This window comes from Lissotriton vulgaris, chromosome 8 (assembly GCF_964263255.1).
Source record: "Lissotriton vulgaris chromosome 8, aLisVul1.2, whole genome shotgun sequence".
Taxonomy (NCBI): domain Eukaryota; kingdom Metazoa; phylum Chordata; class Amphibia; order Caudata; family Salamandridae; genus Lissotriton; species Lissotriton vulgaris.
This window is the reverse complement of record NC_141696.1, coordinates 1,317,153,644-1,317,297,822: the sequence shown is the minus strand read 5'-3', so window position 1 is coordinate 1,317,297,822 and position 144,179 is coordinate 1,317,153,644.

Genomic DNA, 144,179 nt, shown 5'->3' with positions numbered 1-144,179 from the left:
TCCGATTTTTGTGTTCAAGGAATGGGGCATGTGCAAGTTGGAAACATTGTCTGCAATTATACTTATAGAATGAAAATATTCAGTAGCCCTCCATTATTGACACCACCCAATGTGTATTTTGTCTGTGGGGAAAATGCTTACACTTGGTTACCTCGAGGTTGGGCAGGGCAGTGCTATTTGTCCTTATTGTACCCCCCTGTCTACATAGCACCATCCGACTATTATAGAACACATCAACTCCATCACACCAAAGTAGTCTCAAATAGACAGCGAAGACAGCTTGAAATGACGGAAGTTGATCAGACTGATACCTCCTTGCAACAGTTTACAGATTTTAGTAAAGGGTTGGGGGCCAATATTCAATAGTCGGGAAATAAGACGGTTGTCTAGAATAGTAGAGAATGTCATCAATATCACCACTGATATTATGACCAATATTACTGTAGAGCTTCAGGCCACGAGACTCGTTTTGCTCCAGAACCGGATGGTTCTAGACGTCATTCTGGCTGATCGAGGAGGAGCATGCCGAGTGATCGTCAGCTCCTGCTGAGTGTATATTCCAGACTCCTTTCCCACAGTTTATTTAGCTATCCAAAAGTTGCATCGCATCACGGCTGAAATGCACACTGAAAATGGGTCCTGGTCACTTTCTAGCTGGTTCTGGGGGTTTCTGTCGACCTGGGGTTAGAAATTATTGATGATAGTAGCTGGAGCAGTCGGTGTCATCTTCACCTGTTGCCTCTGTATGCAATGTGGTCCGGTTTGTTGCTCTTATTGTGCCACCAGGGTGACAGCCATGTTTGTCCCTTCCCTTGTCCCTTCCAAGATTCAGATGCTCCAGCAGGAGATTCGTGAGTTAATGGCCATTGATGAGGAAGTTTTCCAGGATTAGTACTTCCTTTAGTTAGCTACATCACGCTAAAAGGAGGGTTTGAGGAACCAGAACCAGAAACAAGAATTAGATCTGGGCCTATTAAAACATGTAGTTACTTTTAGTAATTAGCGTGATGTACCTACTAGACTAATGGAAGGACGCAAACACTAATACGCACACAATATGTAATAACTTAGGGATTAGTATACACTATATTACACCTTTTTGCACCTAATCATAGGCAGTACCGCTTGACTCGACCGGCACCATTTTGTGGCCTAGTCCACTCACCGCATTAGTAAAAACCTGCCATTACATTTAGATCAAGCCGTTCTCCTGAGAAATAGTACAACTGTAGCAAACTGCTGCTTCTGCACGTCAGTCCTGTCAATGTTGTAGGTGGGGGTAGGCTGGATAAGCACATTCCAGGAGGTGCTGTGCGGACTCTTGGAGCTAACAGAAGGGAGTTACCCTCTCGACCTTGCTATAACGAGCTGGGCTAAAAGGAGGCTTTGTCTCCCATATATGGTCTTTCCCCTGCACCAACCGTACCATCTTGTATTTTTCCTTCTTAGGTAACGGTTTCGAAATGTAACAGTATATATGTGATGTGTTGATAATGTGCCAGCAGTCTTCTTGGCGGACCTCGTGGGGTTAGGTCGCAAGGAGCTCCTCTGGCAGCGTTTGTTTGTTATAATAAATGATTGGACCTTCTACACTGCCAACTGAGTATTATTATTGGTAATTGGTATTGGGGCTATTTGTAAGTATGGCTCTATTTGGGTTGTAATATATTTTTTTGGTACTTCAGTTGGCACCTGGCAATACAACGTGGGGAACATTGTAAGAACCGATAAGGGACACAATAACAGAAAAATTGGGGAACTGAAGAGAGCTTAACACATCTTTAAGCATCCACATTCTAGCTCAACAGCACATTGTCACACCCATGAGCGGACTCCGAAAAAACAAACAAAACAAACATGGATGCATTGTCTCCAAAGTTATGCCCCACCCTCATGTAGCCCTGCATTATTTCATACTTGCACTCCTTCAGTTATATGAGGCAGAGGCAAAAGCGCATCCATATCCAAAAGTCCATGCGGGCTGTGATATATATATATATTACCTACTGGCGGTCGCCAGTAGGTATATATAGTTAGGACCTAGTTACCATAGGAAATCCGCAACATTCTATTGGGAATAACTTTGGCGTCGATTGAGGAAATGGCGTGCAATTTTCCAAAATTTTGGCCAGCTCAGATCTGCTCCTTTCCTGAAAGTTTTGGGGGGATTCGTCAAGCGGGGCCGAGAAAAAAGGGGTTCCCAAAACGTGTTTTCCCCATGTTAATTTCCATAGGACGAGGAGGAGCTTTGCGCGCATCCGAGATGGCCGCGTGAGCACAGGGCTCCCGAGACCCTCGCCGCCTTCCGCATATATCCTGAACAATATCCTGATTACGAAACGGGTTATTGGAGATGAAACTCAGCTGATAGACTAGCTGCTTTCAATTCTTGATTCGGACTTCGGGAACCGCTACTACGACAACCTGAACTTTTGAGGCCCACCCCATGGCGACGCTTGGGGCTCGAGTCGTTGAGACGCCCAGGCAGTACTTGAACAACAACGGCCCCACGAGCTCTGCTCATTGCCTTGGAGTTAACTTTCGGTTTCGCTTTCGGGTCTTTGGTCTTATCCTATTCCAAGATTGACCTGGTTGCTCGAGGTCTAGCCGAACTCTGTGACTCCACCGTGTGCCAGCGGTCGCGAGCGTCTGTGTGCTGAGCTGCAGCTTTCGTAGACTCCGGTGGGTTGACCGCGAAGGGCCATTTTCACCAGGTCTCACAGGCCCCTCGGGGGCACATTGCCCAACAAGGCGGGCAGGCCCGACCACGAGAAGCGGAAAACCAAGACGCCTCACCGGGGTGGTACTATTCAAACAAATGTCATGGATCGATATACCCAGCCCAAGGGGTCCCCCGGTGGTACGAATAAGACTCTGGAGGAAGCAAGGGAGGACCCGGCTGCGTCGATCGAGTTGACTCTACAGTATGTCATGGGCGCCATTGCTGGTATTAAGTCTTCCATTGGCCAGCAATATGAGGCTCTCGCCCTTAAGCTTGACACTGTGGCCATTGACGTCAATCTGATCAGAGCGGACTTATCGAAGACTAATGAAAAGGTCAAATCCTTAGATCTAAAGACCTCCAGCCTTACGACCGATGTGTCCGACTTACAGACGGAGGTCGGCAATTTGCGATCCTCCAATGATCTCATGGCTCGTCGACTTGAGGATTTTGAAAATAGGGCCAGACGCAATAATGTACGTATTATTGGGGTCCCTGAAAAAATCGGAAAATCCTGCTGCAGATCTCCTTGTGGAGGACCTTATCCTAAATCACCTCGCCCCCAGAGGCCTAAGTAAATTCTTTGCCGTGGAGCGTGCGCACCGAGTACCGGGTGGGAAGCCGAAGCCGGGTGCCCCTCCGAGGCCGATTATCGCCAGAATTTTCAACTTCAGAGACAGAGACGCTATCCTGCAGGCATCGCGGATGGGAGGCCCCGTGAAGTTTGAAAACACAACGGTTAGCTTCTACCCGGACTTTACTCAGTTCGTTCAGAGACAGAGGATGGGGTTTCAGGGGGTGAAACGACGGCTGAGAGACATGGACTTGAAATACGCCTTGCTATTTCCAACCAGGCTCCGTGTCGAATATGAGGACCGGACATTTTTCTTTGAACGTCCCGAGAGCATGAGTGACTGGCTGGATACATTACCAAAGCGGAGCGATCGAACAGAGCATTCGGGTGGAGCAGAGGGTGGCGTGCTGGAGCAAGAATGACAATGTGGTTCCTAATTTCCGAACAATTAACATATCATACAGCTCGGTTTGATGTCTTTCATATTTATGTGATCTACGGTGGCATACCCGAGGGTGGCGGAGGGAGTGGGACTCTTTCCTCCTCTGGGTTTCTTTTTGTAGACTAGTTTAATGTTAGGGCGACAGGCACACTGCAAGTTGGGGATGTTCTTGAGTCTAACGCAGGGGTGCAGGGTGAGGGGTATTGTAACGGGATCATGTGGGGGGTAAAAGGGGGAGTTTGGGCATGTTTCACTTTTTCTCAAGGCAACGTATTGTTTTCTTCTTATATCTGGGTACTGTGTTCGCTATGGGTGGATTCTGCATTCATTTCCGAGATGGGGGGTAGTGGGTTGAAAATACTGTGTTGGAATGTCAATGGGTTGGGGGATAGGATAAAGCGGGGAGTAGTGTTGCAATTGTTGAGACGCCTCTCCCCTGATGTTGTGTTGTTGCAGGAGACGCACTTGATTGGAAACACTTGTCACGCCATGAATAGTCGGGGATATCGTCTTGCTGTACACTCTGGGTTCACTACTGGTTCTAGGGGCGTGGGCATCCTAGTCAAAACTCTCTCCCTTTGGAAATAGACAACATGATTCTTGATGACAGGGGGCGCTACGCTGCTCTCACAGGGAGGTTAGAGGGGAGGACTGTCTCAGTGGTTTCGGTATATGTCCTGCCTGGTCTACAGACCTCGACTTTTGCTGACCTTGGGCGTGTGGTACTGGGGCTCCCAGATGGTATCCTGGTAATGGGCGGAGATTTCAATTCAGTTGTCTCCGGTAGTGTAGATCGCTACCCCCCCCAGAGACCTCACCAGGTCACAGTCTTGGTTAAGTGGGTTCTTTGAGACATTGGGTTTGATAGACTGTTGGAGGTTGATGTATCCGGGACAGGTACAATACACCTTCCACTCTGGGGCCCACGGCAGTCTCTCCAGACTTGACTATGTTTTGATGCCGGCGGTGCAGGCCTCCTCTGTCAGGGAGATTAGACATCTGGCCTGGGGTATATCAGATCACTCCCCACTGTGGCTCCAGATTGGCACTGGTATGAGTCTCGAGGGACGGGTTGCCCCGATCAATCCCTGGTATCTTCGCAACCCTAAAACTCGTGCCGAGTTGATTAAGTCCCTGGATCAGTACTTTGCCGAGAACGAGGGGTCTGTGTCCTCCTCTGTGTCGCTGTGGGAGGCATTTAAGATGGTCATCCGAGGACAGGCATTACTGTTAATCGCTGGTGCCAAGAAAAGTAAGAATGAGGAGGTGGTCCGTTTAGAGACTGAAATAACTGAGCTAGAAAGGGATTTGGAACTGGGTGTGACTCGTAACAAGCTTCATGCTCTCAGCCTCAAACAACTGGATTATAGGGCCCTGGTGACGGATGCCGCTAAAGCCATGAGTAGAGAGCAGCAGGGCAGACTGTATGATGTGGGTAATAAGGCTGGGAAACTCATTGCTTGGCTGGATAAAAAGGAGAGGGCGAGTTGTGTGGTTCCTGTGATTGAGAAACTTGATGGAGTGCGTTTGACTGATCCGACTGAGATTGTCGAGTGTTTCGCGGAACATTTCCGAAATGTGTATTCTCCAGTCTCCGATAGACCGGAGGAAGACTCCCACCTGTTGCTACGCGATATTGCATTGCCTCGCCTGTCGGATTCGGATAGGGTCTTAATGGACGCTGTATTTTCAGCTGACGAGTTGGCCCTCGCTATTCGCTCTGTGCGCTCGGGCAAAGCTATGGGCCCTAATGGTTTGCCCATTGAACTCTACAAGTTGCGTCCTGACAAAATGGCGCCGTATCTCCGTGATATGTTTTTAGGGTCGCGAGACATCGGCTCCCTTCCTCTTAATCAGCGTCTCGCTACCATTGTGGTGATTCATAAGGAGGGGAAACCGTGAGACCGCTGTGCGTCTTACAGGCCCATTTCGCTCTTAAACGCCAAACCAAAGATTGTCGCTAAGTTGCTGGCAAACCGCTTGATAAAAGTAATTAGTGACTTGGTTCATCCGGATCAGTCCGGTTTCATCCCACACCGCAATACAGCACTCAATCTGAAGTGCTTGCACGGTGTTCTCGCGAGGGCGTCGTCGCTTCGTGAGCCTGCCATTTTGGTTTCCTTGGACGCTACGATGGCTTTTGACACAGTGGAGTGGCCGTACCTCTGGGCCGCTCTTGCGAAATTTGGTTTTGATCCTGGTTTCATTGGCTGGGTGAAACTTTTGTATGAGGAGCCATTGGCACAGGTGGTAGTGAATGGTCGAGTATCTAGCCCTTTGTTCTTGGAAGGGGTACGCGACAGGGCTGTCCGTTGTCCCCGCTTCTTTTCGCCCTTGCCTTGGAGCCCCTGGCTGCCTGGCTGCGATGGGAGCCTTCGATGAAGGGTATTCAGTGGACCCCGGAATTCGAGGATCGCTCTATGCTGACGACATTTTGTTGTACCTCACAACTCAGGCCTTGTGATCAATTGGACTAAGTCCTGTGTGTATGTGCTTTTGGGTGGTGCCCCCCCCCCTTTACCGCGCCGTTGTCCCATCCAGGTGTCGCAATCAGGATTTAAGTACTTGGGGATTTTTATAACTTTAGATCCCGTGGCTCGGTATGATCGTAATCTGCTCCCTCCTCTTCAGAGGTTACAATCTGACGTTGTGGGCTGGCTCAGGCTACCACTTTCACCACTTGGGCGTGCAGCTCTTTTTAAAATGATGTCCTTACCGTGATTTCTATATGCGCTCCAGAATACGTTTGATGTTATTCCGGCGAGTTATTTTCGGGAGGTGGAGAGTTTGCAGAGACGATTGATCTGGTATGGACGCTCGTGTATTGCCCTCGCCAAGCTCACGCTTTCTTGGTACGACGGGGGTATAGCACTCCCGGATATCGGGCGATATTATTGGGCCTTTCAGTTGGGAGCGATTAATCATGGAATGTATGGACCAGCCTCTAACCCGGCATTCGAGATGGATAAGTACTTGTTACCGGGTGGAGACTATAAAAAAAAGCCCTTTATTCCAAAGCAGTGGGAAGGGAACTATCGGGACCTACTAAGATAGCGGTACGGGTGTGGCATGATGCAAATGCGGCAACAGGATGGAAGGATCGACTGACCTGTGCGACTCCACTTTATGCGTCTGAAAGACTGGGTTGCCTGTGGAAAACAAAAGGATTTGAAAAGCGGGATATGATTGGTATTAGTAGGGAGAGTGATCTATGGGTCAAGGGTAAAATCAAAACCTTCGAGGCACTGAAGGTAGAGTATGAGCTGAGTGATAGAGAATGTTTCCGTTATGCACAGATTACCCACGCGTTGAGTTCGGTTTTTCCTAAGGGTACTGACATCCCCGAATCCTCCCCACTAGAAGATAGGGTGCTTGACGGCCACGTGCCTGACATCACTATTTCTTTGATATATAAGAAATTGATTAATAATGGAACGGATCTGTTGGTGCGGCTCAGGGAGGTTTGAACCAGCGACGGTTTGGAGTTGGATGACGAGGACTGGCAGTCGGCGCTATCCTCGCCGAAGGAGGTCGCGATTCCGGCCCGCCTCCGACTCGTTCAACTTAAAATCCTACATCGGATATATGTCACTGGCCCGCGCTTGATTCATATGGGTTATTCAGTGGATGGGTTATGTAAAGCGTGGTTGTGGACTGGTTGGAACCTTCCTCCATATAATTTGGGAGTGCCCGGGGGTGGTGGCGTTCTGGAATCGTGTACATGCTGTGATGGAAAGAATCACGGGGGTGGCATTATTACCCAAAGCGAGGCGTTGCCTGTTGAATGTCTGGGAACCGAATGACTATGATGTGGCACAGATGCAGTGGGCGACCCTTGGTAATATGATTGCTAAGAGAGACATCGTGCAGTTGTGGGGTTCCCAGCGGCCGCCCACGGTTTTGGCATGGAAGGAGAACATGGACTGTGGTATGTTCAGGGAGAAAACGGTGTATGTGGCACGGGGTAGACCCAGGAAATGGAATAAAATTTGGAGCCAATGGAACTCCTACCGTGGAAATATATGCACGCCTCCATTCGTGGAGACCCCCGAGGTTCCCCTTTCCCCCTGACCCGGCATTCCAAGTCTTGTGTAGCTTTTAGTAACACTGATCTTGTTTCCCCACGGGCCCTCCTTGAACACATGTCCGACTGTATTATCTTATCGCTTTGTGTATAAGTTCTTTTTCTTTAATAAAATAAAAATTATACCAACATTTTTTTTTCCATAGGACGTTCAGACACGGCTACAGCCCGAACCGCTGAATGGAATTACACCAAACTTTGCAAAATTGTAGGGACTGGTACGCAGAAGTGCCTTTTCTATATTTGGTGAAAATTGCTCCAGTGGTTTTTATGAAACGTAACGTCAAAAACACATATATATCTATATGCGCGCTTCGAGCGCTTACCTGTACGCGTACCGGGGAGCGCACCCGGCGTGCCACGGAAGTGCGCGAGCGGAAAGCTGATTGGCTCTCGGGTGTCTGTCAACATTCCAAACAGTCCGGAGAGTCCGCCATCTTGTGTCTCGGTAGAATCGAAACACAAGAGGTGAAAAAAAAGGGGTAAATGATTAAAAGGGGGCAGGGTAGACACCCCCTGACCCCCTAGGTTTTCTGAGGGGGGCCTAGAAGGACCACGAAGGGCAGAAAAACTATTTTTTTTGTTGAAATTTTCACAGAGTGTGCTCCGGGTACGCGTACCATGGGGAAAAACAGAATTTTTTTTAGTTTAAATAATGAATTTAGAGTGCTTAGAGGTAGGGTAGCTCTGAAAAGAGCTGTTGTGTTATCTGGGTGAATTAAGTACCTACAAGTAGTATTTTTTACAGTGCCCGTACCCCGCGATTTAAAAAAAAAAACATTTGGGGCCTGGGATGTCCTTGTGGGACCCCCTGAGCAGGCCTAGGGAGTCAGGGTGCTTTCCTTTGCATGGTTTGCACCTTTTGAGAGCAAAAAGAGTGGGGAAAGGGGTTTTAAGCACAATTGCACCTATCCTGAGTGCTGCCTTATTCTTTCTTTTTTTGTGGTGCCGCGGATCGGAGATTCTATTCCCCTAAATCTCCAAGAACAATAGGTTGTTCCAACATACAATTTTTGACAATACTGATCCAACACACAAAGCTCTTTTTTGTAAATATATGCAGTGATAATCAGAGTTCATAAATCACAATAGAAAAACATTCAGTAACAGAATCAGGGATGTTTTTTAGAAGTTCAATCTTTATTTTGTTCTTCACAACGCACTGTAGCCAACGCGTTTCGTCCTCCACGGACTTCTTCAGGGCTACAAATAATACATATATATACACACAATTATTATATATACAATATATACACTATTATACAATTTAAGAACACATTTTATTACATTTCAACATATTAAAAGAAAAAGTCCAGATGTTGGGCTTTAAACTCTTACACATTTCTTGCAAACCATTTCTAAAATTATAATACACTTGTCTTGAAATTTCCATATTCAAAGAGCACCTTTGTCAGAAAAAAATCCTTTGATATTTTATTCTACTGAATTCTGCTACTTTCTTGTCTTGCAAGACAATTTCAAATAGAGGAGTGGTGATTTAGCTATGGCAGGTAGCCAGTTATGGGCCTATAAAACTGAATATCTAAACCGTTTTTTGGTGGGTTTTATTATAACGATATTAACAGATCAATTGTGGGCCTATATAATTCAAATCCAAGATTATTAAATGAAGCCGAGAAGTTGGCTTACCAAATAAAGTGAACTCTTCTTAAGAATAAGTATAGATAAGTATTCTTCTGTCCATTCAAATAAGTACTGGGTATCTAGTAGAGGAAAAATATCCTTAATGTCAAGTTTTTACAACATATTATCAAAGACAGTTACATTATAACAGTAACATTTGAGCTAATAGCATACCTTCTCTTTTTTAATGAAAGACACTGCGGTTTCGTAATCAGGATCACTCGGGTCAGATAGCCCAGTGTGGTTGAGAGTCTGAGTGGAAATAGAAGAATGACGCAAAAAAATATACTATCACTATAGGCGAATCAATCATTGTTGTATACCACAGAGATTAGATGTGAAATCTAATTAAAACTAGAATTGCATGTTCCAAATTTTATATTTAGATCACTGTCCTCAGGCTTTTTAATTTAGATCTTATTCATAAAGAGATGCCTTTTATTATATTGTGAACTATTCAGAACTGATTAGTATCCTCGATGTTTCTCTCATATCCCTCCCCATTATATTTTCTTTGGCTGTTTCTGCCATATTGGATAAAAAACGTTTGTTTTCACTTATTTTTTCTCACATGTTCCTCCCCAATAACCTCTCTTACTAGGTCTGCCACATTACGGTAGTATTATTTGTCAGTTTTGGCCGCCATATTTGGAGGTCACAAACCCCTTGAATGTATGAGCAACAGGCGCGAACGCCTTCTCCTTTTTTACAACTAGCAAGTGCTTACGGATTCAAGGTGCCCATATTGTATCAAATAAAATCAAATTGGGAAGGCAAAGAGGTGTTCTGACCAGGGAAAGGCATCTATCTCATCTAGTTCGCAAAATTAATCTAGCGGCATATTACTTACTTGGAAAATGGTTTAAGCTGGCTCCATCGCGTGGCATCTTCCGTTGTAGCGTGAATCAACGGAAAACCGGGCCGCCTTTTATATAATAGTTAATTATATAATTGCATTCACCTGTGGGTAATTGGGTGTATCTTAGCATCTTAACTGGACTATACCTGCGTTCTACCTGCGCCATCTTGGCCGTCCTCGGTTTACTTTCTACGTTACTGTATTACGATTAGAAATTTGTTTCCATGTAATTCAAATTTAATTGAGCGTGCTCGACCACTCTAACATGGCGCCGATATTTAAATTCAGTCACACAATGTAAGATCAATCCAAAACGATTTTCCAAGTAAGTAATATGCCGCTAGATTAATTTTGCGAACTAGATGAGATAGATGCCTTTCCCTGGTCAGAACACCTCTTTGCCTTCCCAATCTACAGGTAAGTGATTAGATGTGTGTATACCTCTAGGAATCAATGAGTGAGTTTTTAGATACTTGTATTGCTGTGTCAGTGGATTCAAATATGATACTCTGTATTTTACAAAGAGTGATGAAAGATTTTACTAGTGTATGAAAAGGTGTATGTGATTGTCACGTGGATGATGTCATCAGTGATGTCATCATTGATGTCATTTGAGATGTCATCAGTGATGTCACTGACCATGTCATGAATGATGTAATATGTGACATCATCAGTAGTGGATTGCGGGTGCGCGAAATATAGTTAGTTCAACTAATTATATGGGAGCAATTTCAATGGTTTTGTATGAGTGAAATGTCACCCCTAAAACCTATAGTTTTTTGAGTGAATTTCAAAGGTTTTTTAAAAGCTAATTCCTAACTATATAAGGCCTGAAAACTATGTTTTTTTCAGTGAATATATATATATATATATATATATATATATATATATATATATATATATATATATATATATGTGCGCAAACTCCCAAGAACGCCACTTCTGATCCTAGCACGACCCAGGACCCACGAGGCAAGCAGGAGATGGACCACAATCAGGAGTCACAGGTCTTTATTGCAAGAAGGTTGGAAAGTAGAGGGCAAGACGCGTTTCGGGCTTACAAAGCCCTTGTTCACATGCATATATATATCCCCTGGAAACTCGAACCACTTCCTGATTTCCGCCACAGCAGACAGGCGAGGAAAGAGACACAGACCTCCGAGGTTTTCAAGTGGGCAAAGATGTTTATTTTACAAGTGACCCAAACACAACGCGTTTCAAGCCCGTAAGCCCTTGTTCACGTGTGTATATATCCAACAAACAGTTTCCTGCAATGAGGAGCCCACACAGGTAGATTAGAATTCGCCAACTGATTTAATGGAGAAATGGCCTCACAAACAGCAGAAGAGCCTCGCTAATTCAATGTCCTGCCCGACGCGTTTCGTGCGTTAGCACTTCCTCATGGGCTATGGCCTCTCCTTCCAGTGCCAGTCACAGCAGTTTTCACAGCCTTCTTTTGAACACAGTCACACCGCCCATTTGGGCGTGGCCGTACCTGTGGCCTGATGGTAGTTGAAGTTCTGTAGTTTTACCCAAGTGAGTCGCTGTGCTTGGACTGGTCCCGCAGTGAAAATAATACCTAGTGGGTTGCGTTGGTTCACTTCTCCTTGCTTGTGGCACACAGTAGCGAGGCTCTTCTGCTGTTTGTGAAGCCATTTCTCCATTAAATCAGTTAATATATATATATTCACTGAAAAAAACATAGGTTTCAGACATGTTATAGTTAAGAATTGACATTTAAAAAACCTTAGAAATTCACTGAAAGAACCATAGCTGGACATTTCACTTGTACAAAACCATTGAAATTCCTCTGTTATAGTTAGTTGTACTAACTATAACTGGTGCCCCCGCAATCCACTGCTGATGATGTCACATATTACATTATTCATGACATGGTCAGTGACATCACTGATGACATCTCAAATGACATCACTCCTCAGGCCACTTCTGGCCCCGGGGACCCCATCCTCCTGGACCTGGCCTCTCCTTGGGGACCATGGGGGGGTCCCCAATCGCCCCCATGGGGTCCCCATGCGGAAAAGCAATCTGCTTCGCTTCATTGAAGCGAGTGCAGATTTCCTTGCTCTCGCTTCAATGAAGCAAAGCAGTTTGCAATGGCAGGGTGGGAGCCGCGAGGCTCCCGCCCTGTCATTGCAAAAAGCAGTGTCTAGGGCGTGGGCACCCCGGGACACTGCAGGAGCCGGCCGTAGGCGGTGGCGGTCCCCAGAGCAATCAATGGCTCCATGAAGGGGGCAGAGCGGCCCACATCCCCCAACTTACAAAGCCCCGGGGGTGGTGGTCCCTGGGCCTGGAAGGTCCATTACAGACCCCCCATTTTCAATCTTTAGTGCACTGGGGAGGTGGCGGTCCCCAGGGCGCGTGGGGGGCTTTGGCTCCCCACACAGGGTATATATTTTAAAAAAGCCTCAGGGTGGCGGTCCCTAGGGCTGTGGGGGGCTGTGTGCCCCCCGCAATGTCAATCAAGTTGAGCCCCGGGGGTGGCGGTTACCGAGGCTCGTGGGGGCCTTAGAGGCCCCATCATTAAACTTTTAAGCCCCGGGGGTGGCAGTACACGGGCTGCGGGGGCTGTGTGCCCCCCACAATTATTCATACTTTGCCCAGGGGGGTGGCGGCACCCAGGGCAGTGTGGGGGGAATTGGGCTCCCCCCGGGACTTGGCCCCCCGGGGGCTAATTAGCATTGAAGCGCGGGAGACCTCACTTCGTTTATTATCGGCAGGATCCGCACACCCTGCATGGATTTTGCCAATTCAAAAAATAAAATAAAATTAGGAGGGGGGCCTTGAGGGTCCTTGTGGGACCCCTGAGCAGGCCTAGGGGGTCAGGGTGTTTCTACCCTGCCTCCTTTTCGGGTTTTTCTAATTTTTATCACTGCTCTCTTGTGCCTTGGTTCTACCGAGGCACAAGATAGCTGCCAACACTTCCTGATTTGGAGTGTTGACAGCCAATTAGTATACAGCTCAAGCTCGGCAGGGTGTGCGGATCCTGTGCGGCCATAGATATATCTATGATTTTACGTTTAATTTTCTCAGGAACTACTGAACAGATTTACACCATTTAACCAAAAGGCACGAGGGTGAACCAAGGGCTACATCTTTGCCAAATTTGGTGTAATTACGTTCAGCTGTTCGGGCTGTAGCTGTGATTAATGGTTCCTATGGAAAATTACATGGGGAAAACACGTTTTGGGACCCTCCTTTCTTTCGGCCCCCGCTTATTGAATCACAGTGAAATTTTCAAGATAGGAGCGGGCCACGAGTTTTGAAAATTTTGCGAAGATTCGCCAACCTGCACCAAAGTTATTCCAAATAGAATGTTGTGGATTTCCTATGGATAATAGGTCTTAACTAGAACTACAAACTGGCGACCGCCAGTAGGTAATATATATATATATATACTTGGTTAACAGCTCCAGGATTCTGGAAGTGCTTCAAGTGCAAGGCCTGTGATCATGGCGTAAATATCAAGGAATACAAACTTCAAAACGGCAAAATAGAAAAAATAAAGGATCACATCACGTGTGAATCAAAATGTGTGGTTTATAGACTACAATGCCCCTGTGGTAAATCATATATCGGGAACACGATTAATAAATTGAAATTAAGAATATTACAACATCTAAGGGCGATTAAGAACAAAGACCCTAGCTACCCGATGGCCACACATTTTGCCAAGTACCACCAGAGTAACCCAGAGTTACTGAAATATTCAGGGATCAAATTAAGTAAAGTCTCAGAAAGGGGTGGAGATCGAACACTACAACTTCGAAAACTTGAATCCAGAATGATACTGGGAATGGGAACGGAGGTCCCATATGGACATAACTTAGATGCCGAACTGTTTGTACACCTGTAAATAAAAGAGGAGGCAATGGTAGAGAAAACGAGAGACTTGTTCCACAAATCAGAGAAGTGTAAAAAATATGTAAATAATATGTAAAAAATATGTAAATAGATGTGATGAGATTATGAACTGGACAATAAGATACAATATACCAGCCAGACTTCAAAGCAAAAGTATTGTAGCGTCCCAGGTCTATGATAAGTTTAATCATGAATCGTTGTCAGAGTGAACTCGATATAATAATGAAACGGAATAAGATGGAATGAAGGGGTTATAAGGATATGAATTTAGTGAATGTAACAACTTGTACTTTACAGAAATCTCAAGAGTTTATTCCTTCTATCCAACTAATCCAGCTTTAAAAATCCGGTACCAATGTATATGTACAGAATTATGGAACACTAAATAGACTATGTGCAGAAATTACTATAATTGTAAATAGTGTACATATATACCAGCGTAGAAAATAATTTTGCTAAAAAACTATTTTTGCTTAATTTGCTGAATTAGCACATGGACATATCCTTTGATTATCCAAGAGTACTTTACCGAATATAATTGAGAATCACAAGATTCATGATTGGTTAGAAAATCGAAAATGCAAAAATAGAACGGGATGCATAAAATTGTATATTGTGAATAATGTATATACTATAATTTGGCTTTGAATTGTTTTGAACAAGTTTAGTACTTTACTGAAATGTTTAAATGTAAAATGGCTGCCTTGGTGAGCCAGTAAAAACTGTGCAGGGTTGATGGTCTAGATGACCATGGAAAGGGAAGAGAGTACTTACACTGAGCACTTTAAAAATGAGGTCTAGACCCAAGGACTCTATGGTCCAGTGGAAGGCTAGGAGTAGCCGAAACGCGTAGGCCGTCCGTTATTTGATGCATGTTATTTTGCACATGGTGTGTAAATAAAAATATTTGTGAACTGACCTGTTGCTGTGCCGTGACTTCAGCAGTGATAACTGTGGTGAGAAGAGACAAGGCAATATATATATATATATATATATATATATATATATATATATATATATATATATAGCGCTGAAAATAAACTGAAGCTGAGAAACAATCCCGCAAGTGCTGCTATCTTTTCTTCCCAGCTGGGAAAAAATACTTTTGAGCGCTATATATATATATATATATATATATATATATATATATATATATATATATATATATATATATATGTATATATATATATATATATATATATATATATATATATATATATTCACGCTCCACTCACACCTGCCTGTAGAAAAGGGTAAATTCACAGTTTTTTTATTTCTCAAAGAACGCGCTTTCGGCACTCGGCCTTCTTCAGTAATGAAACGAAAATCGCGGCAAACAATCCATTTAAAAACCATCACGTGTCAAATCAACATAGAGGAAGGACTCGATGACGAAATAATCGTCGCCATCTTAGAGTGGGTCCGTACCTATGTTACAATATTGTACATTTAATGAAAGCAACACGATGCAAATCGCCTAAGATAATTCATAAATATCTCACATTATAGCTCAGTAAAGCGGACCATGAATATAACGCCCTGAATGGGCATATCTTGATGTAAACGTGTCCATATAATGTATATACTACTGCAATCAGACCCGCACCAACGGTGCTATTATCTTGCCCTGAATGGGCAATAGTCCTCTCAATTTAATTAACGTGATTAGTGCAGTATATCAACCAACAAGATATATCACATATCTCAAATTATGTGTAACATTCAACAATTCATCATGGAAGATAAAAAAGGCAAAGTTTATGGTTAAACATCCTCAATCATATATTCCATTCCAGTCATATTAAATGAACAGCCAAGTCCTCATGCATGTTAAGTCCCATAGGCATTTTGCTTTGCAGATCGATTATATATTGCGACTCAAGTCGCCTGAGTTTTTGTAATCTGTCACCCCCTCTCACACTAAAGGGGACAGAATCTAGACAGAAGTATGATAACAGATCCCTGTTATGTGCATGCTCTTTATCAAAATGTCTAGCCACAGGATAACTCACATCCGCATTCTGGATCGCTCTTTGGTGCTCTAAAATTCTCAATTTCACTGGATTCGTTGTGCTGCCAAAATACCTTCTGCCACAAGGACATGTCAGGCAATACACAACGTATGGCGGTGTACAGGTGAGAAATTTTTGTATTTTTCTAGGTTGCTTCACCCCTGGCACATTATATTGTACAGTGCGTTTACTCACTTTACACGCCTTACAGCGACCACAAGGAAAAAAGCCTTTCATGGGTTCTGACTTGGGTTTGGGTTTGAACTCTTCATGGTGACTATGAACTAGGTAGTCTTTATATGCTCTTGCTTTCCTAAAAGTAACCAAAGGATAAGAGGGTAAGTCTTTCTTTATGACGTTATCTGTCATCAGGATATTCCAATGCTTGCGCATGCTGCGTTTAAGATCTGCAGCGTTGCTGGAGTAGGTCGTTATAAGTCTGAACGCCCCCCCATCAGTTTTTGCTTTTTTGTTTTCTAGCAGCACTTTCCTTTCTAGATTATACACCTTGCTCAAAGCCTGCCTGAGTACCCCATCTTTGTACCCTCTTGCTTTGAACCTTTGTATGCTGCTATTTGCCGCTTTGCGGAATTCCTGTTCATTGGTGTTATTCCTCTTAATCCGGAGCAATTCTCCATAAGGTATACTATTCACTAAACTCTTCAGGTGACTGCTGGTCGCAAATAGAGTAGAATTCCCAGCAGTCGCCTTACGAAAGAGTTTAGTTTGCAAACTGCCATTCTCAACAAACACTGTCAAGTCAAGGTAATTGACTTCAGTTTGACTTACTTCTCCTGAGAACTTCAGATTATTGTGATTAGTGTTTAGTACCTCCATATATTCTCTGGCCAATTAGACTGATCCCTCCATGATTATAAAAAGGTCGTCGATATGCCGGTACCAACACTTCACAAGATCATTCCATTTCTTGTTAGCGGGTGACCAGGCTACCCGCTCCTCCCACCACCCCACGAAAAGATTCGCGAAGCTGGGGGCGGAGCAGGTACCCATCGCCACACCCGTAAGCTGTTTAAACAAGTCCTTGCCAAAGAGAAAGATGTTATTGTTTAGGCAGAATCGCAGAAATTCGAGCAGCATCTTATTATGCTCGAAATATTTCACTGGTCTACTCTCTAGAAACCAGGAAATGGCTGACAGCCCTTCTTCGTGTGCAATACACGTGTACAGGCTGGTAATATCAATAACCAACATAGTATACACATCACACCACTTGATACTTTCAATACAGTTCAAAAATTTTTTCGTATCCTTCAAATATGATTTCAGATTTACCACATGTGGAGAAAGAAAAAAGTCTATATATGTAGACAAATGTTCTGTGAGGCTGCCTTGCGAGGCTACGATAGGCCTACCAGGGGGATTCAATAGGTCCTTATGTACCTTAGGTAGGTAGTAGAAAGTAGGAGTTACTGGATTCAGGCATCTTAAAAATAAATGTTCATCACAATTCAGCATATCTCTATTGTACCACTTAAGGATCATATCATGGTATTCCTTAATACTGGTGTTGTATACAGATTCTGTGACTTTTATATATGTGGTGGAGTCGTTAAGCTGACGTATCGCTTCTTTTTCATACTGTAACTTTGTGAGCAAAACAATATTCCCTCCCTTATCCGAGAGTTTGCACACCAAAGACGAGTCCTCACATAACTTTTTAAGTGCCAGATGCTGTTTATTAGTGAAGTGCTGATTCTCACGTTTGAATTTCATAGTGCTCCTTAAATTGCGCAAGTCTTGGATCACAGCCTCTGAGAAGGTGTCTATAGCGTCTACCCCCATCACCGGCATGAAAGTAGAAGTTGGTTTGAAAGTAGTAGCACCTCCTTTTTGCTGCACTTCCATATCCATAACCAGCTGTGTATTCCTCAGATTAGAAACTTCATTCTCATCGACCTCCATCCTAAGTTCTTCTAGAGATCTCATGCCAGCCAGATCTCTACAGGTCAATATGTCATCCCCTGCGCTCCCAACAGCCGTTGGTTTCACCGGTGGAGGTTTCAATTTAAAGTATTTATACAGTTTCAGTTTACGGGTAAACTTAAAGAGGTCAATCCGTGTCTGAGTGAACTCTAAGTTTTTCTGTGGGCAAAACGTGAGTCCAAGTTTGAGGATGCTTTGCTCTTCATCAGTCAAAATCTTGGGTGTCAAATTGACTATGGTTAGATTATCTGTGGCTTCTACATCTTCTTCTTGTAGAAGTTCTTCCTGCTCCTGGTTAAGGGTGGCGAGCCTACGATGTTGCCGGCTCCAGCCCCCCCTCCTCGTCTTCCTCTTGCTCCTCTTTTTTCTGGGGGTTTGCCCCTTCCCCCCTGGAGTTGTTGTTTCCGCATAACCTGGTATTCCTCGTGAAAAGCCGACGACTCAGGTGGACCATCTTGGCCGTCTTAATAATAGCACCATTGGTGCGGGTCTGATTGCAGTAGTATATACATTATATGGACACGTTTACATCAAGATATGCCCATTCAGGGCGTTATATTCATGGTCCTCTTTACTGAGCTATAATGTGAGATATTTATGAATTATCTTAGGCGATTTGCATCGTGTTGCTTTCATTAAATGTACAATATTGTAACATAGGTACGGACCCACTCTAAGATGGCGGAGATTATTTCGTCATCGAGTCCTACCTCTATGTTGATTTGACACGTGATGGTTTTTAAATGGATTGTTTGCCGCGATTTTCGTTTCATTACTGAAGAAGGCCGAGTGCCAAAAGCGCGTTCTTTGAGAAATAAAAAAACTGAATTTACCCTGCGAGTGCTGCTACCTGATTTCCGCATGATTGCGGTGAGGGATCTTTGGAGCTGATATATATATATATATATATATATATATATATATATATATATATATATATATATATATATATATATATATATATATATATTCACTGAAAAAACCATAGGTTTGACACCAGTTATAGTTAGCTGGAAATTTTACTGACATAAAACCAATGAAATTCCACGTTATAGTTAGTTGGACTCACTACAACTTGCGCGTGTAATGCACTGCTGATGACATTACATATTACATCACTCATGACATGGTCAGTGACATCACTTATGACATCACTGATGACAGACCTCCTTTAAGTGTAATGTAACCCTTAAAACACATATTGGAAAATAGAAATTAACATTTTCAAAAAAATGGACATACCCATACCAGTTACAACAACCAATTCAGTAATTCCACCATCTATATACACATTCTCTCATTCACCAACAGTTCTATATAGTCACTCATACATATACTCACTCATCATATGTAGTGATACACCTATACATCCTGTTACACACCGACAATCATCCAAAAGTTACTCACACACATACTCACACATGCAAATAAACTATTGAACATCCATTTATTTGCATATAAAACTATACACACTCAACCACCCATACAGTCCTGCACATATGGTGTCTTCTAAACACATACAAAGAGAGAGTTAGTCATTCATGCATCTATGTGATTAGTAATACCCCCATGAAACCATAGAAACACTCATACTGATACTAAAAAAACATCTAAGAACCCAAATACCTACACATGTAGGTACTCATCAACCCATGCAGCCAGTTATTCATAAAGTGAAACACTGATACATATATTTAAATATTTAAACATTACTCGCTAATATATTTATTCACTAAGGTACACTTAATAAGCCAGTTATCCAATCATTTCTTTTTGAAAAAAACATTCATTAAGACAATAATTTAAACATTTATTCTTTCCTCGACCTTTACATATACATATATAAAACATATTTATTTTTTAGAAAGACACACATTCACTGGATGGTGTCATAAGTGATGTCACTGACCATGTCATGAGTGATGTAATATGTAATGTCATCAGCAGTGCATTACACGCGCAAGTTATAGTGAGTCCAACTAACTATAACGTGGAATTTCATTGGTTTTATGTCAGTAAAATTTCCAGCTAACTATAACTGGTGTCAAACCTATGGTTTTTTCAGTGAATTTCATAGGTTTTTCAAATGCTACATCCTAACTATAACGTGTGTAAAACCTATGGTTTTTTCAGTGAATTTCATAGTTTTTTTGAATGCTAGTTCCTAAGTATGTAATCACGTTCGTAACTACATAGTGTCACCGCCTACACGTCCTGAGAAGCGCATGTAAAGTCACGTGACTTGAAAACAAAACTTCCAATTGGTTATTAGTAGTTTCTGTTCTGGAATATACACGAAGCACTCCACCCACTTTCCTCACAATCTTTTCTACTCTCAAGAGACAACAACGTCGAGCATCTTTCGGAAGTCTTTGCTGAAATGGCTTCCCTACCAGATTCATCTTCCGAATCTGAAGGAAATGAGCGACCACCGTTAAGAAGAAAAAAGGAATCTTTCATTTGGCAATTTTTCACTTATCCTGAAGATCAAAAGAAAGTGAATGCGCCAAAAGTAACCTGCACGATATGCAATTCGGAGCTCTCAGGGGGAAATCCAAATAAAAAATATTCCTTTTCTGCACACACCATGCAGCGGCATGTTAAACAAAGGCATCCTGAGCATTATGCAAAAGCATCGACAAGAGCCCTGGCCATGCTATTACCATCAGAGGTGGCCAGCACATCTTCTGGTGTACGACCTGTATCTCCATCGAGTGCTGAAATGGACTTGAGACCATATCTTGCGAAGGTGCATATGAAATGCAACAAGTGTGGAGAAATTCTTTTATATGGAGAGCAGAGCCTCGTTCTTATTAAACTCAAAATTGACAGTCACAAATGCCCCAAGAAAAGATAAATTTCTTCACTTCATTTTCAAACTATTACATACTGAAAAATGTAGTAGCAACTTTAAGAAATCGAAAGCATTATAACACTTCTTTCCCCCCCAAAAAAAAAAAGTTTTTTTCAGAACTAACTCTTTCTACCAAAACGTGCTCCAAGAGCATATTATGAGATATTTTTTCGCCGCTTTATTTTAGTGCGAGACCGGGTGCGCGCACCCTCCTATCGCGTACAGGACCTGACACTTGCATATGAAGTCATGTGACTTCTAAACAACACTTCTAATTGGTTCTTGGTAGTTTCTATTCTGGAATTTACACGCAGCACTCCACCCACTTCCATCACTTTCTTTTCTACTCTCAAGAGACAACAACGTCGAACATCTTCCCGAAGACTTCGGTACAATGACTACCGTTCCGCATTCATCTTCCGAATCTGATGAAAATGAGCGACCACCTTTGACAAGAAAAACGGAGGCCACGCTATTACCATCAGAAGTAATCAGCACATCTTCCGGTGGACGACCTGTATCTCCATCGAGTGCTAAAATGGACTTGAAACCATGTCTGGCGAAGGTGCACATAAAATGCAACAACCGTGGAGAACTTCTTGTATACGGAGAGCAAAGCTTTACTCTAATTAAACACAAAATTGAGAGTCATAAATGCTGCAAGAAAAGTTAAATTTCTTCACTTTATTTGGATAGTATGACATACTGAAAAATATCATAGCAACTTTAAGAAATCAAATGCATCAAAACACTTGTTTCCAAAAAAAAAAAAAAAAAAGTTCTTTTCAGAACTAACTCTTTCCACCAAAACATGCTCGAAGAGCATATTATAAGATGTTTTTTCGCCGCTTTATTTTAGTGCGAGACCGAGTGCGCGCACCCTTCTATCGCGTACAGGACCTGACACTCCCATGTGAAGTCATGTGACTTCTAAACAACACTTCTAATTGGTTCTTGGTAGTTTCTATTCTGCAATTTACACGCAGCACTCCACCCACTACCATCACTTTCTTTTCTACTCCCAAGAGACAACAACGTCGAACATCTTCCCGAAGACTTCGATACAATGGCTACCGTTCCGCATTCATCTTCCGAATCTGATGAAAATGAGCGACCACCTTTCACAAGAAAAACGGAGGCCACGCTATTACCATCAGAAGTAATCAACACATCTTCCGGTGGACGACCTGTATCTCCATCGAGTGCTGAGATGGACTTGAGACCATATCTGGCGAACGTGCACATGAAATGCACGAACTGTGGAGAACTTCTTGTATACGGAGAGCAAAGCTTTACTCTAATTAAACAAATAATTGAGAGTCATAAATGCTCCAAGAAAAGTTAAATTTCTTCACTTTATTTGGATAGTATGACATACTGAAAAATGTCGTCGCAACTTTAAGAAATAAAAAGCATCATAACACTTGTTTCCAAAAAAAAAAAAAAAAAAAAAAAGTTATTTTCAGAACTAACTCTTTGTACCAAAACAAGCTTGAAGAGCATATTAGCTGATATTTTCTCGCCGCTTTCTTATAGTGCGCGACCGGGTGCGCGCACCCACCTATCGCGTACAGGCGTCGAGACACGCATCTGCAGTCATGTGACTTTAAAACAACACTTCCAATTGGTTCTTACTAGTTTCTATTCTGCAATTTACACGGAACACTCCACCCACTTCCCTAGAAAACCAGTTTATCGTAAATCTTTTAAAGCCTCCTCTTATGAAATATTCGACATCAATCACATAGCAGAGTACTAAATAGCACTATATACACTCCGTCCCTTAATTATAAGAGACTTATTGCTATGTAAAATCAACTTTTGCTCTCCAAGATAATGTAAAATGCTGAGCCTATTACATAATTTTATTACACATATATGTTACTAGTCTCCTTCGAGTACTAACACTGTAGAAAATACCACCAATAGCGGTGATATTTTTTACACCGAGAACGGGCGATTTCTATCGCTTACAGCCCTTACAATTATATAGTTTTATTTCCTAAGTCTCTGATCGCCAACTGTGCAACGTAAATCCCCTGTGTGTCACAATAAGGTCCATAAACAAAAACTACAGAGCCAGCATTATAAACATACACAAAACAACAAAACGACAAGAGCCACCATGCTAATATATATCCTTAATATAATAAACCTCTGAGAATAAATACATATTTCCGTGGCAGCCCATAACACAAATGTGGCGTCCTCTGACTCTGCTCCATTACCAAACACCGTAACTCCCCGCCCCCCTCACTTTTCACTAAACTCCGCACTCCACCCCAGCCAAACCCCCTATTACAAACCCCCAACCTACCCTCCCTGCCCAAACCCACCATGAACCTCAAACCGCCCCTAGAAAACTTATAAGACACAGGATTACTAAAACTCAAAGAATACGCAACAGGCACATAATGTAAATAGTACATAAAGACACATATTTTTTCCAAAATACTATTTAAAAACATGTTCTATTTTTAATAAATCTATCATGCATCTGACCCTCTAGAACTGCTTTCAAAACGTGAACTATAAACCTCTACTTTTCATTTTCAAACCATACACTTTCTTCTGACCCTCTAGAACTGCTTTCAAAACATGAACTATAAACCTCTACTTTTCATTTTCAAACCATACACTTTCAATTACATTATTTTTTTTCCACAATTCATGTAATGTTACAAACCTTTTCTAAAATACACCAGTCCGTATCATTTATAAGGATTTATTTTCAGTCTTCATCAGTGACACTTTCTTCACATACAATAGAAATCACTATAACCTTTTAAACGACAATGCTAACGCGGTAAAAATAACCCTTCATTTACTTTCCTTTAAGAATGCACACTATGTACCCCACGCATGCGTTTCTTAATCTTTGTATTTGGCAGCGAATACCGACCTTGAATCGGAAGACATGAACAAGAGCGCCATTGTCACATTTAAAACTGAACGTTGCATCTGCTCACACACATATCTTTCACTAAGCTAACATTCACAGAAAACAGCATTGATGTAAAAAAAAATTGACCTTGCTTTACAACTCCCTCAAATCACTCCCTTATTTTTTAACGCATCCTCCAGTTCAAAAAAAGCTACTTTTTTAATAACCACTAAGCAATATATAAGTGACTAGACTCCTAGAAAATGTATCAAGTCATTCTGCTCCTCTCCACTGCATAGCCGGCGACCTAATTCTGTGGAGTTGCTATACAACCAGCGGTGCTGCGCCGTTTCCTGTACCATCTTGGGAAATTCAAAATGGATGTCCCTCCGGCCTTCGCAAACGAGCCGGGCCACTTAGAACTATTTTGCCAGAGGATGCTTGACTACTACGGCATCTTAGCACTCTCGACTTTGAATACTTCATATCGATTATCATTTCGATATTCGCATTTCACCTGTGTGCAGCCTGTATTTCATTGCCTGAGCTGTGATTTCACGTGGGCCCTGGATTTATGTCTCTGCAATTTGGTACCTCCTGAACCGAATTACAATCACCTCATGAATCCGTTACTTGATCATGAACAGCTTTGTTACAACGGAGGGTTTATGGCCTTTGCAGCGATACAAGGAGTTCTGGGTCATTGGAATATATTCGCAGCGGCGCAAGATTTCCTAACAGAGAGCTACATCGAAAACCCACCGAGCTGCCCAATGATGGTAAAAGACACTCCAATAATGACAGATCATGAATGCTCCTTTCATCTTCTCAATTGGATGGCTGACATGTTTTCAGATGATAACAATGATTTCATGTTAGAGGCACTTGCTGCATACTTTGCCTACACAATGGACACTTAACTCTTTCCTAACAGCGAGCTACATCGAAAACCCACCGAGCTCCCTCTGATGGTAAAAGACGCTCCGATTATAACAGATCATCAGTACTGCTTTACTCTTTTCCATTGGATAGCTGACATACTTTCCGGAGGGTTTATGGCCTTTGCAGCGATACAAGGAGTTCTGGGTCATTGGAATATATTCGCAGCGGCGCAAGATTTCCTAACAGAGAGCTACATCGAAAACCCACTGAGCTGCCCTATGATGGTAAAAGACGCTCCAATAATGACAGATCATGAATGCTCCTTTCATCTTCTCAATTGGATGGCTGACATGTTTTCAAATAATAAAACTGATTTCCTGTTACAAGCAGAAGCTACCTATTTTCCCTAAACAATGCTTCAATAACTCTCAAACAAGCCATTGACGTCCTCATTTCCTTTTGGTTTTCTATATTCTTCACGTTCTTTTCCATATTTTCTTTTGAAGAACAGACCTATTTGCTTTACTAACAGTGGACATTATAATTTAGTGTTGTTTGACAGCTGATTCATAAAGTAATGATGTATAACCACTTGCATTTTCATATATCGTTCCCAAACTGAAAGGCCAGAGACCTTCTTCCATTTATTAAAATATAATATACTTCCTTATAAGAGTGTACAATGTTTTTTTCCAACTATATTCATTTTTCTTCAACTATAGCGTTTGTATTCCATGTACTACTGACAATACCAATTACTGTGTTTTTTGCAATTTCTGTACTCATATTACATAATGATTTGCCTTTAAAACAGTACATTTCTAAATAAACATTTCAAATATTCACGGTTTCTCTTTTAATCCATAATCTCAACTGAAATGATTTCATATTGAAAAACTATTCATGGGTTCCACATAACCTTAACTGTAGTCACTGAGGACCTTATTTATGAAGACCTTCCGCCGCCAGTGCCTCATTTTTTAAAATGGGAAAAAGTAACGCACCGGTGGCGCAAGGCCTTCATAAATAAAGTCCTGAATGTTTTCTTTTCTCGACCTCACTTACTGATACTAGAACCTGCAAACCAATTACGGCCCGTGAACTCTTTCTTAGTAGGTCGCGCACCGTAAAGACAGTTATACCACTGTTAACATTTTTTTTTTACTGTTACTAAGCACCGACACAGTTCCGCTTCACTCAGAGTTAATCACTGCTCCCACGCTTCTACAGGCCAGACGCTATGTCGTATTTCTCTCCTTATCACCCTTTCATCTCCACAATAACAAACAGTTGTCCGCCAGCCACCAGAGAACAGACTCAGATGCAGAGGCACCAAAGAGTGAACCCATCACCAACTGCCATCTCCGGCTGTTTCCATGGTTACACCTCATTCTGCACCTTGCTGAAGGCACAGGTCAAAAGTTCATGTCTCAACGTTCTACAGCTAACTAAGAAGACTATTTTCCCTCCAGAAACACCTGCCAATCCACAACTCTGTTACATGTCTTGTTTTTTCACACCCAATAGTACTTTTCGTTTAACATAAACATTGACCTGTTCACTCTCCACTTGTTACAATCAACCAATCATTTTTATTTTTTTAACCACACCCAGCCTCTTCCTTTTTCTTTATTTAAAATTTCAACTTCTAACTACCATTCCACTTCCAGAACCGATCGGAGGACGACTACAAAGCCCTTGAAAATGAAGGTCTGGCTAATAGGACACAGTTATATTCACTGGAGTGAAAAATATGCAGTAAGCAGACGAATTTGCAACCTCAGCTTACCAAATGTACACATAACATGGATTTCCAAAAGAGGATTGAAATGTCACCAATTGATTCCATTGGTGAAAACTTTTATGCATCTCCCAGAACCAGACCTTATAATTGTGCACTGTGGTGGGAACAATCTAGGCACAATCACTGGGGTAGGTCTGGAAATGCTTCTAAAAGACACCTTTCGACAATTGATGACACTTTTTCCTCGATCTGCCTTGGTATATTCCAATATATGCCAAAGACAGAAATGGAATTGGTCCAATCACCATTGTGCACAATTTGAGAAAGCAAGGAGACATATAAATAAATCTGTTTCTGCGTTCCTCAGAGATTATAGCATGGGTTCTATTTACCACAACAACTTGCGCTACCACATGCAAGACGTCTATAGGAGAGACGGTGTTCATTTCACGAATGAGGGAAACAGAATCTTCCTCTGCAGCATCAGGCTCTGCATCGGTACTTACTTATAAATGCAGAAAACACTCAATTAACACAAGGGCTCTTTTCAGAGCCACCTTATATCTAAGCACTCAAACTTCTGATTTACCTCCTTTTCCACACTCTTGTAAATAGGTGTGCGCGACCGGGTGCGCGCACCCCGTATTTTTTTTTCGGGGAAAAATTATATCTTTTTGCGTTTAAGGGCCTTACTGCACACCCCGAGAAAACCTACGCAGGAAGACAATCTCTACCTTCTCCCCTTTCCATGTTTCAACGCTTTGAAATGAACAATATATTTACTCGCAGTGACAAAATGGCGGACAAAACTTCCTGATTTCCTTCGAATCGAACGTTAACAGACGTCACACAGCAAAATTCCGCTCGCGCGCGCAGCCGCTTGGGTGCGCGCACGTGTGCGCGCCTATAGATATATAATTGACTTTAACTTTAATTTTCTCAACAACTACTGAACGGATTTACACCATTCCAAAAAAAGCGTAATCTGCGAACAAGACTCTACAGTTTTGGCAAATTTCTTATAAATTCATTCACCCGTTCGAACTGTAGCCGAGTCTAAAGGTCCTATGGAAAATAACATTGAGAAAACACGTTTTGGGACCCCCCTTATATCTCAGCCCCCACTTGACCAATCCCCCCCAAACTTTCAGGGAAGGAGTGCAGCGAACCTAGCCATCTTCTTTGAGAAATTCGCAAAGACTCATCCACCAGGGCCAAAGTTATTCCAAATAGAATGTTGAGGATTTCCTATGGAAAACAATCCTAACTATAACTACCTACTGGCGACCGCCAGTAGGTAATATATATATATATATATATATATATATGCACCACAAATGCCGTACTGGGCGCCCTCACAAGGAATGCCCCCGGCTGTGCAACGTCATTATACTTCAAAAAACAATCCTTGCTATTGTTCGCATTGAAACCACCTGGAATAGACAGCCAGCATGAAAAGTAACGTACAGGGGAAACCAGAGTATGGCAAAGTGGCGCCCTTCTGACACTGTTATCCAACACCCTGATAGTGTGTAACAGGCGATTAAACTCCATAATACATTCCTAAATACATAAAGAGGTGTTAAATCAGGGGCCAATATGTTTGAGTCACAATTTTGAGAGCACAAGAATACCTCATATACATACTTTAATAGGCACCGATAGCTGCATGACTGACTTCCCTCACATTACGTAAAGTGCAGTGAAGAAAAAAATAACCCCTAGTTCACGTATCCATTTAAAGGAGCCTCAATCATCAAAATGAATCACACCAGTCCTCAAAAAGTTATGAGCAATTGGCCAGTACACCCGCAACAGAGTCAGCGATGACTTGATGAAGTAGAGTGCCCCGTGCAGATAGAGACAACAGTCTAAAGTCCCATGGACCGGCAACGTGCCATATTCCAATAAAACCATTGCATGTAGCACCATGTTTCGAAATGTGAGATCAAGCGGGAATTTATTTTTTATTTACAAATGATATATCCGAAAAATCCAAAAGTAAATATATATTGTTACAGCTGCACTGCCTCCCAAAATCATAAACATATTCCCTGGGAGACCCAAGTTAAAGGATTATCAGCCTGATTCATCATGCTGTATTGCGCTCGCAAAGGGCCAGAATCTGAGAATCTGGCCCTTTGCGAGTGCGATTTTTGCATTTGGGATTCATCATCCCAAATGCAAAAATCGGTAATAGAGATTTCGCTAATTTGCGAGGAATTACATTTAAGGAATCTCTATTTGAGATTCCTTAAATGCAATTCATCATCCACTTTAATCTTGCGAATTCGCAATTTCGGCCCGCTATTTACCGCAAGGTCAAACCTCGTGGTAAATAGCGAAAACTTAGAAAAATGCTTTTAAAAGTATTTTTCTAAGTTGCATGTTGCACACACACATGTCCTTTGGACATGTGTGTGCGCAACACCTGTTTAAATTTGCATTTAAGGGGTGCTACAGGGTGTCCTTTGGACACCCCTGGCACCCTTTAAATCGCTATCTTATTTGCGATTGGCTAATTGCTAATCGCAAATAAGGAATACTCCCCATTCATTCCTATGGGCCTTTTGGCCCATAGGAATGAATGGGGAGTTATTCCTTATTTGCGATTAGCAATTTGCTTAATCGCAAATAAGGAATATGTAGGAATCGCATTTTTTTTTGCGATTCCTACATGAATCCCGTTTTGCGAGCCTGTAATAGCGATTCCTTATGAATCGCTATTAAAGACTCCCAAAACGGGTCTTTCATGAATCAGGCTGATAAGTCACACACCGAGATCAGCATTCTCAGAGGGATGTCCTGCCAGATACATGGCGGGTCAGAGTCATGTGTACAGACCAAGCTGATTCAAATGGGATACCTTCCCCCACATGCATCAAGCATTTTTGAAGTCGCAAACGGTGCGATTCCTTAAAATCGTCCGTTTGCGATTCCAAAAATGCTTTTTCAGATGCATCATTTTTTTGTGATGAAAATCGCTAATTTTGCGACTTTCCAGAATGCGATTGCATTTAAGGAATCGCAAATTTGCGATTCCTTAAATGCAATGCATCATTCTGAAATCAAATTGCGAATACAAAGTTTGGAAGTGCAAATTACCACGAGGTTGAACCTCGTGGTAAATTGCGAAAAATGTTTAAAATGTTCAAATTTACATTTTAAACAATGTCATGTTACAGACACACATACCCTTAGGACATGTGTGTGTGAAACATCCATTTAAAAATACATTTCAGGGGTGCAGAGGGGGGTCCTTTGGACCCCCCCCCTGCACCCACGGAATGCATCAACATTTGCGAATTCAAAATTGCGAATTCGCAATTTCCATTGATTCCTATGGGCCTTTTGGCCCATAGGAATCAATTGGAATAGCGAATTCGCAATTTTGAATTCGCATAATATTTGCGATTCGGTAAAAATTGCGATTTTTACCGAATCGGAAATATTTAGCACTTTCTATGATGCATCCCGTTTTGCGAATCCATATTTGCGATTCGGTAAAAATCGCAAATTTGGAAACGCAAAACGGGAGTTTGATGCATGTGGGGGCAAGTCTTGTGACAGTGAGACTGATGGAGCGAGGTGGAAAAACAAAATGTTGTTATGGTTCAGGTTATGTTGGGTATTAGCCCACCTTACATGTTACTTGCCTTCTGCTTAGTGATCATCCGGCATGTCACTTGATTTAAATTACGATTGGTCACATATTGACTACAGTAACCACAATGCCGCTGGCAACTTCCCTTCCCATGTGTTACGTCGTTATTAAAAACTCTGTTTAGTCCCAACATGTGTTTTGGTCATGTTCAGGTTATGATTTTTTTGGCTTATGCTTTTAATAGGAGAAGATGGTATTGAATGACTGAATGCGCCATATGAGGACCATTCATGGTTTACTGGTGGGCTTCGATCACTGCAGGATTCTTTTCTGAAGTGTAGTGACATGGCGTTGTTGGTGGCATTCCTTGCAATAGCGCCCAGTAGGGCATTTGTAGTGCATATATATATTGCAGCCTGCGTGGACTTGAACTTTTGGAAATATATTCACTTTTGCTTTTACCTCGAAAACTTGATAAGTGCAAGTGTGGGATAACTTCAGGGCAGGGCACGATTTAACAGAGGTAATGCATTTGTGTTTGTTTTGTATGTTATCTGATACTCTGCTAATGAATGTGACAATGTGCCACGGCCACAAACCATGGATGCTTATACAATGTTCTCTTCTTTTATGTTTCTGTTGTGGTGTTCCTTATCAGTTCTTACAATGTTCCCCACAGTGTGCCAACTATGTGGTGCTGATTGGCCTGAACTATATGTGATCTTTGGTTTGCAACTGGATACAATTCTTACCCACTCATGTACGGAAGTTCATAGGGTGGAGTGTGAATCCTGAACAGCCTATTGGCTTTGAATCATTAGACAAAACAAATGAATTCTCTATGTAAACCTCACCCGTTGATAATGTGTAGGGGGTGTTCTCCTAAGTAATAAAGATCTCTCCAACTCTTCATCTTGTTGGTTCTTGATGGAGACACTCTATGATGTGAACATATAGGAATACATTTTATTAGGCTTGGGCAGAGCTCGCAGAGTTCCACTCTGCGGAATTCCCCGGTGCTACCGAAAAACTTTGACAAATTCCGTGGAATTCCGCAAGCAGGCAAAGTAGGAGTGGGACAGTCACCATACACTTCAGTCAAGGACTGTGCACTTCACCACTCAACTGCATAGTTCACCCAATGACTCTATGCTGCACGATTGCTCCCTTCAGGCAACGCCTGTCTACTTCACCTCACTTCGGCACCAGAATTATTCTAATCTCCACCCAGGACCTTAAGCAAGGACTGTGAACTTCATCTCATAGATTCACACTACACCATCTCAGCTGCGCACTTCTTCAGCCCGTGGCTTGTGCCCAATCGCGCTTTGGCCGAGGACTGATCACTGACCACCACCCTTCTGGAACATGTTTGTGTTTTAAGTTATTTTTGTTCTTTGAGCTTGTGTGTTGTTTTTTCCCTTTCTTCCTTTTTAGGTCTCGTGACCTATCAATGCGCATGCGCATTGATAGAGAAGCGAGACTATAGGGCTTTAAACAAACTTTAACTAACTGGCGATTTGGTGCTGTGCCCGTGGCTTTTAGGTCAATGCGCAAGCGCATTGACCTAAAATGCGCGTGCACATCACCAAATCGCCGTCTGTTCCCTCAGCCGCACTCCTCCCACACCTTTGAAGTGTAGCTTAGCTTCACTTCAAAGGCCCCTGCTGCTTTCACACCCTCTCCGCGCTCCGCCCCCTCCCCTGCCCGCCGTGTCGCATTTCTCCTCCCCCCTCCCCACAGCAATGCCCTCAAGTGTCCGGGAGCCCCGCGTCTGTATTATATCTAACTCTATTTTCCCAAAATACACCCGTGGAATGCAAATGAGAGAACCGTGGAACACATAATTTTAAGCTTGACACGTCTGTCTCATACAAATTTCCTTTTGTGCAACAGTCTGCAATAACTCTACAGTTAAGTACAAGCATTGATTAATTAATCACTCACACACATCACGTTTTACTCCTTTGCTAGTGTTCTCGTTGTTTACATCTGAAAGAAACAGACCTTAAAACGATTGAATAATTGACAGAATCCTCAAATATTGTTAATTCCATTGAAGTCTAGTGAAAACGCTGCTCGAAGAGGAGATATGTTGCTAAAATTACCGTAACAAAATCCATCCACTCACTGTAATATTCTTAATGTAATTGTATGTGCTAGCACCAGAAGGTATGGAGTGAAATTACTTAACTTGTGAGTAAACATATTTAAGTATTGGATTTCCTTACCAGAGTTCAAGTTAGGAAGTTACAGGGCTTGATTACAAATATTGTGGGCTCCACTAATAGCAGCAGATACTAAGGGATTCCCTGAACCTGTTCCAAATGCACGGGAAAACGGACAGACACGCACCAGGACACACCACACAGACGCAGTACAAGCATTGATTAATTAATCACTCGCACACATCATGTTTTACTCCTTTGCTAGTGTTCTCGTTGTTTACATCTGAAAGAAACAGACCTTAAAACGATTGAATAATTGACAGAATCCTCAAATATTGTTAATTCCATTGAAGTCTAGTGAAAACGCTGCTCGAAGATGAGATATGTTGCTAAAATGCACGGGAAAACGGACAGACACGCACCAGGACACACCACACAGACGCACACTGTAGGGGTGTAACAATGTCCTACCACTCACGCCTCCAGGGTCACCAGGTCACGTGCATGTTACCCACCTGTGTGCCACTGCTGTCATGTCAATAATGCCCAGCTCTGCTGATACAAGGCTTCTAGACAATATACACAACCACCCCATCCACCACCGCATCCACCATCACCACATCCATCACCACATCCACCACCACCACCACCACATCCACCATCACCACCACATCCACCACCACCACATCCACCATCACCTCCACATCCACCATGACATCCACCACCACCACATCCACCACCGCATCCACCACCACCACCACCACCACCACCACACCCACCACCACCACACCCACCACCACTACATCCACCACCACATCCACTACCACCACCACCCCATCCACCACTACCACCACCCCATCCACCACTACCACCACCACCACATCCACCACATCCACCGCATTCACCACCACATCCACCGCATACACCACCACATCCACCATCACCACCACATCCACCATCACATCCACCACCACCACCACATCGACCACCACATCCACCATCACCTCCACATCCACCATGACATCCACCAATATCACATCCACCACCATCACAATCACCACCGCCACTTCCACCACCACATCCACCACCACTTCCAACACCACCGCATCCACCATCACCACTTCCACCACCACCGCATCCACCACCACCGCATCTACCACCACCACATCCACTACATCCACCACATCCACCACCACATCCACCACAACCACCACCCCATCCACCACCACCACCCCCACCGCATCCACCACCACCACCGCATCCACCATCACCACATCCACCGCATCCACCACCACCGCATCCACCACCACATCCACCATCACCACCACCACCACACCCACCACCACTACATCCACCACCACATCCACCACAACCACCACCCCATTCACCACCGCATCCACCACCACTACCGCATCCACCATCACCACATCCACCGCATCCACCACCACCGCATCTACCACCACATCCACCATCACCACCACATCCACCACCACCACATCCACCATCACATCCACCATCACCTCCACATCCACCATGACATCCACCACATCCACCACCACCGCATCCACCACCACCACCACACCCACCACCACTACATCCACCACCACATCCACTACAACCACCACCCCATCCACCACTACCACCACCCCCGCATCCATCACCACCACTGCATCCATCACCACCACCGCATCCACCACCACCACCACTCCCACCACCACAACATCCACCACCACATCCACCACAACCACCACCCCATCCACCACCACCACCACATCCACCACCACATCCACCATCACCTCCACATCCACCATGACATCCACCGCCACATCCACCACCACATTCACCACATCCACCACCATCACATCCACCACCGTCACATCCACCACCACCACATCCACCACCACTTCCACCACCACCGCATCCACCACCACATCCACCACCACCACTACATCCACCACCACAACCACCACCCCATCCACCACCACTACCGCATCCACCACCACCACTGCATCCACCACCACATCCACCGCATCCACTACCACCGCATCCACCACCACATCCACCATCACCACCACATCCACCATCACATCCACCACCACCACCACCACATTCACCATCACCTCCACCACCACCACCACATCCACCATGACATCCACCACCACCACATCCACCACCACCGCATCCACCACCACAGCATCCACCACCACCACCACTACATCCACCACCACATCCAATACAACCACCACCCCATCCACCACTACCACCACCACCGCATCCACCACCACCTCCATATCCACCGCATCCACCACCACATCCACCACCACCACATCCACCATCACCTCCACATCCACCATGACATCCACCAGCACCAAATCCACCACCACCACCACACCCACCACCACTACATCCACCACCACATCCACTACCACCACCACCCCATCCACCACTACCACCACCACCGCAATCACCACATCCACCGCATCCACCACCACATCCACCGCATACACCACCACATCCACCATCACCACCACATCCACCATCACCACCACATCCACCATCACATCCACCATCACATCCACATCCACCACCACATCCACCACCACGTCCACCATCACCTCCACATCCACCATGACATCCACCGCCACATCCACCACCACATCCACCACCATCACATCCACCACCGCCACCACCACATCCACCACCACTTCCACCACCACCGCATCCACCACCACCACTTCCACCACCACCGCATCCACCACCACCACATCCACCACCACCACCACTACATCCACCACAACCACCACCCCATCCACCGCCACCGCCACCGCATCCACCATCACCACATCCACCGCATCCACCACCACCGCATCCACCACCACATCCACCATCACCACCACATCCATCACCACCACCACCACACCCACCACCACTACATCCACCACCACATCCACCACAACCACCACCACCCCATCCACCTCCACCCCTGCATCCACCATCACCACATCCATCACATCCACCACCACCTCCACATCCACCATGATATCCACCACATCCACCACCACCACCACATCCACCACCACCACCACACCCACCACCACTACATCCACCATCACATCCACTACAACCACCACCCCATCCACCACTACCACCACCACCGCATCCACCTCCACCGCATCCATCACCACCACCGCATCCACCACCACCACTCCCACCACCACTACATCCACCACCACTACATCCACCACCACATCCACCACAACCACAACCCCATCCACCACCACCACCACATCCACCACCACATCCACCATCACCTCCACATCCACCATGACATCCACCGCCACATCCACCACCACATTCACCACATCCACCACCATCACATCCACCACCACCACATCCACCACCGCCACCACATCCACCACCACTTTCACCCCCACCGCATCCACCACCACCGCATCCACCACCACCAAAGCATCCACCACCACCACCACCACCACATCCACCGCATCCACCACCACCGCATCCACCACCACATCCACCATCACCACCACATCCACCATCACATCCACCACCACCACCACCACCACATCCACCATCACCTCCACATCCACCATGACATCCACCACCACCACATCCACCACCACCGCATCCACCACCACCGCATCCACCACCACCACCACTACATCCACCATCACATCCAATACAACCACCACCCCATCCACCACTACCGCATCCACCACCACCTCCGCATCCACCACATCCACCGCATCCACCACATCCACCGCATCCACCACCACATCCACCACCACATCCACCATCACCACCACGTCCACCATCACATCCACCACCACCACCACATCCACCATCACCTCCACATCCACCATGACATCCACCACCACATCCACCACCACCACATCCACCACCACCACATCCACCACCGCCACATCCACCACCACCACCACATCCACCACCACCACCACCACATCCACCACCACATCCACCACCGCATCCACATCCACCACTTCCACCGCATCCACCACTTCCACCGCATCCACCACCACCACTTCCACCACTTCCACCACTTCCACCACCTCATCCACCACCGCATCCACCACCACCACATCCACCATACCCACCACCATCACTTCCACCACCACATCCACCACCACTTTCACCACATCCACCACCACTTTCACCACATTCACAACCACCACCACCGCATCCACCACCACCACATCCACTACATCCACCACATCCACCACCACATCCACCACAACCACCACCCCATCCACCAACACCACCCCCACCGCATCCACCACCACCACCGCATCCACCATCACCACATCCACCGCATCCACCACCACCGCATCCACCACCACATCCACCAATATCACATCCACCACTATCACAATCACCACCGCCACTTCCACCACCACATCCACCACCACTTCCAACACCACCGCATCCACCATCACCACTTCCACCACCACCGCATCCACCACCACCGCATCCACCACCACCACATCCACTACATCCACCACATCCACCACCACATCCACCACAACCACCACCCCATCCACCACCACTACCCCCACCGCATCCACCACCACCACCGCATCCACCATCACCACATCCACCGCATCCACCACCACCGCATCCACCACCACATCCACCATCACCACCACCACCACACCCACCACCACTACATCCACCACCACATCCACCACAACCACCACCCCATCCACCACCACTACCGCATCCACCATCACCACATCCACCGCATCCACCACCACCGCATCTACCACCACATCCACCATCACCACCACATCCACCACCACCACATCCACCATCACATCCACCATCACCTCCACATCCACCATGACATCCACCACATCCACCACCACCGCATCCACCACCACCACCACACCCACCACCACTACATCCACCACCACATCCACTACAACCACCACCCCATCCACCACTACCACCACCCCCGCATCCATCACCACCACCGCATCCATCACCACCACCGCATCCACCACCACCACCACTCCCACCACCACTACATCCACCACCACATCCACCACAACCACCACCCCATCCACCACCACCACCACATCCACCACCACATCCACCATCACCTCCACATCCACCATGACATCCACCGCCACATCCACCACCACATTCACCACATCCACCACCATCACATCCACCACCGTCACATCCACCACCACCACATCCACCACCACTTCCACCACCACCGCATCCACCACCACACCCACCACCACCACTACATCCACCACCACAACCACCACCCCATCCACCACCACTACCGCATCCACCACCACCACCGCATCCACCACCACATCCACCGCATCCACCACCACCGCATCCACCACCACATCCACCATCACCACCACATCCACCATCACATCCACCACCACCACCACCACATTCACCATCACCTCCACCACCACCACCACATCCACCATGACATCCACCACCACCACATCCACCACATCCACCACCACCGCATCCACCACCACCGCATCCACCACCACCACCACTACATCCACCACCACATCCAATACAACCACCACCCCATCCACCACTACCACCACCACCGCATCCACCACCACCTCCATATCCACCGCATCCACCACCACATCCACCACCACCACATCCACCATCACCTCCACATCCACCATGACATCCACCAGCACCAAATCCACCACCACCACCACACCCACCACCACTACATCCACCACCACCACCACATCCACTACCACCACCACCCCATCCACCACTACCACCACCACCGCAATCACCACATCCACCGCATCCACCACCACATCCACCGCATACACCACCACATCCACCATCACCACCACATCCACCATCACCACCACATCCACCATCACATCCACCATCACATCCACATCCACCACCACATCCACCACCACGTCCACCATCACCTCCACATCCACCATGACATCCACAGCCACATCCACAGCCACATCCACCACCATCACATCCACCACCGCCACCACCACATCCACCACCACTTCCACCACCACCGCATCCACCACCACCACTTCCACCACCACCGCATCCACCACCACCACATCCACCACCACCACCACTAGATCCACCACAACCACCACCCCATCCACCACCACCGCATCCACCATCACCACATCCACCGCATCCACCACCACCGCATCCACCACCACATCCACCATCACCACCACCACCACATCCACCACCACCACCACCACACCCACCACCACTACATCCACCACCACATCCACCACAACCACCACCACCCCATCCACCTCCACCCCTGCATCCACCATCACCACATCCACCGCATCCACCACCACCGCATCTACCATCACCACCACATCCACCATCACATCCACCACCACCTCCACATCCACCATGATATCCACCACATCCACCACCACCACCGCATCCACCACCACCACCACACCCACCACCACTACATCCACCACCACATCCACTACAACCACCACCCCATCCACCACTACCACCACCACCGCATCCACCTCCACCGCATCCATCACCACCACCGCATCCACCACCACCACTCCCACCACCACTACATCCACCACCACATCCACCACAACCACAACCCCATCCACCACCACCACCACATCCACCATCACCTCCACATCCACCATGACATCCACCGCCACATCCACCACCACATTCACCACATCCACCACCATCACATCCACCACCACCACATCCACCACCGCCACCACATCCACCACCACTTTCACCCCCACCGCATCCACCACCACCGCATCCACCACCACCACCGCATCCACCACCACCGCATCCACCACCACATCCACCATCACCACCACATCCACCATCACATCCACCACCACCACCACCACCACATCCACCATCACCTCCACATCCACCATGACATCCACCACCACCACATCCACCACCACCGCATCCACCACCACCACCACTACATCCACCACCACATCCAATACAACCACCACCCCATCCACCACTACCACCACTACCGCATCCACCACCACCTCCGCATCCACCACATCCACCGCATCCACCACCACATCCACCACCACATCCACCATCACCACCACGTCCACCATCACATCCACCACCACCACCACATCCACCATCACCTCCACATCCACCATGACATCCACCACCACATCCACCACCACCACATCCACCACCACCACATCCACCACCGCCACATCCACCACCACCACCACATCCACCACCACCACCACCACATCCACCACCACCACCACCACATCCACCACCACTTCCACCACCACCGCATCCACCACCACCACATCCACCACCATCGCATCCACCACCACCACATCCACCGCATCCACCACCACATCCACCACCGCATCCACATCCACCACTTCCACCGCATCCACCACTTCCACCGCATCCACCACCACCACTTCCACCACTTCCACCACTTCCACCACCTCATCCACCACCGCATCCACCACCACCACATCCACCATACCCACCACCATCACTTCCACCACCACATCCACCACCACTTTCACCACATCCACCACCACTTTCACCACATCCACAACCACCACCACATCACCACATCCACCACATCCACCACCACATCCACCCCCACATCCACCACCACCACATCCACCACCACATCCACCACCACCATATCCCCCAGATCCACCACCACCACATCTATATGTGTGTGGCTCTGTGTGTGTTTAGGTGCAAATGCAATGTTCTTGGATTTTCGTCACAATAAAATACACTGAACATAATCTTCACAAAAGTTATTTACAAACGTTTAAGCTATTGCCATTATAAATTACAATAACTTTTATTTAAGTATTCATTATTTACAAAATTAAAAGCCATTGTTATTTGTAATATCAATACATCTAAATCACGTAAATACAACACACATTGCATTACAAATGCTATAGGTGTCACATTTGCGAAAGTTAAAACTATTGACATTGTAACTGACAAAGCTATTAATTTTGCTACATTCAAAACCAACACATAAATAAAAAAAGTGTAATTTACAATACCAATAGCTCAAACTTTCCTAATGCGAGACCTATTGCATTTCCAATGCTTGTTTTACTTATGTTTTTCTGTTTTTGTTTGGTGGAAAGGGGGAAGATGTATTATACTTATTAGGAATTCCAGTGTTTTGGATCATTGGTATTGGTGTGTTCTATCTGATGTTTTAAAGTGGAACCTTCTTTAGCTTGTCAGTTGTTTCCTGACCAGCTGGGAGGTGTCTGCTCCTATTAACTCTCCGACTGAAATAAACCCTTATTTCATACCTTCATAATCCTGGTGTCCAGGATTGTTTACTACACAATGCCATCTGTAGTGTCCTGCTGCACACATTCGAGTGTTCCAGAAATGTGCTGTACATACAGCCTACACCCACCCATCATGGGCATCATCGGTCAGGTGACTCTGCTAATAAAGGTGGCCTGGTGCATGTGCCTTGGGCCATTTACCAGTAGCCATACCGCCGTGTCTGTGTCCATTATTTCCAGTTATGTGGGCCTAGAGCTCACTACCTTAAAATGGCGACGAGCAAGTCAGACCCGCGTGTTGGCGTGCAGCAGGTTTGAAGTTTGGCGAGGGGGAAGTGTAACCTGTGTCGAAGGCACCCCTGCCAACACGCTGCACCAGGTTGGCGAGGAAGGTGATGCCTGCAAATGCATGACTCTGCAGCAGCTGCCGGCCTTGAGCCAACATACTGAGTAGTGGTGTCTCTGAAGAAAGGAAGAAAAGCTGGCTGAATGTCCTGCCTGAAGCGACTTGAGAGAGGCAGGGTTAGACCAGGAGAAGTGCCAGTGCACCACCCGGGCATGATGTGAGCCTGTAGGTTGAAAGGAGTGAAACCGGGCCTAAGGTTGATCGTTGAGGGTGGAGTGGAGTGTTGAGGCTGACATATGGTGCCCGCAATGCATCAGGCATACCGCACATGCACGCTGAAGGAGACCCAGCCCCTACTCCTGAAGTACCCCCTCTACCTGCTGTAATGCCCACAAGCTGCCCTGCTGCAGTGTGTCCCGGTAAGGCGGGGAGAGGAGCACCTGTTCCAGTGAATCGCAACAAGACTGAGCCCGCACCAGTGCTGATTACCTGGCATAGCATGGGGTAGGCAGAGGCGACCACCTGCAAGTGAATGCTGTTGCCTGCCCCTGCAGTGCTGCATGGTCTATGACGTTGCACCAACTGGGAAGTGGACGAAGTCCCTGCAAGAGTGGCTCTGACAAGCCTAAGCATCGCTGAGACAGGAGCGGTGCAGCTCGGCCCATGTGTAAATGGGAAGTCATGGCTTGCAGAACTAAAAGAGTTGTTGTGGCCTAAGTGGCGCGGCACCTGAAGCATCACCCAGTGGTCGTCCGTTTGCATCACACCGCGATAGTGACGCGGCCCGACCAGCCACACTTATGGCGGCTAAAAGCGGTACAAAAGGGGGTGGTGATGGACAGGGTATGCTCAGACGTGAGTCCCTTGCTCACTTTGCCACTGGATTCAAGCAAGCCGGGCTGAAGACGGCTGGAATGCCAGAAACCGGTCCTCGGTAGCTTGTTTCCGGTCCAGGGAAGACATGGCTTGGCAGTTCGGGGTGGACTGTTCCCATGAGGCACAGGGTCAGACTGATTTGCATATAGCCATGTCTGAACTGGGGTGGCAGAGTGGGCTAAAGAACGGTGATGGATTAAACCCAGATCTTTTGACTGGGTGTGAGTGTTTGATTGATTCGGATGCTCCGTCCATCACCACCCCCTTTTGTACCGCTTTTGGCCGCCATAAGTGTGGCAGGGTATGCTCAGACATGAGTCCCTTGCTCACTTTGCCACTGGATTCAAGCAAGCCGGGCTGAACAAGGCTGGAATGCCAGAAACTGGTCCTCGGAAGCTTGTTTCCAGTCCAGGGAAGACATGGCTTGGCAGTTCGGGCTGGACTGTTCCCATGAGGCACAGGGTCAGACTGATTTGCATATAGCCATGTCTGAACTGGGGTGGCAGAGTGGGCTAAAGAACGGTGATAGATTAAACCCAGATCTTTTGACTGGGTGTGAGTGTTTGATTTATTTATTTTATTTATGAAGCTTGTAAAGCGCACGGCTACCCCCAAAGGGGGTGTCCCGGCGTTATAGACTGTAGACTTGGAAAGAGAAGCAATTTTAAGAGATGGAGAACAACCAAGTTTTCAATTTGCTACGAAAGAGAGATTCAGAGGGAATAAACGTAAGATCTAGTGGGAGGCTGTTCCAGAGTTTAGCAGTCATTACAGTGAATGCTCTACCGCCCATTCTGGAGCGGCGGAAACGAGGAACAGTAAGGAGACGTAGGTTGTTCGACCGCAAGGATATGACCGATTGGGATAGCACAAGTCTCTTTCTCAAGTAACCCGGGCCAGACCCATTAAGGGCCCGAAAAGCAAGAGTCAGCATCTTGAACTGAATGCGACGGGAGATGGGAAGCCAGTGTAACTTCTTACGGTAGGATGCAACCGACTGACGGTAGGGGATATTGCCTATCAGTCTCGCTGCCGCATTCTGAACGATCTGTAGACGTTCAATTTGGTACAAGGGGGCACCGGCATAGAGACTGTTGGCATAATCCAGATGTGACGTGATCAGGGGCGTGGATGACAGTTCTACGGGCATCCAAAGGAAGGTACGGAAAGATCTTTCTAATCATATGCAGTTTCCCGAAGCAAGCTGCCGTAACTTTATTAATTTGAGCTTTACAGGAAAGAGCGTTGTCGAATTGAAAGCCCAGATTACGAGCTGTTTGGACAGGAGTGGGAGGAGGGTTGAGCACAGTCGGCCACCACAGAATAGCAGGTAGAGTAGTTTTCTGATTGAAAAATAAGACCTCCGTCTTATCAGTGTTGAGCCTGAGATGATTAGAGGTCATCCAGGAGCATATGTTGCCAAGACAATGGCGAAAACTGGCGAAGCTGGAGTCAGAGTGATCTCTAAAGGAAAACACAAGCTGAGTATCATCAGCATAAGAGATCACTCTGACCCCCCAGGACTCCACCACCTTAGCCAATGGAGCAAGATACACGTTAAAAAACAGGGGGCTCAACGCAGAGCCCTGAGGCATGCCACAAAGGAGGGTTTTACCCTCTGATTCGAAAGGTTTGAGAAGACCTTCTGAGTTCGTCCTTTGAGAAAGGAGCCAATCCAAGACAGACCGGAGCCACCCAATCCAATCTGCCTCAGACGATCCAATAGTATCTCGTGGGACACCGTATCAAAAGCGGCGGATAGGTCGAGGAGGACCAGCATGGCCTCCTCGCCCCTATCCACACACTTCCGGATCGTCTCAGAGACCTCTAAAAGAGCAGTCTCAGTACTAAAACCAGTTCTGAATCCCGACTGTGAATCATGTAGCAGTGAATTGGTTTCTAAATAATTCGCCAGTTGTAACTGCACAGCCTTTTCCAGGATTTTCGCCGGTTTAGGGAGAAGGGAGATGGGGCGATAATTACAAAATTGCGCCGGGTCCGCATCCACTTTCTTCAGAATGGGGACTAACATGGCCTCCTTCCAAACAGTCGGAAATTGGCCCGTGCGCAACGATGAGTTCCAAATTGAAAGAAATGGTCTGACCAAAAGGGGAGCCAGGTTACCCATGACCTTAGCAGGGACCGGGTCTAAAGGGGAGCCAGACTTGCACTGGGTAAACAGATTAAGTGCAGACTCAGTAGTAAGCTCTTTAAAGGCCACCAATGACGATCTCACAGAGTCCGTGGCACAGGAGATAGGGGGGGTCAGAACAGCAGAAAAAGAAGACGTAATGTTGTCAATTTTGTCTTGAAAGTACACCGACAAACCATTACATAAGGCCTGGCTAGAGGAATTCTGAGGCACCATAGCGGGAGGCTTAACAAAGTCCTTTACAATATTGAAAAGAGTTTTTGAGGAGTTATCTGCATTCTTGATTTGTAAGGCAAAGAAGTCTCTCATCATGGACCTTTTTAATTTTAGAAAGTTTTTTAAAGCAGACTTGTAAATAATTTTAGCCTCTGAATCATAAGTTTGCCGCCATTTGCGTTCTAATTTTTTGCAGCGGCTCTTTTCCTCACGCAGGGCAGGGGAGAACCAAGGGGCAGAAGGTCGGGATCTTGCAGAGGTGACAGGTTGTAGTGGTTCGATGGCATCAATGGCAAGCAACAGAGCAGAATTGAGCTGAGCCACGCTTGCGTCAATATCATTAGACAGTGGGTCTGGTTGATAAGAGAAAAAGGCATCTAAGGCCGTACAGGTAACGTTATGCCATTTTTTCCCGTACTCCCTACCAAGCGCCACCGGACTAGGTACCGAGGGAAGCATGAGGTCAAAAGGGAGAAGGTAATGGTCTGACCAGGTGAGGGGAAGGGAGGGGTGTACTGTGATACCGGGATGATTTGAAAATATTAGATCGAGAGTATGGCCCGCTACATGAGTCGGGCCCTGAACTAATTGGATCAGGTTCAGGCCCTGCAAAGTGTCTAATAGTTGAGTAGCCTGAGAGCAAGAAGAGTTTTCAGCATGTAGATTGAAATCACCAAGCACTATAAAGTGCGGATGTTAAAGGGAAAGATCCGCTATCAGGTGTACTAGTAGCATTAAGGAGGGGGCTGAAGCGTTGGGGGGGTTATACACTAAAATACCAGCCAGAATAACAGCAGCCGAGTCTGAAATGGTGAATTACATGGCTTCAATCAGCCCTATATTCGTAAGTTTCCTGATAGTCAAACGAAGATGAGATTTCAATATAATAACAAGACCACCCCCAGTTTTACCACCCTCTCGATTAATACCCATCAAGAGATAGCCAGGGGGAGTAGCTAGATGGATATCAGGTTTGGAAGTGTCTTTTATCCAGGACTCAGTGAGAAACAGGATATCCCAAGCATGAGAGACAAGTGATGTCCAAATCTCGCTAGCATGGCAAGGGAGAGAGCGGCAGTTAACCAAGCCAGGCCTCAGCGTCAGAGGGTGAATAGAATGCTTGGCCAAGTTGGAAAGTAGAGGGGCACGTTTTCCCAACGGCGGAAGTACCAGATCACAGTGTGGGCATTTAAAAGGGCGACCCTCCAGATTGCACGGAGAACAGCGGGAGGTCGGCATACACGTACCTGATCTCAACTGAAGGAGCTGCTCTCTAGACCAGCAAATAGGACTGACCTCAGAGCGACAGACAGGGGGACTGGCCCTGGGCACGGGCCTGGCGCGGACGGGCGCAGACGGGCTTGCCTTGGGCGCGCCATTGGCGCGCCCGCTGCGCCGATTCAGATGCTCCGTCCATCACCACCCCCTTTTGTACCGCTTTTGGCTGCCATAAGTGTGGCAGGGTATGCTCAGACGTGAGTCCCTTGCTCACTTTGCCACTGGATTCAAGCAAGCCGGGCTGAAGACGCCTGAAATGCCAGAAACCGGTCCTCGGTAGCTTGTTTCCGGTCCAGGGAAGACATGGCTTGGCAGTTTGGGGTGGACTGTTCCCATGAGGCACAGGGTCAGACTGATTTGCATATAGCCATGTCTGAACTGGGGTGGCAGAGTGGGCTAAAGAACGGTGATGGATTAAACCCAGATCTTTTGACTGGGTGTGAGTGTTTGATTGATACGGATGCTCCGTCCATCACCACCCCCTTTTGTACCGCTTTTGGCCGCCATAAGTGTGGCAGGGTATGCTCAGACATGAGTCCCTTGCTCACTTTGCCACTGGATTCAAGCAAGCCGGGCTGAACAAGGCTGGAATGCCAGAAACCGGTCCTCGGAAGCTTGTTTCCAGTCCAGGGAAGACATGGCTTGGCAGTTCGGGCTGGACTGTTCCCATGAGGCACAGGGTCAGACTGATTTGCATATAGCCATGTCTGAACTGGGGTGGCAGAGTGGGCTAAAGAACGGTGATGGATTAAACCCAGATCTTTTGACTGGGTGTGAGTGTTTGATTTATTTATTTTATTTATGAAGCTTGTAAAGCGCACGGCTACCCCCAAAGGGGGTGTCCCGGCGTTATAGACTGTAGACTTGGAAAGAGAAGCAATTTTAAGAGATGGAGAACAACCAAGTTTTCAATTTGCTACGAAAGAGAGATTCAGAGGGAATAAACGTAAGATCTAGTGGGAGGCTGTTCCAGAGTTTAGCAGTCATTACAGTGAATGCTCTACCGCCCATTCTGGAGCGGCGGAAACGAGGAACAGTAAGGAGACGTAGGTTGTTCGACCGCAAGGATCTGACCGATTGGGATAGCACAAGTCTCTTTCTCAAGTAACCCGGGCCAGACCCATTAAGGGCCCGAAAAGCAAGAGTCAGCATCTTGAACTGAATGCGACGGGAGATGGGAAGCCAGTGTAACTTCTTACGGTAGGATGCAACCGACTGACGGTAGGGGATATTGCCTATCAGTCTCGCTGCCGCATTCTGAACGATCTGTAGACGTTCAATTTGGTACAAGGGGGCACCGGCATAGAGACTGTTGGCATAATCCAGATGTGACGTGATCAGGGGCGTGGATGACAGTTCTACGGGCATCCAAAGGAAGGTACGGAAAGATCTTTCTAATCATATGCAGTTTCCCGAAGCAAGCTGCCGTAACTTTATTAATTTGAGCTTTACAGGAAAGAGCGTTGTCGAATTGAAAGCCCAGATTACGAGCTGTTTGGACAGGAGTGGGAGGAGGGTTGAGCACAGTCGGCCACCACAGAATAGCAGGTAGAGTAGTTTTCTGATTGAAAAATAAGACCTCCGTCTTATCAGTGTTGAGCCTGAGATGATTAGAGGTCATCCAGGAGCATATGTTGCCAAGACAATGGCGAAAACTGGCGAAGCTGGAGTCAGAGTGATCTCTAAAGGAAAACACAAGCTGAGTATCATCAGCATAAGAGATCACTCTGACCCCCCAGGACTCCACCACCTTAGCCAATGGAGCAAGATACACGTTAAAAAACAGGGGGCTCAACGCAGAGCCCTGAGGCATGCCACAAAGGAGGGTTTTACCCTCTGATTCGAAAGGTTTGAGAAGACCTTCTGAGTTCGTCCTTTGAGAAAGGAGCCAATCCAAGACAGACCGGAGCCACCCAATCCAATCTGCCTCAGACGATCCAATAGTATCTCGTGGGACACCGTATCAAAAGCGGCGGATAGGTCGAGGAGGACCAGCATGGCCTCCTCGCCCCTATCCACACACTCCCGGATCGTCTCAGAGACCTCTAAAAGAGCAGTCTCAGTACTAAAACCAGTTCTGAATCCCGACTGTGAATCATGTAGCAGTGAATTGGTTTCTAAATAATTCGCCAGTTGTAACTGCACAGCCTTTTCCAGGATTTTCGCCGGTTTAGGGAGAAGGGAGATGGGGCGATAATTACAAAATTGCACCGGGTCCGCATCCACTTTCTTCAGAATGGGGACTAACATGGCCTCCTTCCAAACAGTCGGAAATTGGCCCGTGCGCAACGATGAGTTCCAAATTGAAAGAAATGGTCTGACCAAAAGGGGAGCCAGGTTACCCATGACCTTAGCAGGGACCGGGTCTAAAGGGGAGCCAGACTTGCACTGGGTAAACAGATTAAGTGCAGACTCAGTAGTAAGCTCTTTAAAGGCCACCAATGACGATCTCACAGAGTCCGTGGCACAGGATATAGGGGGGGTCAGAACAGCAGAAAAAGAAGACTTAATGTTGTCAATTTTGTCTTGAAAGTACACCGACAAACCATTACATAAGGCCTGGCTAGAGGAATTCTGAGGCACCATAGCGGGAGGCTTAACAAAGTCCTTTACAATATTGAAAAGAGTTTTTGAGGAGTTATCTGCATTCTTGATTTGTAAGGCAAAGAAGTCTCTCATCATGGACCTTTTTAATTTTAGAAAGTTTTTTAAAGCAGACTTGTAAATAATTTTAGCCTCTGAATCATAAGTTTGCCGCCATTTGCGTTCTAATTTTTTGCAGCGGCTCTTTTCCTCACTCAGGGCAGGGGAGAACCAAGGGGCAGAAGGTCGGGATCTTGCGGAGGTGACAGGTTGTAGTGGTTCGATGGCATCAATGGCAAGCAACAGAGCAGAATTGAGCTGAGCCACGCTTGCGTCAATATCATTAGACAGTGGGTCTGGTTGATAAGAGAAAAAGGGATCTAAGGCCGTACAGGTAACTTTATGCCATTTTTTCCCGTACTCCCTACCAAGCGCCACCGGACTAGGTACCGAGGGAAGCATGAGGTCAAAAGGGAGAAGGTAATGGTCAGACCAGGTGAGGGGAAGGGAGGGGTGTACTGTGATACCGGGATGATTTGAAAATATTAGATCGAGAGTATGGCCCGCTACATGAGTCGGGCCCTGAACTAATTGGATCAGGTTCAGGCCCTGCAAAGTGTCTAATAGTTGAGTAGCCTGAGAGCAAGAAGAGTTTTCAGCATGTAGATTGAAATCACCAAGCACTATAAAGTGCGGATGTTAAAGGGAAAGATCCGCTATCAGGTGTACTAGTAGCATTAAGGAGGGGGCTGAAGCGTTGGGGGGGTTATACACTAAAATACCAGCCAGAATAACAGCAGCCGAGTCTGAAATGGTGAAGTACATGGCTTCAATCAGCCCTATATTCGTAAGTTTCCTGATAGTCAAACGAAGATGAGATTTCAATATAATAACAAGACCACCCCCAGTTTTACCACCCTCTCGATTAATACCCATCAAGAGATAGCCAGGGGGAGTAGCTAGATGGATATCAGGTTTGGAAGTGTCTTTTATCCAGGACTCAGTGAGAAACAGGATATCCCAAGCATGAGAGACAAGTGATGTCCAAATCTCGCTAGCATGGCAAGGGAGAGAGCGGCAGTTAACCAAGCCAGGCCTCAGCGTCAGAGGGTGAATAGAACGCTTGGCCAAGTTGGAAAGTAGAGGGGCACGTTTTCCCAACGGCGGAAGTACCAGATCACAGTGTGGGCATTTAAAAGGGCGACCCTCCAGATTGCAAGGAGAACAGCGGGAGGTCGGCATACACGTACCTGATCTCAACTGAAGAAGCTGCTCTCTAGACCAGCAAATAGGACTGACCTCAGACCGACAGACAGGGGGACTGGCCCTGGGCAAGGGCCAGGCGCGGACGGGCGCAGACGGGCTTGCCTTGGGCGCGCCATCGGCGCGCCCGCTGCGCCGATTCAGATGCTCCGTCCATCACCACCCCCTTTTGTACCGCTTTTGGCTGCCATAAGTGTGGCAGGGTATGCTCAGACGTGAGTCCCTTGCTCACTTTGCCACTGGATTCAAGCAAGCCGGGCTGAAGACGCCTGAAATGCCAGAAACCGGTCCTCAGAAGCTTGTTTCCGGTCCAGGGAAGACATGGCTTGGCAGTTCGGGCTGGACTGTTCCCATGAGGCACAGGGTCAGACTGATTTGCATATAGCCATGTCTGAACTGGGGTGGCAGAGTGGGCTGAGGAACGGTGATGGATTAAACCCAGATCTTTTGGCTGGGTGTGAGTGTTTGATTGATTCAGATGCTCCATCCATCACCACCCCCTTTTGTACCGCTTTTGGCCGCCATAAGTGTGGCAGGGTATGCTCAGACGTGAGTCCATTGCTCACTTTGCCACTGGATTCAAGCAAGCCAGACTGAAGATGGCTGGAATGCCAGAAACCGGTCCTCGGAAGCTTCTTTCCGGTCCAGGGAAGACATGGCTTGGCAGTTCGGGCTGGACTGTTCCCATGAGGCACAGGGTCAGACTGATTTGCATATAGCCATGTCTGAACTGGGGTGGCAGAGTGGGCTAAAGAACGGTGATGGATTAAACCCAGATCTTTTGACTGGGTGTGAGTGTTTGATTGATTCAGATGCTCCGTCCATCACCACCCCCTTTTGTACCGCTAACTTGTGGCAGCCCCTTTGAACTGCACCAAAACGAACAAACAAGGGATTCGTATGCTTCCCGACATGTGCAGGTCACCAGTGAGCCTGCAGTACCCTTCACTCTCAGCAGCTACAGCAAAGGACTGTCCAGAAAGAGCGCAACGTGCCTCCGGTGGGCTGCCAAGTGTTTTGAAGGGGAGAGACTGTGAATCCCTGTAGAGACACAACCACAAGTAGCCCAGTGATGCTAAGAGCAGCCAAGCAGTAAAGCCTAAGAAGGTAGCAGAGTGCGCAATCCCCAGTGGCTGTCTGACATTACAAGTGAAGGCATAGCACCACATGCCCCCAGCGGTGAATGCCCACTACCACAGCCAGGAGAACAGGCACATAAAGCCCCAGCAGAGGGCACCCATGAATAGGAACCGAGAGTGCGAAGTCAGAGGTGTACAGAGGCCCACACCCAGAAACCTGACAGCACGGGCAGGAGACCGGGAGAGAGATCTCTCTGAAAGGAAGAAGCAATGCTGAATGAAAAAGGCCGCACCAGCCACCTGCCCCGGCACCGAATGGCAACCATTGGTCCAGAATTGAGCATTGCCACATGGAGTGACAGACCCTGCCAAGCATGCCTGAATGGAGGCAGGAGCAAGTGCCAGTTCAGCAGAATCATGAGGAACAAGCACAACACCCTTGAGCGAGGAAGAGGAGCAGAAAGAAGGTGACCCTCTATCCATGGGGTGGAGCACCAAGAAGATCCCTGAGAAAGGGATCAGACCTGTGAGAGGTCCACGAAAAGAGGAGAATCAAGTCTTACCAACAGTACAGAATTGTGACATCTGCGCGGCAAAGAAAATATACAGTCTTAAGAACCAGACACGATCAACGAGATCTCCATGTGAAGTCAACATGCGATACTTGGCATGAGACCACATTACTATGGGGAACCTGATCAGTTGTAGAGAAGAACGTGGCATGACACCACATCGCAAAGGAGTTGAAGAGGAGAAGAGAGTGGCACAATGCCACAGTGTGAACAACAACCACCACAGGTGTGCAAGAGAAAAGTGAGAAGCGCTATCAGACTGAAGCCTCATGCCAATACCAGAGAGGGCATCCATCAACAAAAGCCAGCCACCGGGGTGCAGAGATGTCACTGGAGACAGCTCTGTGGGAGGACCAACTGTAAGTCCCCATCAAGCGTGAACCGTGTCCAGGGACCACAATTCACAGTGCGACTGTCCAGCCACCTGTCACTGGCTGCTTGACTTAGATGGAATCCCTGCTAGTAGCTGCACATGCCGAAGAAGAACTGCAAGTGGCTATGAAGTCCCTCTAGTCATCCTTATTCCAAACAAGAAATCGCCACCTGTCGCACAAGTTGTTCGATGGTAAAATCGTCATCATTATCAGATGCATCACCAGCACCACCTAAGGAGGATCTCACCACCAGAGTGCCAAATAAGCAGAGATTAACAAGGCATCACTGGCACCATGGGAGGCTGACTACCCAGAAATCTTCTGTGAGGTCCTATGAAACTGAGAGCTGCTGAAGTGAGCATACTCGACCATTGGACCATCCACCCTTGGGGTTGCACAAGCCTTGGACGTGGCCCTGTTGCAAGTTCTTCAGTGACCCCTTTGTGCGGCCTAAGAGAGGCCCCGCACAGCCCGTGCCATCCTGTGGCAATCCAGGGGCATGGGCCTCGAGGAAATTCCTGTGTGAGAGGATATCACAGCAAGAGGAATGTGTATGCAGCATCTCCTCAACAGGCACCAGGAAGCACTGAGGTTGCAGATAGATAGTGGTCACCCAAACACTATCTGATGAAGGCCCGTGCACCTGACAGCCAGAGCACACAGTCCCTAAGACGAGCACCCTTTGTGGCTGAAAGTGCGACTTTGATTTGGTCCTGTTGGCAGTTCCCCAGCAATGCCGTTGCGCGTCCCACGAGAGGCCCGCACAGTCCATATGGTCCTGTTGTAGCATGCTAGAAAGAGCCTGAAGGAGATTTGTGTGAGAGAGAGAGGGAAGTCTGAGGCCGCTTCACCAGTGAGCCCTGAGAAAAGCACTTAGGCCTTCAAGAAAGACTCCAATTCATCCCTGTCTTCCTCAGTCTTTGCAAGTTTGCCCATCCATGGAGTCTTGGTGCCTTCAAAGAGATCCCCGCAGTGGACTCCACCAGCGCTCCGGATGCACCCACAATGAACTATGTAAATAATCTCCTTCTCCGAGAGACCAGGCTTGTCCAAAATGCATCACCGAGGTGTACTAAAACCTTATGGACATGTGGTCAAGAGATTCAGCACTGCCCGGTGGATGGCCTGAAGAGACTCAGTGGTACTGTGTTTTGCTTGTTTGTTCTTTCCCACAGATTGGACTTGTTCATCTTTTTCAATAAAGTTTTGGAGGGATGTAGTGTTCTGTTGCACACGTTCTTGTGTTTCAGAAATGTGCTCTACACCCAACCATCACAGGCATCACCAGTCAGGTGACCCTTCTAATAAAAGGGGCTCGTGCCCTGGGCCAGTTACCATACTATTGTGTCTGAATCCATTATTTCCAAGTATGTGGGCCTGCAGTCCACTAGTTTACACGATCCCCGTTACCAGGAAAAGTATTGTAATAACGACATAACACTTGTGTAGCTTCTTCCAGTTTATTGGCAGGAGAATAGACTGTGCCTGAAACACCAGACACTATTACCAATCTCTCTCCCAACCGCCACAGAACTCCATGGCAACACCTGCCCAGAATACCTGCACATCACCCATTACGTACATATTATTCCAACAGGACCTCACACACCTTGATGGATACATGACAGATGAAAACCCTCAGTTATCTAAGAACTTTCTAAGGGGGCAGTTTATAATTTGCTGATTTAGTCTGTAGAGGCACAAAGTTTTCTTGTAAGGTGTCAATAGCCCTTTGTTGTAAATTAGCATCCAGGCAGACAAAGGTTCGGACAGGTTTTTTTCCAATTGTTTAAGAGCTTATGGTGAATATTTTCACAATGTTGAGGGTCGATGATTTATTCAACTGGTCCCAAAAAGATAGTTTTCCCGCCACCATACTTAAAGTTTGCATGGCAGACACTTTTACCATCATATAGGAGATGTGAACCTATTTGTTTCAGAAATGAGAACGTGAAAATCTTGTTGTATGTTAATAGGGTTATAAGTTATTTTGGGGTGTAGAGATTTTATCAGTGATATCCCTTAGACTCCACTCAATGAAGCCTGGAAGGTTACCATGGAGTCCATGTGGTGCAATGACTGATTTCCTGATTAGGTGGATGATTTGTATACAATCAGCTGTAGCAGATGCTCTGGTGCAAGAGATGGTACATGTCCTATATGAGATACAAAACCTTTCCACAATAGTTTCCGAAATGTTTAAGGATTCCACGATGGCATTAGCCTGGCAGAACTAGCTAAAGCCCAAACTCAAGCATCAAATGGTCCCTCCTTAGAGGTATTTGATAGCAGTCGTGACTTAAGTGACCCATCGTAAAATAGGATATCAGTACTATCCTGCATAATGACAAGCCCTCACTCTCAGCCCAAGCTGGCCCAAAAAGTTGGATGTTCTTTTTGTACACAATATAGAGGCATGTATAAAGGGTATTCCTCAATGTGTCTTCTGCGCCAAAAGCTACACAATTTAGCCTTCTCTTTCCTCAAATGGTGGATTCATCTCTAGAACCTTAAATATCAAAGCCTCTAGATATTACCCAGTGTGCTTTAGTTAATGAACGTTCACTGCCCAAACACAGACTAGAGATCGCCGAGCTGATTGAAGCAAAACAGCTTGATGTACTTTTTATCACTTAAACCAGGGGTGACAAAACGACAGGCCCTGACTTCTATCATGCTGTCCCTCAGGGTTTCAAGGTATTTAGGTTTGATAGAACAGAAAATAAAAAAGGGGAAGGAATTGGAATGATTTATCGTGACAATTTAAAAGCCTGCTGCGAGCCCATACCTAACATTGACTGTGAAGCTTTCTCATTAAATATAAAAATTGACAATAAATCCACTTTTAAAGGGATATTACTGTATCGACCTCCAGGTAGCAAAGCAAGCTTTCTAAATACAGTTAAATCACTCCTTGAAGTATGTGCGACTGAGAAATCAACACATATTCTAGGTGATTTTAATTTTCATCTGGAAGAAAGCTCTGACACCAACAAGGATACCTTAAATGAACTCATGGCAATGACAGGTCTTAGACAAATTGTCACAGGCCCCACTCATCAGGCAAGGCATACCCTTGATGGTATTATTACTAATAATGACTCTACTTCATTCAAAGAAATCCTACCTCTGACCTGGACAGACCACTCAGATATCATCTTTGAGCTATATAACTCTTCCACTTTGCTAGGGAATAGTTCTAAACATTTATCTTCAACCTACCGTAGCTGGAAATTAATTGTTAGCAAAAGGCTGAATTTTCAATTACTGGAAAACCAATTTGAGCCCCTAAAAGACGCAGAAACTGCCTCTTTGCAATCTAACAATTGGCTTGCACAAGTAGCCGACAAATTAGCCCCCTGAAAGAAGCAACAAACAAAAGAAAATCACCTACCTCTTCATGGTTCTCATAGACTCTCGGAGCAAAAAAACAAGAATGTTGGAGACAGGAAAGGCATTGGAGACATGACTATAATGCTCAGGACCTTGCCATTTATAAAACTCTTTTAACTGAATATAAAAACCTAATCTAATCAACCCAGAAAAATGCATATATTTTACTAAACAAATTATTCAGGCAAAGAATTCCAGTAGAGAACTCTTTTAAGTGGTCTCAAAACTATCAGGTCCCCCAGAAACAAATTTTATTGAACCATCACAAACATTCTGTGACTCTCTAGCACAATACTTCCTAAAGAAAGTGAATCAAATCTATGACATCTTTGGCACTAATAGTAGCATAGACAATGATTCGAATTTATTACTAATGATAAGGTTACCACTCTTATCCAACAGACTAAATCAGGCTCCCCCATGACTCACTTCCCCCTGGTATCTTTAAGTAAGCCTCCGACATGCTAGCTCCTGGTCTTGCTGATATTTTTAACACTATTTTCTTGCATGGTGTTTTCCCTACCATATGGAAAACGGCCTCTATAGTACCTTTATTGAAGAAACCTAATCTCGATCCCACACAACCTAATAATTATAGACCAATCTCTCGTCTACCTTTTCCCGCTAAATTAGTGGAGAGAATCATGAATGAACAGCTGACTGATTATTTACAAAAACATAATTATCTTGATGAGACACAGTTTGGTTTCGGAACAGAACATAGCACTGAAGCAGCTTTAATTAAAGCTACAGATGAAATTAGAGTGACTTTAGACTCAGGGGGAGCAGCTGCCTTGATTTTACTTGATCTGTCTGTGGCGTTTGACACCGTCGACCATGATCTTTTGTTAAATCGTCTAATGTCTATTGGCATTTCAGATAAAACACTCACACTACTCTCATCCTTTCTGTCTGACAGAACACAATCAGTTACCTTGGGAAGCTATGAATCTCTGTCTTTCGTCCTCCCCTGCGGAGTCCCTCAGAGATCATCCTTAAGCCCCACGTTATTCAACATTTATGGATCAGAACTGCCTAAACTCATAAGAACCTTCGCCCTTGCAGTGACATTTAATGCAGACGATACACAAATTTTCTTAACTTTATCAAAAAAATCCCCACCACAAAAGCAAAATTTCAGGGATTGCATGCTTGCAGTCAGGTCATTGTCTGAAATTAAACTCAGACAAAACAGAAGTCATCACATTTTGCAATTTCCTACCTAACTGGTCACAGAACTGGTGGCCGGAGGAACTGGGATTGACTTCATCCAAAAGTGTCTACTTTTCTTGTCTCCAGCTATATAGGCTTTAAGCATGCCAGTACACATAAATAATGACATCACCAAACTACTCTACTTTGGTTCAACATTATCCTTTGTTTACTCAGTATTCTCTTTGCTAAAGCTAGGAAAACCTGAATATTCTATTAGTAATCAGGAACCATTGTTAGCTTACACAATGGAGTAGTCCTTCAGCCCTGTTTCTGTAACAGGGTTTTTACAACAAATTTTTTTCTTGAACTCTACCTTCAGAACAACTTAACTACATGTTTCTCTTTTTTAGTACAGGTAACTAAACTGTATAGTCTATAGTTCCACATATTGTTTTCAATAAACATTGCCTGTAAAATACAATACTTCCTTTTCACACTGAATGCACCTTTTGTCGCATGGTTACCAGGAATGCATGACTCCAAAGCATTCCTGGAATGTTTGTGTTTGAATGAGAATTGTATTGGGGGCAGTTAACCACCTAAGTGCTGCTGACGGCCAACGGTCGTCAGCAGCGCTACCTCCCCAGTGCTGCGCACGACCATTGGACGTCCATTCAGCACTGGTTCCAATGGACAGCGCAGCACTGGGGAGGGATGTTTACACGCAGCTAAGGTTTTAAAGGAGGGACACTGTAGATTAAGGTTGTATCCTTCAATGTTCCTTAGCTATTACATCCATTAAATGAATTGCGGATTCTGTGCATCTTTTCTAAAATGAGCTAAAATAAAGATGTAGTATGAAAAGCAATAACAGGTAATATCTATCATATGTAGTATTTTTCTCTATTGACAGTTTGGAGTTCTTGCCCACATCACCAGTATCTTGTAATGACAGTATAAACACAATTGCCATGCGGTATCTTCTTTATACATATCTTAGAGTCACCAACAGTTATTTTGTAGTGAGATTAAGTTTCGCCATCCAAAAATCCATTATGCTTTGCTAGCGACCCTGGTTCTGTTTACCAAATATTTATTGAATGGTTTACCATCAGTGCATGCAGCTACATTTTGGTTTGTTGGGTTGTTGCAGTTTCATACAGATTCCTCAGAGTGTCCAAAAGTGAAGACTTTTCCATTTTAGGACCTACTGAAATATTTGTTCTCTATTACAGCAAAAACAATGGAAGAAAATTACACCAAACATGGCAGGGAACTTGAACGTTAATCAGAAGACAACCTTTTTGTTGTAAATTCAATCATTAGTATCTAAAATGTTTGTGTTTTACATTGATCTAGCGGTGTAAAATATTATAATCATTCACGTTATCCCTAATTTATTATGATGGAACTTTCGTATAACAAAGAGTTTTGGCCCATATAAACTCAATAACCACTTACATATATCAGGTCCTCCGAAAGATCTTTGGTAGAGCTAATAAGGACTCGATAATAAGAGATGGATGCTATTTCCCTCATGAGGACCTATAATGAAGGAAAAGCCGGTCCAGCTACAGTAATCACAATATACATTAAGTCAAAATATTCATTATTAATGACAAACTCTGAATATGTATCAAGTTACTTTTATCTAATATTTCAAAATAAGAATGGTCAATACACAAGTACATACGATTTTCAATTCTTCATTATTTTGGTATTACAGGTAAATTCACAATAAGAAAACACAGTTCATGACAAATATATCATAAAATCAATAAAAGATTGTGAAAGGGAGAGAGATAAAAGAAAATAGTTTTCTTTTCAATATCTGTATGCAATTCAGAATTTGATACGAACCTAGATCAGAGAATACCAATTCACAGCGTACAAAAGTCAGAAATAGCTAACCCTTCAGCTGAAAAGGTATAGCTTGAGTAACATCACCAGCCGATGAAGTGCAAGATAATCAGAATCATTTTGCTCAGGAATTGCAAGGATAATAGCCAGCCAAAGTAGCTTAGAGAATACATCAGCAAAGGTTCTCTTCGCATTGAAAAAGCTACTGCCAAGTTATTTTGTCACAGTAATAATTATACCCCAAATGTTTAAAAATCCAACACACCTAATATTACAATTTCATATTTCCACACAATTTTATTGGTCAGGCTTATGAGGTGATTATGAGGTGATCGTTTCTCCAGGCTAGATCATCCGGAATTTAATAAACCAATGAATTGTTTAATTCAGATGTCATCACTCTTCTGAAGCAGGAAAAGAAATTGTAGTTTCTTCATGTTCTTGTGCTCGCTTCCACATCAGCTTGCAACATTGTCGACACAATTATTTGTAGAAAGTAATACTCTAACCGTAGGAAGGAAATCCTAGTGATACCCTAAGCACAGCTAAATAAATAAATCAGAATTTTAGAAATAATGAAGGACAAAGTACATTCTTTTGTGGCCTACGTAATGGAAAGGAAAATAACTCTAGAAGGTTTTGAGGCCTTCTTAGAGAACCCAGAAAAACTTTTGGTTTTCTGAAGAATAAAACACACTTCAATGAAAAAGAAATACAAGAAATACATATGAAAATTGATATTTCACAGGATTTATTATACTAATTAGTTTCAAAAGCATAACCCAAATTCAAAATGCAGATTAATACTCAATCAATTATTCTTATTTATAAAGAAGAAAACATCATTATAAATCATTTTATTTTAAGCATTTTCATTATTAATGTTTATCAAAACTCTACTTATAAGTTTTATTTACCACATTTGTCAATTCTCTCTCTCGTAACATTTTAGTTAAAGTAAAAACACTTCCGGCATATCAGCAACAGACGGCGATAAATATCGCAAAGCGCACTTAGCACTTTTTTATTTATCACCGGCTATCGTTGGAATTTATCACCCAGTTAACATGTTTCTCCAGGGCGAAAAAATTCCAGCGATAGCGGCGTTGTAGGAGGGGATGTCGCCGGAAATCCAGTGACAAATCCACAGGAATGGCAAAAACGTTGTTGATAGGCCAAGGTGCAATCAGCCTGATGATCCACCTGCCATTGGATAATGCAAGTAAGTCAGGTTTTCAGCAGACGTTAGTTTTCGGCGAAAACCGCGTTTAGAGCGGATTCTAAAATCGCTAACCGTGTTGTGGGCCCTCTTGTAAATATTGCAATGTGCACATAGCAATAATTTACATGGTATTCTATGAGGGGTACTCCCAGTGATGCCCACTTGCATCTCATTAGAGATGCAGAGCGAGGCGTCAGGAAAACGGCTGCTAACATGCGGTAATGCATGTTAGCACCGCCTTGTGAATAGGGCGAAAATATTATCTCCGCTTTTTTGGATTTTTGAAACAAAAAGAGTGGAGATAATATGCCCCTTCATATTTTCCATGCTTTCTGCATGTTAAATGTTGCATCTTCTGTTTAATAAACGTGTTATGGCTTTCTTGCACATATTTACGTACATTTTTTAAAATACCTATGTTAATAATTTTCACACCATTAGTCATTTGTTTTTATCAATAACACAGTTATGAGCAGATTTGATCAAGCAAGATTATTGCACAATAATCAGGCTTCATCAACATTTTAAAGGTTAAACACCTAGATGGTTAAAAGATATATTTTGATTTGTTTTTAGAGAGACCTTTTGCCATCCATCCACAAAGCTGACTTTTTACGATGAGGATTTTCAACAGTTCACGTGAATCCCAATCACGTGACCTGCTCTCATGCATGAGCCTTCCCCCTGCCAGCAGCCTTTCTCCCTTCACAGCCATCTGTTCCTCTCTCCCCGCCCCCCGCCGTCACTTATTCACGGCCGCAGGCCGTTCTAATTGCTTTTTTTTTCAGCCTGGCTACTTCAAAGGGTTCGGGTTCGGCTGCCCCGCTTCCTGCAATGCCGATAATATGACACTGAATAAAGCATGCAGTCACAGCCTTGCAGATTCTAAGTCCTGGAAATAACCTTTGTCATATTAATATGTAAAAGTGTCATTGTTATCTACTACAGACGAAGTAATTCGTCTGCTGGGACACCAACCAGGGGGTAATTATGTCTGGCAACATACACAGACTTCTCTGTGTAACGAGGGAGTTAGCTTCACTTCAAAGGGGCCGCCAATGCTTGTCTCAATAGCGGCGGCCTCACAGCACTCGCAGGACTCTGCCCATTTACATTTCTCTCCCACTGATTGCTGTCCTCTCTTGCTGCAACCTTTTCACTCCCACGGTGCATCCGTCTGAGCTTTGATTTTAAGCCTGACAAGTGATACCCTCTGCTTTCTGAAAGTTATATTTTGTTGATCCTTTAAGCAGCGGCGTGAATTGTGTATAAAATGTACTGCACCCTCCCCCACCCCCCCTCCCCACCCCCGCCGTGGGTTCGCAGCCGAGGTCTGACTTCTCTCTGGGTTGGATGCTTGGCCTCTGAAATAATGTCCCTCGTTTCTTGTCTGCCCACAGTGATGATGTCTCAGTCTAATGTCTCTGGTCAGAGTGATGTCCCAATCTCTCCTCTCTGATCATAATGATGTCATAGCCTCTCCTCTCTGATCAGAGTGACGTCACACTCTGCTTTCTGTGATCAGAATGGCATCGCAGCTTCCACTCTGTTCATCCATAGTGATGTCACGATGTCCCTTCTTTGGTCAGAGTGCTGTCACAATCTCCCCTCTCTGATCGGGGTGGTGTTGCAAGCTTTCCGGAGTGATGTTGCAGCCCTCCCTTTGTTCATAAATAGTGGTGTCCCTATCTTTTCTTTGTCCAGTGGTGTAACTATCTCCCCTCGCGCATCAATGATGTTACAATCTCTCCTCTCACCTCAATGATGTCACAGTCTCCCCTCTCGCCTCAATGATGTCACAATCTCTCCTCTCACCTCAATGATGTCACAATTTCTCCTCTGGCCTCAATGATGTCACAGTCTTCTCTCTCGCATCAGTGATGTCACAAATGTCACAATCTCCCTTTCTCCGTGATCTGTGTGATTTCATTCTCTTCTCTCGCTGCCCACAGTGATGTCACAGCATTCCATGTTTATTAACTTTCTGCAGTCCCTAATTAAGCCCTGCCATTGCTGCTTTGTCGCTTGTGTTGGTTCCCTTCCTCCGCCACCCTGGCCTCCCAGCTGTTTCTAATTGCTTTCCCTCCCCCTACCACACTACTCCGCCCATTGTCCTGCTTTAATTTCCCCAACAGCTCTCCCTCGTGTTGGTTGTTTACTTTTTTCGCTAGGACTGTAGAAAATAAGTGCCTGTTCTGCCTCACACATAAAGGGAGTTTATACATTAAAAATCAGCATTCTTCTGTTTCTGTTTTCCTTCTTTTTTTATGCCCAATTAAAACAATAAGTGACAATCACAATCGGAGCCCAGCTTAAGGGTACACAGACAAAATATCGAGTTTTAAATTTCGATATACAATAATATCGAAGTTTAAATATCGATGGGACAAAATATCGAAGGTAAGTAATATCGACAGTCTTAATATCGATATTAGTATGATATCAGTAATATCGAAGTTTTAAATATCGATGTCAATAATATCGAAATAAATAACTTTGATGTTACTAATATCAATTTTTAAATACATTTAGTGTATATTATATTGTATTTATTATGTTTTATTATTTATTTTTAATGTAATTTAATTAAATATTGTCTTTTACTACTGTAGCGGGTTGTGGGTTTATAGGGGAATAGGGTGGGAAGTAATTTAATTATGTTAAATTAATTATTAATTAGTAGGAATTATTAATTAATTAATTGAGAATTAATTTTTAATTAATTTTAATTAATTGATTAATTGATAAATATGTTCTGTAGCGGGTTATGGGTGTATAGGGGAATAGGGTGGGAAGTAATTTAATAATAATTAATTAATTAATATATGTTTGTACATATTTTAATTAATAATTAATTGGTAATTAATTTATATAAATTAGTTAATTAATATAATTTTGTACATATTTTTAATTATTAATTAGTTGGTAATTAATTAATATTAATTAGGTAATTACATTAATTATAGTAATTTCTTTATATATAATTTTTTGTTATTCTTAATTAAATTAAATTAATTCCAGCTAATGTGCTAATATATTTACTTTATTGTTATTGTTAATTAATAATTAATTGGTAATTAAATAATATTAATTAATTTTGGGTAAAGGAGTATTTTTAGGGTTCAGGGTCAGTTTTCAGTTTTTGGGTAAAGGGGTATTTTTAGGGTTCAGGGTCAGTTTTCAGTTTTTGGATAAAGGGGTATTTTTAGGGCTAAGGGTCAGTTTTCAGTTCTTGGGTAAAGGGGTATTTTTAGGGTTCAGGGTCCGTTTTCAGTTTTTGGGTAAAGGGGTATTTTTAGGGTTCAGGGTCAGTTTTCAGTTTTTGGGTAAAGGGGTATTTTTAGGGTTCAGGGTCAGTTTGGGGTTTTTGGGGTACAGGGATATTTTTAGGGTTCAGGGTCAGTTTTGGGTTTTTGGGGTACAGGTGTACAGGGTAAAAACAAAAAAAATTACATTAAATCAATTAAATAACATTAAAAAAAACAAAATTACATTAAATTATTAAGGGCCCGATGTAGGTGGCCAATACCGGTCGGAAACGGCCGAATTCGGCCGTTTCCGACCGGTATTTGGCCTTTTGAGATGTAGGGGACCTTTTTTTTCTCCGATTCGGTATTTTACTGATTCGGTAAAATTACCGAATCCGAATCGGAAAAATACCGAATCGGTAAGTTTACCGATTTTAAAAAATCGGGATGTAGGTGGGACTACTTTCAGTCCCACAGGCCCTTCAGATTCGGTATTTTAACACCCAATCCAATTGGGTGTTAAAATACCGAATCCAGGTGTGCATGCACATGTGTGCATGCACACCTATGCCATGTGACAGACAGACATGCCCTTAGGGCATGTCTGTGTGCCACATGGCACACAAGCCAGTATTGGGGGTGCTAGAGGGTGTCAAAGTGACACCCCCTGCACTCTTGCAGAAATCGGTAATTACCGAATCGGTAAATACCGATTCGGTAATGCACATTGATTCCTATGGGCTTCAAGGCCCATAGGAATCAATGGGGGATACCGATTCGGTATTTACAGAATCGGTAAATACCGAATCTTACAGATTCGGTATTTACCGATTCTGAAATACCCACATCTCCCCCCCTCCAATTTACCAATTCTTAAATACCGAATCGGTATGATTCGGTATTTAAGAAGTGGTAAATTGGAGTTTACCTACATCGGGCCCTAAGTGTTTTATTTATTTTAAATGTATATGTATTAGTTTTAATTTTGTTTTAATATTTTTATTTAATATTTGTAAAATTATATGTATTTTAACATTATTTTTACATTATTATTAATACATTTAAAAAAACGATATTTTTAATTCTGATATTTTTGTACTACGATATTTTTTTTCCGATATTTTTGTACTTACCTTTATGAAGATATGATTCCGATATTTTTGATGTCGATATTTTTGTGCCGATATTTTTGTATTTCGATATTCTGTCTGTCGATATTATGTCAGACATTCCAGCTTAAGAAAGCAGATGTCAATAATGCAGTGTTGCTGCCCATAACCAGCCCCCACTTTAACACATCCCTGCTAGGCTCCCGGTGTCTTCAGAGAGCCACTTTGTCTGCCATTTGCTGTTTGTGTTTCTTGTTTGTATATATTTTTTGGTGGAGAATTATAAAGCGTAAACTGGACCCGAATTGATCAGAGCGCTTTACATAAACCGCATTACAGATGGACACATTACATTTTCAGGCATGTGGAGTTTAAATGATTTGCACCAATCACAGGATGCCTGAGCCGATACTCGAACCTGGTTCTCCATCTTGAAGGTAGGCTGCTCTGGCCATTATCCCATGCCTGACCGCTGCTCAGTGGACTGTTTACTTCCTGCACTGGCTTCATGAAAGGCTTACAGCTGCAGTTTCAATTACCATGCTCTTTGCTTCTGTGTTTATTAAGCTTCTGCCACCACAATCTCCTCGTGCTGACCCCTCAGCCAACACAGTTGTTTTTTGCGCCTTTGACGCCACTTATTATCCCTGTGCCACCCCCACCAAGCCACCCCCTCATACCGCTCACCCCACTGCTTATTTAAAATTATATTTCTTTGCAGTGTTATATAGCACCAACTTGACCCGAAGGGATCAGAGCACTTTATATGATCACCAGTTACATTACAGATGGACACATTCCTTTTTCAGGTACAGGGAGATTAGGTGATTTGCACACAATCACAGGATGCTTGAGCCAACGCCGAGATTCGAACATGGTTCCCCAGCTTCACGGTCAGCTGCTTTGGCTGTTATGCCACATCCGGCCACTGCTCCCTCCTCTCCTGTTCCTCCCTCTTTCCTCCTCCTCATGTGGTCACTCAATCTAGGCACACCTCCCTCATCATTTGCCAATGCTTGTTGTTATTTGGCAAACGGTGGACACACACAATATTTCTAAAAAGTGATAATATAGTATTCAATGCAGCTATGAGCCTTATAGCAACAGCCTAAGAAAGTATAAGCACAACAATGTTTTTACAGTCTGAAATAACGAATGCTTTTTAATTTCACTGGCACATTTCAGGAAATGCAGGTTTTTGATCATCCCAAGAGTAAGAGGATGTACTGCGGCAGGCGCAAGCGGCTGTCTAAGCATGCACTCGTGCACCAGGGCAGGTGTATGCCACATTTGTTGGCACTTCGTCCGGAGCACATTGTTGCTAACGCCCCCCTTCCACAACACTGCTTTTTTAGGTTTTGCCTAGCCAATGCGTACGAAGTACGCATGTGCTAGGAAAAACCTAATGAGTATAGTATGGGGGCTGGGAATCTGCCCCCGTCTTTCATTGGCTAGCTCCATAAATGGAGGCTAGCCATTGAAAGACGGCTCTGTCCGTCAATCCCGGACCAGATTCGGGGGCGTTCCCAAGAATTTTTGGCTTTTGGCGACGTCAGCCGAAAGCCTGTCCTCGGGAACGCCCCTGAATCTGTTCTAGCATTGACGGCACTCGGCGCCCCTTCCACGAGTCCTAGGCTGCAGGTCAGGCCACCTCTTCCTGCGTCCCGCCGCCTCCGTCCGTCCCGCCGCAGCGGGGCCCTGCAGCAGCCTCGGCCACCAGCACTACCATGGCGGGCGCTCTGCCGGGCTCCCGTGAGCTGAGGGAGCCCACTCCTCGGGAAACTTCGCCGCCCGCCTGCCTGAGCTAGAGACGGGCCGCCGCGCTGCCCGCGGCGACCCGGAAGTGACTAGCCGGCCGGCCAATCCTAGCGCGGCCGGCCGGAAGTGCCCGCCCCCCGCAGCCCGGGGGAAGAAGGAAGACGGCGGCCCAGGAGAAGAAGTATGGTGGCCCACGCGGGGCTCCCGTGGCCTGCCTGGAGGGAGCCCCGGGAGAAGCGGAGGACGTTGCCGGTCTCCCATGCTGAAGAGGGAGACCGGAGAGGTGCCCAACAGATTGCTGCCGTTGCAAGGAGCCCCCGCCAGGACGGCGGCCCAGGAGAAGAAGTATGGCGGCCCACGCGGGGCTCCCGTGGCCTGGAGGGAGCCCCGGGAGAAGCTGAGGACGTTGCCGGTCTCCCATGCCGAAGAGGGAGACCGGAGAAGTGCCCAAGAGATTGCCGCCATCGCAAGGAGCCCCCGCCAGAGTGCCCGGTAAGTTAAAATGGCTACTATGGTGAATATTGTGACAGTGAGGGGAGTGAGCTGGGAGGGGTCGGTGGGTCTGGTGAAGAGCCTGGGTTCAGATGTGGATTGGGTTCAGACGACCCACGAAAGCCCTTCCTTTGCGAGGAAAATCACATTTCAAATGCTAAACACAAGGGTCCTGGTTGGGGACAGAGGCGGGGGATGCCCTCATCACTGAAGTGTCCAGTTCACAGGGATGGTTGTGGGACATAAGATCATCTGCCTGGGTGCAGGTTTCATTACTCCAACCCTTAAAACAAAAAAAGTCGGTACCTCTCATAATTTCCTTAAATTGCATCTCTCCCACCATCTATGTGGGGTCGCTCTGAGTTTCCTCCCATCACGATGGTCTAGGAAGAACGGAGTCCAATATAAACTGATGCCATCACCCTCCCTGCTTAACACCTCTTACTTGTATCTGAGAAGAGCGGGGTTACTCTCTACCACGTGCTCTTCGTGGAATTTTCCCATCACAAGCTATACTTGTCAGTGGGTGACGAAGATAACTGCTGTATCGCCCCACAACGTTGTGTAGCTGTCCAGACTTTCACTTGCGCTTTCTTCCCTGGATATACCGCATGACCCTGTCATTCGGTTGTCCCCCCACACCCCCGGGTAAGTAAATGCTAGCGCCAGGTGCTGTCCCCAGATTGTTGGGTATGAGATGGAATTGTGATGTAGATGGCTGTCCGGCCCAGAGTTACTTTTGTGGGATGTGCTTGCAATTAAAACAAATACAAAGTAAACATGGCACCAGTCTGCGAAAGCCAGCCTATTGGCTTTGTCATTGCTCGTTGCACGTAGTACCACGTCAACAGAGTTCTGTTTTTTTGGGCAATATCCATAGAGACCATGCTTGCCCAGTTAGTGGTGAATGGTGCTGCTTTTTTCCACCCATTTCCTAATTTACCATCTTTCCACGTGTTGAAGGTATGGGTTGCAGTGCATCATTCATATGTTGCAGGTATAGTAGGCTCTCAGCCTTGCGCCGCCTCCATTCCATTCATGGCAAATGAAGCGCTCAAGTGCCAGCCTAATTGATCAGCAGCTGCTATGGAACTTAGTTTTGAGGTTTGTAGGCGATTCTTATCAGGCAAGCTGGTAGAGAAGCATGTGAAGTCATTGAATAACTCCGGCTTCAAAAACTTAAATTCACAAATGTCTACCATACATAATTATCTGCTTCCAAAATCAAGCCAGCCTTAAATATGAAGCAATAGGTCAGAAGTGAATTTGGCTGCACATAACCGAGTTACCAGTGAAAGATAGTCCTAGATCAGAGATATTTTTTGCAGCAGATATTGGTGGGTCTGTGTTGTGGGAGTCCATGTTTTTGCAATAGACGCTGCCTCATGATAGGCAGTGTGTATTTTTTTTATATACCACTTCTTATTGTTTAATGTATGATACAATATAAACCTGCGGTCAGAAATTGCAACGTAACAAACAAAATAGAAAGGTAATAAATACGAATAAAGAAATATATGACAGGTGATTAATATATTTGTTTTCTTTCTCAACCCGGTTCTAATTATTTCTTATTCTCTAAATTCGGTGTCCCTGATTGATATTATTTCGGTCTTCTCCAAGACAGATTTGTTCTCATTGTTCTTTCCAGCTTTCACCTCTTGCTAGTATTTCCTTGTTTCATTTTATTCCTTCCCTAGTACTTTCTCTGATTTTTGTGCACCAGATGTTTGTATTATTTCTGTTCTTCTTTTTGTCCTCTTCTTTTCTCTCTTACCTCTTCCACTTCACTCTGCAACTTTTCTCGAGGTTATACCCTCCACCTTTTTCTATTTTTCTATTACTTTGTCTCCCTTTTCCCCAATACTCCGAGTTTAGTACATTGCCTTGATTTCTTAGCCGTTAACGTTTTACAGTCCCTCATAATCTTCTTATGTGCACTTTTCGCATTCCCTCTAGTTATCCCATACCATTTGTTCATTTTCCCCAACTTCATGTTCCGACAAGTACCTCTGGTCTTCCCTAAATTTCCTTCATCTTACTCATCACTATCCCTATTCCCACTGTTCTTCAGAATTTAATTTTTACTTCCAACACATTACCATTCCCTTCGGTGTTCTCTCCCTCCATTCTCTTATGGCTTTTCCTGTTCCCGCTTGTCTTCTGTGACCATCAAATATCCGTCATTTTCACACACACATTCTTGCCATTCCCTTCTCATCCACCTCTCGCTTTCTTGTTGCTGTTTTCTCCTCCCCTCATTTTGCAGAGACCATGTATCTATTTAGCATTTCTTTAGAATGTTAACATTATTTTGGATGAATATAGTTTTAGATCACTTTCGCACTTTTGTATTTGGGAGTTCCTCCCTGTGACCCAATAGTCTGTTCCTGCTGCAGGTGGACGAGGACGCTGCCCTGGAGCAGGCCATCAAGTTCTGTCAGGCACAGATGGGAACGTCAACCCAAAGACACGTAGGCATAATGACAGATACAGAGGCAAAAGACTGATGCATGTAATCCTAGTGGCATTTAATCTCTCACTGGGAGATCAGTTCCAGCATAGTGCCAAAGGGAGAAAGATGCTGAGGGATGCGTCTAGAAAAGAGACTTGTGAGCAAATTGAGTAGATGGAATGTGATTTGAATCCCTCTTTCAATTTTCACTCATTCCTGTATTGCTCTGACCCTGAATGTAAAACCACTTGCAGAATAGTTGCGAAATATATTTCCCCTCTGTTTAGGGACATTATCCATCTTTATTCCAAATGAAGGTAAGTTCTGCTGTGAAGGTTTTGTTCTTGCCAATGCTGCATCCGTGATCTGTGATACACCAGCTTCAGGGTAAGTAGGCTAAGTGAAAGCCTTGAAATTGATATTGTATCATTGCATCGAAAGACTGGTATCCTGTGGAGTAGTGTGTTTGAGCCAGGAGCATAGGATGAACAATTCTGGGGACAAGGGTCACTAAATAGTGCGGGCCCGTTAGTTATGTTCACTGTGGATCTGAGCGAGATTTCCACTGTTGTTTCGGCACTCAGTAAGGTTGGTGGGAATGTACTAACTGCAGAGCTTTAACCTGTCGCTGCAGTAAAATATTATACATGGCTTTTAGTTGATGGTGCTTTCTTTGGTTTAGTGAGTGAATAATCTGTTGACATACAAGTGAAGATTGTCATCTGAGGGCCACTAGGTGCAAATCCTAGGAGCCAAAGATACAGCATACACTTGCCAGCCATCTTCTTTTGTGTAGACCTTATTGTGTGTGCTCTTGGTGTTATGTGAATCAAGTAGAAACTTTGAGCTTTCTTCTGCCTCAGTTGTGATCATAAACAGTAGAGGTATCACGTGTGCACTGATTGAGCTCTGCTTAGGATCCCTGTACTAGTTCCCACTTCCAGAGTAGCAATTGTCTTAAAATGTAGACTGATTTGTGTTTATGTGGTTGCGTGCATTGTCTGTGTTTACGGCACTTTTGGAAAATATCATTTCTTTCACTGGGCCAAGTGATTATAATGCTGCATTGGCACAAAGCTGTCTTGGATCCTAATTTTGAAATGAGAACTGGGATTCAGATGGGTCAGGCTGACAGAGCTCATAGTAGATCCATTGCTGGAGTCAATGAAGGAGTGTTCTGCTGGCTTGTATTGTAAAGCAGAGTCAGGTTGCATTAGTAGAAGCTGTGCTGTGATCTGCTTAGAAATCCTGGTCGGGATGCAGTGCCTGCCTTTTAAGCAGTTTCTTTTTTTTGTAGGTTCATTATTGAATCAGGAATTCAGAGTGGTTGCCCTCAAACTAATGCATAGAACCCTTGTTAATGAAAAGGAATCCTACTCCCCCCAAATACTTGGTTAGGACCTTCCAGTTATGAAAGTTCACAGTTCACTGCAGCTCAAGTTTGCAGCACACCACTGCACCAGCCGCACTACTTCCCTACTGACCTTTCTCCACTTCAGCCCAGTCTAAATTACAATTCCTGCTTGTGACCCTTTTGCCTGCTTGTGCTTGTTTTCGTGACCCTGTTGCCTGCTTGTGCCTCCGTGTGCCCCTGTTGCCTGCTTGTGCCTCCGTGTGCCCCTGTTGCCTTCTTGTGCCTCTGTGTGCCGCTGTTGCCTGCTTGTGCCTCAGTTTTCGAGCCCCTGTTGCCTGCTTGTGCCTCAGTTTTCGTGCCCCTGTTGCCTGCTTGTGCCTCCGTGTGCCCCTGTTGCCTGCATGTGCCTCCGTGTGCCCCTGTTGCCTGCATGTGCCTCCGTGTGCCCCTGTTGCCTGCTTGTGCCTCCGTGTGCCCCTGTTGCCTGCTTGTGCCTCCGTGTGCCCCTGTTGCCTGCTTGTGCTGTGTGGGTGTGTGTGGAAGGCTCTGTGTGGGTGTGTGGAGGGCTGTGTGTGTGGGAGCTTTGTGTGGCTGTGTGTGTGGGGGGCTTTGTGTGGCTGTGTGTGTGGGGGGCTTTGTGTGGCTGTGTGTGTGGGGGGCTCTGTGTGGGTGTGTGTGTGGGAGGGCTCTGTGTGTGTTTGTGTGTGTCATTTGCGAGAGATAAAGCTAGTGGCATTGTAAATGACAATGCCATTTATTTATGTTAAAAAAACATAAATAAAAATGTCAAGAGCAATGCCAATAGCTCTAACTTTAACAAAGGCAAAACCATTGCATTGTAAATGCTTGTTATATATTTTTTTGTGCAAAATTAGAACCCACACACACTCTGCACCCTCACACACACTGCACCCTCACACAATGCACCCTCATACACTGCACCCACACACACCCCACCCACACACACCGCACCCACACACCACACCCCCACACACTCTGCACTCTCACACACTCTGCACCCACACACTCTGCACCCTCACACTCTGCACCCTCACACACTCTACAATGTAACATACACTCCAAATACCACTCAGTGCCACATAATTACACTCCACATAATTGCACTGCACTCTTTGCAACATACACTCCAAATACCACTCAATGCCACATAATTACACAGCACTCAATGCAACAAACACTCCAAATACCACTCAGTGCCACATAATTACACGCCACATAATTACACAGCACTCAATGCAACATACACTCCAAATATCACTCAGTGCCACATAATTACACACAACATAATTACACTCTACTGAATGCAACACACACTCCACACAATACCACTCAGTGCCACATAATTATATGTTACATCATTACCCTGCACTCAATGCAACATACACTCCAAATACCACTCAGTGCCACATAATTACACTCCACACAATTACACTCCACTGAATACAACATACACTCCTCATAATACCACTCAGTGCCACATAATTACACTCTACTCAATGCAACATAAATACACTCCCCATAATACCACTCAGTGCCACATAATTGTATGCTACATAATTACACTGCACTCAATGCAACATACACTCCAAATAATACCACTCAGTGCCACATAATTACACGTCACACAATTACACTCTACTGAATACAACATAACCTCCCCATAATACCACTCAGTGCCACATAATTATATGCAACATAATTACACTGCACTCAATGCAACATACACACCAAATACCACTCAGTGCCAGATAATTACACACTACATAATTACACTATACTGAATGCAACACACACTCCACACAATACCACTCAGTGCAACATAATTATATGCTACATAATTACACTGCACTCAATGCAACATACACTCCAAACAACACCACTCAGTGCCCTATAATTATATGCTACATAATTACTCTGCACTCAATGCAACATACACTCCAAATACCACTCAGTGCCACATAATTACACGCCACAAAATTACACTCTACTGAATACAACATACACTCCCCATATTCCCACTCAGTGCTACATAATTACATGCCACATACTTACTCTATACTCAATGCAACATAAAGACACTTTATCTGTCTATCTATCGCCCTCACTCTATCTGTCTATCTATCGCACTCACTGTATCACCATCACTCTATCTATCGATCGCCCTCACTCTATCTATCTATCACACTCACTCTATCTATCTATTGCACTCACTCTATCTATCTATAGCACTCACTCTATCTATCTGTTGCATCAGCACAGCATCACTCAGCACCACCACAGCATCACTCAGGGGCACCACAACATCACTATGCGCTACCACAGCATCACTGAACGCCACAGCATTACTCGTAGCCACCATATCACTCAACGCCACCACAGCATCAATCTGTGCAACCATTCAACAACAACTGATCCAAATATGTTCTCTCAGTGTTTCAAGCTTTATTACAAATGTCACAAAAAGAGGTTAATATTTCACTTCTGTTCTTGGATTTTCTTCACAATAAAATACAATGAACATAATCTTCACAAAAGTTATTTACAAAAGCTATTGCCATTATAAATTACAATAACCTTTAGTTAAGTATTAATGATTAAAAAAATTAAAAGCCATTGTTATTTGTAATATCAATACATCTAAGTTGCGTAAATACAACACATATTGCATTACAAATGCAATAGGTGTCACATTTGTGAAAGTTAAGACTATGGGCATTGTAAATGCCAAAGCTATTAATTTCGCTACTTTCAAAATAAACACATAAATAAAAAAATTGTCATTTACAATACCAATAGGTCAAACTTTCCTAATGCGAGACCTATTGCATTGCAAATGTTTGTTAACCTAACCACTGTTTGAGGAATCTCTGTGCAATCCTGCGTAGTCTTATCATGTTCACTATCTGGCACTGTGAAGTTTCATGAACATCTATCTGATCTGCTCGCACATTTGTCTAACAAGGACAAGGTTATAAGCTAATTCAACTTTTTTTACACACCTCTTTAACTTCCATACAGGCAGGGCCTGTGTCCAGAGGCCATTGTTAACTGCACTTTATAAAAGACAAAGGTCCAAAGCAGTTTCAAAGATATGCAGTAATAAAAAAACAGACCATAATAGGCTGCTATATATTTATCCAAGTCCAGCCGGACAAGGAGTTTATTTTCATAACGACAGTTGGATTTATAAAATCTTAGTGCATGAGCAACATTTCAAAAATAAAGAGCACAATCCTGTGCTTTACCTCGGAACAGAGAACACAGTAAAGAGATAGAGAATAGTTTTGGAAAGAGGAATAGAGATTTCACAGGCAAAGGAGAAGTGAGCAAGCTGGACACTTTTTAAATCAGTGTTACAAGTGTTTGCCAGAATAGTACATACAGAACTTAGTACACATTGGTTTCACTGTATGGCTACTAAAAAAGGTCGACGTTTCGATCCCGCGCTCAGAAATACAATGGGATCATCATCAGGACTGTACAAAATTACTATGCCTGGTTAAAACAATGATGCACCTGTATGAGGGAGGAACAAGGAAAAAGAAAAGGTTGTCAAAATTTAGAGAAGGGTTCTTTTCAAGTTTTTGAAGGAGAGAGAGACATCAGCATGCACACAGTACACACATATTTTACATTTTCATTGGAATCGCAGAGAACATCAACCGGTTACTAGGTTGAGCGGCGTGACGGGGGAAAAAAATTATTCAAGCTCCACACACATACTTATCATTTTCTTCGGAATCGCAGTGAACAACAGTCGGTGACTATGTTGAGCGGCGTGACGGGGGAAAAAATTGTATATTCAACAGGGCAGTGGCGAGAATGTGGGCAGTATATGCCAAAAATATGTGGATGTGATGTTTAATAAGTGGGGGTTTATTTGCCGATGCGGGTAAGTGACGAAGGTGAAATCGACGTGAGATAGGTCGTGAAGAAGTGAGGAATTAGCCATTTACCTCGATGGTATGGGTTTGTGGGTCCGTTGTGGGACAAATTTCGTTCCAGGTTCATGAATTTTTGTCTACCTCCCCCCCATCTGCTGAGTCCTCACTGGTGGTTACTTCTGGGAGTCCTCCCCTTCCTTCAACGATCATCAACGACTGGTCTTTGTTTGATGACACTACCTTTTTATCGTGCCTAAATAGTATCAGGTCAGACTCCCCTCGGGACCCTATCCCTATGACAATTTTAAAACTGTTGGACCTTGAGCCACAGAGAGTCCTGATGAGACTTTTGAATACCTCTCTTACAAAGTCTACAATGGCACAGGAGTGGAAACATGCCATGGTCGTTCCCTTGTTGAAGAAGACCGGCGCTGACATCACGAACCTAGCAAAATTTAGGCCCATATCCCTGCTGCCTGCATGTTCTAAAATTTTAGAACGACATGTGAACACCCAGCTTAATTCGTTTGTCGAAAATGTGGGATATCTCCATCCGTCCCAATCCGGGTTTCGCGCACATTATTCCACTGAATCCGCACTCCTTGGGGTGACGGAGAGGCTTCGGCACGGTATCGATCGCGGGGAGACCTTTGCACTCATCCTTTTGGATTTGAGTGCAGCGTTCGATACCGTGTCTCATTCCATCCTTCTTGACTCTCTCCGCTCCCTTGGTGTTGCTGGATCTGCGCTGGCCTGGATTGCCTCCTTTTTTAGCGAACGCACCTTTCAGGTATTTTTCACAGAAGCTGAATCTGCTGTCTACTCATCAGCATACGGCGTCCCCCAGGGGTCGATTCTCAGCCCTTTGCTGTTTAATATCTATATCAGACCCCTTGCCACCATTGTGGAGGACGCCGGCCTAAAAATCTATTCTTATGCTGACGACACGCAGATAGTGTTCTCTCTCTCTAGCAGTGAGGGCCACGAGGTCTCTGCTTTGAAGTCTGGCCTATCACGCGTTGCTGCCTGGATGCACGACCATCTGCTCAAGCTCAACGGTGATAAGACCGAGGTTGTTATTTTGGGCAAAAATAAAGATCTGTGGGGCCCTCGTCATTGGCCCTGCGACATGGGTCCTCTGCCGAATCCAACCCCGTAGCCCGCAACCTCGGCTTTCTTATTGACGATAAGCTCTCAATGATACAGCAGGTAACAAAGGTCGCTGCAATCTGTTTCTCCATCTTAAGATGGTTGCAGAAGATCTTATGGATGTTACCTTGCTCTACTCGGAGAACTGTCGTCCAGGCTCTTGTGATCTCCTGCATCGACTATGAGAATGTGCTTTATCTTGGGGCCGATAAGGCCACAATAAACAAACTCCAGGTGGTGCAAAACTCATCAGCTCGTTTATTGTGTAATGTACCCCGGAGATTTTCTGCAGCCAAGGTTCTGTGTGACCTTCATTGGCTTAAGGTCCCGAACCGCGTACAATTTAAAACCTTATGTCTTCGTTTCAAAATTCGGCAGGGCTCTGCTCCTAAATACCTGCAGAACCTGGTTCAAGTCTATGAGCCTGGTCGTACTTTAAGATCCTCCACCAGTGGCAATCTCTTGGTCCCTAGAATTAAATTGGCCAAAATGGGCGGCCGCTCGTTTTCCTATCTTGGTCCAAGGATGTGGAATGCTCTTCCGCCAGCTCTGAAAGCCGAGACTGATCTCCTCTCATTTCGGAAAAAATTAAAGACTCTTTTGTTTAATTGATCCTTCTGCACTGTCTGTTCTGTTTGGGCTTTTTGCTTGCTTTCTTCTCTTGTCTGTCCCTGGCGCCGGGAAACCCATTGAGGGTAGCTGTGCGCAATACAAGTTTAGATAAATAAATAAATAAATAAGTGTTGGTGTGGTAACCAACCTCTTTGGTAAACTCGGTTTATTCTGTGGGAAGAACCGTTACGTTTATAAGAGATCATGGAGGCGAGTGATGGGGTGTGGAAACGGTTTTAGACGGGCCGTGATGGAGTGAAGATTCGGGCATTTACCTTAATAGAAGTGGTTAAACCGTCCAGTTTAAGACGGGACTCGTGGGGCTAAGCGCGTCGATGTGGATACCACCATCCTCGATGGGCGTGGTTCAGCTGAGAGGAGAAACCAGGGAGTCAGGGGTGGTGCATTAGGGTAAAATTAATGGACAAGGCAGATGAGGACAGTACATACCAGGGTTTCTGTAGGTATGCACACTGTAGGTTGAACTCGGGTAGCAGCAAGCGGTCCTTAAATTATTGGGATCCGCTGTGGGGAAGATATAATGCATGGCGGTTAGGGAAGCTAAGGGGAGTTAACGCTATGGGCAGTACGGCTGGAAATGAGCCCAACCTACCGGCGTAGTGGAACGGTGTCCACGCGTTGTCGACGAGCTGGCACTGGTAGCCACTGGTGTTTTGCTTCGGGGGCCATGACACTTACAAAAAGTGAAAAACGGGGTCACGTGACCAGGTGGGCGGGGAGAGTGAGGCGATAGGGGTAGTGCTGAAGGCGTCTAAATGCGGCGGCTATCCTAGAGTGGTGATGGTGACGAACAGAGAAGTGATAATCGCAGGCAAGGTGGTTACATGCAGTGCATTTAAAATTCGGCAGTTGATTTAAAATACATTAGTGTGAATACAAGATTACACAATTAATTCAAAAAAGGTTCCAAATTCATTCCGAGTTTCAGCTTGGATAGAATGCGAGCTCAGGGTTGAGTTCAGTTCAGTATATAGTTGAATCACAACAGAGTTGTCCAATCTTCGCTTCTGTTGAGCCCAGTGCGTATGGTATCAAATTGAATTATACTTTACGATTCCTCTCTGTTTAGCAGCTGGGCTAGGTTGCCACATCTTTGCGGTAGTTTGACCACCTTGAGAATTGTCCATCTCATGTCATCCTCAGTATGATTAGCTTCGGAGAAATGTTCCACCAGAGGCGCATTCGGGGTCCTGCATCTGATGCGACTCCTATGTTGGCAAATTCGAGTCTTGGCCTTTTGGGTAGTTTGACCAACATACATTTTGGGGCACGGACAAAGAATTGCATAAAGAACATTTTTACTGTTACAATTAGTGAGGAATTTCATGGAAACAGTTGTGCCATTATGAGTGAAATCACGTGCTTCAATAGTGTACTCACAAACATTGCAGGACCCACATTTTACATGACCGATTACCAGTGGAAGACCCTAATTTGATTCAATAGTTGATTTGATTGAAGGGCCAGGGAGTGCGGCCCTGACTAGGTGGTCGCTAAGATTTTTGCTTTTGCGGAAGGCAAAGAGTGGTCTTTCTAGGTTGATGGTGCCTGCATTGATTGTTGGCCAGTGTTTCAGGATGGATTTTCTAATTCTATTTGACACTGGTGAAAAGGTTGTCACACACGCTATCCTTTCGTTTTGCTCACGAGTTTTAGGTGTCAATAGAGCCTCTCGCGGACAGTACCATGTCCTTTTGGTGGCTGTTTTTACCTGTCTGCGCGGGTAACCGCGATTTTTGAGTTTGTTTGCCAAGACGGTTGCTTCTTTGAAATAGTCTGCTTTTGAGGAGCAGTTCCGTCTGATCCTTAGAAATTGGGAGTATGGGAGGAGTCTTTGAGTGCCCTGGGGTGATTGCTCTGGTAACTAAGGAGCGTGTTGCGTTCCGTGGGCTTTCTGTAAAGCCGTGTAAGGAGTTCTCCTTCGTTGTGGTAAATTGTAAGATCTAAAAAGTCAATTTGCTCTTTGTCATGAGCCAGAGTAAATTTGAGGTCAGCACAGTTGTTGTTAAGCCAATGTAAGAATTGGGGTTCCAAATAATGAAAATGTCGTCGATATAGCGTCGCCACAGTTTAATTCCAGGGCAAAACTGCACAGCATGTTTGATAGGGACTGAGAGTGGGTACAAGGCTTGGGTACAAGACTTGGCAGTTGGTTGGACCCTGTCCCAACAAGTTGCTACACGTTTTTTCTTTTGAGTTTTATATAGCGGGAACTCAACCAAAGGTATCTGAGCTTTACAGGAGCACCAGTTATATTACACAAGGACACATTTATTTTTAGGCAGGTGAAGATTTCTGGCTAATCAGCCGTCATCAGCCAGGCTAGCTTGAATCCAGTGGCAAAGTGAGCAAGGGACCCGTCCATCATCCCCTTTGGTATCGCTTTGTTCGCCCTAAGTTGGCAGGGTATGCCCAGACATGGGTTCCTTGCTCACTTTGGCACTGGATTCAAGATAGCCTGGCTGGTGAGGGTTATGAACCCGAAAGCGGTCCCAGGATGCTTGTTTCTGGTCCAGGGAAGACATGGCTTGGCAGTTCGGGCTGGATTGGTCCCATGAGGCACAGGGTCAGACTGATTTGCATATGGCCATATCTGAACTGGGGTGGTGGAGTGAGCTGAGCTAAAGAATGATGATGGATTAAACCCAGAACAGTTGACTGGGGATGAGTGTTTGATTTGCTCAAACGCTCCGTCCATCATCCCCTTTGGTATCGCAGTTTATTTCTCTAATAAAAGAGAGGGACCCAAACAATCCAAAGGAGTAGGGTACCAGAAGACAAACTGTCAATAAAGTTTCCCCTTTGGATGAACTTATAGGTTAACCACAATTCAAAACTAAACATACATACATACAGTTAATTTCAATACCACAGACTAGAAGCAGCAAATGATAAACATGATACAGTCATACAAAAAATGTACATTTTATTTTGGTATATTAAAAACAATATTAAAAACAGTACATTATGATACACCATAAATTAATAATAGAAAAAATGGGAAAATAATTCCAATTAAAAAGAGGAGAATACACTAGTTCAGACAGATAGTTGAATCCTACTCCAAGTTGTATATTTAAGTTCACAATCAGAGGAGTTTCTTTGTTCAATGACTTAGTGTATCTCCACCCAACATTGCATCAAATGCAATGGTGTATCATATGGTGTATCATAATGTACTGTTTTTAATATTGTTTTTAATATACCAAAATAAAATGTAAATTTTTTGTATGACTGTATCATGTTTATCATTTGCTGCTTCTAGTCTGTGGTATTGAAATTAACTGTATGTATGTATGTATGTTTCGTTTTGAATTGTGGTTAACCTATAAGTTCACCCAAAGGGGAAACTTTATTGACAGATCGCAGTTTATTTAACAGGCCCCCCGTGCATTATTTTTGGTACTTTGCGCCGTGTGGTCTCTTGCTCATGGATTTGGGGAAGGACTTACTGTCACAGAAAGTGACGGAGGCCCCAGGCAGGCTCAGACAAACCAAGGAAAGACGCTACAGAGAAAAAGTTGCCAAAAGTAGGCTGTATGCAGGAAGCTCATTAAAAGGAGGACAGCAGATGTTAGAGAAAAGGAAGAGAAGATAACAGACGAAGCAACTACGAACGGGGGAGAGGGGTGGAGAAAGAGCGGTGAGGTGAAAAAGGGAATTGGTGCATAGGGTGTGCAAATAAACGCAAGGAGAGAGTATAGCAAGAGCAGACACCGTGAGAGAAATGGGAGAAAATCAGCGAGATAGAGAATGTAACGAAAGATAAGTAGGGACAGAAACAGCACAAGAAGAAGCACGGAAGTAAAGAACGAGTACAGAGAATAAACGAGGAAGGTAATAAATATGTGAAAGAAAGATGGAAAGAGAAGAGGACACAGGAGGAAAGAGCTCGCGGGAGAGAGAAGATTAGAAATTTGAGCAGACCTGTCAAGTTACCCCCAATTTGCGGGTGCCACCTGGTGTCCGTGCTTTACGCTAGCAGTTCCTCAAGTCCACCCCCCTTCCCCCCCCCCCACACACACACAAAATATATATATATACTGAGCAGTAGGGAGGAAGCCAACTTGTCATGTCGGTGAGGGCTTGTCAAGCTGAGTTCTGGACAGGAGAAGCCTAATCCATTCTGAATAGTTGTGTTTCAGTGCCTTGATTCACAAAGGTACACTTACACTGTTGTGTAAGATTTCCGCTGTTTGCTCTTCACAAACGTATTTTACTAGTAGCATCTTTATGAGGAGGAGTCACCGCCCATAAAAAGACAGTCCTGTCTTTGTATGTGAGAAGACTCCTCGTCGTAAAGATGCTACTAGCAAAATACCTTTGTTGAGAGCAAACACTCGTAAACTTACACAAACGAGTAAGTTTACCTTTGTGAATCAGGCCCCTTGTGATTTGTGTGATGTCTTCGTATTAGACCAAAGGGACGGCAGTCCACTGAAGTGCCCTTGAAGTTTTACAATGTGGGGCTCCCTATAAGGCATGTCGTGTGCTGGTGCACAGCAGTTACGCCGTCTTTTATAGCCACCTCAGCATGCCCTTGACGCCCGCGTGCAGATGACACAGTCAGATACAAAACTCAGCCCTGGAAACAAAGTTCAAAGCACTCACGCAGTGCAGGAGACCAGGCTAACATGGGGGCAGATTTATAAGCTCCTTGCGCCACTTTTGCGTCACTTTTCCCATGGTAAAAATAACGCAAAAGTGGCGCAAGGGGCTTGTAAATCTGCCTCATGGAGCCGAGGGGGAACGGCTGGTTCATGGCCGCCATTCTTCTCTGAACCTATGCCACAGGGCATATGCCAGAGTGGCACAGGGACCTCCGCGGCGCGGGCAGGAATGCAGTGGAAGGATCTCTTCTGTGAAAACAACTCTGCTCTGTCTGAAGCCTGTGACAAGCCAAGTAAGAAGTATCAGAACAGACTCGGTAGGAAGGTACACACCCCAGTCCAGCAAAACACATTTGAAATGATGTCTGGCTGGTAATTTGAACTTCTTATGCAAGGGAAGGACATGTGTTCACCTTGAGAGGAAAGGCTCCTGTGCAGCCTAGACTCTGGTAGCGTCAACGACAGAACAGTACAGTACGAGGGGAGACACTGTAAGCAAACTTAGGCTTTTCTACATGGCATATCTTTCAATTAATTATTTTTGAAACGTTCTATTGAGTACACTTTTCTCATTTGACGTAACTGGTTCTATTGTACAGTGCTCTGACACCTTCAGGTAATGTCCCCGCTATATAAAAATGCATTACATAAATAAATAAATACATTTGGTAACAGAGTGACAAGGTTACATTTTGTAGCAAAAATACTTCACTAGACTTCATGCCAATCAAACGAGTTGCTTTGCAGCCCTCAGAAATAAATGTAAACAACCATCATGGGCGAATGGTTCTATAATAAACCATCAACGGGCTGCATTCTTTTTTTGTACAGTATTATTTGAAATCAAAGCAAGATGAAAACATAAATGTTACCCCCTCACCCCCACCAAAGCAATATGAACCACTTGCAAATCATTAGTGACAAGTGACATTCCCAAAGCCTAAACACAACAAATTTGAAGACCAAAGTCTACAAGCATCAAATGTCTTTTTAGCCAGTTTATATATATGATCATCAACTCAAACTACAAACCCAGCCACATTTTGGCTCCCCTAATACAGCGTTAGAAGTGGGCGGGGACGGAAGGGCACGGCGTGCCCTTACTTCTTAAAATTATGTTAGTCCGTTCCCCTACTTCTTAGTTTTGAAAGAGCGTACCGGGGACTGTAAAATTGCCATACTTTAAAGTACACCTTTTTTTCTTTTTCACGCGTGAGTGGTGCAACGTGAATATTCAGAAGGCCTCTGCACTGCGCCCGACCTCCTCCCCTTCCCCGCTGGGTCTAATGGGCCTGCAAAGTGAGACTGAAAGGGCCATCAGTGTAGCATAGTGCGAAAACGGCTACTCTGATGGCCCTGCGGCTGCTGTGAGCCAGTGATCACACCTCATTTGTGAGGACGCTGCCAGCAAATTTACATGCCAATTAAAAGCTGCTATTAGTTGGGTTTTGTGGCAGTGATATTCACAGTGTTTACCTGCTGAAGCAACGTTCATCAATGACTACCAGACTGTTTCCCGGCAATCTCGGCCCGGAGGTGCACCGGGGCCGTTTTCACGCCACTTCTAGTTCTGTTGACAGTTGTCCTCCCCATACAGGCCCCGGTGTAACACACACCATTCCAAAGATGTTTGAGAAACCCAAGAGCAAGAGAGGTTTTGCACCCATAACCAAACGAGTAAGCTCATATTTGGAAGCAGTATTTACACCACCTCCTGACCCATGTGCACATGATTTGGCAGATTTAATAATTGCATGTACTAACAGATTCGCCCCCCTGCAAATCTGTGCAGACAAATCTTTACCAACTCAAGCAATGACATCCCCGGCGTTTGACCCCAGTATTTAGGAGTCTGTTAGTGATTTAAGAAAATATTCCAATGTTCTGAAGTCTATGATTGGTGACCTTATGGGGATGATGAAGGGCAGGAGCAGTGATGGGGCAGGAGCAGTGATGGGGCAGGAGAGGCGACAGGGCAGGAGAGGAGACGTGGAAGGAGAGGCAATAGGGCAGGAGAGGTGACCGGGCACAAGAAGTGACGGGCAGGTGACATGACAGGCAGGTGATGTGACGGGCAGGTGAGGTGATGGGCAGGAGAGGTGACGGGGCAGGCGAGGTGACTGGGCTTGAGCTAGAGCAGTAACCGGGTGTGAGCGGTGAAAGGACAGCAGCGGTGGAAGGACAGGAGCAGTGAACGGGGCAGGAGCAGTGAACGGGGCAGGAGCACTGAACGGGGCAGCAGAAATGAACGGGGCAGCAGAAATGAACGGGGCAGGAGCAGTGAACGGGGCAGGAGCAGTAAACGGGGCAGGAGCAGTAAACGAGGCAGGAGCAGTAAACGGGCAGGAGCAGTGATAGGGCAGGAGCAGCGACAGGGCAGGAGCAGCGACAGGGCAGGAGAAGCAACAGGGCAGGAGAGGAGACGTGGAAGGAGAGGCAACAGGACAGGAGAGGTGACCGGGCACAAGAAGTGACGGGCAGGTGGCATGACAGGCAGGTGATGGGCAGGAGAGGTGACGGGGCAGGAGAGGTGACGGGGCAGGAGAGGTGACGGGGCAGGAGAGGTGACGGGGCAGGAGAGGTGACGGGGCAGGAGAGGTGACGGGGCAGGAGCAGTGAACAGGACAGGAGCAGTGAACAGGACAGGAGCAGTGAACAGGACAGGAGCAGTGAACGGGGCAGGAGCAGTGAACAGGGCAGGAGCGGTGAGCGGGGCAGGAGCGGTGAACAGGGCAGGAGCGGTGAACAGGGCAGGAGAGGTGACGGGGCATGAGCTAGAGCAGTAACCGGGTGTGAGCGGTGAAAGGACAGCAGCGGTGAAAGGACAGGAGAAGTGAACGGGGCAGGAGCAGTGAACGGGGCAGGAGCAGTGAACGGGGTAGCAGAAATGAACGGGGCAGCAGAAATGAATGGGGCAGGAGCAGTGAACGGGGCAGGAGCAGTAAACGGGGCAGGAGCAGTGAACGAGGCAGGAGCAGTGAACGGGGCAGGAGCAGTGATAGGGCAGGAGCAGCGACAGGGCAGGAGAAGTGACAGGGCAGGAGAGGAGACGTGGAAGGAGAGGCAACAGGGCAGGAGAGGTGACCGGGCACAAGAAGTGACGGGCAGGTGACATGACAGGCAGGTGATGGGATGGGCAGGTGCGGTGATGGGCAGGAGAGGTGACGGGGCAGGAGAGGTGACGGGGCAGAAGAGGTGACGGGGCAGGAGAGGTGACGGGCAGGAGAGGTGACGGGGCAGGAGAGGTGACGGGGCAGGAGAGGTGACGGGGCAGGAGAGGTGACGGGGCATGAGCTAGAGCAGTAACCGGGTGTGAGCGGTGAAAAGACAGGAGCGGAGAAAGGACAGGAGCAATGAAAGGACAGGAGCAGTGAACGAGGCAGGAGCAGTGAACGAGGCAGGAGGTGCGAACGGGGCAGGAGCAGCAAACGGGGCAGGAGCAGTGAAGGGGGCAGGAGCAGTGTCGGAGCAGGAGCAGTGATGGGGCAGGAGAGGCGACAGGGCAGGAGAGGAGACGTGGAAGGAGAGGCAACAGGGCAGGAGAGGTGACTGGGCAGGTGACATGACAGGCAGGTGACATGACAGGCAGGTGGCATGGCAGGCAGGTGACATGATGGGCAGGAGAGGTGATGGGCAGGTGAGGTGACGGGGCAGGAGAGGTGACGGGGCAGGAGAGGTGACGGGGCAGGAGAGGTGACCAGGCAGGAGAGGTGACGAGGCAGGAGAGGTGACGAGGCAGGAGAGGTGATGGGGCATGAGCTAGAGCAGTAACCGGATGTGAGCGGTGAAAGGACAGGAGCGGTGAAAGGATAGGAGCGGTGAACTGGGCAGGAGCAGTGAACGGGGCAGGAGCAGTGAACGGGGCAGGAGCAGTGAACGGGGCAGGAGCAGTGAACAGGGCAGGAGCAGTGATGGGGCAGGAGCAGTGATGGGGCAGGAGAGGCGACAGGGCAGGAGAGGATACGTGGCAGGAGAGGATACGTGGAAGGAGAGGCAACAGGGCAGGAGAGGTGACCGGGCACAAGAAGTGACAGGCAGGTGACATGACAGGCAGGGGATGTGACGGGCAGGTGAGGTGATGGGCAGGAGAGGTGACGGGGCAGGAGAGGTGACGGGGCAGGAGAGGTGACGGGGCAGGAGAGGTGACGGGGCAGGAGAGGTGACGGGCAGGAGAGGTGATGGGCAGGAGAGGTGACGGGGCAGGAGAGGTGACGGGGCAGGAGAGGTGACGGGGCAGGAGAGGTGACGGGGCAGGAGAGGTGACGGGGCAGGAGAGGTGACGGGCAGGAGAGATGACGGGGCAGGAGCAGTGAACAGGACAGGAGCAGTGAACAGGACAGGAGCAGTGAACAGGACAGGAGCAGTGAACGGGGCAGGAGCAGTGAACGGGGCAGGAGCGGTGAGCGGGGCAGGAGCGGTGAACAGGGCAGGAGCGGTGAGCGGGGCAGGAGCGGTTACCAGGGCAGGAGCGGTGAACAGGGCAGGAGCGGTGAACAGGGCAGGAGCGGTGAACAGGGCAGGAGCAGTGACGGACAGGAGAAGTGACGGGCCAGTTGAAGTGACGGGCCAGGAGAAGGGAGGGGTCGGGGGAATTGACGAAGCAGGAGTGTTGATCGAGCATGAGCAGGAGTACTGACTGGACAGGAGCAGTGAAAGGGCAGGAGTAGGCTTTTCCCAGGGCGACTGGAAGGGTAGGGGGCCAGTTTAGTTTGGGGGGACCAGTTTTGTACAAGTGCAGGAGTTTTAAAAACACTGCAAAGTTATTTGTATATTCAGCAGGTTTCGGTCAACAATACAAGTGCCAAGATAACTTTGGTGATCAATGTACCTGCTGGAGGGAGATGGGAGCATGTTTTGTCTAGTGGCTATTTTACTCATCTAAGGTAGTGCAGAGGGGTAATATGCCTGCTGCAAAGAACATGTACCATGCATATCAAAGAGCAATATGTTATGTGTATAGTTCAGTGGGTACTGCTTTGTGTTCACTTCCCGAATGAAAGGACACTTGAATACATATGGCCTGGCAGTTCGGGCTGGACTGTTCACATTGGGCGCAGGATCAAGACTGATTTGCATATGGCTGGGTCCAAACTGGAATGGCATGGTGAGCAAAAAACGATGGATTTAAGCCCCGATCTCTGAACTGGGGTGAATGTATGACCTTGTTCTGCATTCTGTCCATCAATTGTTCTTTTTGCATTTGTCACCCCGAGTGGGACAGGTATGCTCAGACATGAGTCCTGTGCTCTCCATGCCAATGGAATCAAGCTATCCTGGCTGATGAGGGCTGAAAGCCCGAAACCGGTCCTAGGATGCTTGTTTCCAGTCCAGGGAGGACCTGGCCTGGCAGTTCGGGCTACACTGTTCTCATTGGGCACAGGATCAAGACTGATTTGCATATGGCTGGGTCCAAACTGAAATCGCATGTGAGCAAATAAACAATGGATTTAGGCCCATCTCTCTGCACTGGGGTGAATGTATGATATTGCTCTGCATTCTGTCCACCAGTTGTTCTTTTTACTATATTATGATTGAGCAGCCAGCTGGCTGACATGAATATGAAGGAGCCTTTGTGGGTTTCTGTGAGTCTAGATTCTCCTGAAGAGTCCCTTTCTCTTCTGAGCCCTGCTTAACACATGTGTATAGGAGGAGCCCTGCATTCATGACCTCAATGTTTGAGACAAAAAATAATCATGGATTTCTGAACAATGAGAGTAAAAGCATTAAGGTAACATGTTGTTCCTGCTTATATTTCACATGCTTTACATAAACCTGTATTCCCTATGAGTGTTTGCTTTTTCCTGAATTAAACCTCAAATAAACATATCCATTCTTTTAATTAAATAACGTTATAAACTGTAACTGGTCAGTGAAATGCTAAACGTACTAAAAATTGGTATGTTTTGCTATTTCTAGTCACACCCCTGACTCCGCCCACTGATTCAATCTTCGGTTGTTCCCGCCCCCTGATTCTCCACCCACAGTTCCCCTACTTTTTTTTCCCCACTTCGACCACTGCCCTAATAGGAATAGAGGTCTGAGGCACAGGGAGGCTTTCCCAGGCTCGTGAAGTTGGTAAAAAAAGGAGAGCCAGGAGTAAGGAAAACAAGGAAAGAATAAGAAAACCTAAGGGAGGAAGGAGACAAACACGAGCTAGAGTGTGAAAGGAAGAGGGAAAGTGACTAGGGAGAAGAGAATGAAAACAAGGAAAGGAGAGAGAATTAGTGGGAGAGAGAAGAGACAAAAACGATATGTGGAAAGAGAAGTGCAGCAGATGCAGAGGTACTGGAGGATTGTGGTAAGAAGAACCAACTGCACCTCAGATATGGATAGATACATCTCTCACTTAATACTAAGCTGGGAAGAATGAGGACTCATTTGCTTTGCTTGCATTTGGAGTAAAAGGCTATGTGCAGCTGGTTTGATGAGACATGGGGGTCTGGTGCACATCTAAGGTGCAACCACAACTGCTTTGCGTGGGAGAAGGGATGGTGGACTCACGTCCTGTGGCATAACGTAAAGTGACGGGGTGTCTTTGCAGAAAGTGAACAGGGGCTGAGTCTCCCATATCTCACAGATATTCATTGGCTTTGAGGTGGAAGTAGGGGGGTCCTGGAGGATTTAGTGGCCTCTGAACAGTTGGGAGTTCCCATGCACCACATGGCTGAATGGGCTTGGGTTATGCCCGAGCTCAGGTCAGACTCTGCACCTACAGCCTGGATAGAATGGAGGGTGAGCTCAAGTACTGGCCAACGGTCATCCCTTGTGACCAGAGGCCGCTGTGCAAGGCTGAAGGTCATGTACAGCTCGTTTGAGTGGGGTAGGAGCTAGGTACAAGGATTATCTGAATTTAAAGCCCCGAGGCCAGATGTGGCTGCAAAAGTCTGAAGGCCTATATGCAGCTGCTTTGGGTTGGATTGAGCTCCTACAGTAAATCACACAAAAGTCGCAGAAGTCACCTAAAACCTTGTTAATGGAAAGTTATCATTAACTATTAAAAAAAATACAAAATAAAATACAAATTGTTAAAAACTACAGTTGGAGAGATATTGGTATTATAATTTTGAGTCTAAAATATACTGAACTTTACTGGTATCATGTGCATTGCAAACTGGAAAGCACTTAAGATTCCCCTTGATAGATAACTTGAAAGTATGTGCACTCACTGGACATCACATCACTTGAACTAATTTGATACCACAGAGTTCTGAAAAAACACATAGGCCATTTGATTATATAATCATAAAAAAATCATATATTAAACATTTTGTTACGTAGCGGAATCAATGAACCAGTATACAAAAACAACATAAAAGACAAATATGAAAAAGAAATGTCAACAAAGGGGAAAAAATAAGACACTCAAGTTGGTTTCTTAGAAGCAAATATACTCACTTCATTTGTCACTGGATATGTATAAATATGTCCAGTGACATATTGTAATCGTCCATACACTGTGGGTCGTGTTTATATGTTGCATTGACGCGTTTCGGTCAAATCAAAGCATATATGTCACCTTACTCTAGAGAACATATTTTATGACTCCTCTCAAAAAATATCTTATTGCTAGTATGCAATATAATATTGTTTAATAACGGACGAACGTCGATTGAGTTACGCCATGGTCGCAATTTGAGACCTGATTTTAAAAAGAAAAATCTCTCATGTATTGGATGACCTGCCTGGATCCCATGGGTACAACCATAAAGAACGCATTTGGGTTCCATTGTTTCAGCTAAAAAAGGTTTGCATACCTCATTGCTGGATACCCCATATTGACTTATGACTTTACTTTTGAGATAGTCAATCCATGGCAGAGATCCTTGATACTGTGCTGACTCACGCTCTGAATTGGACGGACACATTGTTTATGAGATAAGCCCAGGTTTGAAGAAGTTTTTTCCATCATTGATGGAAGGGAACCCACCAAAGATCATAACAGTGTTGGCACCTTTATATGATAGAAATCAAATATTCATCATGAGGAGTCATAAAATATGGTTGTCCTGAAGAAGGTGGACTATATATTTGAGACCATCTAATCGCATAGACAGAAAGTTTAAAGATGACCCACAGTGCATGGACGATTACAGAATGTCACTGAACACATTCATTCATATCCAGTGACACATGAAGAGGGAGTGTATTTGCTTATGAGAAACCAATTGGAGTGCCTTATATATTCTCCCCCTTTGTTGACATTGTTTTTCGCACTTGTCTCTTATGTTGTTGTTGTCATATGGGAACAGGTCTAGTATGAATAATCTTTTATTTCATATCTAAGCATACAAGAGCAGACTGATGATTTTTACGTACTTTAAAAATCTAATTGAATGGTGAAAATAGAGTTTTGGCAACTCTAGTTGACATATGGTTTTAAGAAAATTAACTTTTCTTACTGAACCCAATTTTGTCTGTGATATAATGTTGAACTTGACATTAGCTGTAATGTGCTGCCCTAGCACTTCTACATGTATAAATGGAGATTCTCAGCATTGTAGCACACTGGCATAGATGGATACCCACAAACAAAAGGATTCTATCAATGTGTGTTCGCTAGAGATTTATTTTTATTTTTATATTGTGGTTCTGTGAATAGTAGGATGATTGACTCTCTCTTAGGGTGGTAAAGATGAGAGCACAATGTGCTTGTTAAAATACCCCTCACACACTAAAAAAATCCAATAGTGTCATGCTTCATCATTGGGGTCTTCCCGTCCCTCTACGGGGCGGGGCGTGCTACGACCTGACGAACTACGCGGGAGCACTAGTGTTGTGACAAGGCTATGTGATAGTGCAGGGTGGTAAGTGTCAGTGAAGTGTAGGGACCTAATGATATGTGAGATAAAAGCAAAAGCTAAAAATCCTCTGGCTAGTGGAAAAAAACCAATTTATTCACTTCCCTAGCTGGGGACGTTAAAAAGGGGGTTTTGGGGTAGAGCGATTAGCTACTACCTGGTCAACATGTTTCGTAAGCAGTCCCCTACTGCTTACTCATCAGGACCTTCTAGTGGCCCCTACAAAGAATTAGCTCAGTTGCTAAGTATAGTAAGCCTGTTGTCCTAAAAACTAGCAGTAAAAATCAACTGTTAGTTTTATGCTTCAGGGCATGAGCTGGCCCAGGGGAAGCGTAAAAACTCAAAATTGATGACCTAAATAGGTCTCTGTAAGGAAAAAGGGGAAAAAAAGAGAGCACAAATTTTACCATTGTAACTGTGATTCATCTATAGACACGACGTCTTGATCATTAAGACGGCAAGCAGATTAGCGAGTGATCTGAAAGTAGAAATACAAGCTATCGAAATACGTCTGAAAAGCTATGAATCCCCAGCCAATCTTAAGAAATATCTGGATGAGCTGAATAAAACACTGAATGATTTTGAAACGAACCTAAAAGATAGCAAATATGAGAAACTTAAAAAAGACACCAGTAGGTGGAGCAAAGAAAAGATCTACCCCTACATCAAAGACAACTACAAACCATCAAGTGATAATGTTTCAAATGATGATTCGTCCCAAGCAGGATCAAGCAGCTCCAATTCAAGTGGCAACAAAAGCCCAAGGTACCAGGGCACACGAAGAAACTTCCGACGACCCAATCAACGTGGCATGCGGGGATGGAACAGCTACCCCCAGCAAATGATGTACCCTCCCCAACAATATGGCCCACCATCTTTTCAACACCCCAACGGCCCTTTCCCGCAATGGGGATACCAACAAGATTATGGGTATTTTGAAAATTCGGCTCCTTTTTTAGGGTCACGCCGAGGACAGAACAAAGGGAGGAACCGGAGAGGCAACTCCGTACACTGGGAACCCGAAGAAGAAGGGGCCGCGAGAGTGTCAACAAGGAGTATGACAGGGGCATCGAAGAACCAGAAATGAGCTTAGTTGTAAACCTAACAGGCACAGAGCTATCTGCCTCACAGCTAAGTGTACTTGAAAAGGGTCTAGGATATGTTCCTACGGCTAACATGGACAAGTTCCACTTGTGTAAAGAGGTCCAGGAATTCATAAGGAGAATTAAATTGCAGGTCTTTTTCAAAGACAAACAAGACAACTATGAACAAGGCGACACAGGGTTAAGGCCACGATCCACCTTCACGCCTATGAATAACACTCTTCCTATCGAACTTCTGACTTTCGAGAAGGCTGTCATGAAGGATCTTGAAGCCCTTGACCCCAATCAGAAAAGAATCTTTCAGAATGTGTCAAATAGTGAACGACAAGCACTTCGTGAATTGAGTAACAAAAAAGAAGTGGTCATAAAACCAGCGGATAAGGGCGGTGCCACTGTGTTGTTGAACAAAGAACAATATGACAGAGAATGTGCTAGGTTACTCCAAGATGAAAGGAACTATGAGATCCTACCAACAAACCCCACGGAAAGAATAGCTACCAAAATCAAAATGATGGTTGAAGAGGCACTGTCCCATAACTGGATTACCAACAAAGAAGGGGAGTTTTTATGTCAAAAGAACCCTAGAACCCCCTATCTGTACATCTTACCGAAGATTCACAAGGACCTGGAAAATCCCCCAGGAAGACCTATCGTATCGGGGATCGGGTCGGTCCTTGAACCAGTCTCTAGATTTGCGGACGCATTTCTGAGACCCTTGGTACAAAAAACATCAACTTACCTTAGAGATACCAAGGATGTGTTAAATCTACTGGAGGAAGTGTCTTTTGATCCCAATACACAGCTGTTAATTAGCTGTGATGTAGAAAGTCTGTACACCAGCTTGCCCCACAATGAAACGCTGGCAATCATTGAGGATGTTCTCTTCACGGATGACTGGGAGTATCAAACCCCACGAAACGTGGTAATGGAGTGCTGTTCATTGGCACTTAAAGATAACTTTTTTGAACACAACGGCACCCTCTACCTTCAAAAGCATGGGACCAGCATGGGGAGCACATTTGCTCCCAGCATAGCTGGTCTCTATGTTCACCACCTTGAGGAAACAAAAATATTGAATACCATCAACCCCTTCAGATCGAAGATCCTGACCTGGAAGAGGTACATTGATGATATCCTCATCATCTGGGATGGAGATGAGAGGACTGCTCAGCAGTTCCTCACGTGGTTAAATTATCAAGACGAGTTCCTCAAATTCACCAGTGTCACTTCCAACACTAACCTGGTATTTCTGGACTTGAATATCTTTCCAAAACTTGGCAGACTTATGACAACTACACACTTTAAGAGCACGTCTAAGAACTGCCTTTTAATGTACCAGAGCTTCCACCCGAGACATCTGAGGGACAATCTTCCCTATGGGCAGTTCTTGCGTCTCCGCAGGAATTGCACTGAAATTGACAATTTCAAAACTCAATCCAATGATCTAAAAAAGAAGCTACAAAGGAGGAACTATCCAAAAAGGATCATCAATCAAGCATATAAAAGAGCCAGGAACAACTGCAGAGAGAGCCTACTCGAAGAGAAAGTAAAAAAAGTGGATATACAGAGACCAATATGTATTACAACATATAACACCAACTCTGACCAAGTCTCTAAAATCATCAACAAGAATTGGAAAATTCTGAACAGTGGTGGCCTCGAAATTCCTAAACCCATGTTCTCTCATAAAAGAGCTCAAAGTGTTAGAGACATACTGGTACATACTAGACCCAAGGAGGCTAAGACATCAGGCAACTCCAGCATGGTACAAGGACACTATCCCTGTGGTGGTTGCAAGGTATGCTGTCTTACTAAGAAAAGCAAGAAACTGACTTTCAAAAATGGAACTACATGGGAGCAGAGAAGTTTCAGCAATTGTAACAGTTCGAATGTCGTCTACATGATCACCTGCCCTTGCAGTCTCGAGTATATTGGCATGACAAGCAGGGCTGTAAAAATAAGAATAGGCGAACACAAAAGCACTATCAAGTGCAAAAAGTCAAGCACTAAACTAACCAACCACTTCCTTGAAAGTGGGCACAAACCTGAGGATATAGCGTGGACAGTGATTGAGCAGATCGATCACGAGAGATACCTACTGGAGAAGGAACAAAGATGGGTTTTTCGTGTTCAGTCAAACAAACATGGGCTCAACGATGAAATACCGTGGGGTCAGCTGTAGACCATCTTAATTCCCTGTCGCCCAACACAAAAGAACCATAACCCCCAAACCCACCCCCACCCCAGGGCAACTCACACAATCTGTATCCACCCTATAGAGATTCATGGGGGACAGAATTGTCTGGCTTTCACGAAACTCTAACTGCCAATGACAGAGTCCTATTTGGTGATATCACTTGATACCCGGTATGGAGCCGCTAATGTGACTCAGTGGTCACTAAACAAATAAAAATAATTTCAAGATAAATTGTGAAATATTCAGGACCAATGCCACCAAGAAGGATCCCTGTGCATCTCAGGACGTTTAACAGCAGTCAATTTGTCTATAACGGTCCCTGGGCGAGCCCTCTCGCATTATCAGCAATAAGGGTCCATTAATATAAAACCACCGGGCAGGACCTCTTGGCTTCGATTTATAATCATTATAAATATTGTTGATTCAACGAAATAGACATGGAAAAAATACTTCCGTTATTTGCACACCCCGTGTTCCATCGGGGGCGGCCATTTTGGGTTAGCGCGCTAGTCTCCAAATGCGTGCCCGGCGCCCAGTGATGTTTAAATACTCACCGGTCTCCAGACGCGAGCACTCTTCAGAGCGGCAGGACGGATAGAAGTAAGGTAGTATCCTTACGCGGCCACTGTAAGTACTAGACCCAGCCAGACGTCTCTAAATACCTGGCCCAAGAGACAGGGATAACATTGCAATGTGTGTGTGTGTTCTGACGCTATGGGCGCGGTTTTCTCCCCTTCCAGATTACCGCGTTGACACACCTATCGACTGTCAGCTCATGGGGCACACCAAAACGTCCTCAGCAGTATGTATGGCAATCTATATAACAATCTATGTGTGCGTCATGGGTTTTTAAAGATTATCGGGTATGACATTGAACTAGAAGGCAATATTACCGGTTGTAATATCAAATAACAAAAAACAAATAACGGATTCCTCTTTTTAACCCTGTGTGTGTGCCGATGGGTGCATCGAGTTATGAATGTGCATGTGTGTTACTATGAATCCGCCCTTAATTTTATGGGGCAATAATATGTTCGGAACACAAACGAACATGCAGGGGATGGCAGATTGAACCATCACTCTGTCCATAAAGCTTTAATTACATTCTTTATGAAATGGGCATAATGTGAATGACCCGTGGGACTTGTGGCGCTACTTATATGTCGTGTCTATAGATGAATCACAGTTACAATGGTAAAATTTGTGCTCTCTTTTTTTCCCCTTTTTCCTTACAGAGACCTATTTAGGTCATCAATTTTGAGTTTTTACGCTTCCCCTGGGCCAGCTCATGCCCTGAAGCATAAAACTAACAGTTGATTTTTACTGCTAGTTTTTAGGACAACAGGCTTACTATACTTAGCAACTGAGCTAATTCTTTGTAGGGGCCACTAGAAGGTCCTGATGAGTAAGCAGTAGGGGACTGCTTACGAAACATGTTGACCAGGTAGTAGCTAATCGCTCTACCCCAAAACCCCCTTTTTAACGTCCCCAGCTAGGGAAGTGAATAAATTGGTTTTTTTCCACTAGCCAGAGGATTTTTAGCTTTTGCTTTTATCTCACATATCATTAGGTCCCTACACTTCACTGACACTTACCACCCTGCACTATCACATAGCCTTGTCACATCACTAGTGCTCCCGCGTAGTTCGTCAGGTCGTAGCACGCCCCGCCCCGTAGAGGGACGGGAAGACCCCAATGATGAAGCATGACACTATTGGATTTTTTTAGTGTGTGAGGGGTATTTTAACAAGCACATTGTGCTCTCATCTTTACCACCCTAAGAGAGAGTCAATCATCCTACTATTCACAGAACCACAATATAAAAATAAAAATAAATCTCTAGCGAACACACATTGATAGAATCCTTTTGTTTGTGCATATCTGATTGGAGGGTGATTCTATCAACACCTCTCTACTTCCTCCTGTGTTTTGGAATAGATGGATACCCACCTACCTTTTGAGGGGAAAGCTAAGTATACTGAGACACTTGAGGACGCATACTTATCTTTACATGGGGAATGGCTGTCTGAACTGACATCAATAGGGTTTATGAGAGACTACTTCACAAGTTTCAGGAACAACTCCTTGCATCCCAACTAATCTGGGGAAGTTTCATGAAATCACAATGTTCTTAGTGAATCTTGCTAATTCATGGGATAGGTACCCTTTTTAAAAGTCTGTGATTGCCATTCAGTCAGATAATGTCACATTTGTTCCCTCATTAGTATTGTTAAGATTATTGACTAATGGCACAGTTTCACAATCTACTACTTTATTATTCTTGCTAAACAGGAATACTCAAAATTGGTCTGCCCTCCCTTCAAACTCCTTCCTTGCCCTTGTTTCCAATCACATACAATTGAAGACTGCGGAGCATATGCACAAGGAGCTTGTGCCACCGCTGCATCATTTGTTTCACTTTTTTTGCTCCATATTTCTGGAATTGTTGTTTTTTTCCTTCGATGGAATCTGCTGCGTTGCATTAGAATGAATATATGCAAGCTACGCGTTCCTTTGTAAAAATCCCCTGTGAAAGCTGATGCAGTGGTACTTATGACTTTTTCCAAAAGTCACACATCGTCGGGAAGTAGGCTGCTGCAATTGAGATGTGTCAAAATTCCTATGCCTCTAAAACCTAGGGGTAGGAATGAAGCATTGGTTTTTGCAGAGAACTTTGACAAACTGAAGAGACTTGAAACACTGTAATCTGAAATCAAGTCACATCCCCTAAGCAAGTGATGGAGCGAGGTGGAAAAACAAAATTTGCATGCCCCTCGTGAAATCATTTCCTCATAACTGTAACCTTTATTAATTGCGTGGTTTTGAAAAACTAATCAACGTAGTATAGAATGCACACACAAATACACGTGGGAATACTAATCTGCTTGCATGGAAAACTATAACTGACTAATTTAGAATTGTTGTTATGTTGTTTATTAATGCAAGGTTTTAATTTAATCAAAAGCGGCATAAATGTGCTTTCTGTTTAAGTATTTTGTGTCAAAAACATGTCAAGAACATTTGAGTTACTGATCGTGGGAAAGGATCCTGTAGTAGCTAGTTGAGGATGTGACTAGGCCAAAGACTTTCTCAAACGAAGGACTCTTTAAAATTCAGGTGATGCTACGGAAATTGAATATTAGGATGATGAGGGGATGCTCACCCACCCTCAAACTGTCCAATCAGAACTTGAGTCGGTACTGACAGTTACTTTTTTAGATAGATAAGGTTAGTGAAAAAGGATATAAAAAGTCTTGATTTTCCTTAAGAAAAGGCTCTCTTTCGATTTCCTCCTGAGATGCTGTTGGTATGCTGATTTTCCCTAGATATAAGAATTCTTGAATAAATGTTTTATTTCTTTGAATGAGAACCGAGCTTTAGATGAGGTTATTAGTTAGGGAAGTTAGGAGAAAATTTATTTTGGGAACTATCTGTCTTTTGCTAATATTTGTGTTCTGAAATCTAAATAATAATGTCTATTTCTGAATCTCTAAAATAAATTAATATAACTGTTTGAGATAAAACTTTTACTCCTTTAAAGTTATTTTTGAATAAAGAAATAAATACAGTGAATAAACTGTTAGGCATGTTAAACTTTGTTTTAATAAAAATTAGATAAATGGAGAATTAAGCTGGTCTTGTATTTTCCTACGCCTAATTTTTTACTAGCAGATTCATCGACTATAATGGTGGTGTGTCTGAATAAAATGTCTTGTTAATAAAAAACCATGGTAAAACTCATTTAAACTGCAGGTGTAAATAGTATAAATATTTAGTTTTAATTTATACACTCCTCTATGATACAGCAGCTCTCCTTTGAATCTCACCAATCCATGAAGTAGGATGGAAGTGTTTTGTGAGTAACTCGCAGTGTTATGGGCCCACTGATGAGTAGATGTATGATTTGGTACTTCAGGGAAAGGTGAGATGGTTTTAGAAAATATTTCTGGAGTAGCGCTGCATCACAAGTAAGTGCACACATAAGGTAAGTAACACAGTAAATCACACATTACACACCATTAATCACATATGTCACGTATACTTAGGTATAGTGGTAACATAAGTACACTATGCCCACTCATATGCTTGACATCCAGGAGAATATGTGACGTTACAATGCATGCCATTAAATCGCATGCCGTTGCAATGCAAACCTTTACTCCAACTTTCTGTCGGGGGGCGCTGGAAGTTGGAATAGAATAATTTTCTATTCCAACTCCAGTGTGTGCAACAGTAGGGAAGGTGTTGGAGTTAAAATCCAACACCTTATACCCAGGGCTGCACAACCTTTGCTTTGCAAAAACATGTGATATATTGGCATGCGTTGTAATGGCTGCATTGTGAATGTTGTTTTCCCATCTAGGACCAATTTAATAGAGTGCAAGGTCAGTTTTTCACCTTTTGACACTTTATTACATTGGTCCCCCACATACAGTAGGCTACTTGCGTCAGTCAAAACTAACTCTTCACCATTTTTTGACGCATTGCTGTAGTTGCGTCAGTTTTTTGCCCAACTGCAGCAATGGGCCTTTATTGGGCCGGATAACTTGTGACATCCTTCCTGCGGGTACATCAGAATTTCTGACGGATCCTTGGGACCTTGCGCCATGGAGCCCTGTATTGTAAATACAACACATCCATTGCGCCATAAGGATTTTTCACGCACGTGGAAGAACTTTTGACTCATTGCTGCCTTGGAGCATCGATGTTTCATTACTTGTAAATAGGGCCCAGTTTTTATATATTGGTACAACTTTATCTATGAAGTATTCCCGGACAATGGACACCTTGTGTGTTATTTTCACGTCATCGCATGTGTACAGTTGTTCTAATTGCTATATTTTATTAAGTTTAACATTTTCTTTACAAAACCTCAAAATAAAGAACTGATTAAGAAACTGTTAAGAAACTCTTATCATTGAGATATCGTCAGTGTCAAGGCAATCTCGACATTCACTCCACAATGGTGACCTCTAAAAAGTGCCCCCAGCTCTCAGGGATATGCAAGGGGTACCACAGTAGGAGCAGCAAAGCCTGAATTAGGGGCGGGCACAATCCCTATTTCGGACCATCACAAACCCAAGGAGAGAGAAAATCTAGTCAAGCATTGGATGAGGTTAAAATCCCTCTCTAAATGCATCCCTCCCAAAAAACATTTTTTTCTATGAAATAAAATTCCTACCACAACAAACCCATTGAGACTACCAGGGAAATGTTAAAACTTCCACTTAAGAACTCCTCTGCCCCAACATTGAAAGGGTTCGAAAACTCCTTTGACCATACACATTCAAAGGGTCAGAAAACTCCTCTCCCCCATCATTCAAAGGGACAGAAAACTCCTCTACCCTATCGCTGCCCCAATATTCACAGAGGCGTAGCTTGATCAGGAAGATTTGTGGGGGGGGTGCAATTCAAATTTTCCAACAATCACACTGGTATACAATGTTAAAATACACTATACGGCAAGCAGGGTGCATGAGAGGAACTTAAGGGGCAGTGGAAAGGGAGACGAATGTGAAATGGTAGGAGTACTAAGGGACAGAAATATAATATTTTGTAAACTAACTAACATTTTTGAGGACTTTCAAAACAAAGATAAGAGAGAGAGTGTGTGTTTTTGTCTGTGTGCATAAAAAAATCTCAGGTAAAATCCAACAGACACCTCACCCAACATGACTGAAAACACCTTGTCCCAAGGAGACCGGGGTACCCGGGTCTTCCGTTACTATACTCTGACTGACAGTGGGTTTAGGAGTAAATAGAAACACTGTTGCCTTGAGTAAGGGTTTAAGTGAGGGTTTTATTGGGATATAAGTCCTTCTCAGTAGGGTAGCTGCTCGGTCCCTGGAATGAGCTGCGGGATCATAGGGAATGGTTGCTTGCTCCAGCTTGCTTTATTCTCCCAGGGATGGCAACGGGTACTGGAGGGCTCCGGAAGGAGGAACGTCTCTCCCCTCTGCTCTCCTCAGCTCCGGTGCAGGAAAGAAAGAAAAATCGGATCAGGTGACTGGTATGACCACTGTGCATTAGTCAGGGCCGGGGGTGAGGGGGTACCAGTTACAGTGCGGCTCAAGGATTCTATATACAGTCCGTGAGGTAAGAGTGCACGTGAAGGGGAAGGAAAGGGAAGCTTTACACAGGGCTTTACAAATGTACACACGGGGCTGTTTTTTTTGCCCCACCCAACCCGCCGCACGACCCCGTACCTCTTGAAGCCACGCTCCTCCCGTGGGAACGTGGCGGGGCGAAGAGCGGAAACGTTGGCCTCCTGGCTTCTGGACCCCAGACTCTTCTTTCTCCTCAGTATCCTCCTGGTCTCGCCTTTCTCCTACTCCGACTCCTGCTCCAGCCTCCTCCAGGGAAACGCCGTCCGTCGCCTTTCTCCTACTTCCTCCTTTTGGCGTTCCGACGCTGCAGAGGGGCGTGGACTCTACCTCGTCGTCCGGCCAGTTAAAGGGGCCGTGTGTGGGGATATCAGCCGGCCAGCCCGACTCCGGTTCTTCTGTCCAAGTGCATTCTGGCAGCTGTTGGGAAAAGGGGCAAGGTGAGAGGGGGGTGGCGGACCACCAGTCCGTTGGTGTAGTCGTGTCCTGTCCGCACACCCTGTCACACACCTGTACCCACCGATTCATCAGAAAATAAATGTATTGTGAGTGTAACACCCCAAACATCCCCCTTAAAGCTATGCGTGGGCGGAGTTAGCAGATTTCTACTGTGTGAAATACTGCGGAGTAAAAAAAAACTACCACCATGACATGCCATGCGTAGTTCCGCTTGTGGGCGGAGTTTGCCTGCGCGCCCGTTCACATTGCATTGGGTACACGGAGTGCGTCTGCGCGCTCCAAAATAATGCGAGAACAACACTACGCGGTTCTCAAGTGTGTTCTCGCGTTCTAAATCGCACGCGAACAGCACCACACAGTCCGCATGGGCACAGCCATACTATTTTTCTGCTCTCTGTTATGGTGCTAAATTTTATCTGTCCTTAATCTTTGTAATCCTCCTCCCTAGTTACTTTTCTACCCCATATTTTTTATTTTTATAATACTGTGTGTCTTTGTGTATTTTACCTTTTTGTGTAATTTGTTTTGTGTTTTTGTGACTTTTTAACTTCATGCCTCCTTCTTCCCTTATTTCTTTCTTCTTTACTTTCCCTTGCTTTTCCTTCCTATTATTTTCCCACCCAGCTGAGAGAGATGACTTCCTTGCGGGTGATGCAGCTGCCCAGTTGTGCATCCCCTGGCAATCTGTGGAGGAAGAGGTGACAGCACTAGTTTTTTTTGTGCAGGGCCACCTACCCTCTATGCTGGCTGCAGGTGGCAGGCCCTATAGCGGCTACCCCCTACGGGAGTGTCGGCAGTGCTGGGGGATGGTGCACTGGTGCATGCGGCTCACCAACCAGGTTCGGCACACCAGCCAGCAGCTGAAGCACCACTGGGCGGACATTCTGGACTGGGAGCAGGACCTGTTCGACCTGCTAGGCGTCGAGATTCCGGGGCTCGGTGAGTATTAATTATTTATTGTGTTTGTGTTCTACAATGATAAACAAAATCCAAATAGCTTGCTGCTCATACTCAGAGGTAAGTTATGTTTAGTTCACGCTGGTATATTATTGTGTGATCCAACTTCTAGTTTCTGCTAAGGAGGTGCTGAACGCTACCTTTCGCACTCATCAGGCGCTTGTTTTGTCTGTTTAATTAAGAAGCCATTGCAGACTGTTCTCCTGTCACTATAGTTTGACTTTGTTTATGTAGCTCGTACAGTTCCAGGTTATTTAATTGAATTCCCAGTGATGTGAAGTATGCATCTAATCATTGCAAAAAAGGGAGACTGAGTTATCTCATCAATGGTGTTGAGAAATGGGAATAGATAGAATCAAAGATCATTCACTGCAGTACATTAGTTCCAAATGTAGTTTTTGTTAAGGAGATTTGGAATATGAATTTAATGGCAATCAATAGACTCAAGTCGAAACTAGAAGTACTATAGGTGACCTGTTTTAGTGACTGCATTTGCTTTTCATAAAACACTTTGTGGAGATTGTTATTAACTGAATCACTGATGTTTTTTCATTTATCTTCTTAATTTATTTCACTAGCACTCAAGGGCAAGAAGAGGGACTTTTCTGAGGGTCCAGGAGAAGCTGGCCAGCCGGCGCCGACCACCAGCGCCGCTGCAGAGGGCTCTGCTGATCCCAGTAAGTCCTTTTATCATTGTTGTGGACTTCTTAGGGTAGAATCTTGGGGTATTGGAATGTTGGTGCTGTCAATCATGAAGATTCAGATAGCAGGCCCAAGTAAGCTGGTAATTTAAATAAAAATCACCATTTATGTTTGTTGAGAAGGCTTTCCATTTCCTGCTTATGCCTAGCTCTAACACACGCCAGTTCACAAGAGAGTTCCATGGTCATCATGCACCACCCCCACACCTCCAATGTAGTGTGCTGCAGTCTCATTCATTTATAGTTATAGTATACCAGCAGTTTCCCATGACAGTGCAGCAAGGCTGGAAAAAAGTATGAGTTCCCACTCTCATTGCATTTGCCAACCAACACCATATGTCTTTCATTGACTGTTACTCCACACCTGGTTTTTCTAACTTTGTGAACCAACTAAATGCCCACAGTGATATTTGGAAGATAGTGACATGCTAACTGAGCTGTAGTGCTGCATTGCAGTTATATTTGGGGTTGCGTATCTGACATCTAAGTTATGTGTAATATTTTATTCTGCCCGCTCCAGTGCTGCTGCAGGAGGAGACGGGTCAGTTGGAAGGGGAGAATTGGCAGCAGGGACAGGCACTGGGAAGTCACATAATTTCTTGCAATTACTATGCTCTCTCCCTATTGCCATGGTGTTGCCCATCGTCATCAAAATTGACTATGAAGTGAAACCCCCTCCCAGCTTTAACAGCCACAGTGGTGGTTGAGTTATTGTGGCCTCTTCTACCTGCAACTCAGCAAAATCTAACATAATTAGCTTTGATGACTTGAAGTAGACATGGAAGAACGGAAGGTAACTTAAAAGAAAGGAAATGGCATATGAGTGAAAGGGTGGGTGGGTGAAAGGATGGTTTGAAGAAAGGGTTGCTATTGAATGGGTAGATAATGTATTGGAAATTTTGTTGAAAGAGTGGATTGGAGAAACTAAAGGTAAATCATGGTGGCTACGGGTGAATTAGAATGAAAGGATGAATGAATATTTGGATTGTTTGGATGAATAAGCAAGGCAGCTCTTCTTCTCATGAGGAGTATGCTGCTGCTCACCTACTCTGCTTACTTGGTTTATGTAGAGTTATCACTATCATTCAAAGCTATGGTTCTAAGTGGGGGTTATTTATTTATTTGTATTCTTTGTTCTACTCCCTTGGCTCGCTGTATTTGTTAAGGGAGCCAGATCTATCCTACCTATCATTCATAATCCCCCTCCCCGCCCACAGCATTTTTGCCAACTATGACTGAAGTGCAGGATCAGTCAATCAATTTGTGACAGCAGTGTTGGCTGTGTAATGTGCTTCTGCTTCAGTTAATGCGGCATTTGCAATGTGTTCAGGTGCCACCTTTATATGCAATACCAATGTGAAGTGAATCTAGAACATATTTCATGGTTTCCCATAACATATTTAATTTACACAAGTTCAGATGTTTCCCTTTTGAATTGTACCGTGACTTAATGAGCCAAAGATGATGTATCGATGATCAGTGTAGTGGCCCCTCTATTATATAAAAAAAGCTCTACCCTACCTGTTAAATCCCTCTATCCTACCCACTGCAGTAAAAAAATCAAGTTTCCTTTCCTTGGTTACTACCCAGCAAATGAATTTCTTAGAAATATGTGGAGGGGGTGGTGAGGCCACAGAGAAAAGTGGAATAAGTGCATGATGTCATTTTTGCAATATGGGATACACAGTCACAAATGTGCCAAATAAAATCTATCTAGTCTATTCCTTTACCTGTAGTGCAGTCCATTAAATTAATTTTCCTCAATGTCTACTTACAGCTGACAGGATAATATATTAATATCGACATTTCATACTTGAGCTGTGTGACTGACGTAGTATCTTACTTATTATTCATCTGCCTCTTTTGAGACCAGGTAGAAAGAGAAATGCATTTGGTGAAGAGCAGGGCCATTGGAATTAAAAATATATAATTGTCAACTACAGCTTCAGACAGTAGAAAAGCAGAGGCGCTGGCTAGCAATGAGAATTGCTTCATTATTTTAGCACCTCACGCAACGTGTACTAAATATAGTGCATAATGCCGTGCTCATCAATGAGAAGTCATTTATTTTTCAACTCAAAGTGTCTGACTGTTTATAGTTACTTGAAAAGCCTTTAGAACAAAAAACAAATCAAATCACTGTTTTTTTAATCCTGTGATGGTATTCTCTGCGTGTTAATACTTGTCTGCCACACAATCAGTGCTTTTTTATGTTTGGCAACATGTGTGGCTAAAACATAAAATTGGCCTTCTGACTCTCCTAATCATAATCACATCAAATAAATTCCAATGGCCCTAGGGGACCAGCCATCTACTGCTACTGTGCCACCAGGTAATTTAAAACAATGGTTTGCACAGAGCATTATTTACAATTTGTCTTTTTTGTTTTTCTCATTATAGCTGCTCCTGCACTACCCAACAGGCAGCCCATTTGCGATGGCAGAGGCTGAAGCGTATCCAACAGGAATATCGGGGGCCGGTGGTCCTGGAAGAGGAGGAGGAAAATAATGCACAACAGTTGAGCCTCAGTGCAGCCAGTCCCCCTCAGGCTCCAGCCCCACAGCCATCCCATTGCCAGAGCAACTTTCAGGCAACTGCTGCCACCCCCACCATACTGGCAACAGGCTATTGCTGCCAGCTCACCACAATGGGGCAGAGTCTGGACCAGCTCCGGACCGACATTCATAATGCCCTCCTCTAGCCCTTTTTTTATTTTTAGGTGGGAGGGATTTGTTGTTTGTTCGGGCTAGGTGGAGAGGGTGGGAAGGGAGTTTGGACTGGAGAAACTTTTTCTTGGACAATTTGAGTTTTGGGGCTTGGGTCAGTTGTGTTTGGGAGAAGGGTGGGTATGTTGTTTGGTGGAGAGGGTGGGTTTCTTTGTGAATAAATAAAGGAGAAAACTATTTTTTTAATTTACATTTATGCTTTGTACTGCTGCTGTAAAGTCGTTTTAGGCAGCCTGTTAATGTGCCTGTAGCTTAAGAGAGAGCGTGGCACTTAGTTATAGAGACTGGGCTTATACTTCTCTAATTATCTTGAACTTTATGGAGAATGCTGCCATGATGACTTCTATTGTGTAGAACTATCTAGATAAAAAACAGTAGCAGTTAACCTATTTCTTACTAAGCTAAATTACATCCATACAAGTTGTCTTACCTGAATATACATGAAGCAATAGCAGGGGAGGCATCACAACTTCACAAGCAAGGTCACACTTCCAGTTCGACCCAGGTGAGCTCTAACTGTAGGATTGATCTGAAAGACTGATTGATTATCAGTCATAGGCAACAAAATGGAAGTAGAAAGACTTAGTAAATGGATTATATATTTATCAAACCTTTACAAAGAATTGACACCACCTGAGTATTACGTGATGACACAATGAGAATGCCTGATTGTGCTAAAATAGAAAAAATAGCAATATTAGTAAGATTTGGCGAATGTGGAGCTAGCAGTATTATTTGTGAAATCATCAAGTTATAAAACATTTACTCAAAGTCTGGAGTGGACAAGCTTAGGTTAGTTGTTTACGGTTAGGCAACACAAGGCCTGAATGATGGAATATGGGCCTTTACATCGTATGCGATACATTGCATGCCATTACAATGCAGTCTTTCCAACAACTGTGTTGTTATATCGCATATGATTATAATTCAAGTCGTTACAACGACTTACTGTATGGGGCGTGCTGGGCTGAGGAATAGTATAATTTACTATTCAAACTCCAGTGTGTGCAACAGTAAGGAAGGTGTTGGAATAGTAAATTATACTATTCCTTATTTTAACGCGCCCCCTACAGCAAATTCTTGTAACGACTTGCGTTGTAATCGTATGCGATGTAACAAATCGGTCGTTGTAACAACTGCATTATAACGGCATGCGATTCATTGCATGCGATCTAAAGGCTGTTTTCCGAATGATGATGCGGACGACTGATGTTCTTCATTCTATATCTAAACCAAATATGGATCATTTTTAATGCACAAGTTGGTAATGGGCTGGTATGGGCTACTGCTTAGAAGATTCTACAGTAAGTCAGTGATGCTTTCACCACATCCGCCCCACCAAGTGTGTGATCCATTGATGGTGTGATTTAAGCCACACCTCAATAAATCACACAGCTCGGGGTAAGAGGGTTAGAGGTTTGATGAATGGATGAGTAATGGGATTTCGGGAAAGGTTTGGCAAAGACAAACACTACAACACAAGATAAACACTACAACACAAGACCAACATTCATCTGGGCAATAAGCAGCAGCACATCATTCACCATCAATCTGTTGTTTGAAGGAAATGGAGGAATGAGTATGATAGAGCACAGAAAAATGCACTGCAAACAGTCCTTCTCCCCGGGACCCAATTTAACATATATCTAAATGTTCTGTCGTCTAGGTTGGGGAGTGAACTCACCCACCCACTGAAGGAGAGTATGTTATGTTATGTTATTTTATTTTGTATAGCGCGCGGATGCCGCAGCCAAGAGGCGTCCCGGCGCTTTAGGAGATAATAAAACACAACACAGCAGAGGTAACCAGATAGGAATGGGACTAAACTGTAGAAAATAGGAAGGTTTTTAATGCCTTCCTAAAAGGGAGCAGGTCAGGGATGGAGCGGAGAGGGGCAGGCAGAGAATTCCAGAGAGCTGCCGCTAATACTGAGAAAGAACGTCCACCCATTCTAGCTTTTTTAAAACGTGGAACAATGGCTAGATTTAACCCTGAGGATTGAAGAGCTCTGGAGGGGGCATAGTGAAGGATTGTCTGCGAAAGGATAGGGGGAGAGGCTGATTTAAGAATTTTAAAAGTTAAGCAGAGAGCTTTAAACTTAATTCTTTGCCCCACAGGTAGCCAGTGAAGATCTTGAATAGTTTGGCGAACAGAGACGAACTTCGGAAGGCCGACCAGCATCCTGGCCGCGCATTTTGAACCCGCTGAAGGCGAGCTAGTTCTGCCTGATTCACGCCCAAAAACAGGGAGCTGGCATAGTCCAATCTGGTAAGGACCAAAGCTTGGACTATGATCTGTCTGGTGTCCGCATCAAAATATTTGAAAATAGGTCGGAGGCACTGCAGGGCACCAAAACATGTACCAGCTACACGTTTGGTATGGGGAGTGAAAGAGAGTTTGTCGTCGAGCCACACCCCGAGATTTCTAACTTCAGCCACGAGAGTGGGAACAGGACCCAACTCAGATGGCCACCATAGATCTCCCCATAGCCCACTTTCCCTACCAAAAATGATAACCTCGGTCTTAGAGGCGTTGAGTTGGAGTCGATTATTCGCCATCCAGCCTGCCACAGCTTTAAGGGCTGACTGAAAGGTAGGGGCATCCATGTTGGACTCACCATTAAGTGCCACCGCCAGCTGCGTGTCATCGGCGTATGACACCATGGTGAGACCATAACTGTGAGCTACCTCCGCCAGCGGCTGAACATACAAATTAAATAGGGTAGGGCTAAGGGCCGATCCCTGCGGGACACCGTGACGGATGGGGCGAGGAGCAGAGACATAGGGAGGTGTGGATACTTTTAAGGTTCGATCCATGAGAAATCTGCTTACTATGGTTACCCCCACTTTTTGCTGTGTTTCACTGGTTTATCCACTTTAGTCTGGCTGTGGCCCTGCTAATCAGGACCCCAGCTTAGCTGTTCTCTCTCTAAATTGATTACATGTACATTAGGTACACTCCAGATTGGTTACTGGGGTACCCTTGTGAGTCCCTAGTATATGGTACCTTAGGTACCAAGGGCATAGGTACCCCAGAGGCCTACCATGAAGCATGTATTATGCCACCCCTGGGAGGCCCTCCAAAATGGCAAAATAAGGTGTTGTAAGTACCCCTTACTGCCCTAGCATGAGCTGAGCCCCTCTGCAGCTTTTGGAATCCCTTTCTTACAGATGTTCTGTAATATGGCCATACCATATACTCTCATGTGCATTATAATCCTCGCGGTTAATGCTAACTTTGGTTTGGCTTCATCAAAACATGTCGTGTTTGGTGTCAAACACTTTGGAATATTACTCCCCTGCCAGTTCTGGTGACAGGGGTAGCATTCCACCCTTCTACAGGTAGAAGACATGTACACACTTACTTTCCTGGTGTTAGTTTAAAAGAGCCCCAGCATCACAAAATAGATGCTGCTGCCACAGACACGGGTCTGACCTCCTGCTTCTGGATGAGACTCCAGCAGGGGAGGCCTGGACAATAGGTTTCCTATTGCCAGCACCTCCCCAGACACGCTTTATTGTATTGGGGCACGGTGGGATGCATTCAGTGAATGCTTTTCAGACACTGCCTGGGGCACACAAGGTGTCCCATGCATTTCCCAGTTCAAACCAGTTGCTGGGGCTCTCAGCCCCAGCTCTGGCCCAAAACTGGACAAAGGGGAAGGGGTGTAACTACCCCCTCCCATAGGTGGGATCCTAGAGTTAGTCCAAACCCTAAACTTGGTATAAGTGTGGGAACCCAGTCCCTAGGACTTTAGATTACACTGGACGAAACTCGGATACAGAAATCGTGGACCTTGGACATTCCATATCGACTGGAAGATGGAAGAAATCTCCCTTGGGGTCAAGGAGTGACTCCCCTGTTCAAACAGGCACCAAAGAAGCATCTTGCCAGTCTGCATTTTTGAGGCTCCTGCCGGACCCTGAATAATCTGCAACACAGGACATAGACTTCCAGACATCTCCGAGGCCGACACAAGTCCCCAGCAAAGCTGAGACCTGTAGCCATCACGAGAGTCATGGGACTGGAACTCCTGGATATCCAGCACATTTGCTAGTACATCAACTTACTGAGCTTTCCAGAAGTTGTGCATTGGGCTACTTGTAGTCCAAGCCCTGAGCATCTTTTGCATCAAAGATCACAAGCCTACACTACATGAGTGTTCTGTGGTCCTGCTTCTAACATTTCTGCTCAAGGAGCCTTTGCGATTCCTGGTCCGTCGACTGGTGGGTCCCCATGAAAGTAACTCTTATACTTCTTGGGCTTTCCTTGTTGCTCCAGATGTGCCCTGACTCCCTTTCAAAGGGTGAGTCCCTTAGACCTTGCTGGTCTGCTCCGAAGCCAATCTTGTCTTCTTGCGTGGGTTGCTGTTGCCAAGGCTCGTTGGGTCCAATCCGGATACCGACGCTGCAGCACTCGACATCCTTTGTGGGACAGCTTGAATCCAGCTTCTGGTTGTCGTCAACGCCTCCTTGACCTCGTGGCTGAAGAGTCAAGCTTCACCTACTCCACTTGAAAGCACCGGACATCGGCTGACATCCTGTTTTTCGCCCTCCTGGTCACTGGCTAGTGACCCAGACTCTGTCGCCTCTGCTTTCAGATTCTTCAGATCTCCGATCCACCCTTGGATCCATCGGGACACTTTTCTCCTGTTCGCCTGCAGCACTTCTTTGCAGCTCTCCATTGGAAACGACGATGAAACCCGACACGAAAAGACACCTATGCACCCGGCTTCCCTGGGTGAGGTAACAAGAGTACTTCGGTGCTCCCATGGGGCTTTACTCTCGAAGTGTCCAGTACTGAAGGGGTTCTACCGTAGTCCACTCCTAAGTGTCCCTAATCTTTAAACTCGTAACTTTAACTTTCGCCATGGAAGTCAATGGTGATTTGCAGCTGTGTTTAGACACTCTACGTGTCCCCGTGGGTCTCCTGCGTCCCTACCTTGGGTGGTTCCTGGTTGCCCCAGCGGTTCTACAGGCCCTAGGCCTAGCTTCTATTCCTCACGTGGCCCTTATACCACTTTCTTAGTATGTGGTTTGTAAGGCCCCTAGGGCAAAACGTATACTGTGCTAAATTACTGTGTGCTATTTAAGTTCTTGTATTGTACTTTTACCTCTAGCTTCATAAAGAGACTAGAGGGTTGTGTTCTCCTTTCATTCGATTATTCAAGGGATTATACCCGGTAAAACAAGCTGCTTTACATTCCTTCAAGACTTAGCCTGAAGGTTGCTCTCCACAGGTACCACTAGGATAGCTTTCTCTAAAGGTTGTCTTAAACCTACCATCAATAACGGTAGTTTGGACTGGTGCAAGGTGCTCACTAGAATAGTGGTCATCATATGCCAGGCCAACTTCTCACACTCACTTCTCTTAGTTAATATGATTTTTAAAGGAAAATTAATAATATATTGCAAAATTGGGTGGTGCATCTGCATTCTCCTCGGGAATGTCCTCACTTTGGGGTCTGTCTGCATTGGTCCGGGAAGGTTAGCAGGAGTGTTGTTGAGCTCAGCTTGCTTTCACATTTTGTTCGTGAAGGTGACTAGAAGAAGGCCTGCGGATTGCAAAAGAGAAACTGTATTTTAGAGTCAAGGAGAAGGACAGAAGGAAGGAAAACTTCATGATGAGTGTATCAAGAAGACTCAGAGGCAGAGCAAAAAAAACAAAAGGGGGACTCAGAGTACAACTTTTGCTGCAAGTCTAACACACACACAGAGAGCAGCATTTCACAAACACACCTCTCTCTATTCCACAAACCTGAGGACTAGGCCTCAGACCCTTGATTTACCATTGAACTGAATCTGATATTTGATAACTTCTTGCTTCTAACTGTTGATGTCATAGTCCTGCACCTCCCACCCAGACTACTGCATGGGTAATGCCGTTCTAGACCAGTCATCATAATCATGAATCACTATGGCCCAATCAGGATAGACGTGGAGTGCACTGCTGTTGAAAAACAAGTAGAGAAACAGAATTGCAGTATTTTGCATAGGCAAAGTGACTGTTCTGTTCTTTGAAGAACCAGAAAAAAGTAAAACACCCTGCTATTAAATCTGGCTAAGTGAGAAAGAGCTGATCACCTACGTAGAAAAAAACGAGTGCCCATCACTCAAGCCCCAAACAGTGCAAATCAATAATCATCTCAAGGAATTTCCCATATTACAGTTCAACACACTGTCCCTCATTAACTGCCACCACATGAATCATCAATCAACTTAAATCATCACTCACGCAATCAGTCACTCACGGATGCAATAGTTGAAGTTACCTCATCCAATCTAAGCAAGGGTAGTTCAGGTAGGTATTCAACCATCTTTGATGCAGGCAACACTTTGAAATTTGGCATTGGCAGACAGTCTTGTAGGCAATAAATGATTTTATGGGGCAGCCCTTCTAGTGCTAAGTAATGCAAAAAGGAATAGGCATTAGGCAATAGGTTTGTGAGGGGGGCAGGAATTGTCCCCAATGTCCTGAAGGAATTGTGGAGGATTCTTCAATGATCACTGGCCCAATTGCAATCCGGCAATATATATGTGACCTTTTTGTTTTTTTGCAGAGAAAGAACTAAGCTCTACAAGAAAAAATATAAAAGTTCTATGGGGGCACTGGCATTCTTAGTCCGGGAAGTAGAGTTTGTCTTAAAACTCAGGAGGTTCACCTAGAAGTTGGTGAGCTAGCCCATTTGATTCAATTTTGGACCAATAATTCTCCACCTGTGCTGCTGTTTCAGGTAGGTGTGGTATAAAATGTTGGTTAATTTTGATCATAGTCAATCTCTCCACATTTTGAGGCGAGAGACTGGTCCTCACTGTGACGATCGCACTAGCTGCACTGAACATAGGTTCAGCAGACACACTAGCAACAGGACAAGCCAGATACTTTATTGCCAGCCTGCTGAGCTGTGGCCATTGACACATCTTCTCATACTGATGCATCAATGGATTTTGAGCTACATAGACCTCTTTTGGATCATACAGATACTCCTGGAACATTCTGTGGATGTCATTGATTCTGCCACTTGCTTAACCAATTTTGCCATTGCCTCTACACTAGACTTGAGCCCTGCCAATTGAAACCAATACAATGCTGTTGTTGCAGGTATTCTGGTTGACAGTGTTTTGGCTGCTGTGAGACAAGACTGCTCTCTCTGGAATTTGAAGGCAGCATCCCAGAACTGCGGGGTGGACTCAAAGTTCTAGCCATTCTTCTGCCAAGTCTCTGACTTTCTCTACAATCCACCTCTTGTAATTTAAAACATCCCCTTCAGAAAGAAGAATGAAAGTGGATCTAGTAGTGTGGCACATATGTACTCTTTGGAGTCAAAGTCATGTTGCAGCCTTATATTAGAAGGCATGCGCTTCTGTGTTTTCATTCATACATGGAGGGGCAAACCTTTCGGACGCCTTCTTTACCTGGTCTTGTAGGAGATGCAACAATGGGATAGCTTGACCCATTGTACTATCCTCCTTGATAATTTCCTGTGTGCAAACCTAAAGAAAAAGTAGCACCTGTGTCAGGCATTTGACTAGGCTCTATTTGGCAGCATCCATGGTCATAACTATCCCAATTGCACCCCCTCCTCTTTGAATGACATAGTCATTGATCTATTTGTACTGCTCAAACAGACGTTGCCGCATGTAAGAAGGTGGGGTTCCAACATGTTAGGGCATTATCTGGTGCTCTATTATGACACTGAATAATCCACAGCTGCTTCCAGGCTTAGAAAGAATGGGCGTAATGGGTGCATATTCTTCTGCAGGTGGTCAGTATGTTGTTGACTATGTCCTCCTTTTTGAGGAAATCTTGCACCACCAGGTTGATGCAATGGGGCAAACACAGGAGCCTGAAATAGCCTCTGTCTGACATGGCCTTGACTATGTTACTGTCATTGTACGGGGAAATAAATCCAGTTCTAATACGTCTGGGTAGCAGCCCTTTATATACCTTGCTGCTGAATTCCACCAAGATGTGTACAGCTGTATGTGATTGCTCCATTGAGAACATGGCTACAGTTGCATGCCACCGAACATTCTTAAAACTCTCTTCAGGGCCAAGAACTGAAGATATCCTTTGCTTTCCTCTTACAAAAGATATCCAGTGTGCAGTAGTGCACATGTAATCAGTCGCCTGACAACTGGTCCACATGTCTGTCATCAGGTGGATGGTGTGAACAACACTTTGCTGGAAAGCGTGTCCAACCAACTACAGCACATCGTGATGCAGTACTGGAACAGCCACTGTATTATAAGGAAAATGGCCAGCAAGGGGTTTTATTGTTTTCCTATTTCTCAGCACTGTTAGGACCTGTATTAAATAGTCAAAGTACCTAAACCTGAGATTAATCAGTGGCTGTCCTATGTTATTAATTTTTTAGAAAAAGTCCAACAGAATCAGAACAAAAAGTGCTACCACACTAACACAGTATATACAATGAATGATAAATAAAATGCGAAAAACCAGGATTTTATGTTGTCTGAAAGTTATTATTTGTTTTCAAGACAGAAAAATATATTTATATACAAAAAAGATGGGCATTCATGAAAAAATAGGGTACATACATGGATATTGTTTAGATATTCAAGGTATTGGTTGTTTCCTCCTTTGACATATCCAAATACTAAGTCCAGACTGCTTAAACACAATAGTACATTTACTATTGTGTTTAAGCAGTCTGGACTTAGTATTTGGATATGTCAAAGGAAGAACTGCAGGTGCTGGTGGAAAAGGTCATCAAACACCACACCCAGCTCTAGCAGTCTCTGCATGTTGCAGAGTCTGTTAAAAGGAACACCTGGCTGGAGATCCAGTCCAAGGTCAATGCCATTGGGGTCATACACAGGAACATAGATGACCTTAAAAAAAGGTGGTATGGTCTGCGGATCATTACCAAAAAAAATGGTAGCACAGAGGAAAGAAGCCGGAGCCACAGGTGGAGGGAGGAACCGTTCACCAAGACTGACAGACCTGTAGCAGCTTGTTGAATCCACCCTGGAGCCAAATAGTATCCATGGGATCGAGGATGCTGACAGCTCAGCAAGAGCTGCAAAAAAACACAAGGTTAGATGCATGGACATGAATCCCCACCCTTTTCCCTGACCCCCTACCCCAATGTGGCTGTCTGCATCACACTCCAGAACTGGTTTTAGTTTTTTCCAGCAATGCATCATGGGAGACGTAGTCATAGGAACATACATCAATGCAGTCAACATAGAAATCAGCAAGGCATGCCACACACTACATTCATAAGCTGTTGAGGACTAGACAATTGTGTGATAGGAATGTGATTTAATAATGACACACAGGTGAACAAGACCACTGACCCAATGTCCATATCTGTCCACAGGAGAGTCATCGCGCAGTACAGCGCAGGAAAGAAAGGAGAGGGTACCGGCAATGGAGAGGAGTGAGAAAACACCTGAAAGAGCAGGTCAAAGCACTGTTCTGCAAAACACACCCACAGCGCAGGCAGCCACTACACCGGAGCGACCCACCACACCACAGCCTCTGTCACCTCTGCTGTTTGGGTCACAACAGGTGGAACCACCAGCACTTTCCCCCACACCAACCTCAGAGTCATCTGTGCTGGGAAGGCCAAGGAGGTATGATGTGCCCCCTCTCAGGATTCTGGAGACGTCAAATGAGGAAGATGTGGAGGGTCACACACCAACAAATCCACCTCTGGCTGACAACGCTGGGCAGCAGACTTCATCTGGAGCTGTGCTTGCCAGTGTCCGAGGCCAAAAGGTATGGGAGAGAGGCGAAGGCCAGGATGGAGAGGGGGTCTTCTGTGGTCTTGAGGCCACCATGGTGAAAGTCCAGCGCCTGCAAGCAAAGGGCATTTTAGCAGTTCCTAGACAGGTGCGCATATTAAATAGCAGGATATCCAACATAGACCGGGGGATTGGCTCCATGACAGACAGCATGCACTCTATGGCAAAGGAAATGAGTGACATGACACAGTGCATGAGTGCTCTCTGCGAAAATCTAGATAGTGACCACTCCGAGAGGCGCAGGGATCGTCAGTGCATGTGGCAACAGACCAAAGCCATGAACCGGCTTGCCACAGCAACCTCCCTGCTATGCTGGCGCTCTGTCGCCATGCAGGATGACATTGTGCACTGCTGCACGGATTTGACAAGGGGGATGGGGAGAGTCACCTCTGCCATGGAGCTTTTGCTCACACCAGGCAGCCACTGCTGGTGACACAGGTGTCGGGGACACAGAAGACTCCACCAGCAGGAGTGGTTCTAGCACTCCTGTTCCTGACATTCGAAGGAGCAGCAGGCCCCAATCTGATGACCCAGGCACCACTGCAACCGTTGACACCCAGCCTCGTGCATCCCGCACTGTAGTGCGTGGGCGCAAACATTGATGATGCCCTCAACTCACAGGACAGGTCATGGTGAGGTAAACTGTGACCATATTGAAAAAAGGGGGGCGGTTGTGCACAGGCTTAATATTGAACAGTTGTGCAAGTGTAGCCGAACATCAGGTGTGATTATTCATGTAGAAAGAAGCGTTCCCTTTAACATGGGAGCGACCCTCTGGGCACTGCTATGTCGGATCGACGCTGCGATCTGTTTACTTTAAATCATATGAGACCAATCAATAGTCAATTAACGTTTTTTGGTGTTAATTGATAAGTTTCTGTGAGTTAGATGGCACCCGGGAATATATTACGGTACTAGGTGGGAAATTCAAGCAGAATACTCTGTTCCAACATGGCCAAACTCATTTGCCACCCCAACTGTAGTCCGACTTCACTTTCTAGTCACCGGAAAGGAAGGTCGTCTTCACTTTTTTCAGAACACCATGCTGTATTAACAGCGATGGGCTAGTCCCGCGTTTGTTCACGTTGAGAGTACAACGCACGTACCTTCACATCAGCGGTAAGTTGACAGCACCGTGATTAGAGTGGTGATTAACAATAGGTCATGTTCATACGTAAGACTCGTTTTAGACTGAGAAATGTCTACACGCTAACTCGAAGGCACCGTGTGGTTCATTTTAGTTATCTTGTTTTATATGTGACACATTTGGTCTTTTGTTTATGAAATCGCACTATACTCAAGTTAGAGGCGATAACGTGTTCTAGATTTGGAGTTTTGATTCAGAATTAATGTATTGATTTCGAGTACCATTTTCATTTAGTAAATGTCATGTGTGTAAAATGTACTGCATGCTTATCTACAATTGAACAGATAGAATGATGGACCCTCATTTATATGTATTATTTCTACAGATTCCCCTGATGAAGTACCTATGATAGGTACGAAATGCATTGGGAAAAGCTCTATATATCTATATGGATTTATGATCATGATATGCTTCACGATGTGAATTTCAACATTGAAAATTGAAGTAATAAATCAATTGATGATAGAAAATTGATGAACTGACTATTGATTGGTCTCATATGATTTAAAGTAAACAGATCGCAGCGTCGATCCAACATATCAGTAAACTGTGACCACCCAGTGTGGAATACAGACATTGTAGTACCATGGTGTGCCCGTCTCAGTCTCCCATCGGTTGCTGGCGCTGCTCCTGCTGCATAGGGCTCTGCCTGTTCTGTTCCATCATCAATGTCCTCATGATGTGTGATCTCCACCTCTGTGCCTTCCTTGGTGGCAAGGTTGTGCAGCATGGCACAGGTCGCTAATATTTTGCAGCAGATGATTGGAGTGTACTGCTGTGCACCTCCGCTCTTGTGGAGGCAGCGGAACCTGCTTTTTAGAAGTCCAAATGTGCATTCTACAATGCTGCGTGTTGCTCTGTGTGGCACATTGTAACGCCTCTCACTCCTGGTAGATGGATTCATGTAGGGGGTGAGAACAAAGGACCGCAGAGCATAAGCACTATCACCTAGGTGGAAAAGAGAGTGCCATTAGTTACATACTCATGATTGATTCATATGCATTGACTATCAGTTATTTACCTAGCAGGTATCCATCCCCGAAATCTCCAGCAACAAGGCGTGTGTATATCCCACTGTTCTGGAAGATGTATGAGTCGTGGGTACTCCCTGGGAATTTGGCCACAATGTCTGTTATGATGTTGCCAGCGTTGCATATCACCTGCACATTGATTGAGTGCGTTGTCTTCCGGTTCCTGTAAATGTGTTCAGTGGCTGCAGGTGGGCAGAGTGGGATGTGGGTGCCCTCTATACAGCCTATGACATGAGGGAAGTGTGCCAGTTGATAGAAATCTGTTTTGGTCTTTGCAAGTTCCGCAGGTGTGTCAGGGAACCTAATATAACGATGCATTCTCTGCATCATGGCCTCAAGGAACTTCCTGAAGAAACGGGACAGGCAGCTCTGGGACACAACTCCTACTGCAGCAATCACACTCTGGTAACTCCCAGAGGCAAGCAGGTGTAGGCTACACAGCACCTGCACATGGGGTGGGATGGCGTACGCTCTTGGTGTTGGGTGATCCAGGAGTGGGTGAAGGTCCCTGATCAAGTCCAGGATGGTTTGGGGGTGTAGCCTGCACCTTTGCAGTATCTCTGGCTCAGTCAGAGCGTTATCCTCTACCTGTAGACTTGCTCCTCCCTTCTCCATACCCTCTCTCGTGCTGCCTGTAGCCGTAGCCACCTTGCTATGACGTAGAATGCCACCATTCTGGTAACACTGTTGCATTTTGGGTCCTTATTTTATAGCCTGCACCTGGTTACCACCTGCTTTCAATCCATGGTAAATACCGACTCTTAAATACCGAATTTCATGGCATTCCAGATTACTTGGTCCAGCGTCTGCAGGTGACACAGAACTCTGCAGCGCGCGCAATCTTTGGTCTGCATAGACGCGCACGGGCATCTGGTCTTCTGCGGTCGCTGCATTGGCTCCCGATCCGTAAGCGGATTATGTTCAAATCCTTGACGCTGGTGCATAAAGCTCTGTTTGGCTCAGGCGCAGGATATTTACAGAAGAGATTGGCTTTCTATCGCCCTGCCCGCTCATTGCGTTCGGAATCCCTTTTCACGGCCGTGGTTCCACGCGTGAGGAAGGCCCGGATTGGGGGGCACTCTTTCAGCCTCAAGGCCTCTCAGCTGTGGAACTCGCTTCCACTGGAACTTCGCAGCACTCCCAATCTGCTTCAATTCAGAAGGAATTTGAAGACCTGGCTTTTTAATCTCTCTGTTTAGGTGGATTTTCTTCTTTGTTTTTTCTTGGGCTCTTGTTTTTCTTGTTATGTTGTTATACACTGCAGCTTTATGTGGAAAGCGCCGGGACACTCTTTTAGAGTAGCCGAGCGCTATATAAACACATTTTAACATAACATAACATAACATTCAGTATTTTTTGGGTTTCCTACGATAGTGATTTTTTACCATTTCTTATTTACTGATTCAGTAAATAAGAATTCGGTAAATAAAGATTCGGAAAATACCGAATCGGTAGAATACCGACTCGTATTTACCGATTCGGTAGTATTTTGACTCCTACATCTTATTTTCCAAATACCGGTCGGTAACGGCCGAAATTACCGAATTTCGGCCGTTACGACCGGTATTTGGCTACCTACATCTGGCCCTTAGTGCGGTGAATTAGCAATAATACAGTCTAACTATCCATTCGTAAAACCACACCAACAAACTTTCATTGTGTGCAATGCACTCAGGAAGGATCAGAAAGAGCAATAACAACAACATACAGATGTAACTTTTTGATTTATGCGCATCATGTTGGGAGATGCAGGTGACAATGGAATAATCCTTAGACAATGATTGCTGCTGTGCAGTGCACCTATTTCAGTCAGATGTCAGGAAAATGAAAAAACAATTTTCCAGCTAAATAAAAAAATTAAATTTAGAAAATTGAAATTACAAAAATTAAAAGAACAATTTTTGAAGAAAAAAAGTAAAAATGAAAAAAAAAAGTTTTTTTTAAACTTCAAAATTTAAAATCAAAATACAAAATAATTAAAAATATATATAATTTAAAAAACTACATTTTTTAAAATTAAAACAAATAAAATAAAAAATAAAGATAAGTGTAATTAGCCACAAGCATAAATTAAAACTTAAATAAAAAAATCTTTAAATCACAACTAAAATTTTAAAAATCGAAATTAAAAAAATGAAAGATAAGTCAAACTATCTCCGAGCATATTAACTAATGAAACTGCTATCCTTGTCAGCCATTCATGCAAGCATATGGCAAAGGGCCACACTGGTGGACGCACAAAATGGCTGCCAGCCAGTGATACATGGTCATGAACAACTAACACTGAGCAAGGAGGCATGTTCACAATTTCAGAGAAGACATGGAGGCCTATGGCAAAAGCACACTGGCTGGCTACACAAAATGGCCGCCAGCCACATGGTCAGAACAACAACCAGCAGCAAGGAATGGCCACAAACAAAGAAGACATGCAGTTCTATGGGGAAAGCACACTGGTTGGCTACACAAAATGGCCGCCAGCCATATGGTCAGCACAACAACCAGCAAGAAGGCATGGACACAAACAAAGAAGACATGCAGGCCTATAGAGAAAACACACTGGCTGGATAAACAAAATGGCCACCTGCCACATGGTCACAACAACAACCAGCAAGTTGAATGGTCACAAATAGAGAAGACATGCAAGTCTATGGCAAAGTAAACTGGCTAGCTAAACAAAATGGCCTCCAGCCACATGGTCACAACAACAAGCAGGAGGCCTGGAAAGCAGAGAACACATTCAGGCCTGGGGTGGACACTAACTATACAAAATGGCCCCTGACCCCTGGCCACATTCATAATAGACAACAAAGCCAAATGGTGGCCTATAGCAAACACATATACACACACACTGGCCAGACAAAAGATGCATGTAACACAGAGAACACAGCATTAATTAAGCAATGGCAAAAAATGAAATTAACAGGGCTAAAAATGTTTATAACTACACACATCCTCCAAAGCCATTTCCCCACCTATACACTGTTTGCAGGAAAAAAATTAAATACCACCTAATACACGCATTTTGTATTTCAAACCAATGTCACCAATGGCCTAAATTATGTTTCAATTCAACAGACACCACAGAAACAGTTGTTTCATGCACCCATGAAGAACACAGGGCATTCTGGCTGGAAGGCCTATTGGTAGACTAGGCCACAAAGTGAATTAAGTCAATATTGCTAATTTATCAAAAACAGGGAGAAAAGGTAGTAAACTGTGCAACATTTTTCCTTCACAAAAGAAGAAAAATTAAATGGAAAAAAATAATTAGACCCCTACTAAAACTTCAGGCCACCCACCACACAATATTTTTTTTAAATAAAATAAAAGTACAAATAAGTCCAGGTGCATGCCCCCAATCAAAGAAACAACACCCTTATGCACAAATGTTTCAACTTGTGAAATTTCAAAAACAAGGTCCTTAAAGCCAATGGTATATATGCAGCAAACAAAGAGAGTGATCCTTCCATCGCCAAATCCCAATGAAAAGTGACCAGGAGAGGGACAAAGCACTGGGGGAGCCCGCTGGACAGAAACAGGAAGTTGGAGTTTCTGGGGCACTTTCTTCTGGTTTGAAAATAAAAGTTTTAAAAAATGGCTTCTCACACAAAAAGTAATTCAACAGCCAGTTTGAGAAGAAAATCCACTCCAAATGCCTCTCAGCTCCATTTTCAAGCAGATAAGCTGCTTGAACTCCCTGTTTGCGATCATGATCAGCACTAAGGATGCTAGATGGGTTCCATCACGGCCAGTAGCCGAGTGAGTGAGTGCGTTGTCTCGTGGGAGCTTGCTACTGGTGTGAGAAGTCTTGCGTGTGCTGTCAAGCCACCCAAGAGTCTTGGGGCTCGCGGTTGAGAGCCAAAATAAAACTTGAGCGTGCAAATGAAAAAAGACTCCACTTCGCGCCTGAATGGCAGAATTACGCATTGCTGCGCGGAGTTATGTGGGCGTTAGATGTGCGAGGAGAACATTGAGAATTATGCAAACTCCACAAGCAGAGAGGAGTTTAGCGCCAGGGCTTACCCTGAATATTCAAAGGGTCAGAAAACTCCACAGCCCCAACAAGCAAAGGATCAGGAAACGCCTCTACTCCAACATTTATAAGGTCAGAAAACCCCCCTGCCCCACTATTCAAAGGGTCATACCACAAGGACTGATGAAGGGAGGGAGAAAGGAAAAGAGGAAAGAGGCAAGAAAAAAGGGTACAACAACATGGTATACAAGAATGATCCTGACAGGAAACCGCCTCCAGAAATTGGGAATAAATGAGGGAAAACGGGAAATTAGGAGGATTCAAAATATGAAGCTTGACTTCAGGTATGCTGATAAAAATGCTGAGTAACATAACAAATTGCTCCACAAATTAATTTGTAACTGAAATTAAACTGAACATGTAGGATCATTTTTTCCTGAGTAGAAATCTTGAGGATCAACTGCTACTGGGATGCATGCTAGGACTGTGGTGTCTCCTGGCTGCCTTAAAGTGACAGTGCGTTTTTCCTTTGTATAATATGATCTGCCAACGAAAACCAATTCACTCTTTCTCCTTAAAAAGGAAATAAACTAGACAAGATTGGAGGAGCTTTGCAGTTTCATGTAGTTTAAAACCCCTTATGACATTTTAGGGTTTTATATATATATTTAGTTGAATTCTAAAAAGATGGAAAAAATGCCTCTTATACTCTGTTTATTGAGTGAAAGGTGTACTTCTCCTTGTTGAAGAAATGTTCCAGGAACCCGCAAAGCTGCAGGGATATTCTATTTTTTATTAATATGAATTAAGATCTTTGATTGGGAGGAGGGTCTATAAATGTTCAGGGCAGCAGATTAGCATGTTACTTCCCTCCTTCGTTTACATGGAATAGGCTATCTAGTCTTACAGTAAGGAGTTTAAGGATGTATGTAAGGCTGCATCAGTTGGAAAGTGCTGTGACCTTGTTGTAGAAGGACAATGACAAGGGTTCACAGGGAAGTAGCAAACCTTAGTAGTGGAGACTTGGTTAGGAAATAGCAGGACTACAATAAGGGAAGAGTACAATGCTGGTGATTTTGGATATGTGTGTTTTAGACTGTTATTGTTGCAGTTAGTTTAGATATGTGATTGCATGTTGGCTGTTTGCAGCTGAAATGTTCAGATTTAACATGGGTACTCACAAACTTTCTCTCGGGGGCCAAATTTACAGTGTGGTTTGTGTCTGAGGGCCGCACCAGTGGGGGCGGGGTCAGTGTGGGAGGGGGCGGGGCTAGAGCAACAAAAAAAACACTGTGACCATGAGTTTGAACACAGGTCCCTGCAGCGGACGCCTTTATCCACTGAGCCTCCAGACCCGGCATACACACCTCTCTCTCTCTCTCTCTCTCTCTCTCTCTCTCTCTCTCTCCCTCTCTCCCTCTCTCAACCTCTCTCTCCCTCTCTTAACCTCTCTCTCCCTCTCTCCCTCCCTCTCTCCCTCCATCTCTCCCTATTTCTCCCTCTGTCTCACTCAGACTGTCTCATTCCCTCTCACTCCCTCTCTCTCTGGCTCACTCACTCTGACTGTCTCACTCCCTCTCTCTCTCCGTCTCCCTCTCTCTCTCTGTCTCCGTCTCTCCCCTTCCCTCTCCCTCTCTGCCTCCCTCTCTCTCTTTCCCTCTCCCTCTCTGTCTCCATCACTCTGTCACCCTCCTCACTCAGTCACCCTCCTCCCTCCCTCTTCCCTCCCTCTGTCTGTCACCCTCCTCCCTCCCTCTGTCTGTCACCCTTCTCCCTCCCACCTCCTTCCCTCCTATCTCCATCACCCTCCTCTATCCCTTCTCCCTCCCTCTGTCTGTCACCCTCCTCCCTCCCTCCCTCCACCCTCCCTCCCTCCTCCCTCTGTCTGTCACCCTCCTCCCTCCCTCTGTCTGTCACCCTCTGTCTCCCTCCTCCCTCCCTCCTCCCTCCCTTGGTCTGTCACCCTCTGTCTTTCTCCTTCCTCCCTTTGTCTCACTCCCTCTCCCTTTCTCTGTCTCCGTCTCTTTGTCTCCCTTCCGCTCCCTTTCTCTGTCTCCCTCCCTCTCCCTCTATTTGTCTCCCTCTGTCTGTCTCCCTCTGTTTCCCTCCCTATCCCTCTCTTTCTCTCCCTCTCTTTCTCCCTGACTCCCTCTGTCTCACTCACTCTGACTGTCTCACTCCCTCTCTCTCTCTCTGTCTCCCTCTCTCTCTCTGTCTCCCTCTACCCATCCCCCTCCCTCTCTGTCTCCCTCACTCTTCTTCCCTCTCCCTCTCTGTCACCCTCCTCACTCTGTCGCCCTCCTCACTCTGTCGCCCTCCTCCCTCTGTCGCCCTCCTCCCTCTGTTGCCCTCCCTCCTCCCTCTGTCACCCTCCCTCCCTCTGTCTGTCACCCTCCTCCCTCCCTCCGTCTGTCTCCCTCCTTCTGTCTGTCTCTGTCTGTCTCCCTCCCTCTATCTCCCTCTGTCTCCTTCTCTCTCTCTCCCTCTCTCTGTCTCCCTTTCACTCCCTCCCTCGTTCTCCCTCTCCCTCCCCCTCCCTCTCTCGCTCTCCCTCTGTCTCCCTTTCCCTCCCTCGCTCTCCCTCGCTCTCCCTCCCTTTCCCTTCCTTTCCCTTCCTTGCTCTCCCTCCCCCTCCCTTTCCCTCCCTCCCTCTACCTCCCTCCCTCGCTCTCCCTCCGTATGCCTCCCTTTCCCTCCCTCCCTCGCTCTCCCTCTGTCTGCCTCCCTTTCCCTCCCTCCCTGGCTCTCCCTCCCTCTCCCACCCTCCCTCGTTCTCCCACCCTCCCCGACTCTCCCTCTGTCTGCCTCTGTCTCCCCCTCCCTCCCTCTTCCTCCCTCTGTCATCTCACCCTGCCTGTGTGTGCCCGGGCTGAGACAGCTTCCCAGGCACATACACACACACACACACAGCCGCACCCAAGCACTTCACGGGTCTTTAATAGACCATTTGTATGTTAATGAGGCTTTTGTATTTCACCTCTTAGCGCCCCTGCAGCTCCACTCTGACTATCACTGGAATGCAGGGCCCCCACGGAGTAGCAGAGTCTGTCAGAGTCACGCGCAGTGTTTGCAGACACTTTAATTATTATTTTTTAAACCCGGGTAAGATGCCTGCAAGGTTCGTGGGCCGCCAGGGAAGGCTTGTCGGACCGCTGGCGGCCCACGGGCCGTACTATGAGTACCCGTGAGATCGAAAATCCTCTAACTCTTGTAATTGTGTTGTTTTGATGACGTATGCGTGCAGGTTTCTTGACTCTTCTATGAGCTTGTTTTTGGATTGAGATGGGAGTGCAGAACAGAAATAGATCACATACTTGGTCCTATTTTTATGGTTTTATACGGTCAAGTCAAAAATGTGACTTGAAGCATTCGTATATCTGTTCCTACTTTGCAGTTGACACTCTTTAGCAAGAGGGGCTTGACGTTCAGGTCTGAAAATGTATGTTGGCAACTATATAGGTATTTTATTTATTTATTCTTCTTAAAAATTCCTTCTACTGAAAGTTGCAAGGCAGTTATTCTATGTTAGGGGAGTGGAGCGGGTGAAGGAACAGCACGAGGCCTACCTCACGTTTCAAGAGATAGGTTTCATTATTACTATAACAAATGCACTGAATTGTTTCTTGGAACCTACAGCCCTGGGTTCTAGTCTTGGCTTTGGTACTTAACAAGAATCAGGTGATTGTGGTCAATTTGCTTTATCTCTCAGTGTCTCACGCTGTAAATGTGTATATAGCAAAACATGTTTGAAACTAATTGAATACTATGCTTTCTGGCACTGCAAGTACATGTTGCTGTTCACTTCTCCTTTCAATATGATTTTATGTAATCTGGTTACACAATAATGTTTTCATGCATCACCTAGGCTCCTGCTGATATAGCACATGTTTGTATGAGAGAAACTGGACTGAATTTGCTATGAACATATTTTAAACTTTTTTGGGACTTTTTTTGTGATCAATAAGGTGAGCCATAACGGCATTGCTGTGACATATTCTTTGTTGTCAATTTGTTTCAGGGCAAATTCGTAAAGTGAATCGCCCATGCACTGGATACCATGATTGACAGAGCCTCCTATGATTTCTTTCTTTTCTGCTGCCTCTCTCAAGCCTTCCCACCATTTTTAGATTTAGGATAGTAAATAAATCCCCACATATAAAAATATAAAGTACTAGCAGCCCGTCCCGACGTTGTCCGGGTTCGAAAAGTAAACTGTGTAATCTTGTTGGCGAAAGGTCCCTCTAGTTAATGTTACTCGTGTTTCCTTGTTTGTCCTTGCCCCCCCTGTGAGAATGTTGTTGCTTCTGCCAAGACGATATTTTATGTAGCACCTGGTGATGTTGGCAAGTGAAATATTTGTTTAAGCCCTGAAGTCAAGTTTTCTCCTTAGCGCCGCAATAAGTGGGAGTGTTACAGTGGTAACACAGATAGCGGCGAGTGAATCCGTAGCTTTGTTCTTAGGTTTAGAACGCAAGTACTGTGGTGAACGCTGACTCGCTTAAGGGCCATGCAAAATCCAGTTTTTTTTATGTATGATATCTCCGTGCGATAAATATTGCAGCTTCAGAACGGCAGAACGCTTACTCGCCTAAGCCATGAAACGCCGTGTAAGCCGCACCTCTTTTGCTTGAGGTCATCCCCTGTGACAAACAGGAGCGTGACCAATGGTGAAATTGTTTATAAAATATTCCTCGCAAGGCTTGCATGTGTTATGAGAGTTATGTGGCGTGATTGGTCGGCTGTGAATGCAAGCCGCGCCCCGTCCCTGATGTCAGCGTACAACGGTAACGCCCAGGTCAATGAATCTGCCTCCCCGAAGATGTGTGTGTGAGTGAATATTTCGCGTTTGCAATATGATGCACTGTGATTATTGCGCGTTTGAAATACACTGCACGAATGGTTGAAATACTCTGCACTGTGAGCGCGAATGGTGTGTTTGGTTTTGCACCGTGACATCTCCTCGCATCTCAATGTTCTCCTCGCACATCTAACGCCCACAACTTGCCTCTCTGAATGTTAACGCCCACATCTCACGGCCACATCTCCTCACTGTTTGGTTTTGCACCGTGAACTACAATGTTAACGCCCACATATAACGCCCACAACTTGCCTCTCTGAATGTTAACGCCCAGAAGGGACTACTTTACCACTGATGGCGCCCCCACTTTTTAGTGTATATGGTGTCCATTTATATAGCCTATGTCCATCTCCTGGATCTCCCCTTTCCAACGCTGTATTGGGTGTTGTGATTGGTGGTGTACTTTTCGAGTTTACCTGGCTCAAAGGACACAGTTCTCTCTTTATAGTAGTAGTATAGATGACTTTGGGTCAGCCCTCTTCATTCATTAGTTTGTTCAACTGTCATTCACATTTTGCTTCGACCAACCACAGCATACAGCATGGGGCAATGGGTCAGACATTTTCAGCCAATGGCTCTCCTATACTTAGAGTGATGGTGTTTCTTTTCTGGTCACCTGCACGTCTGCCAAAATAGCAGTACATTTCAGCACCAGGACTTGTGGTCCAATACTTTCTTTTTTCCATCATCATTCTTTGTTTTGTATTTTTTAGTCATCCTCATGTTTTTACCCATGTTTTTGAGTTACAATAAGGCAAAGCCAATGGTAACTTTTGTTTGCACCAATCATATTTTCTTATGATGTGCATTAAAACTAGAAATGGATTCTATGCCTTTTTTATGACCAGCTGCCTGCTAGGAAGCATCTGTATTATTTTATTAAAAATATATGGTATAGTTAATTTCTTTTAAATTACTTTTTTTATTGCAAGCACAGGGCAGGAACGTTTATCCGGTAGCATGCTTTTTCCTTTTTTTTTAATCATATACTTGCAGTAAAATTTGCGTCGCCAATTTAAAGATCGCACCAGCTTGCTAAGGCCAGACTTATTGGTTTTGCCATTGCTTATGTTCATTCCCAGCACTGACTGTTTGAGTTCAGATATAATAATTCAGATCACAGAATAAATGACACCAAAGGCCTAATGTTATACTCTGTTGAGCCGGTGAATTTCAGACATGCCTGGCACTATAGCTAGTGAATACACTGCCTATGCTTAACATTGGCTAGAAAGAATCCTCACTCTTCCCTTTCGAAGTTCGATTGTCATTCCATCTGCAGAGAGCAGTAAGAGGAGCATGGGTGGGTGCAGCAGCGTCTGCATTTTTTATTATTTTTTATTCATTACATTTCATAAAACTTTATTCAGGTAACTTGGTACCCATAAAAGCACAATATCATAACACAGTTTGAGAACACATGGTAATATACAGTTTTACAGCAATATAACCACAACATTTTGATAAGTTAATTTACAAGTTAGGAATACCTTCCCTGGTAATAAATAAGTAAATAAATTACTGATATATAAACCATTGTATCGACCTACATTTATACAAAATTAAAATCTCTAGGGATAAGACAAGGGCTTACGTGCTATAGTAGCAATTCTGAGGAATGTACATATACAAAAAATCAGCTCTTCATCCACCAGAGTTACTAAGCACGAATAAGCCTTATCCAGACTAATAGGCCTTCTCTTTTAAAAAAAATGGATTTAAAAGCCACTTTGAGTATTTTATGTGATATTTACAAATAAATAAGAAGTTTAAAACTGATTGACCACTCTTTCCATCGCAGGGACATGGTGTGTGATTGAGGTAAGAGTGGTAACTAAGAGGAAAGCACAGTGCAAATCTGACAGTTCCTGCTCTTAAACGGAATAATAGGCTCCTTTCCCAATGGCTCATAGGTAAGGTGAGGTATATAGGTAAAGAATGGTTATACTGTTCAATGGACATGTAACTGAGAACAGAGGATTTCTTAGATTCCAAAACAATACTTTCTGTGTTATATAGAGAATAGAGGGCATCTCTTAGTTCCTTTTTAGACATAGTTTTAACTATACTTGGATCTAAGAAAATATATTCCATATTGACACCGGCGCTGTCTACACTCCTTAAGCACTTGGGGGACACATACTTGTTTGTTCCTCTGCAGCTGGTTAACGAAGCATCACCCGGTCTCCCTCCCGCCGCCGCTGCCTGAGAACCAGCAGCCGCCGAGAGGAGGGAGACTACATCTCCCAGCCTGCCTTGCTTCACGGCGGAAGCCCCTACCTCCACTTCCACGCCCGGAGGCGCCTTAAACCAACGACAGCCCCGGTGGAGCGGGCGCTGTCTATACTCCTTAAGCACTTGGGGGAAACATACTTGTTTTCTCCTCTGCAGCCGGTTAACGAAGCATCACCCGGTCTCCCTCCCGCCGCTGCAGCCTGAGAACCAGCGGCCGCCGAGGAGGGAGACTACATCTCCCAGCCGCCTTGCTTCGCAGCGAAAGCCGCTACCTCCACTTCTGCGCCCGGAGGTGCCTTAAACCAACGACACCCCCCGCGTTGCGGGACCGCGCGCGGGCCAGTTTGAGCCCGTTCGAGGCCTGAGGGGCTGGGCTGGGCTACCCCCCTAACATCTGGGCAAAGCAAGAAACGAAGTGAAACAAAGTGAAACGAAGTGAGTCTATATGTTATTAACTCACATTGGTATTTTTTATTTGGTGTGTATTTATTTAACATCATGGCTGAACGTTCCACAAGGTCAAATGCATGTGGAGGCACTGTGTCCGGACCATTAGACAACTTCTTCACCAGAGCTGTGACAGTGCTAGCCCGCGAAATTGAGCTAACTGAACGCCGGCTTTCAACGGACCCTTCATTTAACAAAAGGTCCTCACTGGGAAAAATAGCCTCACTAGAAAGTCCTGAAAGACAAGTAGCTATAAACACAACTAAGGATTCTGTTGCAATGGATCTGATTAGTGATATAGCGGATGATCTGGCGAGTATCAGTACCAACGAAGCTACAAGCATTCAAATGCTCAAAGTGCAGTTATTATCCTCCCTGAAGGAGTGTCTACCAGAGCACAATTATTAGCCGAAAAAGGAGGCCTGAATATCCCTGAGAATACAAGACTCGGAGCAATACCAAAGCAGAAGAAGCCAGGGACAACAAAAAAGGGTAGACAAGATACAAATTTACCAACGGATAGTAGTGACCCGACATCGGTCATCAAACCTACTGCCGACATACATTTAGTTGGACCTAACTTAAACCCCGCAACTACAACAGTGTGTTCTCTTGCGTCCCTTGAGGATAGCTTCTGGGTAAAATTGAGCGAGATCCTGACACTGTCTATAAGACCAATTAATGATAGACTGAAGCATATGGAGGAGCGCTTAAAAAAACTTGAGCAGATGTCTTTAAGCAATTTGGCGCTAATTAAAAAAACGATTCCAATAAGTCTACCAGTGGCGAAGGATAGATCTGTCGCTCCTAAAGACTCAGGAAAATCAAAGCCAAATTTAACAACAACTAACCCTCCATGCTGTGACTTGACAGCAATCTCATCTCAACCAAGGATGGAATCTGCCCAAAGCACATTGACTGCTGAAAACACACCTGTGACAAAAAAACAAAAGAATATGACGGGAGGGGGCAATTCTAAAGCTACATTCAAGCAGGGAACTTGTATTAGCACAACCAACGTAGAACACTGTCCACTGCTGATTATAGATCTGCCCCCAGAATCCATGCCTTACGCTGTTGTTCTGACCATAGTACCGGAACTGGGGCGGGGTAATACAGAGTCCTTTATTGAGCTAAAAAATAGGACAACATACTGGCTCAATATTAACAGGCCCTTACCCTCACACAACAGAAGCAAGATCTTGTTTGTGCGGAGGGTTAACTGGGTGGGGAGTAGTAGGAAAAACATCCTGGGGGACTGCATTATTATAAATTTTGGAGACAGGCAAGCCCCTAGATATATATGCGACGAGTGGCACCATGCGCCAGACACCAGGATCCATCCACATGATTTAACATATTTTTATAGTCGAGTAGCAGGCGCCCCAAACTTTAATGCTCATGGAAACTATTGGGCGGGGAACCCAGACATTAGATATTGCTCAAACGAAAAAACTTGTGAAGATCGACCTCAGGTTATGGGCTTTCCAATCAGTAATAGATTCAGCACGCTCGAAATGGTGGACTGACTGCCCATAACCGCTGTTATCCCCAATAAGCTAGGTATAACAGGCATAGAGATTAATGATAAGACCCCTGTGGGTCATTTCCCTGACAATAGCATTCAAAACACTAGCACTAGAGATGGGCTGGAAACGTCACTCGCAGATTCAATGACAGCTGAGATAGGAAATAAAGGAACCGTTGTTGATACCACTACGCGGAGCATAGTTAGACCATTAAACAGAAACGTAGAAACGATAAAGAGTTTAGGCCTCATGTCATGGAATATAGCGGGGCTATTGGGTAAGATTGATAATATGGACTGTACAAACCTTTTCCTAAAACACTATTATATGTCTGCAGGAAACCTGGGCATTGGCCCCAATTCATATAAATGGTTTCCGCACATTTCACACACCAGCAATCCATACGACAAGGGGAAGAAACACAGGGGGGTTTGTCCACCTACATATCAAACCTCCTGGACAGCCTAACCGTAAATTTTGAACCAACATCAGAATATTTTCAAATATTGTTATTGGCAGATGGCAAAAAACAAACAATTGTCCTGGTAAGCTTTTATAACAACATCTCCAAGCCAGAGACTTCAAGGATTCTCGAGAACCTATCCCAAATCCTTACCAGCATTGTCGAAGCAGATCAGACAGGTGACATATGTGTCACACTGGTTGGGGATTTTAACTCCCCCTTATGTCCTCATAGCCACCTGAACATCTGCGGCTTGGGTCCTAATAGAGAGAATGGCAAAGCAAACTTTCCCCATACTATATTGGTTAATTATTTTAATAATTTAATCTCTGAACTAGATTTGGGGTTCATAAACAAATTGTGCCCCATACCAGTCCCTTTTAAGCCAACTTTTATTGGGAGGGGTTGTCAAACCATTATAGATTATGCCCTTATTTCCAAGCGGCACTCTGTCCGTATTCTTAACTACAGCTTAAGCGAGGTAGCCATGAGTGACCACCATCCATGTTCTTTATCCTTACTCCTCGTAGAGGCTGGGGGTAAATCAAATACCCTGATTGAAAACCTTTTAAGCCAACTTTTATTGGGAGGGGTTGTCAAACCATTATAGATTATGCCCTTATTTCCCAGCGTCATTCTGGCCGTATTCTTAACTACAGCTTAAGCGAGGTAGCCATGAGTGACCACCATCCATGTTCTTTATCCTTACTCCTCGTAGAGGCTGGGGGTAAATCAAATACCCTGATTGAAAACCTGTATAGCTATTAACTGACTTTGGCAAAGAAAAATGGCTATTCCCTGAAATGGACCAAAATAGAACCAGTAGCCTTTTTCGCAAGCCTCACTAACAATATGCACAGTGAGTTTGAGACTTGTCTCTCCGATGACATGGAAGACTCTCAATTATGTGAGGCCTTTCTTAAAATAACCAAAGAAATTCAAAATCTCCTTAGAAGGCCACAAAGATCGGATAAAAGCGTAGAAAAAAGATGGTTTAATAGCGAGTGCAGTAAATCGCACGCGCATCTAATGTCATCTTTAAATATCTTCCCACATTACAACAGCCTATTATCAGGCAGTAAAAAATCGTAAGAGTGAGTTGAAGGAAGAAGCTTGGCATGCGTTACATAAAGCCAGCCTGATAAAAATAATACAGGATTTTGGGAGGCTGTGAACGCACCGTTCTTCACAGATAAAGCTTCGAACACTGTAGAAATAGCTATTACAGAGAATACATGGGTAACACATTTCACTGATCTGTATAAGAAAGACACCTTAAATGTGATTGAGAGTAGTGAGGAGATACCTGGAACCCAGGATAAGGCCCAAAAAACGTTTCCACTAAATGTAAAATTCTCTATAACAGAGATAACAGGCTATCAACAATAGTGCCGCTGGGAAAGCCCCGGGACCCGATGGGGTACCAATAGACGTATATAAATCAAACTTAGAACTATGGGCTCCACTCCTAACAAATGTCCTAAACAGCTCCAATAAGAACCGGTTTTAATTACATGGCAAGAGGCCATTGTTATTCCAATTTTTAAAAAAGGCAACCGTAGTGATCCAAAATGTTATAGACCTATATCCTTGTTGGATTCACTAATGAAGATCGCGGGGAGAGTCATACTCAATAGACTGCAGTCATGGGTGAAAGATCAAGGTGCTCTCTCACAATTTCAATATGGGTTCAGGGCTGGACTTGGTACCACAGAACAAGGCCTGAATTTAGCATTAATTGTCTCCAGGTATATCATGGCCAAAAAGGAAAACTTATTTTTATGTTTTGTGGATCTAAGTTCGGCCTTCGATTGTCTGAACCATGAAAAATGATGGTCCACATTAGCGCAATTGGGTGTAAAACCAGATCTGCTAGTCTTCATAATAGAACTATGTAGGGGAGCTGGGGCTAGAGTGAGGCATGGAATAAAGGGCGAACGTACCGCCAAATTTGACATCCAAAAGGGCATTAGGCAGGGATGCATACTAGCACCCTTCCTTTTCAATCTTTATATAAACAGTGTAGCATCCCACCTCACGGAAGAGCAATTTGATTATCCCAGGATCAAGAAATCCCCAGTACCAATACTCCTATATCCAGACGATGCAGTTATCATGGCTAGAACCTAAATGGGCTTACAAAGAGCAGTGAACAAATTTTCTAGGTACATGTGCGAGAGAGGTCTTAAAATAAATATAAGTAAAACCTTCACCATGTCCTGTGCTACCAGGAAGCCCCCAAAATGCAAGATTTTTCTCTCAGGATCGAAAATAGCCATGGCGGAGACGTTCTCATATTTGGGAATCAATTTTGACAAAAAGGGGACGTGGAACTCGGCAATAGAGACAAGGAATATGATATTCACCAGATCAGTCGGGGCAGTGCGATCTTTTGCCAATAAACTAGGAGGACGCCCAATTCCAGTACTCCTGGATATATTCAGAGCGAAATGTGTGTCCACTGCGACCTACGGTGCAGGCCTCTGGGGTATAGCCAATCCTAAATTAATTCAGCTTGGAGAAAATACATTTCTTCGCTACCTACTAGCTGTCCCTCGTAACACCTCAACACTTGTCTGCCATCAGGAAATTGGCATAGATTATGTTTCCGACCTAATCAAAGTTGATCCCATTCTGTTGTGGCACAAAGTGTGGTCGACAGAGGAGACAGGTCTGAACAGGGACGTGATACTGGATTGCTTAGACCTAGAGGGGGTCAACAGGATTCCCTGGCTTAGCTACGTGAAGGGATTCCTGACTGATATCGGGCACTCAGATTATTTTGATACCCCGGAGTGCCTAGTCTCAGTCCCCAGAAAGAAACTAAAGCACATATGCCTGCAGTTTCTTGAGAGTAAGCGCTGGTTAGCTGAGAAAAGCAAAATTGCAGTGATGGATTATCATTTGCCTGCAGTTTCTTGAGAGTAAGCGCTGGTTAGCTGAGAAAAGCAAAATTGCAGTGATGGATTATCATTTGATCCACCAAGGGCAGGGACTACAGCAATACCTGATTAGGTGCCAAGCTGTTATGCGCGCATGTTACTGACTAGATTTAGGGAGGATACTTTCTTTAGCTTGATAACATTCCTGGTGCAAAGTTGCTGGTCTAGAGATATGGATCTATGTCCCTGTGACAATGTGTCAAAACAGTCTACCTTACATTGTACACTCTTTTGTAAATTCTTTACTTTGCCAAGAAAGAGATTCTTGATCCCACTCTTAAAATACTGGGGCTTAAGGCACTGTAGGACTGCTTTGATGAAACTACAAATGTTAGAAGATGAATTTATTATGCACCTTGTTTCATCGTTCTTAAAGTATGTAATCAAATTCAGGAAAACTATGAATTAACTGTATATAATATGTAATTATCATTCATGTCCCTTTTTATGATGTCTTTTAATGTATTTTTTACTGTGCTTTTATGATTGCTTTTTTATCAGAATCGAATAAAGCTGTTTTCTGACTTTGACTTTGACACTGCGTAGGCTTTGTTGCACTCCACTCAACTAAGGGATATCCATCCCTTTCTCACACATAACACAGTCATTGATGATCTCTCTAGTAAGGGAAGCAGCCTGGTTCTTCCATACTGATAGCCAGAAAAGAGCAGTTCGAGCGCGTATGAAGTCTGATATGAAATTAAGATTAAGTTCTCTGTGGTAAATATATTGTGGGGTGGAGATTGGGATACCCAGCAGTTTCCTGCAAAAACTATTTTCTTCCTGCTGGATACATGCACTATTTACGATGCCCCAAATCTCAGCCCCATATGTGGCCACAGGAATGCACTGTAATTTATACATTTTTTGAATGGCTAAAATAGCTCCAGTGATCTTTGGAAGGGGGAGGCTAAGAATTGAGTTTGTGGCCTTTGAGAACTTGCTCCTGGAGTGAGCGAGATGCTAAGTCCAGGAGCCGTTCGCAGCAAGGACCAACCCAAGGTAAGGAAATATGCAAGTGCATGTCAATATCTGACTATCCACTGCACTAGAGCTTATCTGTCGCTTCCCAGGACCACAAGACATTAAAAATGATTTTTTTAAATTGACACACAGATCCAAGCCATCCATGAACCCTACAAAGGTTTGTACTAGGGTACGCAGAGAATTTGGAGTGCGGCCTATAAGGATCGCATCATCTGCGTATAATAGCACAGGGAGAGGTTTCCCGTTAATTAAGGGGACATCCTGAGTTGCAGTTTTTAGTGAACTATTCAACCCGTTTATGTAAATGATGAAGAGAAGGGGGGCCAGGACACAACCCTGTCTGACCCCTCTTCCTACCTGAATAAGACCCGAGACCTCTCCACCCACGTCGATCCTCACCTGTGCCTAGAGATCTTTAAGGCGGTACGCCAAAAAATTTACCAGCGGATCATCCAGCCCATATACCAAGAGGATTGTCCACAGCTTTGACCTGTTGACAAGGTCAAATGCCGCGGAGAAATCCATGAAGGCCAAATACACTGGAGACTTCCGTGCAATGGTGTATTTCCCAATAACCAAATTAAGATTAAGGCATTGTTCAGTTGCACCCACCTTGCTACGGAAGCCTAGCTGGCATGGCTCTAAAATACCATTTTCTTCTTTCCAGATTAAAATTTTATTGTAGAGAACTCTCCCCAATATTTTTAGGGTATTGTCAATGATATTGGTCTATAATTACTGGGCTGGGACCTGTCTCCTTTTTAAAAAATTTAAACTATAATACTCTTAGCCCATGTTTTGGGAACCGTGGCTTGAATTAAACTATTAAAAACATTCAAAAGTAGTGGGGCCCAAAAATCTGGATTCCATTTTATTAAGTCAATTGGCAGCCACTCTGGCCCAGGTGCCTTATTCCCTATACTCTGGTGGATAGCTCTTTGGTAGTCAATTGGCCAGTCTCATAATGGACTGTCTCTGATTGGGGGTGGCGTAAATTTTATTGAGAAATGATTTTCCCAAGATTCACTAGAGATGTTGTAACTGATGGGGGTTAATGACTGGCCCATCGATCGCAGGTCCTTTACTGCAGACCAAAAAATGTTGCCCTTTTTTATACTGCCAGACTGACTCTGAAAGGGTTTCCCAGCGTTCAGTTAGGAGAACTTTCTTCCTATTCGAAATCGCTGTGTTTTATTCCCTCCTTGCCAACTGAACGTCTGCAGCACACCTCGGGTTAGATGACAAAGCCCTGGGAACGTTCCTTTTTGCCAATGTACAGTCTCGATCGAACCATCTAGGCGTGCTTCCTATCAAAGATGCAGGGTTTGTCAGGAGGGTTTTCGTGGCCTGGCAAAGCTTAGAGAAATCCTGGATTACCTCAGTATGCATAGGTTGTGATGCAGGGGCAGCTGGTCCATAGGGGCGCCGGGGCAGCACCTCACAAAAGAAACTGCTCACTGCAGTTTGGGCAATAGGTATGTAAGCAGACAAATTGACAGCTTTCACAATTCGTCTGTTTAGATTTCCGGGCCGGCCTGTGCTTCAGGGGTTAAAGTGCTCATGTCTCCTGCTCTCACCTGTGCAGGAAGGCGAGAGCAGGAGTCCAGAAGATGGTCTGACTGCGCATGTGAGTGAGGAGCTTTGCCCCTCACTCACATTCACAAACCATTAGGATGCTGCGCATGCCCAGTGAAGTCCAGGCGTCTGTAGATAGGCTCCTGCTACGGGCGGTGATGCGTTTTGCGCAAAGTCGCTCCATGCCCTATCAAATACCAGGATATGAGGAAACAAGGGTCAGCCGTCCGGCCCCCCGTCGCATTCAGTCTCCTGATTTAGCGCAGTTAGTATTTCCTGTTGAGCGTTGCGGAGGAGACATGATGCGGCGCGGGACCGAAGGAGATGCCTAATGCCTGGCAAGTTTAATTAATTACATTAACCCCCACCCCTCCAGACGCGTACCCCCCACCCCCCTCCCAAATCATGCCGGCCGTGACTGGAGTCGTTCCATCTGCCACGATTGATGAGACAAGATTTGCCACACTTGCCACAAAATCCATCACTGTTTGCATAACTTGCTGATTTTGACAAAAAAATAACTGTTTCTAGCTCAAACAGAGCAAAGTTATTAAAAACGGTACCGCATATGTTGCTGCCCAGGGGCAGGTCTTCCTTCTATCGCGCGGCTGCAGGTCACCTCAGACCTGTCAGTTGCTGATTGCTATATTTAGATATTCAACTGATAATAAGGTGAAATGTTTGCCCTTACGGTGTTAATATATGCAGCAGTGGCAAAACAGTGAGATAGTGCTGCTTGAAAGTTTGCCGCATTAAGCTGCATAATTTGCTTTGTTTAGCCTACTTTTGAGGTCAACACACATTTTAATGGCAAATTCCACTATCTGAGGGAAAACTCAGTAAGAGTTGAATACCCGTCTCTAAAGGGCAGGGACACTGCACGTTGAACGAGGCACAGATTGCGGATTAGAGTCCGTGATTAGTCTCCATGAGTACAGGGGAGCTGCTTGCGGGATGAGCCACAGCTAGATATCAAGAACATTCAGTTGCCAGTATGAAGCTCTCAGCCTCAGCTGCTTGACTTGACCTCCTAGCCATGGGCCGCAAAGTCGAAGAATCCCATACAAAGCACCCATCTGCTGGTGGCATTTGCAGCATTATTGCCACAGTGCTTCTGACATTGTGTTTGTCCATTTCACAAGTGGAAGTAATATTATTGTTAAGTTAAAGCCCCCGGGGAGCCAGCCCACACAAATATCTTGCTGCTGATTTGTTTCCTGTTCCAGCATCAGCAGTAGTTTCTTTTTCACAAGCGCAATACCCCTGATATTGTGAGAGGCATAAGTGGTGCAACATTGCAGTCGACCTCGTTGATATTAAAGTATTGTGTACATAGTACTATAGATAACTACGCAGGCCGATCACTGAAATCAATGCTGACTTTACCATATTTTGCGGGGGTATTTGTAATCATGTGTCCCACTATACTATTGTTTCTGCAATCATGCACCACACGCAGGTATGATTTCAGTAATCACGCTTCACACATTGCTGTGATCGCAAACATCTTGACCAACACACAGGTATGCCCCCTTAATGCTGAATAACAATGCTCCTCACTGGTGAAGGCAGTCATCTTTTTCTGAGATGTTTTCTTCCAGGATTCTCCTTTAGTGGAGGGCTGGGCATCCCTTTTGCCTTCCTCAGTCCATTTGTCCGGTGTGCTTGCATTACATTCAGTCCTGACAATAACAACTTTTCTGGCAGGATGGGGTGTGCTTGCCTTTTGTCTGCTTCAGCTTTGTGCAGGGCTGTGTATAAGTAGAAGCGGAAGGATCAAAGCCCTGTGCTCTTGTTGCCGATACACCATCCTGTGATTATATTTCCTTGTCTCCTTCGAGTTCTCACCTATTATGGATATCTTCTGCTTGGTTGCCTATGACAGAGACCACACAGTTTAAGCATTAGTCAACGTGAGAAGATAGTGCTTCTAGGCGTCAGCTTACAAACCCGGAGAACCGACAGACCACATCAACACGGCAACAAGCCCAAAAACTTAGGGTAAGCGGATAGGCTTCCCTGCCTTGTCTGACCGCGTATCCGGCGGCGGAACATTTCACCCTGAACACGCTTCCCTGACGCCTAGAAGCACTATCTTCACGCGTCGACTAATGCTTATACCCGATTAAGACCGAGTTGGAACTATCACCGGTCCCATGATAATGCCTGAAGCCTAACTTCAACAGCCCTGAAGAGTCACGGGTCTACCCCGTTATTGACAAAACACGTGTCGGCTGGTTTTTTGTGAAACAAATACTCACACCGGATGAATTAAAAACAATTGAGATGAGGGGCGTGGCCGTGGCGGCGAACATGGCGGACGCACTCTAGAGAGCTCCGTCCCGCCGACAAACAATCCTTATCGTAATCCTGCATAGCCCCCACCCACGTCAACCCTGGTGGGGAGCCTGGCTGCGGGGATCGCAGCGGAGGCTCCGGTGGCGATCCTGGGGGCTTGGAGGTGTGTGCCCCGGACTTCGGCGTCCCGCACATGAGGAGCCTGTCCACATCAGAGGAACCGGGACCTCGAGTTTACCCGCGCCCGGCCGGAAGTGAGCCGGCGCAACGAGCTGTGGAGCGGAGAGCACCGGACTTCACACTTTGCGGGGACGGACCAGGGGCCGCCTGGTGCCCAGCTGACGGCCGACGCGGAGGATCCCGGCGCTGTCCTGAGACCCGCTTCTTCACAAAAACCGGGTAAGCCGCCACTTCGGGCGGGCGACGCTGCGGGGGGAGGGGTGACACCCTCGAAGGGGACTGCTACCACTCGGCGGCCAGATCGGACCGCGGGAGCCTGGTGCTCCGTGTGTGGTGGGGAGCCCTATTGCAGGGGCCCCGCCCCCTGGACGCCATAGATGGTCCCCCCCCCCCTGGCGGATACCTGAGAGCCGAGGAGAGAACTGTGAACCCTGAGCGTGGAGGTGCATGGAATGGAGCGTGGCAGTGAATGGCGTGCTTGGCCTGGGTCGCTGGCCCCCGACCACGATTAAATAAGAGACAGTCCTGAGGAGTGGGTCGGTCGGGCGCTGGAACGTTTGCCCCATAGCAGTGCATGAGAGACATTGGAAGCTACTATTTGTGAACTAGTCCCCGGCCTGGGGACCGGGGCTGTGGCGGTGCGGCGCCGTGACTGGGCCCTCTCTGGAGCTTGATTATACCTCCGTGGTGACTAGGGGGACCGGGGGACAGCGGCCGGGGACCCGACCCCGGAGTGAAGGAAGCGCTGATCCGGTGCCCCTGCTGCGGACTTGCGCTGCATCCTTGAATCAGCGGTTCACCATGACGAGGGGCGGCAACAGTGGCAGCGCTGCGAAACAGGGCCCGATCGACAAGTTCACGGGGCCGAGTGGTGGGGCCGGGGCCGCGGGAGGCTCACAGGGGCCAGGCCCAGACAACGCGGCCCTCATGGCTGCTATAACGCAGTCCCGCGATATGCTCGATGCGAAAATCGGGGCTGTGGGGGCGGATGTCACCCTACTCAGGCAGGATCTACGCAATGCGGTGGCCCGCATCACTGAAACTGAGACCAGAATCACGGGGGTTGAAGACGACGTGGTGATCCTTAAAAAGAAAGTGGCGGCCATGGAGGGGATTCAGAAGGGCCTTGCGCTCAGGGTTGAAGACGCCGAAGGACGTGCCCGGAGGAATAACCTCAGATTTGTAGGATTTCCGGAGAACAGCGAGAAAGGTGATATGGCGGCGTTCCTGACCCATTGGCTGGAGGGGTGGCTCCCCCCGGAGTCCCTGTCGCGTTGCTTTGTGGTGGAGAGGGCACACCGAGCACTTCTCCCAAAGCCATCTGTGGGGGCTCGCCCTAGGCCGGTAATTGCCAAGCTGCTCAACTACCACGACCGGGACGCTATTTTGCAACAGGCTCGTGCAAAAGACCCATTAATGTATGACAATCACAAGATTCTCATATTCCCTGATTATACTAAGTTGGTGCAGCAACAAAGACAATCCTTCACGGCGGCAAAAGCGCGCCTACGAGACTTAAAAATTCAATATGCCTTGCTATATCCGGCTCGACTCAGAGTAGTCTTTCAGTCCCGGACACAGTTCTTTAATACGCCAGAAGAGGTCTTTGCTTGGACGGATGAAACAGTTCGGGTCAAGGTGCATACCCCCCCGGGTAGAGACTCTGATTCATCTTCTTCGGGCAGACCCTCGAAGACTCCCCGGAGATCACGTAGCAGGAGCAACTGGAGATCGCGCTCTCAGAGGAACCAACCCTCCCAGACTGAGACGACGGAGGCACCTAGTGAGGCGGACGACCCGACGTCGGGGTCCTAGGGCCCCGAGACACTGCATGGATCCTTGATACGGGGCTCAGGAGTTTCTTATTGGCACATGGTTGCCTTGGTGCGAAATCCATAATTGTGACTTTCAGCAAAATTGCTTATGCCAATCTGTATGTGCAGGGGGGTGATGTGGGCTGGGGAATGCCTAAATATGGGCGGACATACCCACGGGGTTCTTAGGTTAGTTGGGTAGAGGGTAAGTAGTACTTGGAGGGGGTGTTGGGGGGGGATCCATTGGCATAGTAGGTACCTGGCCTCCCGTTCGGGGCTGGTGATACCCTATTCCGCGACAGGTACTTCAATGTTTGTGAGGTATGGGGCTGGGGGGTGGTCGGGTTGTTACGGACTTGAACTGGGACGTTGGGGGGGAGGGGATGTTGTTGGAGTGGGGTGGGAGTTGGGTGGAGGAGCTCAAAGGGGGAATGGGGATGGTTGCACAGTGTTTTTTTGGGTCCTCTTGATGCGAGTTGGATGTGTGTGGCCTCTAGCATGCGGGATGTCTGATCTCCTAATCATGAATGGCGGTCGAAGCTTCTGAGTCGGGCCTGCAGAGGGCGGCTATGCGGGTTATGAGTTGGAATGTGCGGGGGATGCTGGACAAGATTAAGAGAGGGGCGGTCCTGCGACAGGGGAAAAGAGGTAGAGCCGACATATTGCTACTGCAGGAGACCCACCTCATGGGATCTAAGACCCTTAGCTTACAGAGATATGGATACCAACAGGTGTTTCATGCAGGATTTGTGAGGGGTTCCCGGGGGGTGGCTATCCTGGTGCATCGCAGGCTGTCCTACTCTCATGAGACTCAGTGGATTGATGCCCAAGGCAGATACGTGTTCATTCAAGGCAAGATAGGCACGGAGCAGATAGTCTTTGGCAGTGTTTACGCTCCGCCCCCATTGCAGGGTGCCCTTATCGAGAAACTGTTTGGGGTTTGGGCTGAAATCCCTAATGTTATGGCAGTCGTGGGTGGCGACTGGAATGATGTGATGGATGCGCGGATGGACAGACATAGGCTGGGGGGCGAGGGGCCACCAGACACTCACACTAAGCTGAATGGTATGGTAAGAGGTATGGGGTGGGTTGACACGTGGCGACACCAACACGCCCAGCATCGTGAATACACATACGTCTCAGCGGTTCATAAGTCCTTCTCTAGAATTGACTATTTATTTGTCCCCCACGCCTGGGTCGCAAGGGTAGATGCCACCGAGATACTGCCACGGGGTCTGTCGGACCACTCCCCAGTGGTTCTTGACCTCCTTCTTGACAAGAAAAGGCAGCCGTTTCGATGGCGCCTCTCCACATGGCACCTACAGCAAGGACCATATCAATCTCACATGAGGGAGGCTATTGCCCACTACTGGCGTGAGAACGAAAACCCTGACATAGATGCCATGACCCTCTGGGAGGCGTTGAAACCCACACTTCGTGGGGTGGATGTTGCTTGGTGTGCTGCCGCCCGCAGGACGCGCAGGGAGGACCTAGTTAAGGCGGCAGACGACGTCAGGTGTCTGGAACACAGCTGTAGCGCTGGCGGAGGCGAGGAGGAGGTACGACAACTCCTGCTTACACAGCAGGCTTATGCCTCCATGCAGCTAGATGAGGCTCGACAACTATGGCTAGCGACCCAGAGTAGGATCTACCAGTGGGGCGATAAATCCAGCTCAATGCTCTATAGACTTTGTCAAGGCACTTTCCATGCGCAGTCTCTGCCATGTCTCCGAGATGGGTCCGGGAATCCCATGACGGCCCCGACGGATTTGGCGGCCAGCTTTGCACGATACTATGAGTCGCAATACGCCCCCCGGGAGCTCCTCTCGCACGGAGACATTGATAAGTTCCTGACCGATCTCCCGCCGAGATCGATTTCAGATGACGAGCGGGCTAAACTTGAGCTTCCCTTATCAGCGGAGGAACTGGGTACGGCCCTCGGGGAATTGAACACAGGCAAAGCCCCCGGGCCCAATGGATTCCCTAGCGAATTCTTTAAGAAGTTTCACCTCCAATTGGGCCCGTACTATAGCAGGGCCTTAGAGGCGGCCAGGGAGTGTGGCAGGCTCCCGAGGGACTGGAGGCACGCTGAAATTGTGGTCTTCTGTAAACCGGGAAGGCCTCCGGACCAACCAGAGTCCTACAGGCCAATCTCATTGCTAAATACCGAAGCAAAAATCTTGGCGAAGGCGCTAGCCAATCGCCTGCTCCCGTACATTACCGATCTCGTCCACCCGGACCAGGCTGGGTTTATGCCCCATAGGGCAACAAGACATAATATCAGACGCGCGCAGGTGGCGGTTGAGGCGGCCCGCGCAGCGGGGATCCCCGCGGCCCTTTTACTGGCCGACATAGATAAGGCCTTCGACTCGGTAAGCTGGGTCTACCTTCGTGCACTCCTGTCCCATCTGAATTTAGGGCCACACTTCTTATCCTACATACAACTATTATACACTGATCTCACGGCATCGGTTAGGGTGGCTGGGGCAGTGTCGGATTCCTTCCCTATAGGTAGAGGTACCAGACAGGGATGCCCCCTGTCACCGTATCTATTCGCCTTGGCCATGGAGCCGCTGGCGGCATGGGTCCGGATGGACGCACAGCTGCGGGGCATCGAGTGGACTGCGGGACCATCCGACAGAATTGCGCTGTATGCGGATGACGTTCTATTCTTCCTCACTGACTTGAATAGATCTGGACCGCGGGTCCTTGATATTATGCGGATCTTCGGGGAGGTCTCGGGCTTACACCTAAACCCGCGCAAATCAGTACTGTGGGTGCTAGGGGAGCGTCGAGATTTAGGGCCCTGGGCCGAGGCATTGCAGGAAGCAGCGGGAGGCATCAAATACCTAGGGATATTCCTGACAGACTTGCGCGGGGTCTCCTGGATGCGCAACGTAGTACCCGTGTGGGAGCGTATCCGTTCGGACATGAATACGTGGTCCCGTATGCCTCTCAACGTGTATGGCCGCTCGGCCGTCTTTAAAATGGTGGCCCTCCCGCGTCTCATATACCAATTGCAGAACCATCCGTACCCTATATCGCCACGGTGGTTCCGGCAGGTGAACTCAGCGCTTAGCAATTTCCTCTGGGCTGGGGGAGTGGCAAGAGTGGCGCTCCGCACGTGCTTTCTCTCCACGTACTGCGGCGGCCTGGCAACGTCAGACATTTTGTCCTACTATCAGGCCTCCCATCTGTTGATACTGAATGAATGGTGGTATGGGGACCGAGGCGATCCGGCCTATTCCCTGGAGCGCTACATAATGGACCCGGACACATTGCACACTCTACTGTATTCGGCTGCTAAAAGGAAGAAGCTTCCGGTGGTCACGCAAATAGTATTCCGGATCTGGCGTGGTGCGCTTCGTCGAATGGGATGGTGGAATAGGCTGACGAGGGAGACCCCATTGTGGCAGAATGGACAGCTGCCGGGACTGCAGTCCCTGCATGGTTTCCGGGCCTGGGATGCGATTGGCATCTCGGCCGTTGGACATGTGGTTAAGGGCACGACCCTCAAGTCATTCCAGGAGCTCCGCGAGGAGTATGATATGCCCCAGACCCAATTTTATAGATACCTGCAGTTCCGTCACGCCATTGCTCCGGCCCTGAGAAACCTCGACTCTCTGCCCGAGTTTAGTCCCCTGGAGGCTAAGGTATTCATGGGGGAATTAGAAAGCAAGAAGATCTCAGCACTCTACCAGACACTAGTCACACATTGCTCAACTTCCTTGGATACCCTGAGGGCGAAGTGGGAAAATGAATTAGGAGCCTTTGAGGAGGAAGATTGGAGAGAGGCGCTCGAGGCCCCCAGAGGGGCAGCCGTCGCAGTACAGCTGCGATTTATTCAGTTCAAATACCTACACAGGGCGTACTATACCAGGGACCGTCTCTGGAAGGCGGGCTTGATTGCGTCTCCTGATTGTCTGAGGTGTGGCAGAGAGGTGGGCACGTTTTTGCATACAGTTTGGGCGTGTGATGGTCTACAGAGGTTCTGGACAGGAGTGTGGGACTGTCTGTCAGAGGTGCTGGGCTGGGACTTACCCCGCACGCCGCAACTGGGCCTCCTTCATATTCTGGAACAGGTGGGAGGAAACCTTTATAAACGCCATTTACTGTTGTTAGGCCTCATGGTGGCCAAAAGAGACGTGGCCCGTGCCTGGAAAGACCCCAGAGCCCCCTTATTGGGTGTGTGGAAAAGGGGACTTGACTTTTCTATGGGATTGGAGCGCCCGATCTTCGAGGCCAGGGGCTGCCCCCGGAAACATTATAAAATCTGGAAGAGGTGGGCGGACTACAGGGGGTTGTGGTTGGAGCCGCCAGCACATGATGGACCTGATGAAAGACAATTAGACATTGAGCCCGCGTGATGAGGAACACACACACATTGTATTTTGCTATGCCTTTATTTGTGGACTGTTAGACGCTGTGCAGAGGGTGGGATGGGGGGGGATCTGGGAGGGGAAAGTTGGGGGATGGAGGGAGGGGGGCCTTGGGGTTAGTTTCTAAATTTAAAAAGACCAATTGACTTGCTTGCAATGTGATTGTTGCTTTATGCTCACAGCCCATCCGGGTCTTCGGAATGCTGTAGATTCTATGTTACTTTTGCAACAGCTCAATAAAATTTTGTTCTGAAAAAAAAACAATTGAGATAACAACATTGGAGTATAATCTTATCCTTCCACTTGAATGATACAAGACTCTACCTATAAACTAACTCAGGTTGTGTGCGCTTGACTTTGTTTTGCATGTATACAGAAGGTGAAGCTCCTCTCCCCTTTCTTTTCTCAGAGACCAGGGTTATCTCTGATCAAGAAGCATTAACCACCCAAACCTCACAACCACCTTCTGACCACTACCTGTTGAGCGCCATTATATTTCTGAACCCTCTCCTAACCCTTCGATGAACTTTGTACTCAGAGACCACACAGTTACTAGTTCCAGGGTGCTTGGTTTCTAGGGGGCTAGAGCTGCATTCCTCATCTTGGGTAGTAACTTCCCGAGTCGTAATGGCTGACCCTTAGATTGGGAGCAGTACTGGTTGGCAATAGTTTGGTATATCAAAAAACACAACGTGAGAGGGGTCTGAGGGGAGTATTTAAAGACCAACTTGCATCCTATCCCCCAATCTAGCTATCAAAAAACACAACAGGGATGCTAAGGGTCTAAAGAGAAAACTACAAAGAACCAGTACATTCATAAGTAGTTTGTGTAAGGAGAGTAAGAAAAGTGTGAAAAAATACCCATCAGCCCACCCAATGGCGGAGTCTCGTCAACTGGTATCTGCTAAGTACCTCCTTGATTGTATGTAGAGGAATACTAGCGGCAGATCCACCAGTGATAGAGAGCCAGCAAAAAGTATAGGTGGGTTGAAGATGGAGTATTGTTGCAGTGCTAAAAAGAAATTTTGTGAAGTGGTGAAAAGGTGTGTGTGTGTTAAAATTGCCTAGTGTGATGCCAAGAAATGACTTTATTAAGGGGAGGTCATCATACTGGCAAGATTAAAAGCAGAGTGAAGATAGTGTGTTAAACAAATATCACTATCAGTTGTGAAAATAGAATGGTCAACATGTTTCAGCCATACAAGGCTTTCGTCAGGACCTGTTGGATTTACACTACTGCAACTATAAAAAGTGAAAAAGGAATAATGAATGACCTACCAGAGATAATTTATTTATATGGTGGTCTCAACATCATGAACAAAGAACTCTCCTATAACAAAAACAAATGTAATTACATAATTGTAGTAAACAGAAGCCATGAAATGAGTATATAAATAGTCCACATTTCAGGTTCAAAGTTGAATAAACTCATCCATAAATGTATATGGAGATAGCCTCACCTCGCCTGGCACTCACTCAGGTCAAAAAAGAGGCCCCGCTCTAAAGAGATAAGAGGGAGAAAAACATGTAATTTATTATACTTTTTGAGTAAATAGGCTTCAGAGAGATGACTCTGAGTAGAAAAAGTGAACATAAAGAGAAACCTCTAAGGCCCAGCGGGAAATGATGAGGAATAAATAAAAAATGAAGTGAGAAAGTCCCCATATCGTAGTTGTAAAAAGTGGACTTGTTTTTCACTTTTTAGCCAATCATTTATAAATGCTATTCTCCATACTATGGAGAGATGCTGTCTGGATCTTAAATAGTACCCTAAAACGAA